General features: G+C 44.9%; 2 protein-coding genes and 1 long non-coding RNA gene across 6 annotated transcripts; 1 reads left to right on the top strand and 2 right to left on the bottom strand.

Annotated features, from left to right (window-relative positions):
* Positions 1-28,837: 28,837 nt before the first annotated feature.
* On the bottom strand, positions 28,838-95,512 carry LOC132765831 (uncharacterized). 4 transcript variants are annotated; one of them, XM_067464997.1, is made up of 20 exons: positions 95,410-95,512; positions 90,537-90,644; positions 88,412-88,532; positions 85,856-86,551; positions 83,869-84,006; positions 82,438-83,127; positions 81,224-81,379; positions 77,791-78,450; positions 74,998-75,132; positions 72,401-73,087; positions 63,574-63,729; positions 61,267-61,953; positions 59,060-59,194; positions 56,985-57,674; positions 52,780-52,935; positions 51,005-51,160; positions 43,234-43,908; positions 41,042-41,206; positions 34,684-35,361; positions 28,838-32,208 (listed from the first exon to the last, which is right to left on the bottom strand). In XM_067464997.1, the coding sequence occupies exons 1-20, from the start codon at positions 95,482-95,484 to the stop codon at positions 32,105-32,107; spliced, it is 7,068 nt and encodes a 2,355-aa protein (XP_067321098.1). In that variant the 5' UTR covers positions 95,485-95,512; the 3' UTR covers positions 28,838-32,104. The 4 variants fall into 4 exon arrangements, with proteins under 4 accessions (XP_067321098.1, XP_067321099.1, XP_067321100.1 ...); XM_067464998.1 differs by lacking the exon at positions 63,574-63,729; XM_067464999.1 differs by lacking the exon at positions 77,791-78,450.
* A 2,113-nt stretch (positions 95,513-97,625) lies between these two features.
* Positions 97,626-108,631, bottom strand: LOC132765830 (myb/SANT-like DNA-binding domain-containing protein 7). Its single transcript, XM_067465054.1, has 5 exons — positions 108,209-108,631; positions 105,300-105,955; positions 103,241-103,282; positions 103,008-103,160; positions 97,626-99,033 (listed from the first exon to the last, which is right to left on the bottom strand). The coding sequence occupies exons 2-5, from the start codon at positions 105,787-105,789 to the stop codon at positions 98,408-98,410; spliced, it is 1,311 nt and encodes a 436-aa protein (XP_067321155.1). The 5' UTR covers positions 105,790-105,955; positions 108,209-108,631; the 3' UTR covers positions 97,626-98,407.
* Positions 108,632-110,621: 1,990 nt separating this feature from the next.
* On the top strand, positions 110,622-119,007 carry LOC132766283 (uncharacterized). The gene is made up of 3 exons (XR_010909374.1): positions 110,622-110,996; positions 111,996-112,184; positions 116,431-119,007. It is a non-coding gene; the product is annotated as an uncharacterized lncRNA (long non-coding RNA).
* Positions 119,008-124,736: the final 5,729 nt, after the last annotated feature.

The following is a 124,736-nucleotide window of genomic DNA, read 5'->3' as shown; positions in this document are numbered from 1 at the left end:
AAATAGACAGGAGATGGCGCTCTCTCACTATATGACCTTAGATGTTCTAGTCTCAAATCAATAATATCCATTTACCTTATACGCCAAGTCTCTGGCGTTCAAGGTTCAGCCTAAAAGTCAACATTCACTTCTCCAAATATTTGTAGTAGAACAAGCCATTCTGACCTCCTTTATTGATTTAAACCATCTGCTGATTTTCTCCCTTACTTTGCAAAATCTCCTTTTAAGCGTCAGAACTAAGGTAAGACTTTTCTGTTCATTTTAAATTATGATTATTTTATTTTTCTCCTAATGGCTGCCACACTTTATCCGCGAAGAACCGAGCAAATGCCTCACAGCGAGAGATTGAAGGGCCAGGGACCCATCACAGGTGGCGGGGTTCAACAAACCTCTGACTGTTTGAAACAGCTCAGCTGGATGATTCCTCGTGGACACAATGTTGGCTACAATGTGAGATTTACTTGCAGCCTTCACTGCCGCGGAGTACGCCCTTGCCTTGATCACAGATTCCTCCTCCTCTACTTCTTCTGGTTCCATTTATTCTGCTTCTTTCCCTTCACAAATGCTCCTTTCTTTTATCTTGTTATACAACCTTTTTAAAATTGGGGTGATGGGGAGATGTGAGTCAGAGAATGAGAATGCAGAGGTCGCTTTATGAAGCATGAGTAGGTAATATGGTGTATTTTTTTTCCTTCTGCAAACTTACTGTTATCTTCCCTGCACCCTATGTATGTTGTTGTTCATTCGTTCAGTTGTTTCTGACTCTTCGTGACCTCATGGACCAGCCCACGCCAGAGCTCCCTGTTAGCCGTCACCACCCCCAGCTCCTTCAAGGTCAGTCCAGTCACTTCAAGGATGCCATCCATCCATCTTGTCCTTGGTCGGCCCCTCTTCCTTTTTCCTTCCATTTTCCCCAGCATACTTGTCTTCTCTAAACTTTCCTTTCTTCTCATGATGTGGCAAAAGTACTTCATCTTGGCCTGGTAAAGCTCCCTGTCAGCCGTCACCACCCCCAGCTCCTTCAAGGTCAATCCAGTCACTTCAAGGATGCCATCCATCCATCTTGCCCTTGGTCGGCCCCTCTTCCTTTTTCCTTCCATTTTCCCCAGCATATTTGTCTTCTCTAAACTTTCCTTTCTCCTCATGATATGGCCAAAGTACTTCATCTTTGCCTCTACTATCTACTATGTATAGGATGGATAATAAACAAATAAACAATACTAATAAGGTTTAGTGAAACAAATGCAGCATGAATTGCACAGATCATTGGAATACCATGTTCTTTAGCACTACAAATCACCTTTAGTGAGAAGATTATCTTATGACTTTTATGAGAACCACATTCCCATTTCACAGATAGGAAAACTGAAGGTGCAAAATAGCAAGACTTCTTACCTAGAACTAAGATTTGAAGACTTGAAGATTTCGGTTCCATTTTTGGATCTACGCTACTCTCTACAGATGTTCCAAAAGCATTCTCTCCTGATGTTTCACCCACATCTATGGCAGGCATTCCCAGAGGTTGAGAAGTCTGTTGGAAACTAGGCAAGTGAAGTCTATATATCTGTGCAATGTCCAGGGTGGCATAAAGAACTCTTGTCTGCATGAGGCAAGTGTGAATGCTGCAATTGATCACCTTGATTAGCATTTAATGGCCTTGCAGCTTCAAAGCCTGGCTGCATCCTGCCTGGGGGAAATCTTTGTTTGGAGGTGTTTGCTGGCCCTGATGGTTTCCTCTGGAATTCGCTTGTTTTTTTAGTGTTGCTCTTTATTTACTCTCCTGATTTTAGAGTTTTTTAAAAAATACTGGTAGCTTGTATTTCCATGGTTTGTTTCCATGGTTTCCTTCTTTCTGTTGTTCTGATTCAATGCTAATCAAAGTGGCCAACTGCAACATTAAAACTTGGCTATACAGCCCGGAAAACTCAAAACAACCCAAAGATAATGATGATGATGATGATGATGATGGTTATTATTATTATTATTATTATTGACCTATTCAGATCAATGAGGTTATTTGGGCTATATGGCCCTGTTCTAGAAGCATGCAAGAGTGTGGTAGAGGCAGGGGCGGCTCATCCATTACGCGAAGTAAGCGGTCGCAGAACACTTTTTTTTGGCCAGGGGCGCAGAGGCGCCTCTGTAAATGCCTCTCGACTGCCACTTGAGGAGCACCCCCTCAGCTCACAACAGCCCTAGCAGTCCGGGGGGAGCCTCGGCTTTCTTGCCTCACTGCCAGGCGATCCTCTTCCCAAAGGGGCCGGGCCCTTGAGCCTCACCTAGCCCCTCTCATTCCTGCTCCACCTGGCCACAGGGTGCGCGAGCAGAGCTGGTGCTCAATCATTCTCCGCGTTCGATCCCTTCCCCATGACCGGCTCCCTTTCCCGATCCCCCAGCGCTCCACCCGCCTCCTCTCCTCTCCCCAATCCGCGGGTGGGCCAAGGGGTGGAGCCGCTGCGCCTGGTCCACTTTGGGTCCGGAGGCATGTCTGAAGACCCCAGCGTGCGTACCAAAGTCGCCTCTTCTCCTGACTTTCTCTTCAGCCATTGGGATCGAGAGAGAGAGAGAGAGAGAGAGCCCCTCCGGCTGGAGGTATCTCCCACCTCCGCTCCCTCCTTTGTTTTTGCGCCTACCTTCAGGAAAGGTGGGCATCTCCACCTCCCTCTCTCTCTCTCTCTCTCTCTCTCTCTCTCTTGGTTCCAATGGCTGAGAAGAAAGTCAGGAGAAGAGGTGACTTTTGGGCCAGGCAAGGGAGCAAGTGCAGCAAGTGTAGTTACTGGGATGTATAGTTCACCTACAATCAAAGAGCATTCTGAACTCCACCAATGATGGAATTGAACCAAATATGGCACACAGATCTCCCATGATGAACAGAAAATATATATCAATGATTGATTTTGGGGGGGGGGCACCAAAATACTGTTTGCTTACCATTGAAAATTACCTAGGGCCGCCTCTGGGTAGAGGCTCCTTCTTTGGAAGCTTTTAAACAGAGGCTGGATGGCCATCTATCAGGGGTCCTTTGAATGCGATTTTCCTGCTTCTTGGCAGAATGGGGTTGGACTGGATGGCCCAACAGGTCTCGTCCAACTCAAGCGGGGGGGGGGGGATTATGTGGATGGATAGAGATGTTTGTTCATGTGGGCATTTAGTGCCACGTCAATATTCTCCACAACCTTTATGGACAGTCTAACATTCTCTGGCCCTGAGTTGTTCCCTGTGAGATGCCTCCCACTCCTCTTTCTGAAGGGTGGGTGGAGACCTGTGGGACTGGATAGGTTCTTTGATCCCGACTTGTCCCTTTCAAGTCTGGCCAAATAGATCCTAATGGTCACCACATGTTCTGGAGTGTTCGGAACAGGCCAGGTGAGGGAATTGGTGGTGTCTATATATAAAGACTCCTCTCCTTCTCATTTCTGCAGTTCCTCCACATAACAACCACCCTACCTGACCCTTACAGATACTTTCCGAGAGGATCATGCCTCAGATGAAAGCACTGGTGTTGGGAATTGTCTGGGCTTTTGCCTGCTCCTGTTGCATTGCAGCCGATGTACCCATACAGCCAGACTTTGATGCCACAAAGGTAATGGCAAGAAGTAGTCTCTAGGACCGGACAGGAATTCAATCTAAATAGAGAGTAGAAATTGCCAAAATTCTTCCCATAACACTGTTCTACAATTTTTTCAGTTTTTCTCAGTTTCGGAAACGAAATGTGCCGTTTCTTAATACATTTAACATGCTGAATTCAAATATAATAATTACATGTGTTAATTGGCTCTGGTTTTTATGCAACAGCTATTTCAATTTTAGCTCCACAATAGGTAATTCGTTAATACATATTATGATAATGCGCCTAACCTTACTGCATGTATATAAACCGTGAATATTTACTAAATTTTAGTCAAATTATATTGCCAATGGTTTATACATGAGAAATATTTATTTAATTCATAGAATCCTAGAATCATAGAATCAAAGAGTTGGAAGAGACCTCCTGGGCCATCCAGTCCAACCCCATTCTGCCAAGAAGCAGGAATATTGCATTCAAATCACCCCTGACAGATGGCCATCCAGCCTCTGCTTAAAAGCTTCCAAAGAAGGAGCCTCCACCACACTCCGGGGCAGAGAGTTCCACTGCTGAACGGCTCTCACAGTCAGGAAGTTCTTCCTCGTGTTCAGATGGAATCTCCTCTCTTACAGTTTGAAGCCATTGTTCCGCGTCCTAGTCTCCAAGGAAGCAGAAAACAAGCTTGCTCCCTCCTCTCTGTGGCTTCCTCTCACATATTTATACATGGCTATCATATCTCCTCACAGCCTTCTCTTCTTCAGGCTAAACATGCCCAGTTCCCTAAGCCGCTCCTCATAGGGCTTGTTCTCCAGACCCTTGATCATTTTAGTCGCCCTCCTCTGGACACATTCCAGCTTGTCAATATCTCTCTTGAATTGTGGTGCCCAGAACTGGACACAATATTCCAGGTGTGGTCTAACCAAAGCGGAATAGAGGGGTAGCATGACTTCCCTGGACCTAGACACTAGGCTCCTATTGATGCAGGCCAAAATCCCATTGGCTTTTTTTGCCGCCACATGACATTGTTGGCTCATGTTTAACTTGCTATCCACGAGGACTCCAAGATCTTTTTCACACGTACTGCTCTCGAGCCAGGCATTGTCCCCCATTCTGTATCTTTGCATTTCGTTTTTCCTGCCAAAGTGGAGTATCTTGCATTTGTCCCTGTTGAACTTCATTTTGTTAGTTTTGGCCAATCATGTCTCTAATCTGTCAAGATCGTTTTGAATCCTGCTCCTGTCCTCTGGACTATTGGCTCTCCCTCCCAATTTGGTGTCGTCTGCAAACTTGATGATCATGCCTTCTAACCCTTCATCTAAGCCATTAATAAATATGTTGAACAGGACCGGGCCCAGGACAATGAGTCTATTGTTTATGTTTGTGCAGCCAGAAACTATATTAGTAGGCCTCATGCAGTTGAAAAGTCTGAAAGTTTAAATGCTTGAATCGTGACTTTAGTTTATATCCTGTTTGCTTCTCTTGACTTTTCTTTTATATTCAAGGAAAGGATGGTCTCTTCCAATGAATGCTCCAGCAGGAGTCTGACAGCATGGACGGAGTCCATTGGCCTTGATCTCTTTTTTCCAGAGTGCTTTATTGACACACGTGCGAGGCATAACTACAGTAAAAAGAACAATGGAAAACGATGTTTAACGATACTGTCTCAGTCTTCAACTGACTGACCCTCACCGTTCAAAAGTCTGGCCTTATATAAGGCTTTCTGGCTGTTGCACACGCCACTAATACTGCGTCATCAAACTTTCTAGAATTTTTTCAACCATACGTGATCACGTGATTGCTTATATCATAAAAACTAGAGCCAATATACATTTTTAAATGTCATTTTCATTTTCAGCACCCCAACTATTTTCAGGCCCGAAACTTTTTCTCCATTGAACAGTGTAACCTTTCTCCTTCTTGGAAACTTTTAGTCATAGGTAACTTGGCCATCTCTTGGGGGAACTTTCGCTATGGTTTCTTCTGTGGTAGGGGATCAGACTACCCTATTGCTCTATGGCAGTGGTTCTCAACCTTCCTAATGCCATGACCCCTTAATACAGTCCCTCATGTGGTGGTGACCCCCAACCATAATATTGTTTTCGTTGCTACTTCATAACAGTCATTTTACTACTGTTGTAAATCATAATGTAAATATCTGATATGCAGGATGCATTTTCATTCACTGGACCAAACAGGGCACAAATACCCAATACACCCAAATGTGAATGCTAGTGGGGATGCGGGAGGATTGATTTTGTAATTTGCGAGTTGTAGTTGCTGGGATTCATAGTTCACTTATAATCAAAGAGCATTCTGAACTCCACCAGCAATGGATTTGAACCAAACTTGGCTCCCATTACCAATGGAAAACACTGGAAGGTTTTGATGGGCATTGACCTTGAGTTTGGGAGTTGTAGTTCACCTATATCCAGAGAGCCCTGTGGACTCATGCGATGGTGGATCTGGACCAAACCTGACACCAATACTCAATATGCCCAAATGTGAACTCTGGTGGAGTCTGGGGAAAATAGATCTTATTTTCTTGACATTTAGGAGTTGTACTTGCTGGGATTTATAGTTCATTACAATCAAAGAACATTCTGAACTCCACCAACGATAGAATGGGCTCAAACTTCCCACATGGAATCCCCATGACCATCATAGAATCATAGAATCATAGAATCAAAGAGTTGGAAGAGACCTCATGGGCCATCCAGTCCAACCCCCTGCCAAGAAGCAGGAATATTGCATTCAGATCACCCCTGACAAATGGCCATCCAGCCTCTGCTTAAAAGCTTCCAAAGAAGGAGCCTCCACCACACTCCGGGGCAGAGAGTTCCACTGCTGAACGGCTCTCACAGTCAGGAATTTCTTCCTCATGTTCAGATGGAATCTCCTCTCTTGTAGTTTGAAGCCATTGTTCCGCATCCTAGTCTCCAAGGAAGCAGAAAACAAGCTTGCTCCCTCCTCCCTGTGGCTTCCTCTCACATATTTATACATATTTAAACACAGAAAATACTGTGTTTTCTTATGCTCTTTGGCGACCCCTCTGACACCCCTTCGCGGCCCCCTCAGGGGTCCCGACCCCCAGGTTGAGAAACACTGCTCTATGGTGATTAACAAGCTGTGCTACAGCTCGGCCCAGTAATTTCATGATTCTATGTTTCTGCTCTTTTTCTCCTAGATTGGTGGTACGTGGTACCCTGTCCAGTTGGTAATGGATAAAGGGGAGATGAAGGATGTTAAAATTTTCGGAAGAACAGTGACACCCTTGGACAACGGAGACCTACATTTGGACGTCAAAGAACTGGAGTAGGTCTACTTAAATTATTGTATTTATCGGTTTGTTTTGGAAAATATTCCCTTCTTTCTACCTGGTGAGCCAACTGGCTCCCATCTTAATTTTCCTCACTTTGCAAGTTTGCAGGAGACAAAATCTAGGTATTGTAGAAAATTGCAATGAACTGGCTCGCCTAAATACTAGGCCTGGGTAACAACGGAAAAATTTGTTTCTAAAATCGATTCGTTTTTTGGGGGTTTTTGCGTTTCATTATTTAAAATAATTACAAAATTTTCCTTTTAAAAAGTTCAATATTTACGAAATTTCGTAAATGTGAAAAAATTACAAAACATTAACGAATTGATTTCCGAAACAATAACGAATCGATTCGTTAATGGCGGACGCGACCGCGAAATACGCTAAAAAACCTCCAAAAACTTCTGAAGCTTCCCTCTCCCTCTGTTGTTGACTGTTGGTGTGATATTATAAATTTTTTTCACTAATTAAACAAAAAACTTGCCCCAGACATGCAGAAATAATAACGAAACAACCTCAGAACAATAACGAAACGAATACAATAACGAAATACGAAGCATTTACAAAACGTGTTTAAAAATTCGTTTTTTTTTAAAAATTGCTCCAGAATGGTTCGTTATCATTTTGTAATTGAAAAAATTAACGAATTATTAACGAATTACAAATTAATGAAACGAAACCGCCCAGCCCTACTAAATACGGCCTCTCTCAAATAATCAAAAGATTTTATGACAAAACCACCATTTTTTGTTATCTTTAGTCTGTAGTTGGCATCAATGAGGCCAAAATATTTCATGTCAATAGGGCTGTGAATCCACAGGTTTTAGTCTGAACCTCTGTTTAAAGATCTTTGGAGATCTTTTAACAAAGACTGAATATTTATTTATTTATTTGTTTGTTTATTTATTTATTTGGAGTATTTATATTCCGCCCTTCTCACCCCGCAAGGGACTCGGGGTGAATTACAATGCACATATACATGGCAAACATTCAATGCCATAGACACACAACATATATAGACAGACACACAGAGGCTATTTAACTTTCCAGCTTCATGAGGGTATTCCGGCCACCGGGGGAGCTGTCGCTTCACTGTACATTTGTGACACCGATGGAGTACTTCCTCATTCTTTGCATGCTGCAGGAGATTTTTGTTGTTCATTCGTTCAGTCGTCTCCGACTCTTCGTGACCTCATGGACCAGGCCACGCCAGAGCTCCCTGTCGGCCGTCACCACCCCCAGCTCTTTCAAGGTCAGTCCAGTCACTTCAAGGATGCCGTCCATCCATCTTGCCCTTGGTCGGCCCCTCTTCCTTTTGCCTTCCACTTCCCCCAGCAGCATTGTCTTCTCTAGGCTTTGCTGTCTCCTCATGATGTGGCCAAAGGACTTCAACTTTGTCTCTAGTCTCCTTCCCTCCAATGAGCAGCCGGGCTTTATTTCCTGGAGGATGGACTGGTTGGATCTTCTCGCAGCTCAAGGCACTCTCAGCACTTTCCTCCAACACCACAGCTCAAAAGCATCTCTCTTCCTCCGCTCAGCCTTCCCGAAGGTCCAGCTCTCACATCCGTAGGTGACTACAGGGAAGACCATGGCTTTGACTAGGCAATGGATCTTGGTTGCCAGTCTGATGTCTCTACTCTTTACTATTTTATCGAGACTGGACATTGCTCTCCTCCCAAGAAGGAAGCGTCTCCTGATTTCCTGGCCACAGTCTGCATCTGCAGTCATCTTTGCGCCTAGAAATACAAACCCTGCCACGGCCTCCACATTTTCTCCCTCTATTTTCCAGTTGTCAATCATTCTTGTTGCCATAATCTTGGTTTTTTTGACGTTTAGCTGCAACCCGGCTTTTGCGCTTTCTTCTCTCACCTTGATTAGAAGGCTCCTCAGCTCCTCCTCGCTTTCGGCCATCAGAGTGGTGTCATCTGCATATCTGAGGTTGTTAATGTTTCTTCCAGCAATTTTCACCCCAGCTTTGCATTCCTCAAGCCCCGCACATCCTCGCATGATGTGTTCTGCGTACAAGTTAAAAGGTTGGGTGAGAGTATGTAGCCTTGCCGTACGCCTTTCCCAATCTTGAACCGGTCTGTTGTTCCGTGGTCAGTTCTGACTGTTGCGACTTGGTCCTTGTACAGATTCTTCAGGAGAGAGAGACAGGGGGGCTTGGGATGCCCAGACCACCAAGAACTTGCCACAATTTGTTATGATCCACACAGACAAAGGCTTTAGAGTAGTCAATGAAGCAGAAATAGATGTTTTTCTGGAACTCCCTGCCTTTCTCCATTCTCCAGCGGATATTGGCAATCTGGTCTCTCGTTCCTCTTCCTTTTCTAAACCCAGCTTGGACATCTGGCAACTCTCGCTCCATGTATTGCTGGAGTCTTCTTCCTTGCAGGATCTTGAGCATTACCTTCCTGGCATGATGAGAAATAAGGGCCACTGTACGGAAGTTTGAGCAGTCTTTCGCATTTCCCTTTTTTGGTATGGGGATAGAAGTTGATTTTTTTCCAGTCTGATGGCCATTCTTGTGTTTGGAGATTTTTATGGTGTTGTAAATTAGTTAAATTAGCCTCCCCGCATAAGCGGTACCTAAATTTCCTACTTGACAGATGCAACTGTCTTTCGGGCTGCAAAGGTCAACAGCAAGCTAGACAAATGGTTGGGAGCTTACTCCAACCCGGGCTGGCTTCAAACTCACGACCTTTCGGTCAGTAGTGATTTTAATACAGCTGACTCACAACCATCTTCGCCAGAGCCCAGTAAAGCACATCTTTCGGGCGTGCTTTGCTGCATAGCAGAATGGGGTTGGCTAGGTGGCCCTTGCAGCCCCTTCTAGCAATAAGACCTCTGTGTGAAAATTTTGCAAGGCAACTCTGGTGTAATCCCTTGGCTCCTCCCTCAAGAAATGGGACTATTTCTTGGGAGAAGACCATTGCATCTCCTTAGGGTGCCCATCCTTTGAGGCAGGCCACCCCACCCAGACTTCCAGTACTGTCCCGTCTCCCAGGAGCCTGGTTTGCCTTACCTTTCAGCTGCTTGAAGCTGCTTCCCCTTGCATTTCTCCCAGGGCTGCTGCAGCTTTGCAAGAGCTCCGAAAGTTAACAGTTTCAGAGGCTAGAAAGCCTGCCTGCAGGCCTCTTTGTGCAGTTATTGGCTTAGAGAGCAGCTCTTTGAGTTTAGAGCCCGCCCCTTCTCCCAGGGAAAGATCTCCATTTTAGAATCTCCCCTGCCCTTTTAGTTGGAAAGAAGAATTCAGATGTGCTGGTGGCCAGAACAGGGGAGCTCTGAGAAACCCATTGCAAGTACTAAATTGAGTTATAGATAGAAAGATAAATGGAGTTATATGGTCCACGCTCTTGTTACATCCCGAATAGACTACTGCAACGCACTCTACGTGGGGTTGCCCTTGAAGACGGTTCGGAAACTTCAACTGGTTCAGCGAGCGGCAGCTAGGCTGCTCACCGGGGCAACATACAGAGAGCACACCACCCCTCTGCTGTGTCAGCTCCACTGGCTCCTGGTTCAGTTCCGAGCCCAATTCAAGGTGCTGATTTTGACCTACAGAACCCTGAACAGTTCCGGTCCAGCGTATCTGTCCGAACGTATCTCCCTCTACGTCCCACCACGGAATTTAAGATCATCTGAGGGGGCCCTGCTCTCAACCCCACCGCTTTCTCAAGTGAGGCTGGTGGGGACAAGGAGCAGGGCCTTCTCAGTGGTGGCCCCTCACCTGTGGAACTCACTCCCAGTGGATATCAGGACGTCGACATCACTCCTGTCGTTCAGGAGGAGGGTAAAGACGTGGTTGTGGGACCAGGCCTTCGGGCAATCTGCTAACTAGGTAAGACAACCAGACAAACAGGACGGCAGGACGGATAAATGTGGAAGGAAACTCTGAACTATGAGATAGCGAACATTGACCGGCAATAAGGAGTAATTGGTTTGTATCGGTTTGTATGAAATTTTTATTGGTTTTAATGGTTTTAACGGGTATAGATTTAATGTATTGCTGTTGATTGTTAAATTGTGTTATTTGTTTTATTGCTGTGGTATGTTACAGGCATCGAATTGTGCCTTGGATGTGTAAGCCGCCCTGAGTCCCCTTCGGGGTGAGAAGGGCGGGGTAAAAGTAAACCAAATAAATAAATAAATAGAAAGATAAATTGAGTTATAGATAGAAAGATTTATTGAGACATATAGATAGATACTGAGTAACATTGAGAGTTATATAGACAGCTAGATTAATAGAGAAGCTATTGAAAAAGTATTGAGCATGTGTCTCCAAAGCTAACTCTGAGCTGTAGATAGGGAAAAAACCTGCTTTTTTCTATCTATAGGAGCTCAGGGTTAGGGTAAAGGAGCTCCAGAATTCCTTATTTTTACCTTCTGGAGAAAGATTACCTCAATACTTGAATGCACAAAAGCTCATCTCTATGCTTTACCAGTTGACTGTTTGTAACTTTGATAAGCTGTGTCAAGTCTACAAAGACTTTGGAAATAAATGTTCAGTTTCCTGTTCCATACTTGAAGTGGACTCAGTTACTCAGAAAGTTTGAGCCTTTAGAGAAAGATCCCAGCAGTCCACCCAGACAAAGAGAGCAGCACATCGTAGTCTTATTTTTAAGGCATCTAAGTGTGACGGCACAAGTACATTTCCTGTCGATCAAGGTCTTGGAGGGGATGTCTGCTCCTTCCAAAATGTTATATATGTTCCTTTTTTCTTTTTTTGCAGTAATGGAGGATGCAGCACAAAAACAATTAAGTTTTTGCACACAGACCAGCCGGGTAAATTTACAATAGAAGGTAAGGGGAGTGTGCATGTGTGAATCTCTGCCTTTCTATGTTTCTATGATTCTACTGAATCTATTATATTTACTCATGTGTCTCAAGTGATGAGACACTTATGGTCCGAGCTTTAGCTTGGCAGCCTAATCGCCAAGCTGCCAGCTGCACTAAATCTTGCCAACCGGAAGTTGTCAGTTCAAAGCCCAGGTTGGGGTGAGAACCCAACCATTCAGTCCAGCTTCTTCCCACCTAGCAGATCGAAAACAGTGATGTAAGTAGATAAATAGGTGCCGTTAAAGAGGGAAGGTATTAAAATACAGCACGGTGATCAAAAAAGGAGGAAAGTTTACTAAGAACCGTCGCAAACTAGCAAACTGTGCCAGCACGTCCGTTGACGTAGAAGACTCCGCCTCTCTCTCTGCCTCTTTCTCCGCCTCTTTTCCCGTGCCAGCGTGGTTTTTCCTTTGCTAGGGCAGCGATGCCAGCGTACTCTCGTTGTTATCATTTATTTCGGGTTCTTATACCCCGCCCTTCTCACCCCGAAGGGGACTCAAGGCGGCTTACAAAAGCAAAGGCACAATTTGATGCCTGCATCACAGAACAATCAAGACACAAAATTGTATCAAACTCACAGTTAACAACAATTAATACATTATACCAATAAAATCAATAAGACCAATACAAACCCAATTCCTCCTCCTACACAACTCATAGTTCTCCTTTTCAATTCCACTTCATCAATCCTGCTGGTCTTACTCATCTGATTGTCTTATTTAATTGCCAGATTGCCCAAAGGCCTGGTCCCATAACCAAGTCTTCACCCTCCTCCTGAAGGAGAGGAGGGATGGTGATGCCCTGATTTCCCCGGGGAGTGAATTCCACAGGTGAGGGGCCACCACTGAGAAAGCTCTGCTCCTCGTCCCCACCAGCCTCACTTGTGACAGTGGTGGGGTCAAGAGCAGGGGACTCCCCAGCTGATCTCAGACTCCCGGCTGGGACATAGAGGGAGATACGTTCAGACAGATACACTGGACCAGAACCGTACAGGGTTTTGTAGGTCAAAACCAGCACCTTGAATTGTGCTCGGAACTGAACCGGCAGCCAGTGGAGCTGGCACAACAGGGGGTGGTGTGCTCCCTGTATGTCGCTCCGGTGAGCAGTCTGGCTGCCGCTCGCTGGACTAGTTGAAGTTTCCAAACAGTCTTCTGCCAACAGCGAGAGTACACTAGCATCGCTGCCCTAGCAAAGGAAAAACCACGCTGGCACGGAGAAAGAGGCGGAGAGAGAGGCGGAGTCTCCTATGTCATCGGACGTGCTGGCACAGTTTGCTCTCGCAGGACGCTAGTTTGCGGCGGCTCTAACACTCTTCAGCAGGAAAGATGGAGTGACAGCACCCCCTGTGGCCGAAACCAAGCACAGCCTCCAAAAAGATGCCGAAAGATGGAAAGCCGATATATATGCCTCTATCTGTCTGTCTGTCCTGTCTTGGTCTAATCGGCCTTGAATATTTGCCATATATGTGTTCTGTCATCTGCTCTGAGTTCCCTTTGTGGTGAGAAGGACAGAATATAAATACTGTAGATAAATAAATCACCATTCAACAGTTGAGTCTATTCTGGTTGGAAATCATCAACAGGGTTACAGTAATTATGTATGTGTGCCTATATTCTACAGAAGAACAAAGTAGGTATTTCTTTGTTGGACTCCCCTATCTGATGTATTGTTGTTGTTGTTCTCTTTGAAATGAAGGCGGGAGCCGTATCAACGTAGTGGAGACAGATTATACGGGTTACCTCATTACTCATGTTGAAACCAAGCTCCGAAACGCCCTACATTTAGAAGGTATGTCTCACAAAATCCTGGAAGACAGTGGTGAGCTGGAGATGGGCATGGCATGGCAACATATAGCAAACCCCTAGTTATGTAATAGATCTACTCTCTTCAGGAGAAACAACAGGATTTAAGCCTGCAGAACAGGTTTCAAATCTCTGCTCGTTTATGGAAGCTAACTGGGTACGTCACATATAACAATAGCTGGCTGAGAAATTATAATTATTTCCAGGTTGGACTACTGTAATGCACTCTACATGGGGCTACCCTTGAAAACGGCCCGGAAATTTCAATTGGTTCAACGAGCGGCGGCCAGGCTGTTACTGGTGCTCCTTACAGGGAGTGGTCAACCCTCCTGTTTAAGGAGCTCCATTGGCTGCCGTTCATTTTCCGGTCCCAATTCAAGGTGCAGGTGCTTACCTACAAAGCCCTAAACGGTTTGGGACCCACCTACCTGCATGACCGCATCACTGTGTACGAACCCACTCGATCTCTTTGATCATCTGGAGAGGCCCTGCTCGCACTCCCGCCTCCATCACTAGTACGATTGGTGGGGATGAGGGAGAGGACCTTCTCGGTGGTGGTCCCTCGTTTAGGCACATATTGCTGGGAGTTTCCTTATGCTGGGAAGGCACACTGAAACAATCATGTTTTCAGGCTCCTCCTAAAGACTGCCAGAGTTAGGGCATGTCTGATGTCCTTAGGAAGTAGTTCCAGAGTCGAGGGGCTACCACCGAGAAGGCCCTCTATCTCGTGCCCATCAATCGCACTTGTGATGCAGGTGGGAGCGTGAGTAGGGCCTCTCCAGATGATCGAAGAGATCGTGTGGGTTCGTACACAGAAATGCGGTCACGCAGGTAGGCAGGTCCCAAACCGTTCAGAGCTTTGTAGGTAAGAACCTGCACCTTGAATTGGGACTGGAAAATGAATGGCTGCCAGTGGAGCTCCTTAAACAGAAGGGTTGACCGCTCCCTGTAAGGAGCGCCAGTTAACAATCTGGCCGCTGCCCGTTGGACCAACTGAAATTTCCGAGCCGTTTTCAAGGGCAGACCCACGTAGAGCTCTTTACAGTAGTCCAATCTGGAGGTAACTAAGGCATGGACCACCCTGGCCAGATCCGCCTTCCTAGGCTAGAACATGCCCCCTTAGGGCAAACCTGACCTAAGATGGCTTCTTTCTATTTCCCTTTCCTAAAATGGATGCCGTGGCTTCGCCAGGCCCACTTCCTTATGCTCTTACCAGCTAGCTAAGGTAAGGGATTCATTACATCACACTTTCTTGGCTTCAGAGGAAGGCAACGACACAAACCACTTCCCAAACACATCTTAACAAGAATACCTCATGAAAGGGTCTCTCTCCTTAAGGTAGCCATCATTTGATTTGGGGCACACAGCAACAATAACAGTATCTTTACTTCAGTTCAAAAGTTCAAACAGGGAAACAATATGTACAATATGTAAATAGGCTTCATGCCTTAAAAATGATTGGACTTCAGAGAGTTGGCAGCCATTTCCTTCCTGACTGTTTCCAGTCAGCACTCTCTTCACTCTCCACAGTGAAAATGACAGTTAAAACCGTTTGTCTCAGCAGCAAGCCAGAGACAGCAGCCAATCAGAACTCTGACCCCTGGTATGCTCAGCCAATCAGCTGCCAACACATGTCTTTCCAGTCAACCCATTACATCATGGCATCTCTTTTCAAATCCTCACAACAGCAACGTGCTGAACAACTCTTCCCAATACCTCATGAAAGGGTCTATCTCCTTAGGGTTCACATCAGCCAAAAATGACCTGAGGCACACAGCAACACAACATGAAAATGGCCACTTTGAACACATCTGGCTGTTCAAAGCTTATGCCGTCGCGCCTGGGGGCTATAACTCTTAGGTAAAGAGACATAGACGTGACATCTTTCCCCCAGGGGATTGCTTCTTGCCTTCCTTTAGAGAACTGGAACTCCCAAGGACCAAAACACTTTACATAACTCAAAATAGGTTTTATTGTTCACAAAGAGTTATCCCTTTAAGGCAATAAGCTGGAAGTTTCAAAGGGGGTAAAGGAAATATACATTACAGTCTCTGGTTGTCTTGGGTCCAAGGAGATTTCACAGCTGAGAAGCTTTGGCTGTGAAAGTCGGAACAAACACAACCCCTAGTCCAATGGCCTATGTTGAAGGCACAGAGTCTTCCTTTTGATGCCAAAGGACTGGTTTGAAGGCGCTTGGGTCTCCTCAACGTTGTCCAGGGCGATCTGGGCATGAAGTATGAGTCCCAAGGGTAAAAACATTAGAATTGGTGCTGAGAGGTAACTTAATGAAGGGCTTTAGAGCCAAGTCTCTTTCTCACGTCTATCTGATAGAAAGTTTGATGGTAGAATGGAAAAGGAAAAGCTCTGCCCTCCTCCAGGAAGAGGTGGAGCCAAGCAATTGAGCTGAGGAAGCAATATAACTGACGCAAACAACATTGATTGAAAGATATAAATAACCAATCAATCCAACTATATATTTACATTCTTCTCTCTTTGCATCTGAAGCCAGGGACCCACAAGCATCAGACAGTATAAAGGAAAAATTCAAGGAAGTCGCGGGCTCATTGGGATTCCCTACAGACAACATCACCGACATGCCTTCAACAGGTAAGAGGAGGACAATGCCAAACTGTGTCTTTAAACATTCAGACAAGTTTCAAGTGTGAGAATCCAGCTGAACTGAAATGCAATTTAAAAGACATCCATGAATGATATATTTGGAAAATGCAGCATCCAGTTTGTTAACAATTTCCTTTTTCAGAACTGGCTAATTGCCCTAAGTCCAACTTGAATGAAGCGGGATCTACATTGCTCTATATGCTAGGTTCTGATTCCAGATTATTCTCTTATCTCAGGTTTATTTTTTAATTTTTATTTCGTATCAAAAGCATTGCATAAGTTAGTATAAAACTGATAAAAATAGAAGGAGCACAGGGGGCTAAATATCTTTTGACCAGAAATGGGCAACAGCAATAACATTAGGTTCTTATGGGTTTTTTCGGGCTGTATGGCCATGTTCTAGAGGCATTTTCTCCTGACGTTTCGCCTGCATCTATGGCAAGCATCCTCAGAGGTAGTGAGGTCTGTTGGAATTAGGAAAATGGGTTTATGTGGAATGGCTGGGGTGGGGCAAAGAGCTCTTCTCTGCTGGAGCCAGGTGTGAATGTTTCAACTGACCACCTTTATTAGCATTTGAAGGCCTGGCTGAGCCTGGGGGGAAACTTTTGTTGAGAGGTGTTAAGATGTGCCTGGTTGTTTCCTCTCTGCTGTAGTAGTCTGTGTCCAGGCTGGTTCATCAGGTGCTCTGCTATGGCTGGACACAGCATATTATTTGAGAACACAGAAATGCTGGACCACTCCAACAACCACCAAGTCAGACTACACAGAGAAGCCATTGAAATCCACAAGAAGCATGTGGACAATGTCAACAGAAAGGAGGAGACCATGAAAATGAACAAAATCTGGCTACCAGTATTAAAAAACTCTAAAATTACAACAGCAAAACAGCAGAGAGGAAACAACCAGGCACATCTTAATACCTCTCAACAAAAGTTCCCCCCCAGGCTCAGCCAGGTTTTCAAATGCTAATGAAGGTGGTCAGTTGAAACACTCACACCTAGCTCCAGCAGAGAAGAGCTCTTTGCCCTTTGCCCCACCCTGGTCATTCCACAGATATATAAACCCATTTTCCTATTTCCAACAGACCTCACTACCTCTGAGGATGCTTGCCACAGATGCAGGCGAAACGTCAGGAGAAAATGCCTCTAGACCATGGCCATACAGCCCGAGAAAACCCACAAGAACCTAGTGATTCCAGCCATGAAAGCCTTTGACAATACAGCAATAGCATTGTCTGTAGCCTCCAACAATTCTTCCTCTGTACATGAGGCAGGTCATAGTGGACAAGCATACAGATGCGGAGTTGTCTGTTCTGCTCCACAGTCACACAAGGTGTGGGATTCTTTTAGGTAGTGCCATTTCGGCAGGTTGTCTTTGGATCTGCCCACTCCACTTCTGAGTCTGTTCAGGGACTTCCAAGTTGCCCATTCTGGGTTTGCCACTGGAGGAAGACCCTCTCTCATGGGGGGCCATCCAGTTGGGATATCCTGGTGTAGCTGCCCAGAGGGAGACTCTTGCTGTTGCTGGGGGGACGCCAAGAGGTGTGGTAGTTCTCATAAAGCTTTTCCTTGATTTGAGTCTACTAGGAGGAGGTGGTAGCCATGTTGTGGATGGCTTTCACAGGGTTCAACCTTATTTCTCTCACATTTAGCAGCAACTTCCTAACTAACACAAATAATGCTACTCAGCTAATTTTGAATCCATTATGTGAGTCAGACTAGTAGAGCTTTAAGAATTAGGATTATTGAACACAAAAGTAGAACAAGATACAATGTCATAGAATCAGAATCATAGAATCAAAGAGTTGGAAGAGACCTCGTGGGCCATCCAGTCCAACCCCATTCTACCAAGAAGCAGGAATATTGCATTCAAATCACCCCTGACAGATGGCCATCCAGCCTCTGTTTCAAAGCTTCCAAAGAAGGAGCCTCCACCACACTCCGGGGCAGAGAGTTCCACTGCTGAACGGCTCTCACAGTCAGGAAGTTCTTCCTCATGTTCAGATGGAATCTCCTCTCTTGTAGTTTGAAGCCATTGTTCCATTGCGTCCTAGTCTCCAGGGAAGCAGAAAACAAGCTTGCTCACTCCTCCTCCCTGTGGCTTCCTCTCACATATTTATACATGGCTATCATATCTCCTCTCAGCCTTCTCTTCCTCAGGCTAAACATGCCCAGCTCCTTAAGCCGCTCCTCATAGGGCTTGTTCTCCAGACCTTTTATCATTTTAGTCGCTCTCCTCTGGACACCTTCCAGCTTGTCAATATCTCTCTTCAATTGTGGTGCCCAGAACTGGACACAATATTCCAGGTGTGGTCTAACCAAAGCGGAATAGAGCATGGGGAGCAGGACTTCCCTAGATCTAGACACTCCTTTAAGAAAATATGGGCAAATTAATCACCACTCAAAACCATTAAGGGTTTTTTTTTAAAAAAAAAATCATAAAAGTAGTGCATAAATATAAAATGTCAAGGATTAGATTTTCATAGGTTGCTATTACAAAGAGAGGTATTTTGGATATTCAAAATAGATGGAGAAGCCATGGGGAGCCCTATCAGCGACTAAAAAAGTCCACTAAATGGTTCAGATATGTAGAGCCATGGAGAAGAGGAACTAAACAAGTTCCTGGACCACATCAACAACATCCACCCAAACATCCTATTTACCATGGAAAAAGAAAAAGAAGGAAAACTGCCATTTCTAGATGTCCTGTTGTTGTTCATTCGTTCAGTCATCTCCAACTCTTCGTGACCTCATGGACCAGCCCACGCCAGAGCTCCCTGTCGGCCGTCACCACCCCCAGCTCCTTCAAGGTCAGTCCAGTCACTTCAAGGATGCCATCCATCCATCTTGCCCTTGGTCGGCCCCTCTTCCTTTTACCTTCCACCTTCCCCAGCATAATTGACTTCTCTAGGCTTTGCTGTCTCCTCATGATGTCGCCAAAGGACTTCAACTTTGTATTGTCAAAGGCTTTCATGGCTGGAATCACTAGGTTCTTGTGGGTTTTTTCGGGCTATAGAGCCATATTCTAGAGGCATTTTTCCTGACATTTTGCCTGCATCTATGGCAAGCATCCTCAGATGTAGTGAGGTCTGTTGGAATTAGGACATTGGGTTTATATATCTGTGGAATGACCAGGGTGGGGCAAAGGGCAAAGAGCTCTTCTCTGCTGGAGCTAGGTGTGAATGTTTCAACTGATCACCTTCATTAGCATTTGAAGGCCTGCCTGAGCCTGGGAAAATCTTTTGCTGGGAGGTGTTAATATGTGCCTGGTTGTTTCCTCTCTGTTGTTTTGCTGTTGTAATTTTAGAGTTTTTTAATACTGGTAGCCAGATTTTGTTCATTTTCATGGTCTCTTCCTTTCTGTTGAAATTGTCCACATGCTTGTGGATTTCAATGGCTTCTCTGTGTAGTCTGACATGGTGGTTGTTGGTGTGGTCCAGCATTTCTGTGTTCTCAAATAATATGCTGTGTCCAGGCTGGTTCATCAGGTGCTCTGCTATGGCTGACTTCTCTGGTTGAAGTAGTCTGCAGTGCCTTTGTCTCTAGTCTCCTTCCCTCCAGTGAGCAGCCGGGCTTTATTTCCTGGAGGATGGACTGGTTGGATCTTCTCGCAGTCCAAGGCACTCTCAGCACTTTCCTCCAACACCACAGCTCAAAAGCATCTCTCTTCCTTCGCTCAGCCTTCCCTAAGGTCCAGCTCTCACATCCGTCGGTGACTACAGGGAAGACCATGGCTTGGACTAGGCAATGGATCTTTGTTGCCAGTGTGATGTCTCTACTCTTTACTATTTTATCGAGACTGGACATTGCTCTCCTCCCAAGAAGGAAGCGTCTTCTGATTTCCTGGCCACAGTCTGCATCTGCACTCATCTTTGCGCCTAGAAATACATGTCCTAGATAGATGTCCTAGTCATCCACAAACCCAATCAACAATTCGGCCACACAGTTTGCAGAAAACCTACACACACGGATAGATACCAAACTCCACCCATCACCCAAGTAAAAAAAGAAGCACCATTAAAGCCCTGGCAGATCGTGCAAAAGGAATCTGCGAACCCCAACTCGTTTATTGTGAGCCATTCTGAGTCCCAGAATGCAAATAAAATAAAGTAGGCTGATGCAATGCAAAAAGAAATGGTTAGGGATATTTGTGGCCCAGTGATTAATAATTAAAACAACAACACCAACAACAATGTATTTATTACCTATCTCTCCCCGTGGCTTGAGACAGGATACATCATTAAAACATGAGATAAAACACTATTAAAAGACACACAACAAGATACACAGAGTTAAAATACAAGTTCAAATTTACAACAATGTAAATAATAATGAATTCACATAATAATAATAATAATAATAATAATAATAATAATAATAAGGAATGAAAACACTGGTGTCCTTCTCCTGCCCTGCTCCCTAGGCTCAATTCCTCCTCTCATTGGGATAATTGTCTCTTTCCTTCCATAGGTTCATGCCCGTCGTGAGAGAACAACCACTGCAGGTGCACCAGTTCCTGGAGGGAGGCAAACATGTGAGGGTTGGTAAATGTAAATAAACAGAAGCTTTACTACAGTTTCTGAACCAAGATATGCCCTGCAGTATAATAAAGTGTCACTCAGTCTTGTGTAACAAGTAACAGTATCTTTACTTCCATTCAAAAGATCAAACAGGGCAGCAATATATACAGCGGTCTCTCTGAATGCACACAAAGAACAGATGGAATAAACAGTCCTTTTGAACAGTCTTTAAAATATGCTTCATGCCTTAGAAATGACCAGGCTTCAGAGAGTTGGCAGCCATCTCCTTCCTGGCTGTTTCCAGTCAGCACTCTCTTCACTCTCCGGGGTGAAAGTAGCATGTTGTTTCATAGAATCATAGAATCATAGAATCAAAGAGTTGGAAGAGACCTCCTGGGCCATCCAGTCCAACCCCATTCTGCCAAGAAGCAGGATTATTGCATTCAAATCACCCCTGACAAATGGCCATCCAGCCTCTGCTTAAAAGCTTCCAAAGAAGGAGCCTCCACCACACTCCAGGGCAGAGAGTTCCACTGTTGAACGGCTCTCACAGTCAGGAAGTTCTTCCTCATGTTCAGATGGAATCTCCTCTCTTGTAGTTTGAAGCCATTGTTCCGCGTCCTAGTCTCCAAGGAAGCAGAAAACAAGCTTGCTCCCTCCTCCCTGTGGCTTCCTCTCACATATTTATACATGGCTATCATATCTCCTCTCAGCCTTCTCTTCTTCAGGCTAAACATGCCCAGTTCCCTAAGCCGCTCCTCATAGGGCTTGTTCTCCAGACCCGTGATCATTTTAGTCGCCCTCCTCTGGACACATTCCAGCTTGTCAATATCTCTCTTGAATTGTGGTGCCCAGAACTGGACACAATATTCCAGGTGTGGTCTAACCAAAGCAGAATAGAGCATGGGTAGCATGAGTTCCCTGGATCTAGACACTATGCTCCTCTTGATGCAGGCCAAAATCCCATTGGCTTTTTTTGCTGCCACATCACATTGTTAGCTCATGTTCACCTTCCTGTCCACGAGGACTCCAAGATCTTTTTCACACGTACTGCTCTCGAGCCAGGCATTGTCCCCCATTCTGTATCTTTGCATTTCATTTTTTCTGCCAAAGTGGAGCATCTTGCATTTGTCCCTGTTGAACTTCATTTTGTTAGTTTTGGCCAATCATCTCTCTAATCTGTCAAGATCGTTTTGAATCCTGCTCCTGTCCTCTGGACTATTGGCTATCCCTCCCAATTTGGTGTCGTCTGCAAACTTGATGATCATGCCTTCTAGCCCTAGCAGTTAAAACCGTTTGTCTCAGCAGCAAGTCAGAGACAGTAGCCAATCAGAACTCTGCCCCCTAGCAACAAAACAGGGGTGTTTTGTTGAGGGTGGTGAAAAGACAACATAGAGTGAGGTTGTGTCTCTTGGATCAAACCTCCAACTAAATGTGCTGCTTTTGGGGAAGGTTGTTTCATTGAGTGGAGGTTTGTGTCTATAGCCTCCAGACATCTCTCTGAGTAACTGTCCTCAAGAAGGAATGGCATCCGCATAGGGGGAGTGAGTCAAAGACTTGGTTGGGGAGGGCCTAACTGCCACTAACTCTCTATATATCTACTCCTCTGATGGATCATCACCTTGTAGTGAGGGGACTTGCTTGTTCATACAGGAGTCATGGACACCCAGAAGGTACTCCCTTGGTGGCAAGATCACAGTGTTGTGGTTAACTAGGACCTCGGTTAAAGAGGATTCATGCCTGGTGAGCTATGCTTAAAACCAGATAGGCCAGGACAGAGAAACCAGCTCACCAACTTGAGCCCCCGGTGGCACAGTGGATTAAACCCTGGTGCCGGCAGGACTGAAGACCAACAGGTTGCAGGTTCAAATCCGGGGAGAGGCGGATGAGCTCCCTCTATTAGCTTCACCTCCTCATGCGGGGACATGAGAGAAGCCTCCCACAAGGGTGATAAAAACATCAAATCATGCGGGCGTCCCCTGGGCAACATCCTTGCAGACGGCCAATTCTCTCACACCAGAAGCAACTTGCAGTGACATTTTTCCCCAGGGGATTGCTTCTTGCCCTCCTTTAGGAAAACTGGAACTCCCAAGGACCAAAACACTGTAGATAACTCAAAATAGGTTTTATTGTTCACAAAGAGTTATCCCTTTAAGGCAATAAGCTGGAAGTTTCAAAGGGATAAAGGAAAATATATATTACAGTCTCTGGTTGTCTTGGGTCCAAGGAATTTTTCAGCTGAGAAGCTTTTCCAGGTCCCTCTGTCTCAATGGCTCTGAATGCCGGAGCAATCCAAATGGCCTATGTTTGAACACACAAAGTTCCTCTGGTGCCAAAGGACTGGTTTGAAGGCACTTGAGACTTCTCAACGTCGTCCAGGTTGATCTGAATATGAAGCATAAGTCTCAAGGGTAAGAACCTCAGAATTGGTGCTGAGAGGTAACTTAATAAAGGGCTTTAGAGCCAAGTCTCTTTCCCACGCCCATCTGATAGAAAGTTTGATGGTGGAATGAAAAAGGAAACACTGTCCTCCTCCAGGAAGAGGTGGGGTCAAACAATTGAGCTGAGGAAGCAATATAACTGGTGCAAACAACATTGATTGACAGCTATAAATAATCAATCAATCCAACTATACATTTACAGGGTAAAAAGGCAAAATCAAGCATTTTGCAACTTACAGTTCTACATATAGGTGGCTCCACTCGCGCCGTCACACTTATTGTTTTTTGTCTGGCATTCTCCTGTTTTTGAGTGTTGTTCTTTATTTACTGTTATGATTTTAATGAAGATGGACAAGAAGGCGATTAGAGATAAAATCTTTGAGATGAATGCAGGGTTTCACTACTTGGTACCCCCGATTAAAGGCTGACCAATATTGCGAAAATATCTTCAAGATTTAATGTCTGTAACCCTTAGGAATGCATTTACAGCCCAGCACTTCCAGACATTGCCATCAGGCTGGCTAGAGGGAAGATATAGAGCAGTGTTTCTCAGCCTTCCTAATGCCGCAACCCCTGAATATAGTTCCTCATGTTGTGTTGACCCCCCCCCCCCCCCCAACCATACAATTACTACTTCGTAACTCTCATTTTGCGACTGTTATGAATCATAACATTAATGTCTGATATGCAGAATGCATTTTAATTCACTGGACCAAATTTGGCACAAATACCCGACAGGCCCAAATTTAAATACTGGTGGGGTTGGAGGGATTGATTTTGTCATTTGGGAGTTGTAGTTGCTGGGATTTATAGTTCACCTATAATAAAAAAGCATTCTGAACTCCACCAATGATGAAATTGAACTAATGTTGGCACATGGAACGCCCATGGCAAACAGTAAATCCTGGAAGGGTTTGGTTGGGCATGGACCTTGAGTTTTGGAGTTGTAGTTCACCTACATCCGGAGAGCACTGTGGACACAAACATTCAATGATGGATCTGGATCAAACTTGGCACGAATACTCAGTATGCTCAAATGTGAACACTGGTGGCGTTTGGCGTAAATAGACCTTGACATTTGGGAGTTTTAGCTGCTGGGATTTATAGTTTGCCTACAATCAAAGAGCCCTTTGAACCCCACCAATGGTAGAACTGGGCCAAACTTCCCACATAGAACCCTCACAACCAACAGAAAATACTAGAGGGATTTGGGAGGAATTGACAGTGATTTAGGAGAGATGTAGTTCACCTACATCCAGAGAGCTCTGCAACTCAAACAATGATGGATATGGACCAGATATGGCACAATTACCTTGTGCCATAATACATTGAGAAACGCTGATATAGAGGGATCCCTCATGCCCAATGACTGTATTTGTGTGTTGGGGGAAAGAGAGGATTTAATACACTATCTGTAACACTGTCCTTTGTATCATAACCCTAGAAACAATCTTCTGGAATGTTCAATGTGTTGTCAAAGGCTTCCGTGGCCAGAATCACTAGGTTGCTGTGGGTTTTCCAAGTTGTGTGGCCATGTTCAGAAGCATTCTCTCCCGACGTTTCGCCATATCTATGGCAGGCATCCTCAGAGGGTGCTCACCAATGCTTCCTCTTCATCTTGGAAAGAAATGACAAGTGGAGTGCCGCAGGGTTCCGTCCTGGGCCCGGTCCTGTTCAACATCTTTATTAATGACTTAGATGAAGGGCTAGAAGGCAGGATCATCAAGTGTGCAGACGACACCAAATTGGGAGGGATAGCCAATACTCGAGAGGACAGGAGCAGGAGTCAAAACGATCTTGACAGATTAGAGAGATGATTGGCCAAAACTAACAAAATGAAGTTCAACAGGGACAAATGCAAGATACTCCACTTAGGCAGAAAAAAACGAAATGCAAGGATACAAAATGGGGGACAATGCCTGGCTTGAGAGTAGTACGTGTGAAAAAGATCTTGGAGTCCTCGTGGACAACAAGTTAAACATGAGCCAACAATGTGATGTGGCGGCAAAAAAAGCCAGTGAGATTTTGGCCTGCATCAATAGGAGCATAGTGTGTAGGTCCAGGGAAGTCATGCTCCCCATGCTCTATTCTGCTTTGGTTAGACCACATCTGGAATATTGTGTCCAATTCTGGGCACCACAATTCAAGAGAGATATTGACAAGCTGGAATGTGTCCAGAGGAGGGCGACTAAAATGATCAAGGGTCTGGAGAACAAGTCCTATGAGGAGCAGCTTAAGGAGCTGGACATGTTTAGCCTGAAGAAGAGAAGGCTGAGAGGAGATATGATAGCCATGTATAAATATGTGAGAGGAAGCCACAGGGAGGAGGAGGGAGCAAGCTTGTTTTCTGCTTCCTTGGAGACTAGGACGCGGAACAATGGCTTCAAACTTCAACAGAGGAGATTCTATCTGAACATGAGGAAGAACTTCCTGACTTTGAGAGCCGTTCAGCAGTGGAACTCTCTGCCCCGGAGTGTGGTGAAGGCTCCTTCTTTGGAAGCTTTTAAACAGAGGCTGGACGGCCATCTGTCAGGGGTGATTTGAATGCAATATTCCTGCTTCTTGGCAGAATGGGGTTGGACTGGATGGCCCAGGAGGTCTCTTCCAACTCTTGGATTCTATGATTTTATGAATGCTTCTGGAACATGGCCACACAGCCTGGAAAACTCTCAGTGGCCAACTTTATATAATGACTAGCCATCCCCTGTCTGTCTTGCTGTGGCCCAGTCTATGTATATGTGTTTTGTGTGTGTATATATTTGTATATATGTGTGTTTGCGTATATGTATATGTATATGTGTATGTATATGTGTGTGTATATATATATCTTTTCCTCTTTCTCTATTTTCTTCCTTCTCTACCTCTTTCCTTCTTTCCTTCGCTCTTTGCTTCCATGTTTCCTTCTCTGTTTCCTTCCTTCCTTCAATGTTTTTCCTCTTCCTTGATTGGGCCCGCTGCCTAGGAGGCTGCAACCACTGCGTCGCTCAGCGAGGCCTCGATTGTTATGGCGGTTCCGCCGGAAGTGCTGGGAGCAAGACTCACAGGCGAGGGAGCAAAAGTGTGGGAAGGGGTGGGGGTGCGAAGGAAGGGGGCGTGACTTCCTGGAGGGGGCGTGGGAGGAGGGAAGGATGGAGTCAGGGCGGGAAGGGGCGGGGCGGCGAAGGGAGGGGGCGTGGGTTGTGGCGAGGGAGCGTTGTCCAGCAATGTGCACGCGGCGGGGGACTCTTGCCGGGGCGCCTCTGCGCATGCTCCCTTTGTTTTCGAAATTGTGGGTTTGTTGAATTGTTGTTTACTATTTTGAATCGCTATCTGCATACCTTGTGGTTTGAGATATGTGCATGCCAAGTTTGGTGTGTTTTGGGCCAGGGGTTTTCACGTTTTGCTGTCCCGTTGAACGCCCTTAACAGATTTATATATATAGACTAGCCGCCCCCTGCCACGCATTACTGTGGCCCAGTCTGGTGATCTGGAAAATAAAGTAATGAGAAAGTGTTGGTTTCTAATATATATTTCTTTCTGCTTGTGGGTAAACAGTATTTCTTGCTGTTCCTTTGTCAGTGTTGATGTGGAGATTGTCTGGTTTGTCCACCCTGGAACAGGCAACATACCATTGTCCTTCCTTAGGGGTCTCTTTCAACTCCAGGATACTATATTTGTGTGCGTGTGAATCATATCTATCTATCTCTATGGCTGGATGGCTCTTTGTCAGGAGGGCTTTGATTATATTTTCTTGCAAGTTGGACTGGATGGCCTTAAGTGTTTTCTGTTGGTCATGGGGGTTCTGTGTAGGAAATTTGCCCCAGTTCTGTCATTCGTGGGGTCCAGAATGATCTTTGATTGTTGGTGAACTATAAATCGCAGTAACTACAACTCCCAAATGTCAAGGTCTATTTTCCCCAAACTCCATTTATGTGCATATTTGGGCATATGGAATATTTGTGCCAAGTTTGGTGCAAATCCATCATTGTTTGAGTGTGTACTACAACTCCCAAACTCAAGGTCAATACCCACCAAACTCTTCTAGTGTTTTCTGTTGGTCATGGGAGCCCTGTGTGCCAAGTTTGGTTCAATTCCATCATTGGTGGAGTTCGGAATGCTCTTTGATTGTAGGTGAACTATAAAGCCCAGCAACTACAACTCCCAAATAACAAAATCAATTTTTTGAGTGATGGTGACTCGTTGGCCTGATAGGTGTCTTGTGTCCAAATTTGGTCTCAGTTTGTCCAGTGGTTTTCGAGTTATGTTAATCTCACAAACGAACATTACATTTTTAGTGGGTTGTTGTAGGTTTTTCCGGGCTATATGACCATGTTCTGGAGGAAATTTTTCTCCTGACGTTTCGCCTGCATCTATGGCAAGCATCTTCAGAGGTAGTGAGGTCTGTTGGAATTAGGACAATGGGTTTATATATCTGTGGAATGACCAGGGTGAGACAAAGGACTCTTGTCTGCTGGAGCTAGCTGTGAATGTTTCAGCTGATCACCTTGATTAGCATTCAATGGCTTGGAAGTGCCTGGGGGGAATCTTTTGCTGAGAGTGATTTTATGTGCCTGTTTTTCCTACTTCCCATTTTTCCATATAGCCCATATAGCCCGGAAAAACCTACAACAACCCAGTGATTCCGGCCATGAAAGCCTTCGACAATAAATCCATCATTGTTTGAGTCTGTACTACAACTCCCAAACTCAAGGTTAATACCCATCAAACCCTTCTAGTGTTTTCTGTTAGTCATGGGAGTTCTGTGTGCCACATTTGGTTCAATTCCATCATTGGTGGAGTTCGGAATGCTCTTTGATTGTAGGTGAACTATAAAGCCCAGCAACTACAACTCCCAAATAACAAAATCAATTTTTTGAGTGATGGTGACTCGTTGGCCTGATAGGTGTCTTGTGTCCAAATTTGGTGTCAATCTGTCCAGTGGTTTTTGAGTTATGTTAATCTCACAAACGAACATTACATTTTTAGTGGGTTGTTGTAGGTTTTTCCGGGCTATATGACCATGTCCTAAAGGCATTCTCCCCTGACGTTTCGCATGCATCTATGGCAAGCATCCTCAGAGGTAGTGAGGTCTGTTGGAAGTAGGAAAAATGGGTTTATATATCTGTGGAATGACCAGGGTGGGACAAAGGACTCTTGTCTGCTGGGGCTAGGTGTGAATGTTTCAGCTGATCACCTTGATTGGCATTCAATGGCTTGGAAATGCTTGGGGGGAATCTTTTGTTGAGAGTGATTTTATGTGCCTGTTTGTTTCCCCTCTGTTGTTTTGCTGTTGTAATTTTTGAGTTTTTTAATACTGGTAGCCAGATTTTGTTCGTTTTCATGGTTTCTTCCTTTCTGTTTTTTGTCCCACCCTGGTCATTCCACATTTTTCCTAGTTCCAACAGACCTCACTACCTCTGAGGATGCTTGCCATAGATGCAGGCGAAACGTCAGGAGAAAAAATGCCTCCAGAACATGGCCATATAGCCCGGAAAAACCTACAACAACCCAGTGCTTCCGGCCATGAAAGCCTTCGGCAATACATTACATTTTTATTTATATAGACAAGCCGTCCCCTGCCACATGTTGCTGTGGCGCAGTCTGTGTATATGTGTGCTGTGTGTATATATATTTGTGTATACATGTGTGGTTTTGCATATGCGTTGTAATGTGTATTTTTTTTTTGTCTTTTTAAGTCTCTTCCACTGTGTTTTTCAGTGTTTTTATTTATATAGATGATTTCAGAAGCTGACCTTCTTTCCTATTAAAGATGTTTTAATGGCTTTACATGTCACTAGAGAATAACAAAACTTCATAAACCATTCTTGAAAATAAACCTACGAGTTATAGTTCATAGGCCGTATAACTTTTTTATATTAAAAAAAACCTCCAATGAGAAGAAGTAGTTCTTTTTCTAGGGAGAGAAAACCTGTTTCTTCTTTCTTCCCCCGTCACCCTTGCGAATACGGCAAGTATTATCGGCATCGGCAGTTGCCGGTCTGCTTGATTCCACACCACCTGATAGCCGTGTCCAGGAACCTCCACAGGTGAAGTACTGCTAGGACCGATTGCTACATGTTGGCGCATTGACTCTGCTGTTATTCCAGGAAAACACTGGAAATGATCAAGGGTCTGGAGAACAAGCCCTATGAGGAGTGGCTTAAGGAGCTGGGCATGTTTAGCCTGAAGAAGAGAAGGCTGAGAGGAGATATGATAGCCATGTATAAATATGTGAGAGGAAGCCACAGGGAGGAGGAGGGAGCAAGCTTGTTTTCTGCTTCCTTGGAGACTAGGACGCAATGGAACAATGGCTTCAAACTACAAGAGAGGAGATTCCATCTGAACATGAGGAAGAACTTCCTGACTGTGAGAGCCGTTCAGCAGTGGAACTCTCTGCCCCAGAGTGTGGTGGAGGCTCCTTCTTTGGAAGCTTTCAAACAGGGGGTGGATGGCCATCTGTCAGGGGTGCTTTGAATGCAATATTCCTGCTTCTTGGCAGAATGGGGTTGGACTGGATGATGGCCCAGGAGGTCTCTTCCAACTCTTTGATTCTATGATTCTCTGCAGTACTTGATCTGGCCCTTGCTAAATCTTCCACACTTAGTGGTGGTATTATTTATTATTTATCTACAGTATTTCTATTCCGCCCTTCTCACCCCGCAGGGGACTCAGGGCGGATCACAATGTGCACATACAAGGCAAACATTCAATGCCAGTTAGACATACAACATATATAGATGGACACGGAGGCTATTTAACACTCCAGCTTTTCTGGCTTTATGAGGGTATGCTGGCTTCCAGCTCATTGGACGGTGGAGCAGCCGCTTCACGATCCACTGTGACACCGAGTCCTTTGATGGAGTACTTCCTCATTCTTCTGCACGCTGCTGGAAGGTTTTATGGCGTCGTAAATTAGTTAAATTAGCCTCCCCGCATAAAGCGGTACCTAACTTTCCTACTTGACATATGCAACTGTCTTTCGGGCTGCATAGATCGACAGCAAGCTAGACTAATGCCCAGAAGCTCACTCTGACCTGGGCTGGCTTCGAACCCGTGACCTCTCAGTTAGTAGTGATTTAATGCAGCTGGGTTTTTAAACAGAAACTGGATGGCCATCTGTCAGGGGTGATTTGAATGCAATATTCCTGCTTCTTGGCAGAATGGGGTTGGACTGGATGGCCCATGAGGTCTCTTCCAACTCTTGGATTCTATGATTCTATGAGGAAGAACTTCCTGACTGTGAGAGCCGTTCAGCAGTGGAACTCTCTGCCCCGGAGTGTGGTGGAGGCTCCTTTTTTGGAAGCTTTGAAACAGAGGCTGGATGGCCATCTGTCAGGGGTGATTTGAATGCAATATTCCTGCTTCTTGGCAGGGGGTTGGACTGGATGGCCCAGGAGGTCTCTTCCAACTCTTTGATTCTATAATTCTGCTGGATCCCCCAGCTAGCTGCTCCACAGCCCGGTCCTGTATTGGTACTTAACTTTCCCTTTTGGAGTTTTCCTTTCTTAGACTTTTGCATTTTGGATGGCCTGTAGTAGGGCCAGGCTGTAGCACAACTGGTAAATCACCAGCAGCAATAGATCACTGCTGACTTCGAAGCCCGGGTCGACGTGTGCACCTGACTGTCAGCCTAGCTTACTGTCCACCTAAGCCAGTGTTTCTCAACCTTGCTAACACAGTGACCCCTAATTATGGTTATTCATGTTGTGGTGACCCCGAACCATAAAATTATTTTTGAGAGCGCAAGGCAGGCTTTGTGCAAGGCCAGGCCTCGTGCAAAGGAGCCCTCACCTGGCCCACACCCTTGCCGGATGGCGAAAGGGAGAGGCAGGCTTTGCGCAAGGCCAGGTCTTGCGCAAAGGAGCCCTCACCTGGCCCGCACCCTTGCCAGCTGCGACCCCTCCAAAATGGCCAAACGACCCCCTTGGGGGCCGCGACCCCCAGCTTGAGAACCACTGACCTAAGATTTCGAAAACAGCTTGAGAGCTGTAAGTAGAGAAATTAGGTACCATTTCAAAAGCAGAGGAGGTATTTTACGGCACCATAAAAGGAAATACCAGAAATGCCAGTGACCAAAAGGAAGGAGGAATTCTGTGATGGCTCGTCGTCATAGAGGATGGATTGACAGCACCCCCCTGTGGCCAGAATCGAGCACAACCTCCAGGGCGCCGAAGTTGGATGCCGACACGACATACCTCTGTCTGTTTGTCCTGTCTGTTTCAACAACATTGAATGTTTGCCGTGTATGTGTTCTGTGATCCGCCCTGAGTCCCCTTGGGGAGATAGGGTAGAATCCCCTTGGGGAGATAGGGTAGAACAAGCCCTATGAGGAGCGGCTTAGGGAACTGGGCATGTTTAGCCTGAAGAAGAGAAGGCTGAGAGGAGATATGATAGCCATGTATAAATATGTGAGAGGAAGCCACAGGGAGGAGGAGGGAGCAAGCTTGTTTTCTGCTTCCTTGGAGACTAGGACGCGGAACAATGGCTTCAAACTACAAGAGAGGAGATTCCATCTGAACATTAGGAAGAACTTCCTGACTGTGAGAGCCGTTCAGCAGTGGAACTCTCTGCCGCGGAGTGTGGTGGAGGCTCCTTCTTTGGAAGCTTTTAAGCAGGGGCTGGATGGCCATTTGTCAGGGGTGATTTGAATGCAATATTCCTGCTTCTTGGCAGAATGGGGTTGGACTGGATGGCCCAGGAGGTCTCTTCCAACTCTTTGATTCTATGATTCTATGAATATAAATAAAATATATTATTATTATCATATTGTTCGAGGTTTCTTGGTTGTTTCCCGAGCTGCTGGAGTCAGACTGACAGCTGAAGGTGGATTTGTGGTTGTCGTAGTTGTCTGCTTCTCTGTTATTGTTTTCACAAGTCCGAACAATTGGTCCAGTTTTGTTTCCATGACTTGAAAGTTTGCTCTGCTCTCCTCCAGTGAGACTTTGCAAGACGGTCCTGTCCTCCGCCATGTCCTGGAGGGTGGATTCGTGAATTTCGGGGTGGCCTGTTTAACATAATACATCATACAAGAGCTTTCCTGTGTTTTCCTCCTTGGCTTCTTGTTCTCATGTTATGAAAGGGTATTTCTTGGGATAGTGTTGCCACAGTAGGGGGGACTTCTTCCTCTGAAACAGAGAAGCAATGCTTTATTTCTTACAGTTATGAGATATTTAACATTACAAATACGACAGTATTTATACCTACTAAACCCATTTCAACATTAATAAAAGCATTTCAACATTAATACTTTTTAATTGCACCAGGACTGTGGCGCAGCTGGCTGGGAGTCAGCTGCATTAAGATCACAACTGACAGAAAGGTCATGAGTTCAAAGCCTGCCCAGGTCAGAGTGAGCTTCCGGTCATTTGTCTAGCTTGCTGTCGACCTTTGCAGCCCGAAAGTTGCACCAGCTTACTGTCTGTCGACCTTTGCAGCCCAGCTTACTGACTGTCAGCCCAGTTGCATCTGTCAAGTAGGAAATTTAGGTACCGCCTACGCGGGGAGGCTAATTTAACTAATTTACAGTGCCATAAAAATCTCCAGCAAGGCTGCAAAGAATGAGGAAGTACTGGGTTGTTGTAGGTTTTTTTGGGCTATATGGCCATGGTCTAGAGGCATTCTCTCCTGACGTTTCGCCTGCATCTATGGCAAGCATCCTCAGAGGTAGTGAGATCAGTTTTATATATCCACAGATATATAAAAAGGGTTTATATATCTGTGGAATGACCAGGGTGGGACAAAAGACTCTTGTCTGCTGGAGCTAGGTGTGTATGTTTCAACTGACCACCTTGATTAGCATTTGATGGCCTGGCAGTGCCTAGAGCAAACCTTTGTTGAGAGGTGATTAGATGTCCTTGTTTGTTTCCTCTCTGTTGTTTTGCTGTTGTAATTTTAGAGTTTTTTTAATACTGGTAGCCAGATTTTGTTCATTTTTATGGTTTCCTCCTTTCTGTTGAAATTGCCCATGTGATTGTGGATTTCAATAGCTTCTCTGTGTAGTCTGACATGGTGGTTGTGAGAGTGGTTCCAGCATTTCTGTGTTCTCAAATAAAATGCTGTGTCCATGTTGGTTTATTTGAGAGCACAGAAATGCTGGACCACTCTCACAACCACCATGTCAGACTACACAGAGACGCCATTGAAATCCACTAGAAGCATGTGGACAATTTCAACAGAAAGGAGGAAACCATGAAAATGAACAAAATCTGGCTACCAGTATTAAACAACTCTAAAATTACAACAGCACAACAACAGAGAGGAAACAAAAAAGGACATCTAATCACCTCTCAACAAAAGAATACCCCAGGCACTGCCAAGCCATCAAATGCTAATCAAGGTGGTCAGGTGAAACATTCACACCTAGCTCCAGCAGACAAGAGTCCTTTGTCCCACCCTGGTCATTCCACAGATATATAAACCCTTTTTCCTAGTTCCAACAGACCTCACTACCTCTGAGGATGCTTGCCATAGATGCAGGCGAAACGTCAGGAGAGAATGCCTCTAGACCATGGTCATATAGCCTGAAAAAACCTACAACAACCCAGTGATTCCGGCCATGAAAGCCTTCGACAATACAATGAGGAAGTACTCCATCAGTGTCACAAATGGACGGTGAAGCGACAGCTCCCCTGGTGGCCAGAATACCCCCATGAAAAGTTGGAATGCTAAATTGTCTCTGTGTGTCTGTCTATATATGTTGTATGTTTATGGCATTGAATGTTTGCCATGTATGTGTACATTGTAATCAGCCCTGAGTCCCCTGCGGGGAATAATGCTCTATTCCGAACTCAAGAACGGAAAACAGAATGTTGGAGGGCTGGAAAAGAGATATAAAGACGGGCTCAAAGCCATCCGAGAACTGGGAAGCCCTGGCCCTTGAGCGCTCCAGCTGGAGGTCAGCTATGACCAGCAGTGCTGCAGAATTCGAAGAGGCACGAGTGGAGGGTGAAAGAGAGAAACGTGCCACGAAGAAGGGGTGTCAGGCCAACCCCGACTGGGACCACCTCCCACCTGGAAACCCTCACTGTGGGAGAAGATGCAAATCAAGAATAGGGCTCCACAGTCACCTACGGACCCACCGCCAGGACACCCATCTTGGAAGACAATACTACTCGGACGAGGGATTACCTAAGTAAAGTTATCACCAATGAGTGTTTTGCTGTTCTTGAAACATAGCATTCATAATAGAAAATGCCATAATTTTAAGAAATGATTAACGAGAATTCACATAGGGCAGTGTTTTCAACCTGGGGATCGGTGTTGTTTTAATTAAATTGTTTTATACAAACTGGGTTTTTGTTTGGTTCATCTCTGCCTCTGAATACGGCAGAGCCCTGGCATCGTGACAGTAAATATGGAAAGAGAAATCAAATTTAAAAGACTTCATTTCCCCCTTTAGATTAGGAATGAGGAAGTGAAGTCTTTTAAAAGTGATTTTACGTTTCCATATTTACTGTCACGATGCCAGGGCTCTGCCTTATTCAGAGGCAGAGATGAACCAAACAAAAACCCAGTTTATATAAAACAATTTAATTAAAAAAAACTATATGAGAATACACACAGAGACCATTACTTTCTGCATTAAATGCTATCACATGTACCTTCTGTGGCAATCTGGGCATCATGTAGTGATGGGGACAATCCAATGGATTCCTGAGAGCATGTTTCTTCAACTTCCAGAACGGCTGATGCTTCTCCTTCTTTGTTTCCTTGCATCCAATGTACCGGCAAACTTTGGGATACCCTTGCTGGTTCTGTGCTGGCATCTCCTTGTAAAATAACTTCCAATTCTTTGTAGAACGGGCAAGTCCTTGGAGCATTTCCAGGGACGCTGTTATGGGCGAGGACCTCCTTAAACGTCAGCCTCATCTTTTTGGCCTTTGTCCTGCACTCTTCCGCATTCCTGTCGTGTCCTTTCGCCCTCATTTCCGCAGCAATTTCCTCAAACACCTCAATATTCCTGTGCATCACTTGCAGGGCGTCTTGAAATTTCTGCTGTCCCCATATCTCTAAAAGGTCATGGGTTTCGTGTATTTTCCACGTAATACCTTTCCCCTTTCCCTTTCTTTTAACTTCCTCAACTGTTCCTTCATTTTGCCCAGTAGTTCTCAGTGAAGAGAGGTATTCTAGAGAATTAGTAGCAGAGTGCTGGGAAAGGAGTTTCATTAGTTCTGTTTTAAGGAAGGATGTGGAAATGCCTTGTGGACAGTAATGGGAAGTGCCACAGCAAGGTAATTTTTCGTAGCAATCCCGTTGAAGTGCTGTTTTCTGATGGATACCTGGAAAACAAACAAAAGAGAAGCAATGCAGACTGAGCACCATTGTCTTGTGGGGTTCCTCAGGGCTCAATATTGTCTCCCATGTTGTTTAACATCTACATGAAGCCGCTGGGGGAGATCATCCGGAGTTTCGGGGTACGGTGTCATCTGTACGCGGATGATGTCCAACTCTGTCACTCCTTTCCACCTGCTACTAAGGAGGCTGTCCAGGTCCTGAACCGGTGCTTGGCCGCTGTGACGGTCTGGATGAAGGCAAACAAATTGAAATTGAATCCAGACAAGACAGAGGTCCTCCTGGTCAGTCGCAAGGCCGAACAGGGCATAGGGTTACAGCCTGTGTTGGATGGGGCCGCACTCCCCCTGAAGACGCAGGTTCGCAGCTTGGGTGTGACCCTGGACTCATCGCTGAGCCTGGAACCCCAGGTTTCGGCGGTGACCAGGGGAGCATTTGCACAGCTAAAGCTTGTGCGCCAGCTGCGCCCGTACCTTGGGAAGTCTGACTTGGCCACGGTAGTCCACGCTCTGGTTACATCCCGTTTAGACTGCTGCAACGCTCTCTATGTGGGGTTGCCTTTGAAGACAGCTCGGAAGCTCCAACTAGTCCAACGCTCGGCAGCCATGATTTTAACAGGAGCGGAGCGCAGGGAGCATACAACCCCCCTGTTGCGCCAACTCCACTGGCTACCGATCTGCTACCGGGCTGAATTCAAAGTGCTGGCGTTGGCCTTTAAAGCCCGAAACGGTTCCGGCCCAAGCTACCTATCTGACCACATCTCTGCCTATGAACCCACCAGGACTTTGAGATCTTCCGGGGAGGCCCTGCTCTCGATCCCGCCTGCTTCACAAGCACGGCTGGCGGGGACGAGGGATAGGGCCTTCTCGGTGGTGGCTCCTCGGCTGTGGAACACCCTTCCTACGGACATTAGACTAGCACCATCTCTAATGGTATTCCGCAAAAAGGTAAAGACCTGGATGTTTGTGTAGGCGTTTGAGTAATTTAGTGCAATCTGGTAATGGAACATAGGAATGGAATAATGGATGACGAACCTGGACTACGCTTGGATGATGAGAAGATTGGGTACGGTTGTTTTTCGTAATAATTGTGCATTGTAATTGCTTATTGGTAATTTATGGATAATGTGTTAAGTCAATTGTTATATGTTGTATGGAACCACTGCTGTTTCTACTGTTTTTGTTCATTCGTTCAGTCGTCTCCGACTCTTCGTGACCTCATGGACCAGCCTACGCCAGAGCTCCCTGTCGGCCGTTACCACCCCCAGCTCCTTCAAGGTCAGTCCAGTCACTTCAAGGATGCCATCCATCCATCTTGCCCTTGGTTGGCCCCTCTTCCTTTTGCCTTCCACTTTCCCCAGCATAATTGTCTTCTCTAGGCTTTCCTGTCTCCTCATGATGTGGCCAAAGTACTTCAACTTTGTCTCTAGTATCTTTCCCTCCAGTGAGCAGTCGGGCTTTATTTCCTGGAGGATGGACTGGTTGGATCTTCTCGCAGTCCAAGGCACTCTCAGCACTTTCCTCCAGCACCACAGCTCGAAAGCATCGATCTTCCTTCGCTCAGCCTTCCCTAAGGTCCAGCTCTCACATCCGTAGGTTACTACAGGGAAGACCATGGCTTTGACTAGGCGGATCTTTGTTGCCAGTCTGATGTCTCTACTCTTCACTATTTTATCGAGACTGGACATTGCTCTCCTCCCAAGAAGGAAGCGTCTTCTGATTTCCTGGCTACAGTCTGCATCTGCAGTAATCTTTGCACCTAGAAATACAAAGTCTGTCACGGCCTCCACGGTTTCTCCCTCTATTTTCCAGTTGTCAATCATTCTTGTTGCCATGATCTTGGTTTTTTTGACGTTTAGCTGCAACCCGGCTTTTGCGCTTTCTTCTTTCACCTTGATTAGAAGGCTCCTCAGCTCCTCCTCGCTTTCGGCCATCAGAGTGGTGTCATCTGCATATCTGAGGTTGTTAATGTTTCTTCCAGCAATTTTCACCCCAGATTTGCATTCATCAAGCCCCGCACATCGCATGATGTGTTCTGCATACAAGTTAAAAAGGTTGGGTGAGAGGATGCAGCCTTGCCGTACGCCTTTCCCAATCTTGAACCAGTCTGTTGTTCCGTGGTCAGTTCTGACTGTTGCGACTTGGTCCTTGTACAGATTCCTCAGGAGAGAGACAAGGTGGCTTGGTATGCCCATCCCACCAAGAACTTGCCACAATTTATTATGATCCACACAGTCAAAGGCTTTAGAGTAGTCAATGAAGCAGAAGTAGATGTTTTTCTGAAACTCCCTGCCTTTCTCCATTATCCAGCGGATATTGGCAATCTGGTCTCTGGTTCCTCTGCCTTTTCTGAACCCAGCTTGAACATCTGGCAACTCTCGCTCCATGTATTGCTGGAGTCTTCCTTGCAGGATCTTGAGCATTACCTTACTGGCATGAGAAATAAGGGCCACTGTACGGAAGTTTGAGCAGTCTTTCGCATTTCCCTTTTTTGGTATGGGGATATAAGTTGATTTTTTCCAGTCTGATGGCCATTCTTGTGTTTTCCATATTTGCTGGCAAATGGCATGCATCACCTTGACAGCATCATCTTTTAAGATTTTAAACAGTTCAGCTGGGATCCCGTCGTTTCCTGCTGCCTTGTTGTTAGCAATGCTTCTTAAGGCCCATTCAACCTCACTCCTCAGGATGTCTGGTTCTAATTCATTCACCACACCGTCAAAGCTATCCTCGATATTGTTATCCTTCCTATATAGATCTTCTGTATAGTCTCACCACCTTCTCTTGATCTCTTCAGCTTCTGTTAGGTCCCTGCCATCTTTGTTTCTTATCATACCAATTTTTGCCTGAAATTTACCTCCAATGTTTCTAATTTTCTGGAAGAGGTCTCTTGTCCTTCCTATTCTGTTGTCTTCTTCCACTTCCATGCATTGCTTATTTAAAAATAGTTCCTTATCTCTTCTGGCTAACCTCTGGAATTGCGCATTTAACTGGGCATATCTCCCCTTATTATCCCTGTTTCCTTTTGCTTTCCTCCTTTCTTGGGCTACTTCCAGTGTCTCAGCAGACAACCATTTTGCCTTCTTGGTTTTCTTTTTCTTTGGAACGTACTTTGTTGCCGCCTCCTGAACAATGTCGCGGACTTCTGTCCATAGTTCTTCTGGGACTCTGTTTACTAAATCTAGTCCTTCAAATCTGTTCTTCACTTCCACTGTATATTCGCTACTGTTTTTACTGTTTGTGAACTGCTGTGAGTCGCCTTCGGGCTTGAGATACAGCGGTATAGAAGCAAAGTAAATAAATAAATAAATAAATAAATACAATATATTATATTATTAGCATAGTACAATATCAGTATTATTGTTGTTGTTCATCCGTTCAGTCAGAGCTCCCCGTTGGGCATCACCACCCCCAGCTCCTTCAAGGTCAAGCCAGTCACTTCAAGGATCATTTTTATATATTACTATATTTATTATTTATTTATTTATTTATTTATTTACTTTGCTTGTATACCGCAGTTTCTCAGCCCGTAGGCGACTCAACGCGGTTCACAACAAGAGCAAAAAGACAATCATAACAACATACAATTTAAAAACCATTAACAGCACAGTATACAAAGTGATGACACATCAATAACAACACATTAACGTCTCGTAACTAGAATCGTGATCCAATTCGTCGTCCATAATTCCGTTCCTATATTCATCGTATTCATTGCACTATATTGTACTATACCATTATATTGTAATACTAGCCGTCCCCTGCCATGCATTGCTGTGGCCCAGTCTGTGTATATGTGGCCCCCTCCCTGTCCAGGGACGACCTAGCTATGGTGATCCAGGCTACGGTCATCTCAAGACTGGACTACTGTAACGCCCTCTACATTGGCCTTCCTCTGTCGGTGATCCGGAAGCTCAAGTTGGTACAAAATGCAGCTGCTCGTCTTCTTGCGGGAATTCCGATGAGATGCCGCATAACACCAATCTTACTGCAGCTGCATTGGTTACCAATTGAGCACCAGATCACTTTCAAAGTGATGGTACTCACCTTTAAGGCCTTGCATGGTCTGGGGCCGATGTATCGGAGGGACCACCTCACCCCCTACCAACCCCAGAGATCCCTCCGTTGTGAGAACCAAGATCTATTGGAAGTCCCCAGTGTCAAGACCTTGCGTCTAACAGCAACCAGACGCAGAGCCTTCACAGCAGTGGCACCATCACTCTGGAATACTTTGTCACCTGAAGTCCGTGCCTTGCGGGACCTATCAGCTTTCCGCAGGGCATGTAAGACATACCTGTTTCGACAGGCTTTTAATGTTTGATATTGTTGTTTTTAAATTGTTTTAAATTGCTTTTAAATTTTGTTAGATTTTAGCTATTGCTCCGAGCCCCAGGGGAGTGGCGGCATATAAGTTCAAACAATAAATAAATAAATAAATAAATAAAATACCAAATCCAAACCCCTAGGTTGTGGTGAAGCCACAACCCCCTTTTTTTCTGCCTAAGAGTTTAATAATGGACGGAATCATTACAAAATGAACTGGAAGAAAATCCTACTTTATATTTCTCAGTAAAACGTTTGACTATTTATTTACTTCATTTGTATACCGCCATTCTCAGCCCTAAGGCGACTCAGCGGTTTACAACAATCAAGCAAAAACAAGGCGAACAATCAAGGCAAAAATTCAATGCGGCATCAACAAGGTACTTAAAAAACAGTTAACACAGAAACAAATTAAACAATTTAACAGTAATAAACATTCAAGTGGCGTCTCATAACTAGAATCATGATCCAAACTCGTCAGTCGTAGTTCCATTTCCTGAAATACATTGCACTGCTTATTCAAACGCCTGTTCAAATAACCAGGTTTTCACTTTCCTCCGGAATACCATCAATGAGGGGGCCAATCTGATGTCCGTGGGAAGGGCGTTCCACAGCCGAGGGGCCACGACCGAGAAGGCCCTGTCTCTCGTCCCCGCCAGCCGCACCTGTGTTGCAGGCAGGATCGAGAGCAGGGCCTCCCCGGAAGATCTCAAAGTCCTAGTGGGTTCGTAGGTGGAGATGCGATCGGATAGGTAACTTGGGCCAGAACCGTTTAGGGCTTTATAGGCCAAAGCCAGCACTTTGAATTGGGCCCGGTAGCAAATTGGTAGCCAATGGAGCTGGCGCAACAGAGGGATTGTATGCTCCCTGTGTGCCGCCCCTGTTAGTATCATGGCTGCCACACGCTGGACCAATTGAAGCTTCCGAGCCGTCTTAAATGGCAACCCCATGTAGAGAGCTTTGCAGTAGTCTAAACGGGATGTAACAAGAGCGTGGACTACCGTGGCCAAGTCAGACTTCCCAAGGTACGGGCGCAGCTGGTGCACTAGTTTTAACTGTGCGAATGCTCTCCTGGTCACCGCCAAAACCTGGGGTTCCAGGCTCAGTGGTGAATCCAGGATCACACCCAAGCTGCGAACCTGCACCTTCAAGGGGAGTGCGACCCCATCCAACACAGGCTGTAACCTTATACCCTGTTCGGCCTTGCGACTGACCAGGAGTACCTCTGTCTTGTCTGGATTCAGTTTCAATTTGTTCGCCCTCATCCAGACCGTCACAGCAGCCAGACACCGGTTCAGGACCTCGACAGCCTCCTTAGTACTACGTTTTGAATTAAATGTCTTACCACTATCTGCTTCTGGTTCTTCAACTGAATGTGCCAGAAGGCTGACACCAGTCTTTTCATGTTCTCCAAAAGGCGTTTGCAGGGGTGTGGATTGCCCAGATTCAGTAAGGCCTGGAGACACCAGGAGGACTCCATTTGCGTCAAATTCCTCTTTTGCTCCTGGCTCTACAAAATAATAGAATTCATGGTTGTACATCTGTGTCAATTGTGATTCAAAATAATAATAATAATAATAATAATAATAATAATAATAATAATAGGTACTTGCCCCAGATGCAAATTAGAGTAAGCACTTGACCCTTTACATTTGGGAGTAAAGCTATAAAATAACTTTTTTTTGCACTGATGTGTAATAATGAAAACAGGAATCACATTTAAAAGACTTAATTTACCCCTTAAATTAGGATTGAGTGTAACCACAGCTATGGGAACTTATAATAAGCTTATGACTTATGCTGTTCTGAGGATATGTTATTGAAACCAACTACCATATACACTTGAGTATAAGCTGGCCCGAATATAAGCCAAGGCACCTAATATTTCCACACACAAAAACTGGGTAAACTTATTGAGTCAAGTATAAGCCAAGGGTGAGAAATGCAGCAGCTACTAGTACATTTCAAAATAAAAATAGATACCAATAATTGAGGCATCAGTAGGTTAAAGGTTTTTGAATATTTATTTCAAAGAAAAACAATAAACTAGCTCTGTAAGTGGGAAGAAGGCATGCAGCTGGCTTGCTGTGCCGAGAGGAGAGGCCAGGCCCAGTCTTGCAAGAAGGTGCTTGGTTGCTGTGCCAAGGGGAGAGGCTGCGCATCTTCTTCTCCACTCTTGGCACAGAGACCCAACTGGGTTGCTGTGCTGAGAGGGAAGAAGAGGAAGGCATGCAGCTTCTCTCTTTTCTTTTCAAGAGGAGAGGCCAGTTCCAATCCGGCGGGAAGGTGCATGACTGATGAGCCATGCACCTTCTTCTCCTCCCCTCTCTGCATAGGCACCCAGCTGGTTTACTGTGCCGAGAGGAAAGGAGAGGCCGCACACCTTCCCCTTCTCTCTCGGCACAAAGACCCTGCTGGGTTGCTGTGCTGAGAGGAAAGAAGAGGCCACACACCTTCCTCTCCTCTCTTGGCACAGAGAGCCCGCAGGGTTGCCATGCTGAGAGGAAAGGAGAGGACGCGCACCTTTCTCTCCTCTTCTCTCAGCACAGAGACCCAGCTGGATCTCTGTGCCGAGACAGAAATTGAGGCCACACACCTTCCTCTCCTCTCTTGGCACAGAGAGCCCGCTGGGTTGCTGTGCTGAGAGGAAAGGAGAGGACATGCACCTTTCTCTCCTCCTCTCTCAGCACAGAGACCCAGCTGGTTGCTGTGTTGCAAGGAGAGGCTGCACGCCTTACTCTCCTCTCTCGGCACAGAGAGCAAGCTGGGTTGCTGTGCAGAGAGGAAAAGAGAGGCCACGCAGCTTCATCTCCTCTCCCCACTGAGTTGCTGTGCTGAGAGGAAAGGAGAGACCGCGAACCTTTCTCTCCTCATCTCTTGGAACAGAGACCTAGGTGGGTTGCTGTGCCAAGAGGACAGAAGAGGCCGCGCACCTTCCCCTCCTCCTCTCTCCTAGCAGAGACCCAGATGGGAAGCCATGTGCCTTCCTGTCCTCCCCTCTCGGCACAGAGACCCAGGTGGGTCTCTGTGCCGAGATGGAAGTAGAGGCCCAAACCTTCCTCTCCTCTCTCGGCACAAAGACCCCGCTGGGTTGTTGTGCTGAGAGGGAAGAATTGGCCACACACCTTCCTCTCCTCTCTTGGCACAGAGAGCCTGCTGGGTTGCCATGCTGAGAGGAAAAGAGAGGCCGCACACCTTCCTCTCCTCCTCTTTTGGCACAGAGAGCCCACTGGATTGCTGTGCTGAGAGGGAAGGAGAGGCTGTACGCCTTCCTCTTCTCTCAGCATAGAGACCCAGCTGGGTAACTGTGCCAAAAGGGGAGGAGGCACACTGCTGGTAGAAGCCCTGCAAAAGGCTTATTTCGGCCCCACGCCTTCCTGCCAGGACCATCACTCGAGTAGAAGCTGAGGGGGCCTTTTTTTCAGCACAATAATGTGCTGAAAAATTAGGCTTATACTCAAGTATATACAGTACTTGTAATGCCATAATTCAAAAAAAGGGACCATTACTTTCTGGATAAATTTCTATCATATATACCCTCTGTGGCAATCTGGGCATCATGTAGTGATTGGGACAGTCCAATGGATTCCTGAGAGCATGTTTCTTCAACTTCTGGAACTGCTGGTGCTTTTCCTTCTTGGTCTGCTTGCACCGAACTTTGAGACAATCTTGTTGATTCTGTGCTGGCATCTCTACGTAAAATAACTTCTAATTCTTTGTAGAACGGGCAAGTTATTGGAGCATTTCCAGATACTTTGTTATGGGCGATTACCTCCGTAAACGTTAGTCGCATCTTTTTGGCCTTTGCTCTGCATTCTTCCGCGTTCCGGTTGTGCCCTCTTGCCCTCATTTCAGTAGCAATTTCCTGAAATACCTCGATATTCCTGTGCACCCCATGCAGGGCATCTTGAAATTTCTGCTGCCCCCATATATCTAAAAGGTCCCGGGTTTCATCTAGTTTCCACCTAATACCTTTTCCTCTTCCCTTTCCTCTTCTTTGGACCTCTCGTGGTCCATCTTCATCCATTTGCCCAATTGCTCTCAGTGAAGGGAGGTATTCTAGAAAATCGTTAGCGGAATGCTGGGAAAGTAGTTTAATTAGTTCCTTTATCAGAAATGATGTTGACCTGTCTTGTGAACAGTAATGTGAAGTCCCACAGCATGGTAATTTTTCATAGCAATCCTGTTGAAGTCCTGTTTTCTGACTGATGCCTGGAAAACAAAGAAATGCAGGGTTAATGTATTTATTTATTATTCATTTATTTACCTCCAGCAAAGGATCACCGCCTTGTCGGGGCGCTGGAGCTTGAGCACCTCAATGATGTCATGAGCGAAACCGTGAAGGGCCACCCAAGACGGGACGGTCGTGGCAGAGAGGTCAGACCAAGCGTGATCCCTGGGGAAGGCAATGGCAAACCACTCCAGTATCCTTGCCAAGAAAACTAAATGGACCAGTACAACCAGAGATATGTCGGTATGCCATTGGAAGATGGGACTCCCAGGTCGGAAGATGGCCAAAATGCTACTGGGGAGGAGCAGAGGATAAGTTCAACTAGCCCCAGATGTGATGACGCAGCTAGCTCAAAGCCGAAAGGAAGGCTAGCGGCCGACGGTACTGGAGGTGAACGACGAATCCGATGCTCTAAAGATCAACACACCATAGGAACCTGGAATGTAAGATCTATGAGCCAGGGAAAATTGGATGTTGTTATTGGTGAGATGTCAAGACTAAAGATAGACATTCTGGGGGTCAGCGAACTGAAATGGACTGGAATGGGCCACTCCACATCAGATGACCACCAGATCTACTACTGCGGACAAGAGGAACATCGAAGAAATGGAGTAGCCTTCATAATTAATAAGAAATTCGCTAAAGCGGTGCTTGGATACAACCCAAAAAATGACAGAATGATCTCAATTCGAGTGCAAGGAAAGCCTTTCAACATTACAGTGATCCAAATATACGCCCCAACCACAGCTGCTGAAGAAGCAGAAGTAGATCAGTTCTATGAGGATCTGCAGGACCTACTGGATAATACACCAAAAAGAGACATTATTTTCATTACAGGAGACTGGAATGCCAAGGTGGTAAGTCAAATGACAACAGGGATCACAGGCAAGCATGGTCTGGGAGAACAAAATGAAGCGGGACGCAGGCTGATAGAATTTTGCCAGGAAAACTCGCTGTGTATAACAAACACTCTCTTCCAACAACCTAAAAGACGGCTTTATACATGGACCTCACCAGATGGTCAGCACCGAAATCAGATTGACTACATCCTTTGCAGCCAAAGGTGGCGGACATCCATCCAGTCGGTGAAAACAAGACCTGGGGCTGACTGTAGCTCAGATCACGAACTTCTTATTGCCCAATTTAGAATAAAACTATAGAGATCAGGGAAAATACACAGACCAGTTAGATATGATCTCACTAATATTCCTAGCGAATATACAGTGGAAGTGAAGAACAGATTTGAAGGACTAGATTTAGTAAACAGAGTCCTAGAAGAACTATGGACAGAAGTCCGAGACATTGTTCAGGAGACGGCAACAAAGTACATTCCAAAGAAAAAGAAAACCAAGAAGGCAAAATGGTTGTCTGCTGAGACACTGGAAGTAGCCCAAGAAAGGAGGAAAGCAAAAGGAAACAGGGATAAGGGGAGATATGCCCAGTTAAATGCACAATTCCAGAGGTTAGCCAGAAGAGATAAGGAACTATTTTTAAATAAGCAATGCATGGAAGTGGAAGAAGACAACAGAATAGGAAGGACAAGAGACCTCTTCCAGAAAATTAGAAACATTGGAGGTAAATTTCAAGCAAAAATTGGTATGATAAGAAACAAAGATGGCAGGGACCTAACAGAAGCTGAAGAGATCAAGAGAAGGTGGCGAGACTATACAGAAGATCTGTATAGAAAGGATAATAATATTGAGGATAGTTCTAACGGTGTGGTGAATGAATTAGAACCAGACATCCTGAGGAGTGAGGTTGAATGGGCCTTAAGAAGCATTGCTAACAACAAGGCAGCAGGAGACGACGGGATCCCAGCCGAACTGTTTAAAATCTTAAAAGATGATGCTGTCAAGGTGATGCATGCCATTTGCCAGCAAATATGGAAAACACAAGAATGGCCATCAGACTGGAAAAAAACAACTTATATCCCCATACCAAAAAAGGGAAATGCAAAAGACTGCTCAAACTTCCGTACAGTGGCCCTTATTTCTCATGCCAGTAAGGTAATGCTCAAGATCCTGCAAGGAAGACTCCAGCAATACATGGAGCGAGAGTTGCCAGATGTTCAAGTTGGGTTTAGAAAAGGCAGAGGAACGAGAGACCAGATTGCCAATATCCGCTGGATAATGGAGAAAGGCAGGGAGTTTCAGAAAAACATCTACTTCTGCTTCATTGACTATTCTAAAGCCTTTGACTGTGTGGATCACAATAAATTGTGGCAAGTTCTTGGTGGGATGGGCATCCCAAGCCACCTTGTCTCTCTCCTGAGGAATCTGTACAAGGACCAAGTCGCAACAGTCAGAACTGACCACGGAACAACAGACTGGTTCAAGATTGGGAAAGGCGTACGGCAAGGCTGCATCCTCTCACCCAACCTTTTTAACGTGTATGCAGAACACATCATGCGATGTGCGGGGCTGGATGAATGCAAAGCTGGGGTGAAAATTGCTGGAAGAAACATTAACAACCTCAGATATGCAGATGACACCACTCTGATGGCCGAAAGCGAGGAGGAGCTGAGGAGCCTTCTAATCAAGGTGAAAGAAGAAAGCGCAAAAGCCGGGTTGCAGCTAAACGTCAAAAAAACCAAGATTATGGCAACAAGAATGATTGACAACTGGAAAATAGAGGGAGAAACCGTGGAGGCCGTGACAGACTTTGTATTTCTAGGTGCAAAGATTACTGCAGATGCAGACTGTAGCCAGGAAATCAGGAGACGCTTACTTCTTGGGAGGAGAGCAATGTCCAGTCTCGATAAAATAGTAAAGAGCAGAGACATCAGACTGGCAACAAAGATCCGCCTAGTCAAAGCCATGGTATTCCCTGTAGTCACCTACGGATGTGAGAGCTGGACCTTAGGGAAGGCTGAGCGAAGGAAGATCGATGCTTTTGAGCTGTGGTGTTGGAGGAAAGTGCTGAGAGTGCCTTGGACTGCGAGAAGATCCAACCAGTCCATCCTCCAGGAAATAAAGCCCGGCTGCTCACTGGAGGGAAAGATACTAGAGACAAAGTTGAAGTACTTTGGCCACATCATGAGGAGACAGGAAAGCCTAGAGAAGACAATTATGCTGGGGAAAGTGGAAGGCAAAAGGAAGAGGGGCCGACCAAGGGCAAGATGGATGGATGGCATCCTTGAAGTGACTGGACTGACCTTGAGGGAGCTGAGGGTGGTAACGGCCGACAGGGAGCTCTGGCGTGGGCTGGTCCATGATGTCACGAAGAGTCGGAGACGACTGAACGAATGAACAACATTTATTTACAGCATGTATATGCCACCCTTCCCACCCTGAAGGGGACTCAGGGCGGATCACAGAACACACACATGGCAAACATTTAATGCTTTTAGATCCCTTCTTGTTTGATCCTGTTCAAATGTGTCTTGAATTCCATCTACCCTTATCTCCACTTGATTCCTTCATCACCTCCCTTTGCATTATCTTCATTTGGTCCAATTTACAAACTATGTAGACTTTCTAATTTGGTGTCCACTGTTTTGACGCCAATCTATCCAGTTTTTTGAAGCGATGCTCCTCCGCCATCAACTCTGCTGGACTGGCCACGTTGTCCAAATGCCCAAATGGAACGAAATGCCCAATTAAGTGTAAGTTTTACATATGTTTATTAATATTAGCTGAGAGGTCGCTTCTGGAGTGAGAGAATCAGCCGTCTACAAAGATGTTGCCCAGGGGACACCTGGATGTCTTGCAATCCTGTAGGGAGGCCTCTCTCATGTCTCCTCGTGTCTCCGAAGTTCTAGGTGCTCTTACTGCCTATTTATTTATTTACTATATTTGTATACCGCTCTTCTCAGCCCTCGGGATGCTTCTCTGTTCTTGAGATGAAAGGCACATGTCTGTGTTTTGGATGGATTAGGGATCAGCTGGTTTTCCTGTAATGGGGGTAAGGGCACCTAGAGCTTTGGAGAGCTTCTGTTCAACCATCTCAAAGCTCCCTGCTTGAACGGTGATGGCACGATTATCAGCATAGATGAAACTCTCTGTCCCTTCTGGCAGTGGCTGGTCATTTGTGTAGATGTTGAACATGGATGGAGCAAGCACGCTCCCCTGAGGCAGGCCGTTCTTCTGTTTCCGCCATCTGCTTCTCTGGCCCTGGAACTCAACAAAGAAGCTCCTATTTTGTAGCAGGTTTCCTATGAGGCGGGTGAGGTGGTCGTCTTTTGTGATATTATACATTTTTCTCAGGGGGAGGCGGTGGTTCACAGTATCATAGGCTGCTGACAGGTCTATGAAGACAGCTCCTGTGATCTGCTGCCTTTCAAAGCCATCTTCTGTCTGTTGAGTAAGGTTCAGCATTTGCAATGTGCAGATTTTGCCTTTTCTGAAGCCAGCTTGCTGTGGGATCAGACATGGGTCTATTTTTTCCGTAATTCTATGCAAAATAAGTCTCTCCAGAACTTTGTAGAGGTGGCACAACAGGGAGATTGGTCTGTAGCTTTTTGGGTCATTACGGTCTTTGCCTGGCTTCAAGATGGCAATGACTCTTGTTTTCCTCCAGATTTTGGGGATCTGACAGGATGCAGTGCAGTTGTTCATCAGCTCCAGCAGCCAGCGCCTTGCTTTTGGACCAAAGTTCTGGATTTGTTTCATTCGTAGATCATCCAAGCCAGCTGCTTTGCCATTTTTTATATTTATTGAGAGCCATGTCCAAATCAGTAGATGTAAAGGGTTCATGAAGGTTGTTGTTCTCAATCTCTTGTTGTCTGGCTATTGGTTTCTTTCCTACTTTGGTGGCAAGGTTGGGTTTCCCATTCTTCAAGAGTTGGTGTGCTATCTGATCTGCCTTTATGTTGGCATGGGTATTAGTTTGTGAAGGGTCATTGCTCAGCCGTCTTAGCAGCCTCCAGGCCTTCTGGCTGCTGCTGCCCATGTCGACCTCTGTGATCAGTTTGATCCACTGATCTTTCTTGGCTTCAGAGATGGAGGACACAATGCTCTGCGCTGCCTGAAGGGTTTGCTCACTAAATGGATCTTTGTTGTGGAGCCTGTCATAGTTTTCCAACAAGGCGGCTGTTTCAGGAGTAATGCCCTGAAGGTAGTTGGTTCTGCAGCTTCTCGGTATAGAGGCCCTTGAGCAGGTTTTCACTATTTCGATGAAGTGCTCGTATTCCTCAGGGATTGGCGCGACAATAAAACTGATAAAATAGAGGGAGAACATGCAGCTAAATAATTTTTGACCAAAAATGGGAAATAGCAACAGCAGTCTGTAGCTTTAAACAATTCTTCCTCTGTGCATGAGGCAGGGTATTGTGGGCAAGCATACAGGTGCAGAGTTGTTTGTTCTGCTCCACAGTCACACAAGGTGGAGGATTCTTTTAGATGGTGCCATTTTGATAGTTTTGATCTACACACTCCACTTCTGCCTCTGTTCAGGGACTTCCAAGTTGCCCATTCTTGGTTTGCCCCTGGAAGAAGACCCTTGTGGGGGGGCATCCAGTTGGGATTTCCTATTTACCTGCCCAAAGGGAGACTCTTCTCTTTGCTAGGGAAACATTAAGAGGAGTGGTGGTTCTAATAAAGCTTTTCATTGATTTGGGTCTACTGGGAGGAGGCTGATAGCCATGCCGTGGGTGGCTTTCAGTGTTCAACCATATTTATATCCAGTTAGCAACAACTTCTCGTCGCACATGGGGGGGGGGGGGAGTTAAAATGTAGCTTGTAGAGTCTATCAACATGTGTAGATTTAAAACATTCTGTGATTATTCTGCACATTTCATTTAATGCTACATTCACCTGCTTCGTGTGGACAGACATGTGCTAAACAGACTTCACACTGGAGCTTAATACACAAGGCCTTCTCATAACGAGGCATTAAGATCACTTCTGACCGAAAGGTCATGAGTTCGAAGCCAGCCTGGGTTGGAGTGAGCTTCTGACCAGTTTGTGTAGCTTGCTGTTGACCTTTGCAGCCCGAAAGACAGTTGCATCTGTCAAGTAGGAAATTTAGGTGCCGCTGATGCGGGGAGGCTAATTTAGCTAATTTACAAGGCCATTAAAATCTCCAGCAAGCATGCAAAGTATGAGGAAGTACTGCATCAGTGTCACAAATGGATGGTGAAGCAACAGCTCCCCTGGTGGCTAGAATATCCTCATGAAAAAAAAGCTGGAATGTTAAATAGCCTCTGTGTGTCTGTCTATATATCTTGTGTGTCTATGGCATTGAATGTTTGCCATGTATATGTACATTGTAATCCGCCCTGAGTCCCCTGCAGGATGAGAAGGGAGGAATATAAATACTGTAAACAAACAAATAAACAAACAAACAGAGCAGGAATAAATATAAATTTACATTTCTCGGTGAGAACGCTTTTGACTACAGTTTAAATAAAATTTATTTATTTATTTATTTATTTACTATTCTTGTATACCGCTGTATCTCAAGCCCGGGGGCGACTCACAGCGGTTTCCAAACAGCAAAGGCAATAAAAACAGCAATAACTAGTATACAATAACAGTTAAATTACACATTTCCATTAATAACTAATAACTAATAAACTATCATCAATACACAATTATCACAAATCCCAACCCTGATCGCCTCATCATCCAAGCGTGATCCAAATTCGTCGTCCATTGTTCCATTCCTATGTTCAAATTACCAACATTGCACTGAATTACTCAAACGCCTGCACGAACATCCAGGTCTTCAACTTTCTACAGAATGTCATGAGAGATGGTGCCAGCCTAACGTCTACAGGAAGGGCGTTCCACAGCCGAGGAGCCACCACCGAGAAGGCCCTATCTCTCGTCCCCGCCAACCGTGCTTGAGAGGCTGGCGGGATCGAGAGCAGGGCCTCCCCGGAAGATCTCAAAGTCCGGGTGGGTTCATAGGCCGATATGCGGTCAGATAGGTATCTTGGGCCGGAACCGTTTAGGGCTTTATAGGCCAGTACCAACACCTTGAATTGGGCCCGGTAGCAAATCGGCAGCCAGTGGAGCTGTGCAACATGGGGGTTGTATGCTCCCTGCGCTCCGCTCCTGTTAGAATCATGGCTGCCGCGCGTTGGACTAGTTGCAGCTTCCGGGCCGTCTTCACAGTTACCTATTTCACAGTTACCTGCTTCTGGTTCTCCAACTGAGTGTGCTGGAAGGTTGACCTGAGTCTTTTTATGTCCTCCAAAAGGCATTTGCACGGGTGGGGATTGTGGAAATTCAATAGGCGATGGAGACACCAGGACGCTGGTCACATCAAATTCCTCTTTTGTCGTTGCCTCTACAAAAGAATAGAATTATTAGTTATACATCTCTGTGTATTTTGATTCAAAATATAAAAATTAGAATAAATACTTGCCCAGGTGCAATATGTACCTGCCCAGGTGCAAATTTATATAAGTACTTCCCCTTTTAAGTATGGGATTAAAGAGATAAAATTCTGTTTCTCACTGTAAAACGTGGAAACAGAAATCAGGCAAGTTGATCCATTTATTAATAACAGATACTGGCTTCAAATCAGGCTTTTTTCCAATGGTTTCTAGATTATTAAGGTCTTCCATGATTTCAAAAGGAGTGTTTGAAATGATTTCTGTAACAAAACAATTTAAATTTCTAACTTGAAGAAAAAGCTACTTTACATTTTTCTGTAAGAACAATTTTGCCTACGGTTTAAAATTGAATACAGTTGGGACAGTCCTTAGCACAGATGGTTAATTACCAGCAGCAATAAATCTTTCCCAACCAAAAAGGTTCTAGCTCAAAGCCGGGGTTGGAGTAAGCACCCCATGTTCAGCCCAGCTTACTGTCCACCTAAGCCAGTGTTTCTCAACCTTGGGGTCGGGACCCCTGAGGGGGTCGCGAGGGGGTGTCAGAGGGGTTGCCAAAGACCATAAGTATTTTCTGATGGTTATGTGGGAAGTTTGAGCCAATTCTATCGTTGGTGGAGTTCAGAATGTTCTTTCATTGTAATGAACTATAAATCCCAGCAACTACAACTACCAAATGTCAAGATCTATTTTCCCCAGACTCCACCAGTGTTCACATTTGGGCATATTGAGTATTCGTGCCAAGTTTGTCCAGATCCACCATCGCATGAGTCCACAGGGCTCTCTGGATATAGGTGAACTACAACTCCTAAACTCAAGGTCAATGCCCATCAAAACCTTCCAGTGTTTTCCATTGGTCATGGGAGCCAAGTTTGGTTCAAATCCATCGCTGGTGGAGTTCAGAATGCTCTTTGATTATAAGTGTACTATAAATCCCAGCAACTACAACTCCTAAATTACAAAATCAATCCTCCCCCAACCCCACTAGCATTCACATTTGGGTGTATTGGGTATTTGTGCCCAGTTTGGCCCATTGAATGAAAATGCATCCTGCAGATAAAATTTTTACATTATGATTTATAACAGTAGTAAAATGACTGTTATGAAGTAGCAACGAAAACAATATTATGGTTGGGGGTCACCACATCATGAGGGACTGTATTAAGGGGTCACGGCATTAGGAAGGTTGAGAACTACTGACCTAAGCAGTTGTAGCTGTGATTAGAGAAATTAGGCACCGCTTAAGCGGGGAGGTATTTGACAGCACCATAAAAAAGCTCACAAAGAACAGGAGGAAGTCTGTGATCAAAACGGTTGTGTTTTTATAGAGAATGGAGCAACATCACCCCCCTGTGGCCAGAATTGAGCATAACCTCCAGGATGTCCAAGTTGGAAAAATGCCAATTCACATACTTCTATCTGTCTGTCCTGTATGTTTAACTACATTGAATGTTTGCTGTGTATATGTTCTGTGATCCACCCTGAGTTTCCTTCAGGGTGAGAAGGGCAGAATATAAATAAATACATACATACATACATACATACATACATACATAAAGTGTTAGACAGTTACCAGCTTCTGGTTCTTGAACTGAATGTGCTGGAACGCTGTCATCAGTTGTTTCATGTCCTCCAAAAGGAATTTGCACAGGTGTGGATTGTGGAGATTCAGTAAGGGCTGGAGAAACCAGGATTCTATTCATGTCAAATTCTTTTTTTACCATTGGCTCTACGAAATAACAGAATGCTTAGTTTTGCATCTCTCTGTATTTTGGTTCAAAAAGTATGTATATATATATGTATGTGTTTGTGTGTGTGTATATATATATATATATATACACACACACACACACACATTTACACATCTACATACATACATACATACATACATATAAACTTGGCCAGGTGTACGATGTACCTGCCCAGGTGCAAATCAGTAGGCTTGGGCAATCCATGGTTCTAAATGGTTCTAAAGTACTTACAAAACTAAAGTTCTGGTGGTGAAAATTTCAGAACTCTAACAAAACTCTCAAAATTTCATAATAAATGACAGATCCTAATTGGTTCTGTCATTAAAATCACCAATAGTGAAATAATAATTAAATTTTGAAAGTTTTGTTAGAGTTCTGAAATTTTCACCACCAGAACTTTAGTTTTGTAAGTGCTTTAGAACCATTTAGAACCATGGATTGCCCAAGCCTACAAATCAGTGTAAGCACCATGACAGTGGCACAGCTGGCTATGACTCAGCTGCATTAAGATCACTACTGACCAAAAGGTCATGAGTTCGAAGCCAACCCAGGTCAGAGTGAGCTTCCAAACATTGTGTAGCTTGCTGTCGACCTTTGCAGCCTGAAAGACAGTTGCATCTGTCAAGTAGGAAATTTAGGTACTGCCTATGCGGGGAGGCTAATTTAACTAATTTACGAGGCCATAAAAATCTCCAGCAAGCCTGCAAAGAATGAGGAAGTACTTCATCAGTGTCACAAATGGACGGTGAAGCAACAGCTCCCCTGGTGGCCAGAATAGCCTCGTGAAAAAAAGTTAAATTGCCTCTGTGTCTGTCTATATAGGTTGTGTGTCTATGGCATTGCATGTTTGCCATGTATATGTACATTGTAATCCACCCTGAGTCCCCTGCGGGGTGAGAAGGGTGGAATATAAATACTGTAAATAAATAAATAAATAAATACTTGCCCCTTTTAATATGGGATTAAATGGATACAATAACTTTTTTTTTTTTGTATTCTCAGAGGAAAACATGGAAACTAAAATCAAATTTAAAAGATTTCATATCCTTCCCCTTCCCCCCTTTAAATTAGGAATGAGTGTAACCACAGGTATGGGACCTTCTTGTAGGGAGATGGGCTTATTAACAAAATGCCCTCTTCATAAATGCACAGCAGAGTAACTTATCAATGGCAGCGTGACCCAGCACCATAGCCCAAAGTGATAAAACAAAACAAAAACACACAGACCGATGTTATCTCTGGTTTTCTTTGTTGTAAAGTAATATGGTTACACCATTTACAAGAACAAGATTTCTATAACACAAATGAAGTCCAACCTTCACACGAGCTTCACACACTAGGCCTTCTCATAAGGAGGCCTACCTCACATTCTAAGGCCTTTCTCCCACAGTGAGGCCTACTACCATTGAGACCTATTCTCCCACTGAGGCATTCTCTCACACAGAGAGACTTCTCTCACACTGAGAGGTTCTCAGACTAAGCCTTCTCATAACAAGGCCTACCTCACATTCTGAGGCCTTTCTCCCACAGTGTGGCCTACTACCATTGAGACCTATTCTCCCACTGAGGCATTCTCTCACACAGAGAGACTTCTCTCACACTGAGAGGTTCTCAGACTAAGCCTTCTCATAACAAGGCCTACCTCACATTCTAAGGCCTTTCTCCCACAGTGAGGCCTACTACCATTGAGACCTATTCTCCCACTGAGGCATTCTCTCACACAGAGAGACTTCTCTCACACTGAGAGGTTCTCAGACTAAGCCTTCTCATAACAAGGCCTACCTCACATTCTGAGGCCTTTCTCCCACAGTGTGGCCTACTACCATTGAGACCTATTCTCCCACTGAGGCATTCTCTCACACAGAGAGACTTCTCTCACACTGAGAGGTTCTCAGACTAAGCCTTCTCATAACAAGGCCTACCTCACATTCTGAGGCCTTTCTCCCACAGTGTGGCCTACTACCATTGAGACCTATTCTCCCACTGAGGCATTCTCTCACAGAGAGACTTCTCTCACACTGAGAGGTTCTCAGACTAAGCCTTCTCATAACAAGGCCTACCTCACATTCTGAGGCCTTTCTCCCACAGTGAGGCCTACTACCATTGAGACCTATTCTCCCACTGAGGCATTCTCTCACACAGAGAGACTTCTCTCACACTGAGAGCTTTCTCAACTGAGGTATCACTAAGACTTCTCATAACGAGGCCTACCTCACATTCTGAGCCTTTCTCTCACAGTGAGGCCTACTACCATTGAGACCTATTCTCCCTCTGAGGCATTCTCTCACACAGAGAGACTTCTCTCACACTGAGAGCTTTCTCAACTGAGGTATCACTAAGCCTTCTCGTAACGAGGCCTACCTCACATTCTGAGGCCTTTCTCCCACAGTGGCCTACTACCATTGAGACCTATTCTCCCACTGAGGCATTCTCTCACACAGAGAGACTTCTCTCACACTGAGAGGTTCTCAGACTAAGCCTTCTCATAACAAGGCCTACCTCACATTCTGAGGTAGGCCTTTCTCCCACAGTGTGGCCTACTACCATTGAGACTTATTCTTCCACTGAGGCATTCTCTCACAAAGAGAGACTTCTCTCACACTGAGAGCTTTCTCAGACTGTGGCGTCACTAAGCCTTCTCATAGCGAAAGCTACCTCACATTCTGAGGCCTTTCCCCCACAGCGAGGCCTACTACCATTGAGACCTATTCACCCTCTGAGGCATTCTCTCACACAGAGAGGCTTCTCTCACACTGAGAGCTTTCTCAACTGAGGTATCACTAAGACTTCTCATAACGAGGCCTACCTCACATTCTGAGCCTTTCTCTCACAGTGAGGCCTACTACCATTGAGACCTATTCTCCCTCTGAGGCATTCTCTCACACAGAGAGACTTCTCTCACACTGAGAGCTTTCTCAACTGAGGTATCACTAAGCCTTCTCGTAACGAGGCCTACCTCACATTCTGAGGCCTTTCTCCCACAGTGGCCTACTACCATTGAGACCTATTCTCCCACTGAGGCATTCTCTCACACAGAGAGACTTCTCTCACACTGAGAGGTTCTCAGACTAAGCCTTCTCATAACAAGGCCTACCTCACATTCTGAGGTAGGCCTTTCTCCCACAGTGTGGCCTACTACCATTGAGACTTATTCTTCCACTGAGGCATTCTCTCACAAAGAGAGACTTCTCTCACACTGAGAGCTTTCTCAGACTGTGGCGTCACTAAGCCTTCTCATAGCGAAAGCTACCTCACATTCTGAGGCCTTTCCCCCACAGCGAGGCCTACTACCATTGAGACCTATTCACCCTCTGAGGCATTCTCTCACACAGAGAGGCTTCTCTCACACTGAGAGCTCGCTCAGACTGAGGTGTTACTAAGCAACAGGAACACCTTCCTGTATGTGTGAAAAAGATCTTGGGGTCCTCAAGAACAAGTTAAACATGAGCCAACAATGTGATGCGGCAGCAAAAAAAAGCCAATGGGATTTTGGCCTGCATCAATAGGATGCATCAATAGGAGTCTAGTGTCTAGATCTAGGGAAGTCATGCTCCCCATGCTCTATTCCGCCCTGGTTAGACCACACCTGGAATATTGTGGCCAATTCTGGTACTGAATTCTGGTACTGTGAGAGTCGTTCAGCAGTGGAACTCTCTGCCTCAGAGTGTGGTGGAGGCTCTTCTTTGGAAGCTTTTAAAGAGAGGCTGGATGGCCATCTGTCAGGGGTGCTTTGAATGCAATTTTCCTGCTTCTTGGCAGAATGGGATTGGACTGGATGGCTTTTGCTGAATCATTGCATCCATATAACCCTTCCAGTGTTTGATCCACATTCTTGCAATCAAAAATACCTAATTAATTTTTAACATTTCTGACACTTATAATTATCTGGCAGCTTGTTGCTTACTAGAGTCTGTGGTTCTGAGGATATGTTCTTGGGGAAAAAAACCTATGTGTAATAGAAAATGCCATAATTCAAAACAACGATATGAGAATTCACACAGAGACCATTACTTCCTGGATTGTATACCTTCCGTGGCAATCTGGGTACAAAGCACTGATGGGGACAGTCCAATGGATTCCTGAGAGCATGTTTCTACAAGTTCTGGACCTGCTGATGCTTCTCCTTCTTTGTTTCCTTGCACCCAACGTATTGGCGAACCTTGAGTTAATTTCGCCGGTTCTGTGCTGGCATCTCTCTGTAAAATAACTTCTAATTCTTCGTAGAACGAGCAAGTTCTCGGAGCACTTCCAGAGATCTCATTATGGGCAAGGACCTCCTTGAATTTCAGTCGCATCGTTTTGGCCTTTGCCCTGCATTCCTCCGCGTTCCGGTTGTGCCCTCTTGCCCTCATTTCAGCCGCAATTTCCTCATATACCTCGAGATTCATGTGTATCATCTGCAAGTCATCTTGAAATTTCTGCCGTCCCCATATATCTAAAAGGTCCAGGGTTTCCTCTAGGCTCCACCTAATACCATTTCCTTTCCCCCTTTTTTGGACTTCTCCTTGCCTATCCTCATCATTTTCTTCCTTTTCTCCGGCGGTTCTCACTGAAGGGGGGCTTTCTAGGATACGGCTAGAGGAATGCTGGGGAAATATTTTAACTACTCCTCTTTTACAAAACGATGTTGAAATGTCTTGTGAACAATTATGTGATGTACCAGAGGGAGGGAATCTTTCGGAGCAATCCTGTCGAAGTGCTGTTTTCTGATTGTTACCTGGAAAACAAAGAAAAGGGACAAAATGTAGACTTATTTATTTATCTACAGTATTTATATTCCACCCTTCTCACCCCGCAAGGCACTCAGGGTGGATTACAGTGTACACATTCATGGCAAACATTCAATGCCATAGACACACAACACATATAGAGAGACACTCAGAGGCTACATGAAGCCGCTGCGTGAGATCATCCGGAGTTTCGGGGTGCGATGTTATCTGTACGCGGATGATGTCCAACTCTGTCACTCCTTCCCACCTGCTACTAAGGAGGCTGTCGAGGTCCTGAACTGGTGCTTGGCCGCTGTGACGGTCTGGATGAGGGCGAACAAATTGAAATTGAATCCAGACAAGACAGAGGTCCTCCTGGTCAGTCGTAAGGCCGAACAGGGCATAGGGTTACAGCCTGTGTTGGATGGGGTCGCACTCCCCCTGAGGACGCAGGTTCGCAGTTTGGGAGTGATCCTGGACTCATCGCTGAGCCTGGAACCCCAGGTTTCGGCGGTGACCAGGGGAGCATTCGCACAGTTAAAACTCGTGCGCCAACTGCGCCCGTACCTTGGGAAGTCTGACTTGGCCACGGTAGTCCACGCTCTGGTTACATCCCGTTTAGACTACTGCAACGCTCTCTACGTGGGGTTGCCTTTGAAGACGGCCCGGAAGCTCCAATTAGTCCAACGCTCGGCAGCCATGATACTAACAGGAGCGGAGCGCAGGGAGCATACCACTCCTCTGCTGCACCAACTCCACTGGCTGCCGATCTGCTACCGGGCTGAATTCAAAGTGCTGGCGTTGGCCTTTAAAGCCCTAAACGGTTCTGGCCCAACCTACCTATCCGAACGTATCTCGGCCTGTCAGCCCACCAGGACCCTAAGATCTTCTGGGGAGGCCCTGCTCTCTATCCCGCCTGCTTCACAGGTGCGGCTGGCGGGGACGAGAGACAGGGCCTTTTCTGTGGTGGCCCCGCGGCTATGGAACGCCCTTCCCATGGAGGTAAGATCAGCCCCCGCGCTGATGGTGTTCCAAAGAAGATTAAAAACCTGGATGTTCGAGCAGGCATTCGGTTAACTCAGTGCAAGGAATGTAATGATTAAAGGACTGGCAATATGGACAACGAAACTGGATCACGATTTTAGTCAGGAGTTGAATTGGACTGTTTGTTGATATATGTATTGTGTATTATGTTTTTATGCTTTTAAACTGTATACTGTCGATTGTTATATTTTGTTGTAAACCGCGTTGAGTCGCCGGCTAGGCTGAGAAACGGCGGTATACAAGTATAGCAAATAAATAAATAAATAAATACTTAACATTCCAACTTTCCTGGCCACCAGAGGGGCTGTCACTTCACCGTCCATCTGTGACACTGATGTTTGACATTTACCTGCTTCTGGTTCTCCAAGTGAATGTGCTGGAAGGCTGACATCACTCTTTTCATGTCCTCCAAAAGGCACGGGTGTGGATTGTGGAGATTCAGCAAGGGCTGGAGACAGCAGGACTCTATCTTTTGCCGTTGCCTCTACAAAATAATAGAACTCTTAGTTATAAATCTCTGTGTATTTTGGTTCAAAAAGTTAAAAACAAACTTATAATGTGATGTGCAGGTGTGATATGTACCTACCCAGGCACAAATTATTATTAAATTATTAAACTTTATTTGTACCCCGCTAGCATCTCCCGAAGGATTCGATGCGGCTTACACAGGCCAAGGCCTCAACACACAACATAACAATACAATCTAAGCAAATCAAACAGTTAAAAACAGAATAAAGCAAAATGAACAACAGGCAAAACAATACACTAAAACACAATAAAACTGGGCCAGGCCAGAGTAATGGGTACAAGAATTAAAAGTGCTGATGTGACAGGAGGTGTATATGAGGCTTCTAGGGCAAGTACGATGTGCAGCAATCATTGGTTCTGATACAGTGCTTATGGGACTTGGTAGTGGAGAGTTCCTAATCTGGGAAGGCGCATCGGAAAAGCCAGGTCTTCAGGTTCTTTCTGAAGACTGCCAATGTAGGGGCCTGTCTAAGGTCTTTGGGGAGGGTGTTCCAGAGACGGGGGGCCACCACGGAAAAGGCCCCGTCCCGCGTCCCCACCAAGCACGCTTGCGACGTAGGTGGGATCACAAGCAGGGCCTCTCCAGATGACCAAAGTGAACGTGTGGGTTCGTAGATGAAAATGCGGTCACGTAGGTAGGCTGGTCCCAAACCATTCAGGGCTTTGTAGGTAAGCACCTGCACCTTAAATTGGGCTCGGAATATAAACGGCAGCCAGTGGAGGTCCTTGAACAGGAGGGTTGACCTCTCTCTGTAAGGGGCCCGTTAGCATCCTGGCTGCTGATCGTTGCACCAGTTGGAACTTCCGAGCCATCTTCAAGGGCAGCCCCACATAGAGCGCATTGCAGTAGTCCAATCTGGAGGTGACCAAGGCATGGACCACTCCGCCAGATCCGCCTTCGCGAGGTATGGTCGCAGTTGGCGCACGAGTCTCAGTTGTGCAAAAGCCCTCCCAGACACCGCCGACGCCTGAGCCTCAAGCGTAAGTGATGAATCCAAGAGGACTCCCAGACTGCAGACCTGTGACTTCAGGGGGAGTGTAACCCCATCCAACACAGGTTGCCACCCTATACCCCGGTCAGGTTTACGATTGACCAGAAGGACCTCTGTCTTATCGGGATTGATCTTCAGCTTGTTCCTCCTCATCCAGATAGACACAGCGGCCAGGCACTCGTCCAGCACCCGAGAGGCCTCCTTGGAATTAGGTGGAAAGGAGTAGTAGAGTTGTGTGTCATCTGCGTAGAGGTGGCACCTAGCTCCAAAACTCCGGATGACCTCTCCCAGCGGTTTCATGTAGATGTTAAAAAGCATGGGAGACAGAATAGAGCCTTGCGGGACCCCACAGGTCAACGGCCAGGGGTCCGAGCAGGCGTCTCCCAGCTTCACCATCTGGGATCAACCCTCCAGGAAGGATTGGAGCCACGACAAAACTGTGCCCCCGAGACCCATCCCAGAGAGGCGACCCAGAAGGATACCATGGTCGATGGTATCGAAAGCCGCTGAGATGTCCAAGAGAACCAACAGAGTCACACTCCCCCTGTTCGGCTCTCTACGGAGGTCATCCACCAAGGCGACCAAGGCTGTCTCGGTGCCGTGACCAGGCCTGAAACCAGACTGTGATTGATCCAGGTAGTTGATGTCATCTAAAAAGCCCTGGAGCTGGGAGGCGACCACCCACTCCAGTACCTTACCAAAAAAAGGGAGATTGGAGATCGGTCAAATTAGTTAAGTATTTGCCCCTTTAAATATGGGATTAAAGAGGTACAATATCTTTTCTATGTTATCACAGAAAAACATGGAAATCAAATTTGAAATATTTAATTTTCCCCCTTAAATTAGGAATGAGTGTAATCCCAGGTATGGGACCTTACAGTTAGCTGACAACTTATGACTTACTGGTATATGTAGTTCTGAGGATATGTCCTTGGGGGAAAAAAAAACTATGTGTAATGGAAAATGCCATAATTCAAAAAATATGAACATTCATATAGTGAGTATTACTTTCTGGATTAAATTATATCACATATACCTTCTGCGTCAATCTGGGCATCGAGTAGTGATGGGGACAGTCCGATGGATTCCTGAGAGCTTGTTTCTTCCACTTCTGGGCCTGCTGACGCTTCTCCTTCTTCGTTTCCTTGCACCCAACGTATTGGCAAACTTTGAGATAATCTCGCTGGTTCTATGCTGGCATCTTTACGTAAAATAGCTTCTAATTCTTTGTAGAATGAGCAAGTTTTGGGAGTATTTCCAGATTTCTGGTTATGGTCGAAGACCTCCTTAAATTTCAGTCGCATCATTTTGGCCTTTGCTCTGCATCCCTCCGCGTTCCTGTTGTGCCCTCTTGCCTTCATTTCAGTCGCAATCTCCTCAAATACCTCAATATTTTTATGCATCACCTGCAGGGCATCTTGAAATTTCTGATGCCCCCATATATCTAAAAGGTCACGGGTTTCGGCTAGTCTCCACATTCTACCTCTTCTCTTCCCCTTTTTTTGGATTTCTTGTTCTCTATCCTCATCCTTTCTTTTCTTTTCTGGGTCTGTTTTCACTGAAGGGGAGCTTTCTAGGAAATTGCTAGAGGAATGCTTGGAAAATATTTTAACTCTACTTTTATGAAATGATGTTGACATGTTTTGTGAACAGTCATGTGATGTACCAGAGTGAGGTAATCTTTCGTATCTATCATGTTGAAGAGCTGTTTTCTGATTGATACCTGGAAAACAAAGAAAAGGGAAGCAATGTAGACTTCAGCAAGAAAGTAATGCTAATCTCTAATTGGGGGTCCTCCTGGATTCAGCGCTGACACTCAATGCGCAGGTGTCGGCGGTGGCCGGGGAGGGCCTTCGCACAACTAATTCTTATTATTTATTTATTTATTTATTTATTTACAGCTTTTATATTCTGCTCTTCTCACCCCACAGGGGACTCAGGGCGGATTACAGTGTACACATATACGGCAAACATTCAATGCCAATATTTGACATACAAACATATACAGACATACACAGAAGCTATTTAACTTTTTTTTCTGGCCGCCAGGGGAGCTGTCGCTTTCATCGTCCATCTGCAACGTTGATGAAGCACTTCCGCATTCCCCGCATGCTTCCCCGCTGGAATGCTTTGAGTCTTCTTTATGGCCTCATAAATCAGTTAATTTAGCCTCCCCACACTTTAAGGCGGTACCTAATTTTCCTACTTGACAGATGCAACTGTCTTTCGGGTTGCAAAGGTCGACAACAGGCTACACACAATTGGTTGGAAACCCACTCCAACCCGGGCTGGCTTAGAACTCATTACCTTTTTTTTTGGTCAGAGTGATCTTAATGCAGCTGACACTCAGCCTGCTGCACCACAATCCCGGTGCTAAAACTCATGCGCCAACTGCGACCTTACCTCGTGAAGTCTGACTTGACCATGGTGGTCCATGCCTTAGTTACCTTTAGACTGGATTACTGTAATGCTCTCTACGTGGGGCTACCCTTGAAGACAGCCCGGGAACTACAACTTGTCCAACGTTCGGCAGCCAGATTAATAACTGGGGTGACCTGTAGGGAGCGGTCAACCCACCTGTTTAAGGATCTCTACTGGCTGCCGTTTGTTTTCCGGTCCCAATTCAAGGTGCAGGTTATCACCTACAAAGCCCTAAATGGTTTGGGACCCGCCTACCTTCATGACCGTATCTCCCTCCATGAACCACCTCAGGCCCTCCAATCATCTGGAGAGGCCCTGCTCTTGCCACTGCCAATGTCACAAGTTTTTTCTGCTGTGGCTCCCCGACTCTGGAACTCATTGCCTGAAGAAATTAGGAAAGCCCCTTCTCTATACGTTTTTAAAAAGAACCTTAAAACCTGGCTCTTCCGCTGCGCCTTTGATGAGTAGGTATACAATTTCACATGACTGTTTAGCCTCAAAGTTCTGTCATTGGAGTAAACGTCCCCCCCTCGTGGGAAAGCTTGACTCCACAACCCCCACCATAATGAGTCCTCCTCCGCAAATTATCTGCTTCTCTCTTTTATCTCGTCTGAGTCTTTAATTAGTTTTAATCAGTTTGTCTTTTAATCATTACATGTAGCCCATCCACTGTCACTCTGCCAGTGTTTATTGTAATTTTTACATTGTTATGTATCCACATGTTTTATGTAATTATGATGTTATTGTTTGTGTTTTTGGTTGTGTCTTGGTTTTCTTTATTGTAATTGTTGTTTGGGCTTGGCCCCATTGGGGAGATGGTGGCGGGGTATAAATAAAGTTTATTATCATTTATTATAATCAAGATATCAAACTCTTCTGTCACCTCTACTCTCATGCTGAGATTGAAGACATATCCATGTACCTGCTTCTGGTCCTCCAACTGAATGTGCTGGAAGGTTGACAGGAGTCTTTTCATGTCCTCCAAAAGAAGGTCGCATGGGTGAGGATTGTGGAGGCTCAGTAAGGGATGAAGACACCAGGACTCTATTCACATTAAATTCCTCTTTTGCCGTTGCCTCTATAAAAGAATAGAACTCTTAGTTATACATCTCTGTGTATTTTGGTTTTTTTTTAAATAGTATAAATACTTGCCCAGGTGCAATATGTACCTACCCAGGTGCAGATGAGTGTAAGTATTTGCGCCTTGAAATATGGGATTAAAGAGATTTTTTTTGTTTTGTTTTCACAGGAAAACATGGAAATAGAAATCAAATTTAAAAGGGCCGGGCTTTAGCACAGCTGGCTAATCACCAGCAGCAATAGATCTCACCTTCACTGGCAGTCAAAAGGTTGCCAGTTCAAAGCCCAGGTTGGAGTGAGCACCTGACCTTCAGCCTAGATTACTATCCACCTAAGCAGTTCGAAAACAGCAATGAGCTGTGAGTAGAGAAATTAGGAACCGCTTAAGCGAAAAGGTATTTTACGGCATAATAAGGGAAATACCAGAAAACTGCCAGTGACCAGAGGAAGTCTGTGATCAAGGCTCTATGTCATAGAGCAGGGGTTCTCAAACTTTTTAAACAGAGGGCTAGATCACAATCCCTCAAACTGTTGGAGTGCTGGATTATAATTTGGAAAAAAAAACATGAATGAATTCCTATGCACACTGCACATATCTTATTTGTAGTGCAAAAAAAATCTACTTAAAAACAATACAATAAAATGAAGAACAATTTTAACTAATATAAACTTATTAGTATTTCAATGGGAAGTGTGGGCCTGCTTTTGGCTGATGAGATAGGATTGTTGTTGTTGTTGTGTGCTTTCAAGTCATTTCAGACTTAGTTTGACCCTGAGCGAAGGCTGGGTAAATGACCTTGTAGGGCCGTATCCGTCCCTCGGGCCTTAGTTTGAGGACCCCTTGTCATAGAGGATGTAGCAACAGCACCCCCCTGTGGCTGGAATCGAGTACAACCTCCAGGACCCCAAAATTGGGGGGGGGGGATGCCTCTCTCTGTTCTCTGTCCTGTCTGTTTAACGACATTGAATGTTTGCCATATATATGTTCTGTGTTCCGCGCTGAGTCCCCTTCGAGGTGAGAAGGGTGGGATATAAATGCTATAAATAAATAAATAAATAATTTCCCCCCATGAAATTAGAAATGAGTGTAACCACAGATATGGGTTCTTTTAATTAGCTGGCAGCTTATGACTTACTGGTGTGACAATGTGTATTTTTATTCCTATAGTTGTGTGTTGTTTAGACAATAGTTAAAAATGGTAAGTATGTAGAATTATATTTTGTTGAAGATGGTGGCTGGCTTGGCTTGCCTTCAGCTGAGTTGCCATAGCAAAGGGGGCGGAGCCAACTGCCACTTGACAGCGCAACTGTTTGAAAGTGGGCAGTCTGTGACCAAAGAGTTACAGGAGAGGATCCTGCAGAGGATTCAGGAACTGATCTGTAATTAGTGTAATTACAGAGGTAGTCGATCCTGTGTGGAAGTGGAAATCCAACAGGAATACTGTAGTGATAGATCTACAGGGGGTGACTGATTAGAATCAAAGAATCAAAGAATCTAAGAGTTGGAAGAGACCTCATGGGCCATCCAGTCCAACCCCCTGCCAAGAAGCAGGAATATTGCATTCAAATCACCCCTGACAGATGGCCATCCAGCCTCTGCTTAAAAGCTTCCAAAGAAGGAGCCTCCACCACACTCCGGGGCAGAGAGTTCCACTGCTGAACGGCTCTCACAGTCAGGAAGTTCTTCCTAATGTTCAGATGGAATCTCCTCTCTTGTAGTTTGAAGCCATTGTTCCGCGTCCTAGTCTCCAAGGAAGCAGGAAACAAGCTTGTTCCCTCCTCCTCCCTGTGGCTTCCTCTCACATATTTATACATGGCTATCATATCTCCTCTCAGCCTTCTCTTCTTCAGGCTAAACATGCCCAGTTCCCTAAGCCGCTCCTCATAGGGCTTGTTCTCCAGACCCTTGATCATTTTAGTCGCCCTCCTCTGGACACATTCCAGCTTGTCAATATCTCTCTTGAATTGTGGTGCCCAGAATTGGACACAATATTCCAGGCGTGGTCTAACCAAAGCGGAATAGAGGGGTAGCATTACTTCCTTAGATCTAGACACTAGGCTCCTCTTGATGCAGGCCAAAATCCCATTGGCTTTTTTTGCCGCCACATCACATTGTTGGCTCATGTTTAACTTGTTGTCCACGAGGACTCCAAGATCTTTTTCACATGTACTGCTCTCGAGCCAGGCCTCATCACCCATTCTATATCTTTGCATTTCGTTTTTTCATATTGGCGAAGGCTTTCATGGCCGGAATCACTGGGTTGTTGTATGTTTTTTCGGGCTTTATGGCTATGTTCTAGAGGCACTTCTCCTGACGTTTCGCCTGCATCTATGAACTAACCTGGACACAGCATATTATTCGAGAACACAGAAATGCTGGATCACTCCAACAACTACCATGTCAGACTACACACAGAGAAGCCATTGAAATCCACAAGCACGTGGACAATTTCAACAGAAAGGAGAAAACCAGGAAAATGAACAAAATCTGGCTACCAGTATTAAAAAACTCTAAAATTAGAACAGCACAACAACAGAAAGGAAACAAACAAGGACATGTAATCACCTCTCAACAAAAGATTGCTCCAAGCACTGCCAGGCAATCAAATGCTAATCAAGGTGGTCAGTTGAAACATTCACACCTAACTCCAGCAGACAAGAGTCCTTTGTCTCACCCTGGTCATTCCACAAATATATAAACTGGGAGTGTGGCGCAGCTGGCTGGATCACTGCTGACCGAAAGGTCATGAGTTTGAAGCCTACCCGGGTCGGAGTGAGCTTCCAACCAAATTGTGTAGCTTGTTGTTGACCTTTGCCGCTTTGAGTACTTCCGGTTTGATGGCAGCGAGAGAACATCAATCCACACACCCGCTGGAAAGCAATCTACAATCCTGATCGCATCCTCCCAACCAGACACCATCCCTCTTTCAAATCGTCACCCAACCTTCTGGGGACTCGGAGGGGACCTCGGAAGGTAGGTTTGGCGGTGGAATTCAACTAAAAAAGAGGAGAAAAAGAGGTTGGGAGCGGGTAGGTAGAGCACCGAGGCACCGCTTCTACGGCCTCGTGGATGCTCCCTCCCAGCTGTTTTTGCCGCTTCTGCCAACAATTACGGAGGATTAGTAAACCGGGAGCTGTTGCCGCGGCTTGACCATCTAGGGGAGATTTGGGGAGCTGCACTTCAAAGTATCGTGAGCAGTGAGGCGCCGTGGGGTTGCTGGCGCCCCCCCCCCCTCCCCCGGAGACTGCCGGACGCCATTGGAGTCCGGCGACTAAGGCGACTAAGGCGACTAAGAGCAACGGACAGTGGAAGGAAGTGAGGGAAATCGTGTGGGTGATTTATGAGTGCCAGTCTACCAGGCCGTTTTCACCGGGCCTGCACCGTTCTTCCCCCTCCTTCCCCAACCCACTCTCCCGGACCTTACTTTACCTTCATCCCCTTCATCGCTGGAGTGCCTACGGCCGCCATTACAACTGGCGCATTGCGGATTGCCGCCTCTCGGCCCTTCTGGCCCAGGCCAACATTAACAACAACTACGCCACCATTTCCATCACGGCCTGGCAGCCCACGGCCTGTAGGCCGGCCTTACAGTCCCAGGGCCTAACGCGCATTGGACGCCAAAGAGAGGAAATCAACCCTCCCCCTGAACCTGTTGATCTCAGCGGCAGGGGCGGCTGATGAAGGAGAGCAGAAGAGAGAAATAGGAATCCGCGAGGCTACCCAAAGGGTGTATGATAAGAACTGCAAACTGGCATTGACATTGTGCGGAATTCTTTGACAGTGTGCAGGACTGTTTATGGCCTCGCCATCACTGTAATAACATCAGCTAACAATATAGCGTGGACGTTGGGCCCAACTATCAGATTTAACACCACACTACGGACATTTTGGGCCTAAACGAAAATCCGGAAGCTCTGTCCGCCCATGATTCAGCGTTTCTGATACAGTCTACAGAGCTCTAGGCCCAAGGAACTAGTCACTCATTTATGTTATACTGCCCTCTATGGTCAAGCTAAACTATGCATATAACATCTTTACACAGTGTGCAATTTATGATCTTGTGCTGCTAATTAGAAAGAACTGCAATTGTTGCCTTATCCTGCAGACTACCAGCTGTTCTGCTTTGTAGCATTCCCTCTTGAGGCGGTCAAGGAAAGCTGGGGGCCAGGCTTCTGGGTGCCGGCTTGTTCTCCACGGACCCAAGAAGCCAGGTGCTGTGGCCTGAATTGTCTGCCTGATTGAGTGGTCTGAAAATCAACTTATTTATATAAGGCAGTAATCTTGCACTATTTGCACTATTTTGCACTATTGAACTAGTCTAGCTCTAAATTTAGTCAAGCACTTTAGATCTTCTTGCCAGAATCCTTGCCAATAACCATCTGGTCCCAAATTAAGTGGTTACTATTATTGCACTTTAATCAAATACTCTGGGTCCCTGTACTGTCACTTTGAAGTTCGTATATATATATATATATATATATATATATATATTATTAACCATCTGCACTTTACTCCTATGTCAATGTTTACATTATCTTTGCTGTTATTGGTATTTCATCAGCTATCAGCACAAGTGCACTTTACAACAATTACAACAATCTCAGCACAGGTGCACTTTACAGCTCTCACAACACTGGAAGGAGCAAGTAGCATCAAGGGGCGGGAATATTGGGATCCAGAGACAGGTAACCATGATTATAAACAAGCGTTTGTTGCTAAGATAACAACTGTTGGAAATGAAGGGTGGTTCCCCGGGGGAGGTGGGCCTACGGGTGGGGGGGGGGGGCGCCATAGAGGTGGTGACAGGTAGAGGGAGATACGGGAAAGGGAGAATAAAACATCAATTTTGGCCCAAAATTTATAATAACAAATTGGCAACCTTCAAAAATACTAAGAACCAAAGACAAAATCAAATTCGGCTCAAAATTCATAATAGGACATTGGCAATTCCAAAAATTAACGCTACAATCCGGCCCGAAACAAACAAAAATAGATTGGCGACCAAACAATCCTCTCCCGACAAGATACAACTGAGGTGCCAGGTTGGTGGCCCCTCCAAGCTAAAAGTGGTGCTGCTCAATGCCAGGTCGGTAAATGGAAAAACTTCCATCATCCAAGATCTAATTCGAGAAGAACGAGCTGACCTGGCTTGTATAACGGAGACCTGGTTGGACGAGGGGGGAGGGGTTAATCTCTCCCAGCTTTGTCCACCAGGTTACTCGGTTCAGCACCAACCAAGGCTTGGAGGGCGGGGAGGCGGAGTCGCAGTGGTCTACAAGGAGTTTATCCCCCTGATCAGGTGTCCCATCCCACAATCATCTTCCTTTGAATGTGCTGGCTTTAGGATAGGTGACCGGGACAGGATAGGGATTCTGTTAGTGTACCGACCACCCCGCTGCACTACAGTCTCCCTACCTGAGCTAGCAGGAGTGGTCTCGGACATGGCATTGAGCTCCCAACGGCTCTTAGTCTTGGGAGATTTCAACATCCATGCCGAGGCCTCTCTTTCTGGTGCGGCTCAGGACTTCATGGCCACCATGGCAACCATGGGCCTGTCCCAACTAATATCTGGTCCCACCCACAGTGCCGGACACACCCTGGATTTGGTCTTTTCGCAAGGTTGGGATGAGAGTGACGGGATAGAGGAGCTGACCATCGCTCCTTTGCCATGGACCGATCACTACCTGATTAGGTTTAGACTTACTGTGCCTTCCAACCTCCGCAGGGGTGGTGGACCCATTAGAATGGTCCGCCCCAGGAGACTGATGGATTCAAATGGTTTTCTGACAGCTCTTGGGGATTTCTCCACCTTCCTGGCTAGCGACACTGTCGATGCTCTGGTCTCTCGCTGGGACAGTGAGTTGACCAGGGCAATTGACACAATCGCCCCGGAACGCCCTCTCTCAAGTAACCGAGCTAAACCAGCTTCTTGGTTTACCGAGGAGCTGGCAGCGATGAAGCGAAAGAAGAGGAGGCTAGAGTGCGTGTGGCGCCAGAATCCCACCAATTCAGCCCAAACACATCTGAATGCCTTTTTAAGGTCCTACGGTGTGGCAATAACGGCGGCTCAGAAAATATTCATCACAGCCAATATTGCATCCGCGCAGAATCGTCCAGCTGAGCTTTTCCGAGTTGTCAGAGGTCTGTTAAATCCGCCAAAAAGCGAGATCTCTGATAACTCGGCCCGCTGTGAAGCATTTGCTCGATTCTTCGCGGATAAAATTGAGCGGATTCGGTCGGGTTTGGACGCCATGTTAACGGCAGTCTCTGGGGATGTAACGAGAGCATCTGCTTGTCCGGTTTTGTTGGATTCTTTTCAATTGGTTCAGCTTGAGGATGTGGACAGGATCCTTGGAGAGGTGCGACCCACCACATGCATCCTAGACCCCTGCCCTTCCTGGCTGATCAAGGAAGCCAGAGGGGGTTTGGCAGGGTGGGTGAAGGTGATGGTTAATACCTCCTTACAGAAAGGAGAGTTTCCAGCGAGCTTAAAACAAGCTATTATAAAACCGCTGTTGAAGAAACCATCACTGGATCCCACCCAATTCGACAACTATCGGCCAGTTTCCAATCTCCCCTATTTGGGCAAAGTCATGGAACGTGTGGTGGCAACACAACTCCAGGGGTTTCTGGTAGACACTGATTATCTAGATCCGGCACAGTCTGGCTTTAGGCCGGGACATGGAACTGAGACAGCCTTGGTCGCCTTGGTAGATGATCTGCGCAGGGAGCTTGACAGGGGGAGTGTGTCCCTGTTAGTTCTGCTGGACCTCTCAGCGGCCTTCGATACCGTCGATCACGGTATCCTTCTGGGGCGCCTCATGGATATGGGGCTCGGAGGCACTGCTCTGCGGTGGCTTCGATCCTTCCTTGAGGGACGGACCCAGAAGGTGTTATTGGGTGACACCTGTTCGGCCCCACAACCGTTGCTGTGTGGAGTCCCACAGGGTTCAATCTTGTCCCCGATGTTATTTAACATCTACATGAAGCCGCTGGGAGAGATCATTCGGAGTTTCGGACTAAGATGCTATCTCTATGCAGATGACGTCCAAATCTGTCACTCCTTCCCACCTGTCACCAAGGAGGCTGTCCAGACCTTGAATCGGTGCTTGGCTGCTGTGTCGGACTGGATGAGAGCTAACAAATTGAAATTGAATCCAGACAAGACAGAGGTCCTACTGGTCAATCGTAAGGCCGAACAGGGTATAGGGTTACAGCCTGTGTTAGACGGGGTTACACTCCCCCTGAAGACGCAGGTTCGCAGCTTGGGAGTGATCCTGGACTCATCGCTGAGCCTGGAGCCCCAGGTCTCAGCGGTGGCCGGGAAAGCTTTTGCACAATTAAAACTTGTGCGCCAGCTGCGACCGTACCTTGGGAAGTCGGATCTGGCCACGGTGGTCCATGCTCTTGTCACATCCCGGTTGGATTACTGCAACGCACTCTACGTGGGGTTGCCTTTGAAGACTGCTCGGAAACTCCAACTAGTCCAGCGGGAGGCAGCCAGATTGCTCACCGGAGCAGCATACAGGGAGCATACCACCCCCCTGTTATGCCAGCTCCACTGGCTGCCGATCCAATTCCGAGCACAATTCAAGGTGCTGGTTTTGACCTATAAAACCCTATACGGTTCCGGCCCAGTGTATCTGTCCGAACGGATCTCCCTCTACATCCCACCTCGGAGTTTAAGATCCTCTGGGGAGGCCCTGCTCTCGACCCCGCCTTTATCACAAGTGAGACTGGCGGGGACGAGGAGCAGGGCCTTCTCAGTGGTGGCCCCCCACCTGTGGAACTCACTCCCCGGGGAGATTAGATCAGCAACTTCCCTTCTCTCATTTAGGAAAAAGCTGAAAACTTGGATGTGGGACCAGGCTTTTGGAAATTCTGGCAGCTAAAAAAGAAAGACCATAATGATGGGCAAATAATGACGAAACCTATTGGACCTATGGAACTCGAGACACTGACCATGAGACTGTTTATTGTTGTGTTATTGTGTTATATACTGATGTTTTTAATTCGTTAATTGTTTAACTATTGTAATTGTTTTTATAATTGTATGTATTTGGATAAGGCATCGAATTGTGCCTTCTTTTTGTAAGCCGCCCTGAGTCCCCCCTTGGGGGTGAGAAGGGCGGGGTATAAGCAACAGAAATAAATAAATAAATAAAATTTGCAATCCAAAAGACAGTTGCATCTGTCAAGTAGGAAATTCAGGTACCACTTATGTGGGGAGGTTGATTTAACTGATTTATGAGGCCATAAAAATCTCCAGGAAGTATGCAAAGAATAAGGAAGTACTTCATCAGTGTCACAAACAGACGGTGAAGCGACAGCTCCCCTGGTGGCCAGAAGCTGGAATGTTAAATAGCCTCTGAGTGTCTGTCTATATATGTTGTGTGTCTATGGCATTGAATGTTTGCCATGTATATGTACATTGTAATCCCTTGTGGGGTGAGAAGGATGGAATATAAATACTGCAAATAATAATAATAATAATAATAATAATAATAATAATCTGTCCTGAGTCCCCGCAGGGAGAGAGAGAGGGCAGAATACAAATAAAGTTTTATTATTATTATTATTATTATTATGGAAAATGCCATAATTTAAAAAAAATGCAAGAATTCACATAGAGACTATTACTTTCTAGAACAAATTCCATCACATATACCTTCTCTGGTGATCTGGGCATCAAGTAGTGATGGGGACAGTCCGATGGATTCCTGAGAGCATGTTTCTTCAACTTCCAGAATGGATGATGCTCCTCCTTCTTTGTTTCCTGGCACCCAACGTATTGGCAGACTTTGAGATAATCCTGCTGGTTCTGGGCTGGCACCTCTCAGCAAAATAGCTTCTAATTCTTTGTAGAACAGGCAAGTTTTTGGAGCATTTCCAGATTTCTTGTTATGGGCGAGGACTTCCTTAAATTTTAGTCGCATCATTTTGACCTTTGCCCTGCATTCCTCCGGGTTCCGGTCGTGCCCTCTTGCACTCATTTCCGCAGCAATTTCCTCAAATACCTCAATATTCCTGTGCATCACCTTCAGGGCTTCCTGAACACTCTGCTGTCCCCATATCTCTAAAAGGGCACGGGTTTCGGCTAGTCTCCATAGTCTACCTCTTAGCTTTCCCCTTTTTCTGTCTTCTGGTTCTCTGTCCTCGTCCTTTTCTTCGTTTTCTCCAACTGTTCTCACGGAAGGGGAGCATTTTAGGAAATTGCTAGCAGAATTCTGGGAAAATATTTTAGCTACTCTTTCGCAAAATGATGTTGAAATGTCTTGTGAACCATCATGTGATGTACCAGAGTGAGGGAATCTTTCGTAGCGATCCTGATGAAGTTCTGTTTTCTGATTGAAACCTGGGAAACAAAGAAAAGGGAAGAAATGGAGACTTCTGCAAGGAAGTAACACCAATCAACATATTGTCAGAGTGAGACCCTCCGGTCTGGCACAGCGAACGTGAGGTTTCCAAAACACACAGACTCAATTACCACACAGCATTCTTCTTCTGTTTCAAAATATAATAAGCTTTACTGGAAGCATCTATTTACAGGCGACTACATGTTGATGTGGAAAGATGGCGACTGACAAAGTACAGGACTAAACACACAGACAAAGAAACATCCTGCCCTTCGCCTTATCTGTCTTCTAGCTAGTTAACTCCCTTCTGTTCTCAGGACTGTTATCTCAGTCTCAAGGACTTTACTCTCTGGCCTATAACAATAACAATCTACTACACAAATGAACATGACTGAAACCATCTTGAATTACATTATTAACACATTGAAAAACATATATGAAATAACTGCAATTATCCTGACACATATTACATCTGGTTTTAAGGGAATTTCATAACTGCAACAGAATAATAATAATAATAATAATAATAATAATAATAATAATTGAAGGAAAAGTTGACAAGGAGAAGACCTGGTGATGGTTCATGAATGGAACCCTGAAGAAGGAGAGAGAAGAAGGCCTGATTCTTGCAGCCCAGGAGCAAGCCATCAGAACAAAGGCCATTAAGGCCAGGACTGAAAAATCAGCGGATGACCCAAAATGCAGACTGTGCAAGGAAGCTGATGAAACCATGGACCATCTCCTCAGCTGCTGCAAGAAAATAGCATAGACGGACTACAAACAGAGGCACAACTCTGTGGCCCATATTGTTGCAACCCAGAGCAGGAAACTGGACCCTCAGACACAATCCACAACACTTGACTTCAGGAAAAACAATATTTTTTTCTTGAAGAAAGATGAGTACAAAAATAGAGGAAATATGCAAGGTAAAAAGCCACAATAAAAATCAGCAACAAGAAATGTCCATGAACAAGATCAAAAACCCACAGTAACACTGCTAAATCCTGGAACCTGTTAGCAATTCACTAACCGTACTTGAAGCAACTAGGAAGCCTCTTAGGAATAAGGCCACTGGAATCAGGAGACCTGCCAAGGATGATGCTTAAATCTGGAACGATGCCTGGTCTGAAGATGCATCCAGGTGTGAGATTCTTAAGGCCGAGAAATCTATGACACGCCTGCTGGCTTTGTTTGCATTTCTCTCAGTCTAGCTGACCTTCGTAAACTTTGAGATTCTCCCCTGCTCTGCAAAATCTGCCCTCTCCTATCCTCATTAGAGAGCCCAGGTTTCAGATTCTCTGGAGAGCTAAGACTGGGAGGAAAAGGGAGTGAAAGTTCACCGCTTGACTCTGAAATATTCTCATGAGTATTTGGACTTTCACTTTCCAAGGCTGCAGGAGTTTCACTACACAAACTCTCATCTTCTACATTGTCCTCAGAATCAACATCATTGGCATCAGGAAATACAATCAGAGAATCAGGTTCAGGTTCATACACAGGCTGAACCCCAACACATATTATTCACTGGAACTTATGTCACAAGTACCACCTGCCAGCAGCAAAGAACTAGTGGGGACATAAACCTGCAAAGGGAGTGGAAAATGAACACGCAAACTTTCGAATCCAAACTGACAAAGTTTTGGAACACAATACACCAGACATCACGATTGTGGTCTTCGTTACAAGTTGTTCCATTTCTTAATAGCAGATACTGACTTCGAAGAAGTTTTATTTTCAGTGTTTCCCAGATTCTTAAGGTCTTGTAAGATTTCTAAAAGAGTTTATTCCTACGTGTTTTTAAATGATTTCTGTAACATAACAAAACCATTTAAAATTCTAACTGGAAGAAAGGATTGCTTTGCATTTCTCCATAAGAACATTTTTCACTACAGTTTAAATAAAATGTTACCTGCTTCTGGTTCTCCAACATCAGTCTCTTCGTCTCCTCCAAAAAGCGTTTGCACAGGTGTGGGTTGTGGTGATTCTGAAAGGGCTGGAGACACCAGAACTATATTCATGTCGAATTCCTCTTCAGCCGATGCCTCTGCAGAAAATTAGAACTCTTAGATATACATCTCTGTGTATTTTGATTTCAAAAACCAAAGTTAGATTAAATACTTGCCCCTTGAAATGTGGGAATAAAGAGATAAAATAACTTGATTTGCTTTGAAGGGTAACAATGGAATTTTTTTATTATTTATTTATTTACTCCATTTATATACCGCTTTTCTCAGCCCTCGGGCAACTCAAAGCGGTTTACGGTAGCAAAATTCAATGCTTGAACATTATAAAACAGATTAAAACTGGTATTACGGAAAAGAGAGGAAATGGGAAATAAAAGGGAAATAAAAGAAGCAATAATTGAATGTGCACAAGCAGTAATAGTATTAGGGTGGAAAGATAAATCAAAATGGACAATAAATAAATGGTACCATTATATGGTGGAACAAATGGAATTTGAAATTATGAATGTGAAATTAAATGATTTAAAAATCAATGAAAATCGAATAAGAGAAATGGAAGATAGATGGACAAGGGTAATGAACTATATTATGAATCATTCTGGAGATCAAGTCATAAGAAATAAGATACAAATGCTATATAGCATACAGGATGGAAATGTATAAAGATAAAGAAATAATGATTGTCTCAAAAAGAAATGAATATGTGAAAGATAATAATCCTCATGTTGGTGGTGGGAATTGTAAATGTTTTGTGTGTGCAAGGTATGTATTTTCTATATTGTAAAAATAAAAAGTCGGGGGGGGGGGGGGACAGATTAAAACCATTAAAAACCATAGCATCAATATACGAACATTAAAAAGTCAATTACATAACTCATGGTGTCTCTTAGTTAAAATCAAGATCCAATCTCATCATCCAGTCATTCTGTCCCAATATTTGTTACACTGCCTTTTCACATGCCTGCTCGAACAACCAGGTCTTAACCTGCCTACAAAATGCTAACAGAGAAGGGGCCAATCTAATAATAAATTGGAAACAGAAATCCAATTTAAAAAAACAATGTTTTGTTACAGAAAGTCGTAGCAAGATCAAGAGTGTGTTAAAGAAAATCCTTATGATGTTAATTATTATGTGCAGCTGGTAATGTAGGTCAGCCAGCAAGTTTGGACCACACCCGATAGGGTATAACTGTATGGATTTTAGAATACAGTTTGGAGAAGCAATATGCTACTCTGAGGAAGAGAAGCAATGTGTTGTAATACTGCTATGCTCTAATAGCAATGCTCTTTGCTATGGTGGAATAGCTATTTACTCAAGGTTTATGTTTTGCTCTCTCATTTGAATTAAGATGAAGAAGCCTTATTCTGTGTTACTTACAAGGACTATGGAAGTTTGTTGCATTGTTTGATTTTGTAAGCCACACTGCAAGTTTATGCCTCTGCTGATAAGAGTAAAGTTTTTCTGTCCCTTTTTCCTCTTGCCTGTGTGTCTTTTGCATGGGACTTGGCTAAAATCCGCTTCTGCACAACATGTTTCCCATCTAAATGAGGAATTAGTGTAATCACAGATATGAGACCTTATAATGAATGGGTAGCCCATCACCAACTGGTGTTTTGCTATTCTGATAATATGTTTTTGAAACATAGTATTCATAGGGTTGTTGTTCTGTCACACACTGGGCCTGTAAAAATTGTCTTTTGAAATAGGACATGCACCTTGTGCCCAGTGGGAAGCCAGGGCGCCACGAAAGAGGCCCTCAAGGATTTTCCTGAAGAAATGGTCTTTAGATGGCTTGAAAGGTTAAACAACGTCCTTTATTATTGAACAAATTAAACAGATATTTCTCAAATCTTCAATGAGTCAAACAAATGCTTCAAGGCTTTAAATCAACCGGTGGCTTCCTTAATCTTGTCCAGAAGGGACAGGCAACTGTCTTCATTAACTGTTCTTATACTTTGACAGGAAAATCCTTCTTTTAACCTCTCCCAGGCTGTCTATTATCTAAGCTTTACTGATGTGGGAACTACAACCGGATCCAAACTGCGTCTTGGGCACCGAGTAAACCTACCAGCAAAGGCTTGGATATTCTCCAGCTGGAGTTCTTTGGGTCTGTAAGGCTGTTTTCCCTCCGGAAATTCTCAAGAACTTTCAGGACTGTTTCCCTCAGATGCTGTAAGGCTGTGAGCTCCCTGCCAGAGCTTTGGGACTGTTTTCCCCCGGAATTCTTAAGAAGTGAAGCTTTTCTGCGGGTGAAGCTACTCCACATCCTATAGCTTGATTTCCTTCTGTAAGACTAACTAAAATGGTTCCCTTCCCTTCCCATGTCCCTGGGAGAAGGGGCGGATCCAAACTTAACAATGATAGACAGGTGGCTTGCCCTATGACTGCAAACCAAAGGAAGCCACCTTTTTGCAGAATCCCTGAAACTTTGGAATGCATGCAAACACTTAATAGAAAGAAAATAACGTTGGAGATCCTGGTACAGACGTACCAGCACAGTTGTTGTAGGTTTTTTGGGCTATATGGCCATGTTCTAGAGGCATTCTCTCCTTAGGAGAGAATGCCTCTAGAACATAGCCATATAGCCTGAAAAAAACCTACAACAACCCAGTAATTCTGGCCATGAAAGCCTTCAATCATACATAGTATTCATAATAGAAAATGACATGATTTCAAAAAAGATACAAAAATACGCATAGAGACCATTACTTTCTGGATTAAAGTCAATCACATATACCTTCAGTGGCAATCTGGGCATCAAGTAGTGATGGGGACAGTCCGATGGATTCCCGAGAGCAAGTTTCTTCAGCTTCCAGAACGGCTGCTGCTTCTCCTTCTTTGTTTCCTTGCACCCAGCGTATTGGCAAACTTTGAGATAATCTCGCTGGTTCTGTGCTGGCATCTCTCTGCAAAATAACTTCCAATTCTTTGTAGAACGGGCAGATTCTTGGAGCATTTCCAGATATGTTGTTATGGGCGAGGACCTCCGTAAATGTTAGTTGCATCATTTTGGCCCTTGTCCTGCATTCCTCCGCGTTTCTGTCATGCCCTCTTGACCTCATTTCAGTAGCAATTTCCTCAAATATCTCGCTATTCATATGCTGCAAGGCGTCTTGAAATTTCTCCTGTCCCCATATATCTAAAAGGTCACGGATTTCGTCCAGTTTCCACATAATATCTTTTCCCTTTCCCCCTTTCTGGACTTCTTGTTGTCTATCTTCATCCTTTCCTTCAGGGAGGCACTCTAGGAAGTTGCCAGTGGAATGCTGGGGAATCCTATTAACGAATCCTCTTTTGCAAAATGATGTTGAAATGTCTTGTGAACAGTACTGTGAAGTACCAGAGTGAAGTAATCTTTCATAGCGATCCTGTTGAAGTGCTGTTTTCTGATTGATGCCTGGAAATACAATTGACATTTCTCATGGGAAAGGGAAACAATGCAATTTCTCTTGGCTCCAATATCTGTCAAATCAGAACTTATTACAAAGTGTTGTCTGAATAAGAAAGGTTTTTTTAAGACGAAAACATGTCCACTTACCCTTCTGTCATCTCTATTCTCATGTTGGGATTAGAGACATACAGTGGAAAATGAGGAATGTATAAAGTTGGATTCGTTTAGCTGAGGGTAGTGTAGTTATTACCATGGTTCTAAATGGTTCTAAAGTACTTACAAAACTAAAGTTCTGGTGGTGAAAATTTCAGAACTCTAACAAAACTCTCAAAATTTCATAATAAATGGCAGTTCCTAATTGGTTCTGTCATTAATATCACCAATAATGAAATAATAATTAAATTTTGAAAGTTTTGTTAGAGTTCTGAAATTTTCACCACCAGAACTTTAGTTTTGTAAGTACTTTAGAACCATTTAGAACCATGGATTGCCCAAGCCTAGTTATTACTGTTGAAGCTGTTTGCAATTTATAATGTAGATTTCAAAGTATGTATGTATGTATGTATGTATGTTTAAAATGCAGTAGCTATGTGCCGAGGGTAATGTATTCCTGTGTGGAAAGGGTTAACTGAACCATGGAGGGAACGGCATTCCTAGAGAGGTCATAAATCAAGTGTATAGAACAAATGGACACAGCGTCATGTGTCGTACCTTATACGTCACTCTGGAATGCAAGAGGTGTGGACTAGTACTGATAGCCGTTTGTGTGTTCGAGGTGTTACGGTCGGACAGAAAAGAAGCAAAGTTTTAAGATGTGCTGAGTGATACCAGGTGAGAGACTCCCCCCCTGGGCACACAGAGGACTGGGCGTCTTGGAAGGCACTGAACAGACTGCGCTCTGGCACCATGAGATGCAGAGCCAATCTTAAGAAATGGGGCTACAAAGTTGAATCCACGACATGCGAGTGTGGAGAAGAGCAAACCACTGACCACCTGCTGCAATGCAACCTGAGCCCTGCCACATGCACAATGGAGGACCTTCTTGCGGCAACACCAGAGGCACTCCAAGTGGCCAGATACTGGTCAAAGGACATTTAATCAACTACCAAGTTTGCAAAATTTGTGCTTTTTTAATCTGTTTGTTTGTTTTGTTCTGTTAGAAATGTAATAAAATGGTATGGTTGCTGATGACACGATAAATAAGTAGCTTCTAATGTATATAGCTATAGTAGCCTCTAATGTATATAGCTGTAAAATAAAGTAGCTTATAGCCTAAGGTGGCTGTGATGATCGTGTTTCCTGCCTTGCTGTGCAGCTGATGACACTGACAATTACTGCTATAGAGATACAAAGGGTAGTAATGCTTTTAAAACTAATCCATATCTGAAATTTACCTTGTTATCATTATCAAACGTTGTCGTGTATTTCTGAACGCCAGCATTGCATCAAACCCAATCCCCTGGGTTGTGGTCACGCCTCAACCCTTCTTTTCTGCATAGGAGCTCCATGATGGACGAATCGTTATGATTAAGATAAATGCAGTTCTCCTTTGAATGGATACCCTTAGTGCATTAGTTCATGGATTTAGAACATGTGATACCATAACAGTAACTGAAAAATATCTTTGAAATCTAATTTATTTTAAAATGAAGTGTAGTAATTACCCTGAAAACCCTTTAAAAATAGCACTATGGTGAAAAGGGAGGTTTCAAAAACGCAAGACAACATTTCCTGTCTAGGGGGAGCATTTATTGCCCTGGAGACTACATATTACAATTATCAACATGCTAGTACTGTAATTGTTGCACTCCAGGTCAGGAAAAAGCTCTCTGACTTTAAAACACACCACACGAAGTGTGAAGAAACAAATCTTCTTTTATTGAAGCGTAGTAAACAGCTAGAAGAAATAAATGCTTGTAAAAAAATAAGAAGGTTCAAAAAAATAAGCCAATAAAAAGCTGTAACACAAAACAACGTCCACACAAGAAATAAAAGCAATTCAATGCAGTATTAATCCAGACAGGAATCAAACAGGATGTAAAGACAATCCAAAAGGCTAAAAACTCCACAGGAATAAGACCCCTTGAACAGGATTTCCATGACACATGAACTTGGTTTCCAAACGATGCCTGATCTAACAGGTTTCCCCTTGAGGCAAACCTTATATCCCAAAACTCAGAAATTGGTTTCACTTTCCCCCATATTTACTCCTTAACAGACAAAGCCTTTGACAGTGACGTAAACACTGAGTTTGCTGTCGATCCTGGCTAAACTCCAGTCGCCTATTCTTCTGCTCCCTCTCTGGCTTCTCATTAAAATTCCCAGGTGTTAGATTCCAAACCCAAATCTTGAGAGCTCACAGAGAGAGGGAGTGAACTATCATTGCTAGGCCCAGCAGGAATATTCTCATGAGAAACTGCGCTTTGCACTGGGGCCTCTCTGTCATTGTCTGCCTGAAAATCATTGACCAAACCATCTCAATCTTGTCCCTCAACCTCAGCACCATAATTTCCCACATCAGAATCCTGAAACACAAACACAGGCTGATTCCCAACAGTAATGTCATTATGGTTTAAGTGAGTTTTTTCATTTCCGAATACAATATATTGGCGTAATTTCCAGTGGTTTCCGATTCTGCGCCTTCCATTATTTCAAAGGGAGTTTATTTCTGTGTTTTTAAATTATTTCTGTAACAAAACCATTTAAAATTCTAACTGGAAGAAAAGACTACTTAACAACTTGCAGTAAGAACAATTTAAATAAAATAACTTCCAGTTACCTGCTTCTGCTTCTCCAACTGAATGTGCTGGAAGGCTGACAACCATCTTTTCCTGGCGTCCATAAGGCGTTTGCACGGGTGTGAACTGTGGAGATTCAGTAACGGCTGGAGAAACCATGACGATATTCACGCCAAATTCCACTTCTACTGCTGACACTACAAAATAATAGGACTAAGTTACACATCTCTGTGTATTTTGATTCAAAATATATAAAAATTGTAGTAAGTAGCTGCCCAGGTTCAAAATAAGAGTAATTACTTAATCATTGACACATGGGAGTAAAGAGATAAAATAATATGGGAGCAGAAATCAATTTCAAAAGACTTAATTTCCCCCCTTTAAATGAGGAATATGTCATATTAATATAATATGTAGATTTGATGTCAGCGTGCTGGAAGAAGCAAAGACCACCAGCACTGAAGTGATGGTCCTCCACCATCAACTCTGCTGGACCGGCCACGTTGTCCAGATGCCTGACCACCGTCTCCCAAAACAGTTGCTCTACTCTAAACTCAAGAACGGAAAAGGGAATGTTGGTGGGAAGGAAAAGAGATTGAAAGATGGGCTCAAAGCCAACCTTAAAAATTCTGGTATAGACACTGAGAACTGGTAAGCCCTGGCCCATGAGCGCTCCAGCTGGAGGTCAGCTGTGACCAGCAGTGCTGTAGAATTTGAAGAAGCACAAATGGAGGGCGAAAGAGAGAAATGTGCCAAGAGGAAGGTGTGTCAAGCCAACCCCGACCAGGACCGCTTTCCACCTGGAAATCAATGCCCTCACTGTGGGAGAAGATGCAGGTCAAGAATAGGGCTTCACAGTCACCTACAGACCCACCCTGGTGGATTATCCTACTTGGACAATGAGCAATCGCCTAAGCCTAAGTAAGGTTGTGGATTCAATGTAGTTACATGGAATCTTGATGTCTGTGTGTCTAAATGTTCTGTAAAAGTTATGATATCCTGTCTCTTACTGGAAAATTGCAGTAAAAAGATGCTATCCTTTAAAGTGAATGAAAAGTTATTCATAACAAAGGAGTGTAACCACAGGTATGGTATCTTCTATTTAGCCGGTAGCCAGTGACTAACTGGTGCCTGCAGTCCTGAGAGTAAGTTCTTGAAATGTACTACTTATAACAGAAAATTCCATAATTTAAAAAATGATACGATAATACACTCAGAGACCATTACTTTCTGGATTGAATTATATCACATATACCTTCTGTGGCAATCTGGGCATCGAGTAGTGATGGGGACATGCCGATAGATTCCTGAAAGCATGTTTTCTCAACTTGTGGACCTGCTGATGCTTCTCCTTCTTTGTTTCCTTGCACCCAACGTATTGGCAAACTTTGAGATGATCTCGCTGGTTCTGTGCTGGCATCTCTCCGTAAAATAGCTTCTAATTCTTTGTAGAATGAGCAAGTTTTTGGAGTATTTCCAGATATCTGGTTATGGTCGAAGACCTCCTTAAATTTTAGCCGCATCATTTTGGCCTTTGTCCGGCATTCCTCCGCGTTCCTGTCGTGCCCTCTCGCCCTCATTTCAGCCGCAATCTCCTCAAACACCTCAATATTCCTGTGGACCCCCTGCAGGGCATCTTGGAATTTCTGCTGCCCCCATATATCTAAAAGGGCACGGATTTCGACTAGTTTCCACAAAATACCCTTTCTCTTTTCCTTTTTTTGGGCTTCTCGTTGTCTATCCTCATCCTTTCCTTCCTTTTGTCCAGCTGTTCTCACTGAAGGAGAGCATTCTGGGAAATTGCTGGTAGAATGCTGGGGAATCAAATTAATCAATCCTTTTTCACGTAATGATGTTGAAATGTCTTGTGAACGGTAATGTGAAGTACCGAAGTAAGATAATCTTTCGTAGCTATCATGATGAAGTGCTGTTTTCTGACTGAGGCCTGGAAAACAAAGAAAAGGGAACTTCTGCAAGAAAGTAACACCAATCAACCTGGCAGGTCTTGTTTTCAGGAAATTCCCTAAGAACCACCAAAAGAACATTTTTTATTATCTTTCTGAAATAAATATGACAATATTTATTTATTGATTTACAATAAATATAAATAAATATCTATATCTATATCTATATAATAAAAGCGATTGTTTGTATGTATGTATGCGGAGGGCAGACGTAGGTGTATGTGGCAGCTTTCTGATTGGTTGCCACTGTGGTATTATTTGCATATGGCCTCTGATTGGCCAGCGTCAACATTCCAACATTCTGAGGTGACAGAGAGAGGAGAGATAAAGGCCTGAGGCTGTGGCAGCTATCTGATTGGTTGCCACTGCGGTACAATTTGCATATGGTCTGATTGGCCAGCCTCAATATTCCAACACTCTGAGGTGACAGAGAGAGGAGAGGTCTGAGGCTGTCAGGAATGGTTGGAGTTAAAGTCCAAAACACCTTCTGGCCCCCAACAATGACAGAACAAGACCAAACTTGGCACACAGTCCCCCCAAGACCCACTCAACATCCTGGTGCAGTTTGAGGGAGGATGGACCATGGATGACGGGACTTGCAGTACTTTAACTCACTTCCTTAGAGCACTGTGGCCCACACCAATGACAGATCAGGATCAAACTTGGCACTAACTGGTAGGAACTGTTTTGACTACAGTTTAAATAAAATGCCTAACAGTTACCTGCTTCTGCTTCTCCAACTGGATAAGCCTGAAGACTGACATCAGTCTTTTCATCTCCTCCAAAAGAAGGTCGCATAGGAGTGGATTGTGGAGAAACCAGAACTATATTCACATCAAATTCCCCTTCGGCCGCTGCCTCTGCAGAAAATTCAAGCTCTAAATTATAAATCTGTGTATATTTTTATTTGAAAAACTAAAGTTAGCTTTCGACAGTACATTAAAGTTAGGTGACTTGCCCCTTGACATAAAGAGTTAAAATACTGTGTTTTGATAATTTTCCCCCTTTAAATTAGGATTGAGTGTAACTATAGGTATTATTTATTTAGAACATTTATACCCCGTCCTTCTCAACCTCCGAATACGAACTCAGGACGGCTTCCAACAGGCAACCATTCAGAGCCGATACAATATAAAATATATCATAACATACAACCATATACATTAAAACAGTTATAAATATACATTAAAATGTTTGTCAGGTTCATCATTGAAATCATCATCATAGAAGCTTTTAAACAGAGGGTGGATGGCCATCTGTCAGGGGTGCTTTGAATGCAATATTCCTGCTGCTTGGCAGAATGGGGTTGGACTGGATGGCCCATGAGGTCTCTTCCAACTCTAGGATTCTATTATTCTATTATCAGTCCGTTGCAGTCAAATAAAGTCTTATCTTCACCAGTAGATCGGTCTATTCTGCAAACTCTTGATTCCATAGCCAGGATTTAAGTTCCTTCCAGAAGGTCAGGAGGGAAGGGGCAGATCTAACCTCATTAGGGAGGGAGTTCCACAGCCGAGGGACCACAACGGAGAAGGCCCTGTCTCATCCCCACCAAAAGCTACTGCGATAGTCGTGGGACCGAGAGCAGGGCCTCCCCAGATGATCGTAAGATCCTTGGAGGTTCATAGAGGGAGATATGCTAGGACAGGTAAACTGGGCTGGAACCGTTTAGGGCTTTATAGGTTAAAACCAGCACTTTGAATGTAAGTATTAGTTCTAAAGTGTTGAGTAATCTGTAAGTAAGAGTTCATTGGTGAAAGCAATTAAGGTTATGCAAGAGATAGGCTGCAGCTGGGTGTTTCTGGATGTAATGAGCGAGCCTTAGAACTGATCTTTGGGAGAAAAGTATTTGTCATATTTTGGTGGTGAATGCTGCTGGTTTTTCCCCAGGTCTCTAGATTTTTGGTATCCTGACCTGTCTCCTGAAATCCTGGAACCTTGAATCCTTAGACTGGCTTTCGACTATGGTATAGACTCTTGATCCCTGGACTTTGTTTACTGAATTCTCGGCATTTGACCACTGGACTATACCCTTTGACTACAGAGTTATCTTGAACCTACAACAGTGTTTGCTGTTTTTGTTTATTCTGTGGCTGAGTGCTATCTTTATGTTTTATATTTTGGACTATTAAAACAGCCAGAAAGTCAGTGCTGTTTTCATAGAATCATAGAATCAAAGAGTTGGAAGAGACCTCATGGGCCATCCAGTCCAACCCTATTCTGCCAAGAAGCAGGAATGTTGCATTCAAATCACCCCTGACAGATGGCCATCCAGCCTCTGTTTAAAAGCTTCCAAAGAAGGAGCCTCCACCACACTCTGGGGCAGAGAGTCCCACTGCTGAACGGCTCTCACAGTCAGGAAGTTCTTCCTCGTGTTCAGATGGAATCTCCGTTTTAATTAAATTGTTTTATACAAACTGGGTTTTTGTTTGGTTCATCTCTGCCTCTGAATATGGCAGAGCCCTGGCATTGTGACAGTAAATATGAAAAGAGAAATCAAATTTAAAAGACTTCATTTCCCCCTTTAGATTAGGAATGAGGAAATGAAGTCTTTTAAAATTGATTGATGCCAGGGCTCTGCCTTATTCAGAGGCAGAGACGAACCAAACAAAACCCCCGTTTGTATAAAACAATTTAATTTTTTTTTAAAACTATACGAGAATATACATAGAGACCATGACTTTCTGGATTAAATGCTACAACATATACCTTCTGTGGCAATCTGGGCATCAAGTAGTGATGGGGACAGTCCGATGGATTCCTGAGAGCATGTTTCTTCAACTTCCAGAACGGCTGATGCTCCTCCTTCTTTGTTTCCTTGCACCCAACGTATTGGCAAACTTTGAGATAATCCCGCCGGTTCTGGGCTGGCACCTCTCAGCAAAATAGCTTCTAATTCTTTGTAGAACAGGCAAGTTTTTGGAGCATTTCCAGACTTCTTGTTATGGGTGAGGACCTCCTTAAATTTTAGTCGCATCATTTTGGACTTTGCCCTGCATTCCTCCGCATTCCTGTTGTGCCCCTTTGCCTTCATTTCAGCAGCAATATCTTGAAACACCTCAATATTCCTGTGCATCACTTGCAGGGTGTCTTGATATTTATGCTGTCCCCATATAACTAAAAGGTCACGGATTTCGGCTAGCCTCCATATTTTACCTTTTCTCTTTTTCTTTCCCGTTTTTTTAAAGTCTCGTTGTGTATCCTCTTCCTTTACTTCCTTTTTTCGAGCTGTTCTCACTGAAGGGGGGCATTTTTGGAAATCGGTAGCGGAATGTTTGGAAAATATTTTAATGAATTCTCTTTCACAAAATGATGTTGAAATGTCTTGTGAACAGTAATGTGAAGTACCACAGCGAGGTAATCTTTCGTTGCAATCCCGCTGAAGTGCTATTTTCTGATTGAAATCTGGAAAACGAAGAAAAGGGAAGCAATGTAGAGTTCAGCAAGGAAGTAACACCAACCAACATATCAGATTTGGTTTTAAGGGGCCGAAGGTCACGCAATGGGTCAGCTGCTGAATGCTGACCTGAAGGTTTGCAGTTCAAATCTGCAGGATGGGGCGAGCTCCCCGTTAGCCCTTCCTCCTGCCAACATAGCAGTTCAAAAACATGCAAATGTGAGTAGATCAATAGGTACCGCCTTGGCGGGAAAAGGCAAAGAGACGGTCTATGCAGCTGGGTGTTTCTGGATATAAGGAGCTAACCTTGGGACTGATCTTCAGGAGAAAAGTATTTGTCTTATTTTGGCTGTGGATGCTGTTGGTTTCCCCCCACATTTGTGGATTTTTGGTATCCTGACCTGTCTCCTGAACTCTTAGAAACCTGGAACATCGAATCTTTGGACTGGCTTTGGACTCCAGTATAGACTCTTGATCCCTGGACTTTGCTCATTGAACTCTCGGCGTTTGACCACTGGACTGGATCTTTTGACTACGGAGTTATCTTGAACCTACAACAGTGTTTGCTGTTTTTGTTTTGTATTTTGGACTATTCAAACAGCCAGAAAGTAAGTGCTGTTTCAATTAAATTGTTTTATACAAACTGGGTCTTTGTTTGGTTCATCTCTGCCTCTGTAAAAGCAGAACCCTGGCATCGTGACAGAATACCCATGAGATCGAAGATGGCACCACACAATTACTTGCTACTTTGTGGTTCGCTTTTCGCCGACTCGCTGTTTCGCTGTTTTTAAATATTAATGTAAAATATTTACATTACATTATTTACGCGGTGGTGGACAGAGAGCAGCTCCGCCTGGCAACCCACGGGCCTCAGAAAGAGAGCCTGGTGTGCGGGCAAGGCCTGAGGCGCGGTGGGGAAGGCCCGCTGCTCACGAAGTGCAGCCTACTGCACAACCATGGTTCTGGAAGTGGTTTCGGAGGTGTTTATTGGGTGGACTTGCAGCGGAAGCGGGTAAGGAAGTGTGAGACTGCGCATGCGCACTTCTTATATATGCCCAATAGAAGTGAGATAAAAGGTTTTCCCCTGACATGACGTCCAGTCGTGTCTGACTCTGTGAGTTGGTGCTCCTCTCCATTTCTAAACCCGAAGAGCCGCCATTGTCCATAGACACCTCCAAGGTCATATGGCCAGCATGACTGAATAAAGCGCTCTTACCTTCCCACCGGAACGGTACGTATTGATCTATTCACATTTGCATGTTTTCGAATTGCTAGGTTGGCAGAAGCTGGGGCTGACAGCGGAAGCTAACACCGCTCCCCGGATTCGAACCTGCGACCTTTCAGTCAGCAAGCTTGGCAACTCAGCACTTTAACCCACTGCGCCACCGGGGCCTCCGCTTTCTAAAAGTTGCTGCTCAACTAAAGTGACTGAAGGATTTTGTTTATAAGGTAAAGGAAAAGGTTTTCCCTTAAATACTAAAATAATGTATAAATATTAAAATAAATATAGCATTCCTACTTCACAGATTTTCACTTTTCGCAGATGGTTCTGGAATGTGATAAATGAGGGAACACTGTATATCATCTGAAATCAATGTGAAAATGGTTTCCTCTCTGAAACATTAGAAGTCTATAATAAGCCTTTTCCTCCAAAGCCACAAGTGTCATGGTTCCTTACGATGGAATCCTAGAATTGGCAGTTTAGTGAGGCCTGTTGAGATAACTCAACAATGAATCACTAACACATAAATCCCAAGACTCCATTTGATGTTTTCATGTCAATTACAGTAGGATCATAGCAATGTGATGGTGTTGTTTGAAAGGGAACCAAGCCTCCATAGGAAAGGAAATGGATGTAAATTCCTTACTCAGGCAGGTGACGTTCTCATAGGTCTCGATCATGACCTCCTCATACAAGGCCCTTTGGTTCTTGTCCAGCAACCTCCATTCGTCCTCTGTGAAATATATGGCCACATCCTTAAAGGTCACCTGCAACAGAAAATAGCTCTCATAAGGAAAATGACGGGCTCCCACATCAACAAAGGAGCTCAGCCAGAGCTACAGTACATGCAAATCTACTGCTTCAATTAACAAATCATAGTCATCTAGGATCTTTAGACCCACGTCTTAAAGTATATAAGGCTAAGCATTGGGACTGTGATGTCAGCTGCATTCAGATCACTTCTGACCGAAAGGTCATGAGTTCGAAGCCAGCCCGGGTCGGAGTGAGCTTCCGACCAATTGTGTAGCTTGTTGTCAACCTTTGCAACCCGAAAGACAGTTCTATCTGTCAAGTAGGAAAATTAGGTACCACCTACGTGAGGGGAGGGTAATTTAACTAATTTACAAGGCCATAAAAAAGACTCCAGCAAAGCATGCAGGGAATGCGGAAGTACTTCATCAGTGTCGCAGATGGACGATGAAAGCGACAGCTCCCCTGGCAGCCAGAAAAATTAAATAGCCTCTGACTATCCATCCATATGTGTTGTGTGTCTCGGGCATTGAATGTTTGCCATATATGTGTACATTGTAATCCGCCCTGAGTCCCCTGCGGGGTGAGAAGGGCGGAATATAAATACTGTAAATAAATAAATAAGGTTACCCCTTATTTCCACACTGATGAAGTACTTTCTACACTGATGAAGTACTTTCCCCATTCCCCGCATGCTTTTGCTGGAGATTTTTTATGGCCTCGTAAATTTGTTAAATTAGCCTCCCCACACATAGGTGGTACCTTAATTTCCTACTTGACAGATGCAACTGTCTTTTGGGTTGCAAAGGTCGACAACAAGCTACACAAATTGGCCGGAAGCTCTCTCCAACCCGGGCTGGCTTCAAACTCATGCGCCACAGTCCCTTTTGCATGGGCTTTGGCTAAAACATGCTTTGCGCAGCACATTTGGCCTGTGGAAGCTGTTCCCCATAAGTCTTATCGAACTCTATTACTCACTGGCACAAATCTAGGGCAGGTCTGTCCTATTGGCAGAAGTTTGGATTTTCAACCTGTATGGTCAAGACCAGGCAAAGGAAACCAAAAGATAGTCTTTCTCTCCTTGACAGTAAAAACAAGGATAGAAACAACTACAAAGTTGTTCCTTAGCAATGTCTGTGTCTCACGATGCCTCAAAACAATAGCTGTCTAAGTCAAGGGTTTGCTTCCTCCAAAGTGGTGGCTCCAGCCCTGCCTCAAACTCAGAAGTTCAATGCTTATCCAGCTATATATCAGGTCTTGCGGAGAGGCCTAAGAGACCCTTCGGAGAAAGTCCAGTCCCACCACCCCTGGCCCTGATTGGTCACAGCAAGATCAAGGTTGCAGGAAGGAAGTGAGAGACTGCAGGACAGACATCTCACCTGCCCAAGGTCTCTAACTTTGCTGACATCCAACCACACATGGTTAAACTCTTGTGCCAACAGGACTGAAAACAGACAAGTCAGAGATTCAAATCTGGGGAGAGCGCGGATGAGCTCCCTCTGTCAGCTCCAGCTTCCCAGGCAGGGACATGAGAGAGGCCTCTCACAAGGATGGTAAAACATCAAAACATCTGGGCAACGTCCTTACAGACGGCCAATTCTCTCACACCAGAAGCGACTTGCAGTTTCTCAAGTCACTCCTGACATGAAGAAAAAAAAAAAGATAGACAAAGCAAAGGAATCTATTCCTGGGAGGCTGGACCAAAGATGGAAAATCTTTCTGCTCTTGGTAGGAACTGTTCAGGACCTCAGTTCTTGTGGGTTTTTTCGGGCTATATGGCCATGTTCTAGAGGCATTTCTCCTGACGTTTCGCCTGCATCTATGGCAAGCATCCTCAGAGGTGAGGTCTGGATGCTTGCCATAGATGCAGGCGAAACGTCAGGAGAAATGCCTCTAGAACATGGCCATATAGCCCGAAAAAACCCACAAGAACTGAGTGATTCCAGCCATGAAAGCCTTCGACAATACATTGTTCAGGACCTCTTTTGCAGACTCCCAAGAAAGAAAGAGTGAGTGTTAACCTGTTCCAAGGACATTGTTCTTGCAACTTCTTCAACCAAAGAAGAATTCGGTGCAGATTCTTCTGTCTCGCTGTGTGTTTGGAGATCATCCACGCCGATTTTTTGGACCTGCAGCAAGTACAAATATTTCCACATATATTTAATACAGTTTTCCATGGACCACCAAAAGACACTAAAATGACACTGAGAGCAAATCAAGCCTGGACTTTCTCTACAAACCAAAATAAGCCTTCAGAGTCCAGTGCTGCAAAAAGACTGAATGGGAAAGTGGGGATGGCTTAATTGCTCCTCTCTGGCCTGCTCCTCTCTGGCATTGTTTCTCCTATGACGTTACACATTCTTCTCAACCCCTTCACAGAGAGAAAACAGATCTGGTTCTGAAGTGGGGGGAAAGGGGCTCCTCGGCAACCCTCTAGGCCTCCTTGCCCATCCCTCAACTTCTGCAGCAAGGGCCTCTCCTTGTGTTTCAATCCCTCTGTTTCACTCCGAGATTCAGCCTGCCTTTCTTCCCTCCCTCCTTCACTGGATTTCACTGCAAGGCTGTTGTGAGAAATATAATAAAACTTTATTTGTATTCCACCTTATCTCCCCGAGGGGTCTCAGGGCGGATTCCAACATAACAATGGCAAACATTCAATGCCTACATAAAACACATGATACTGACCTAAAATCCCAGAAAAAAACCACTTTTAGGTTTTGATGCTAACAGTAGCATTAAAACCTAACATCAAATTGTGTGTTTTCATTAATGGACCAAGACAGAGACATCTCCAGCCCATCCCTTGTTTGGGTATCAGCCAGCACGACAACGACTTAAATCAAGAAATAGTTTTCTAAGATCTACAGAGACACTCACAGGAACACCCCAGCAAGCGAGAGTCCAAAAGTGGCAGGCCCAAACCCAGCACCTCAATCAATGGTTGATACCAAATGAGAGACTCCCCCCTGGGCACACAGAAAACTGGGCGACCTGGAAGGTGCTGAACAGACTGCGCTCTGCAGGTCCATAGCCAGGATTTTGTTTCGGGGGGGGGGGGGGCTGAGTTTGGTTCGTGGGGGGCTGAGTCTGAGTGAAAGAGGGTCTACCCTAGCAAACCTTTTGTATTGTTACCCCAATACCCCCATGCATATGGGATATATTGAGTATAGTGATCAGATTGTGATATGAATAAACATAGCAGTTTAAATAATGCACCAGTAAGGCCTTCTCGCAGACCACCATCAGAATTTCGGGGGGGGGGGGGGCTGAAGATGTCAGCAAAACATTCAAAGACAAAAATGACCAAATCCTCCAAATCCCAAAAACAAATCCACATCTATGTCAAAAATAATAACACATTATACTGCAATAGTACTAGTAACAATGGGAGTCCCTCCCCCAAAACCAATTGTTGCTCTGGGACCAGAGAAAAGAGAGGGGTCCAGGAAGATATTGTAATTATTGTATTGTATATTACTGGTAAGCCGCTCTGAGTCCCCTTCAGGGTGAAAAGGGTGGCATATAAATGTCATAAAAATAAATAAACAATACAATTATATTTTTATGTGTAATCTATATAAATAAAAATGTAATGTTCGTTTGTGGGATTAACATAACTCAAAAACCACTGGGCCAATTGACACCAAATTTGGACACAATACACGTATTAGGCCAACGAGTAACCATAACTCATAAAAACACTGAGAAACACAGCAAAAGAGACTTCAAAAGCCAAAATAATACATTACAACGCATGCACAAAACCACATATATATAAAGAAACACACATATATACACATATACACAAATCATAGAATCCTAAAGTTGGAAGAGACCTCATGGGCCATCCAGACCAACCCCCTGCCAAAAAGCAGGAAAATTGCATTCAAAGCACTCTCGACAGATGGCCATCCAGCCTTCACTTAAAAGCCTCCAAAGAAGGAGCCTCCACCACACTCCGGCGCAGAGAGTTCCCCTGCTGAACGGCTCTCACAGTCAATATGTTCTTCCTAATGTTCAGATAGAATCTCCTTTTCTGCAGCTTGAAACCATTGTTCCACATCCTAGTCTCCATATATACACACATATACACACACAAAGCACATATACACACACTGGGCCACAGCAACGCGTGGCAGGGGATGGTTAGTATATAATATACAATTATCACATTATCATATTATACTATATTATTATATCACAATATATGTAACATATAATACACTATAATATGTTGTACCATGTCCTAAGTTGTAGTATATAGAATCATAGAATCATAGAATCAAAGAGTTGGAAGAGACCTCATGGGCCATCCAGTCCAACCCCATTCTGCCAAGAAGCAGGCTATCCAGCCTCTGTTTAAAAGCTTCCAAAGCTTCCAAAGAAGGAACCACAATCCGGGGCAGAGAGTTCCACTGCTGAACGGCTCTCACAGTCAGGAAGTTCTTCCTTGTGTTCAGATGGAATCTCCTCTCTTGTAGTTTGAAGCCATTGTTCCGCGTCCTAGTCTCCAAGGAAGCACAAAACAAGCTTGATCCCTCCTCCCTGTGGCTTCCTCTCACATATTTATACATGGCTATCGTATCTCCTCTCAGCCTTCTCTTCTTCAGGCTAAACATGCCCAGTTCCCTAAGCCGCTCCTCATAGGGCTTGTTCTCCAGACCCTTGATCATTTTAGTCGCCCTCCTCTGGACACATTCCAGCTTGTCAATATCTCTCTTGAATTGTGGTGCCCAGAATTGGACACAATATTCCAGATGTGGTCTAACCAAAGCAGAATAGAGCATGGGGAACATGACTTCCCTAGATCTAGACACTATGCTCCTCTTGATGCAGGCCAAAATCCCATTGGCTTTTTTTGCCGCCACATCACATTCCTGGCTCATGTTTAACTTGTTGTCCACGAGGACTCCGAGATCTTTTTCACACGTACTGCTCTCGAGCCAGGCATTGTCCCCCATTCTGTATCTGTGCATTTCGTTTTTCCTGCCAAAGTGGAGTCTCTTGCATTTGTCCCTGTTGAACTTCATTTTGTTAGTTTTGGCCAATCATTTCTCTAATCTGTCAAGATCGTTTTGAATTCTGCTCCTGTCCTCTGGAGTTTTGGCTATCCCTCCCAATTTGGTGTCGTCTGCAAACTTGATGATCCTGCCTTCTAGCCCTTCATCTAAGTCATTAATAAAGATGTTGAACAGGACCGGGCCCAGGACGGAACCCTGCGGCACTCCACTCGTCACTTCTTTCCATAATATACGATTATCATATTATCATATTATACTATATTATTATATCACAATATATGAAATATATATAATACAGTATGATATGTTGTACCATGTCCTAAGTTGTAGTATATGTGACATAGAATATACTATATTACAACATTATTAATATTACATACAATATAATAGCAGTTACATTACAATGTTATTATTTCTATATATTATTATATGTTGTTGTTATATTATTATATTGTATATGTATTGTGTGTGTGCATGTGTATATATATGCCTCACATCCCATAATAAGCCCTAAACGGTTCTGGCCCAACCTACCTATCCGAACGTATCTCGGCCTATCAGCCCACCAGGACCCTAAGATCTTCTGGGGAGGCCCTGCTCTCTATCCCGCCTGCTTCACAGGTGCGGCTGGCGGGGACGAGAGACAGGGCCTTTTCTGTGGTGGCCCCCCGGCTGTGGAACGCCCTTCCTATGGAGGTAAGATCAGCCCCCTCGCTAATGGTGTTTCGAAGAAGATTAAAAACTTGGATGTTTGAACGGGCATTCGGTTAAAGAGTGCAATGAATGTGATGATTACAGGAATGGAAATTTGGACGACGGATTGGATCACGACTCTAGTTATGAGATGCATTGCGTTGTCTATTGTTGTGTCAATATTGTATATTATGCTTTTATGGTTTTAAATTGTATATCGTTGATTGATTCTTATCCTTGTTGTAAACCGCATTGAGTCGCCTGTTGGGCTGAGAAACTGCGGTATACAAGTAAATCATAGAATCAATCATAGAATCATAGAATCAAAGAGTTGGAAGAGACCTCATGGGCCATCCAGTCCAATCCCATTCTGCCAAGAAGCAGGAATATTGCATTCAAATCACCCCTGACAGATGGCTATCCAGCCTCTGCTTAAAAGCCTCCAAAGAAGGAGCCTCCACCACACTCCGGGGCAGAGAGTTCCACTGCTGAACGGCTCTCACAGTCAGGAAGTTCTTCCTCATGTTCAGATGGAATCTCCTCTCTTAAAGTAAAGCAAATAATAAATAAATAAATAAATTTATTATTATTATTATTATACACAGACTGGGCCACAGCAACGTGTGGCAGTAGACGGCTAGTATATAACATACAATTACCATATTATCATATTATACTATATTATTATACCACAATATATGAAATATATATAGTACACTATATGTTGTACCATGTCCTAAGTTGTAGTATATGTGACATACAATATATTATATTACAACTTTATTAATATTACATACAATATACCAGCAGTTACATTACAATGCTATTATTGCTATATACTATTATTATCTATGTTGTTGATGTTATGTTATTATATTGTATATATACTGTGTGTGTATAGATAAGCCTCCCATCCCATAATAGGGAGTGCCTCCCCCTGGGAGAGAAACAGCAGGGCCTAAGGCAGGCCTAGGCTGTTAGGGATTGTGGGAGTTGGAGTCCCAAACACTTGGAAGGAGGGCCCAAGTTGGCCCAGGCCTGGTCTATGGGAGGGAAGGGGGCTGTGGGGGCTGCAATGGTGGCCCACACCTCTTTCAGTGAAGGAGCCCCTTCCCCAGAGAGAGAGCCCCCTCTTTCTGCCCCCCAAAAAGGCCTTCCTCCTTCCTTCCCTCCTTCCTACCTTTCTTCCTTGGGAGGAGATCTGAGACACACAGAAAGGAGGAGAGGCTCCTTTAAGAACCACAGAGATCCCCATGTCCTAGAGAAACAGGAAGCGTCCAGGCGGAGAGTTACTCGCTTCCCCTAGGCCTCATTTCCGGAAACAGAACTCGTGCCTTTCATTGGCGGAGAAGGATTGTAGGCGGGGCATGGTGTCTGAACACGGCTTCTGATAGGTGGAGGGAGCCTCTTCCAGAAAGGAAGGCAGGCAAGACTTGGAGCTGTTGGGATTCAAGCCAAGCAGAGGTGGGAAAGGGAGGCGAGCAGGGCGAAGGAGTGGGGGGCCTTTGCAGTCCTTGAAGTCAAGCCTGGGTTGAAGATTCAGGCTCAGATTCTGAATGATCTGTCAGTCATTATGATTTCCCCAGTTTGGGGATTCAAAACAGTATATCTCCCTATGAACCAGATAGGAGCTTAAGATCATCTGGGGAGGCCCTGCTCTCAGTCCCATCTCCTTCGCAGATGCGATTGGTGGGAACGAGAGGCAGGGTCTTCTCAGCGGTGGCCACTCGGCTATGGAACTAGAGACGTCAGATAAGCACCCTCCCTCCTAACATTTCAAAAAAGAGTTAAAACCTGGCTCTTTGAGCAAGCATTTGCAAATGCAGCGTAACAGACTAATTTAGATCTACGGAACGATTGACAATGCGATGGGAAAATGTTTTTAGTAATGAGACGCTGAGGATTTGTGTTTTATGGTTTTTATTGCTTCTACTGCTATTATATGTTCTATATTGTATGTTAATGTTTTTTATGTGTTGGTGACATCATTTTGAATACGTGTTTGGCAGTTGTGCCTTTTATATTATACTAAGTAGAACTTCTTGATTGCGAGAGCTGTTCAGCAATGGAACTCTCTCTCTGCCCCAGAGTGTGGTGAAGGTTCCTACTTCGGAGGCCTTGAAACAGAGACTAGGTGGTCATCTGTAGGGGGTGCTTTATGTGTGACTTTCCTGCTTCTTGGCAGAATGGGGTTGGACTGGATGGCCCACCAGGTCTCTTCTAACTCTAGGATTCTATTATTCTTTTTTATACTGATCATAAGTAATAGTTCCTGGTACACTACTGTGACAGACTTTGTATTTCTTGGCGCAAAGATGACTGCAGATGCAGACTGTGGCCAGGAAATCAGAAGACGCTTCCTTCTTGGGAGGAGAGCAATGTCTAGTCTCGATAAAATAGTAAAGAGTAGAGACATCAGACTGGCCACAAAGATCCATTGCCTAGTCCAAGCCATGGTATTCCCTGGAGTCACCTACAGATGTGAGAGCTGGACCTTCGGGAAGGCTGAGCGGAGGAAGAGAGATGCTTTTGAGCTGTGGTGTTGGAGGAAAGTGCTGAGAGTGCCTTGGACTGCGAGAAGATCCAACTAGTCCATACTTCAGGAAATAAAGCCCGACTGCTCATGGGAGGGAAGGAGACTAGAAACAAAGTTGAAGTCCTTTGGCCACATCATGAGGAGACAGCCAAGCCTAGAGAAGGGAATGATGCTGGGGAAAGTGGAAGGCAAAAGGAAGAGGGGCCGACCAAGGGCAAGATGGATGGGTGGCATCCTTGAAGTGACTGGCTTGACTCTGAAGGAGCTGGGGGTGGTGATGGCCGACAGGGAGCTCTGGCGTGGGCTGGTCCATGAGGTCACAAAGAGTCGGAGACGACTGAACAAATGAACAACAACACACTACTCTCTTTTGGAGAGGCTCTTCTCTCGGTCCCGCCTGCATCACAAGTGCAACTTGCGGGGACGAGAGAGAGTGCCTTCTCTGTGTTGGCCCCTCGACTCTGGAACTCACTTCCCAAAGACATTAGGCAAGCCCCAACGCTGGCAATCTCCAGGAGGAATCTGAAAACCTGGTTATTCCAATGTGCCTTCAGTGATTGAACGTAAGGTACTCCCGGACCAAAAACTTTGCACTAAATGACCTCAGTAGCACTTTATTTATGGTTCGTGCAATTAAATCCTTCCCCACTCCCAGATCCCCCTCCCGATGTTTGACATTGTCCTATCTCCCAGTGTTTTAAATTTTTATCCTGAATTTGGCCCTGCCCAGCGAATTCTTTTGTGTTTTAATGTCTTATTTTATATTGTTGTGTTGCTATTATATTGCTTTACATTTATGAATTTTATTTTTTGGTTTTATTATGTTCTTGTGTTATATTGTTGTGTATTGTACTGAATTATTATTATTATTATTATTATTATTACTCATGCAGAGAAGATATTCCTACTAAAATAAGAATGAAGAAGTCATTCTTTTAAACAGAGGCTGGATGGCCATCTGTCAGGGGTGATTTGAATGCAATATTCCTGCTTCTTGGCAGAATGGGGTTGGACTGGATGGCCCATGAGGTCTCTTCCAACTCTTTGAATCCATGATTCTATAAAACAGTGATTTTGAATTCAATTTTTAAAATATCGCTGCAAAACTTTTTGAAATACAGAAACAAACATAATTAATAACATAGGACTGCTTCCTAGTATAACATAGAAAGGATGTCACTCCACGTCTAATACATCACTGGCACAGTGATCAGTTCTTAACCAGTTCAGGAATTGCAACCGGATAGTTCCGAAAAATTTTATTTTTGTGGTGTCAGGAGTGACTTCAGAAACTGCAAGTCGCTTCTGGTGTGAGAGAATTGGCCGTCTGCAAGGACCCTGCCCTGGGGACACTGCCCAGATGTTTTGATGCTTTACCATCCTTGTGGGAGGCTTCCCTTATGTCCCTGCATAGGGAGCTGGAGCTGACAGAGGGAGCTCATCCGCACTCCCCCTAGATTCAAACCTCCAACTTGTTGGTCCTCAGTCCTGCTGGCACAAGGGTTTAACCGATGGTGTCACCGGTGGCTCCAGTTCAGCAATGACAGGAACACAATGTCATGTTTAGAGCTTCATATGTCTGGCGGCAGAAGTAACCAATCAGGAAATACAAAACACATGCTAGTAAAGTAAATACAAATAACTACGGACTGTATGGTTTCTTCCTCTTCCTCTCCCTTTCACTCTTTCTTGTCCCCTCTGTGTCCTCAGACAGCTCTCTCTGTGCCTCAGCCAGCTGGCTAGATGAGTGTGCAAGTTCCATAATGTATGCTGAGACAGGGTTGCTGATGGGGAGAGTCTCTCCTTGGCTTACTCGCCCGAAACTATCAGGGAGTGGTTGCACGTGGTGAGCCGCACTAGTACTGGCCATGTCAAGGTCAGTCTGGCTGAGTGGTGGAATCCTAGGTCTCGCTTCAGGATCCTGTTGCTCTTGCACTGCCGCTGCGTTGCAGCAAGTTGTGCAATGCGTGCAACACGGCTTCTCCGCTCGGGGTCGTTCCAAAACGTCACGTATCAGTTTCTCTATTGCGTCAAACCTCTGTTGGGACGCTCTACTCTCCTCCTCAAAGTAGTGAAAAAAGCTCAGAAGGATCTGCCTGTCCTGGGAGGTGTCCTCGCGCATGGCTTCGCGCTGCAGTCGCGCCTGCTCGTTCGCATTCTGCATGATTGCCATGGCGATATTTTCACCCCGCCGACCTCGTCTTCTGGTCCTTTGAGTCCGTCCACGTGTGCCAGGGGATAGTCCTGCCTTGGCCAGGGGGTCCTCTCCTGTAAATAAAGGCATGGGTACACATCACATCCGCTCAAATACCTGTTCTTTATGTTATCTCATACTGCTGTCATAACTTTAAGTGCAATATTTTGTAGGAGAACTAGCTTTGCCCCAGTTCTATAGTGCAACAAGCCCTATGAGGAGCGGCTTAAGGAGCTGGGCATTTTTAGCCTGAAGAAGAGAAGGATGAGAGGAGATATGATAGCCATGTATAAATATTTGAGAGGAAGCAACAGGGAGGACGGAGCAAGTTTGTTTTCTGCTTCCATGGAGACTAGGACGCAAAGGAACAATGGCTTCAAACTACAAGACCGGAGATTCCATCTGAACATGAGGAAGAACTTCCAGACTGTGAGAGCCGTTCAGCAGTGGAACTCTCTGCCCCAGAGTGTGGTGGAGGCTCCTTCTTTGGGAGCTTTGGAAATCATCTGTCAGGGGTGATTTGAATGCAATATTCCTGCTTCTTGGCAGGGGGTTGGACTGGATGGCCCATGAGGTCTCTTCCAACTCTTTGATTCTATGATTTTATGGTTCTATGAATACCCTTAGACCAGTGTTTCTCAACCTGGGGGTCAGGACCCCGGGGGGGTCACGAGGGGGGTTTCAGAGGGGTCGCCAAAGACAATCAGGAAACACATATTTCTTATGGTCTTAGCAACCCTTTCTGCAGAGGAGGCTGAAGATCTCTCTGCCTGTCTTTCTCTTCCTTTTTGGATTTGGTGGACTACAACTCCCAGATTTCAAAACAACCCTGCCAACCGCACCAGTATTCAATGTTGACCATGTAGGTAGTGTGCCGAGTTTGGTGCAGAGCCATTGTGGGCTGGGTAAAAAGTGCTCTTTGATTGCTGGTGACCTATAAATTCCTGCAACTACAACTCCCAAGTGTCAAGTCTATTTTCCCCAAACTCCACCAGTGTTCACATTTGGGCATATTGAGGATTTGTGCCAAGTTTGGTCCACATCCATCATTGTTTGAGTCTATGGTGCTCTCTGGATGTAGGTGAACTACAACTCCAAAACTCAAAGGTCAAGACCAAGCAAACCCTTCCAATATTTTCTGTTGGTCATGCGAGTCCTGTGTGCCAAGTTTGGTTATATTCCATCGCTGGTGGAGTTCAGAATGCTCTTTGATTGTAGGTGACCTATAAATCCCAGCAACTACAACTCCCAAATGTCAAGGTTTATTTTCCTCAAACTCCACCAGTGTTTACATTTGGGCATATTGAGTATTTGTGCCATACTCAATATGCCCAAAGTCTGGTCCAGATCTATGATTGTTTGAGTTCACAGTGCTCTCTGGATGTAGGTGAACTACAAGTCCATAACTCAAGGTCAAGTCCCACCAAGTATTTTCCCAACAGTATTTTCTGTTGGGAATGGGAGTGTGCCAAGTTTGATTCAATTCCATCATTGTTGTTCAGAATGCTCTTTGATTGTAGGTGAACTATAAATCCCAGGAACTACAACTCCCAAGTGTCAAGGTCTATTTCCGCCAAACTCCACTAGTGTTCACATTCAGGAATATTGAGGATTCATGCCAAGTTTGGTCCAGATCCATCATTGTTTGAGTCCACAGTGCTCTCTGGATATAGGTGAACTACACTGAAGCATGCAAGAAATCAGTTAGTGTGTGTGTCAAATGTAAAATAAGATGCATAAAGCTGATTGGCTGGACAAAGACTGGGTGATGGCTGAGCCTGGGACTTTTGGATACTGTTACATTTTTCAGGCTTGAGCTATGCAAGTGCTTGAAGAGAAGCTGACAGAGAGACACAGTCTGGAGTGTGCTCTTGCTTCATGAACTGTTGAAGGAGATTATCCACATGGCCAAAGAAAGACCATTTTAAATCTCTCATAAAAGTACATTATGTAAGTCGATGCAAGTGATCATATGATTGTAAATATGTTCGGAATTATGAAGAGTAAACTACTTGTACTTTACTGTTCATCTGCGTGGCATATTTTCTTTTAAGGCAGTGTGTGGGCTGATCAAACGTGAACTAGATCCATCATTGTTTGAGTCCTCAGTGCTCACTGGATGTAGATGAACAACAACTCCCAAACTCAAGGTCATTGCCCACCAAACCCTTCCAGTATTTTCTGTTGGTCGTGGGACTTCTGTGTGCTGAATTTGGTTCAGTTTTGTTGTTGGTGGAGTTCAGAATACTCTTTGATTATAGGTGAACTATAAATCCCAGCAACTGCAACTCCCAAATGTCAAGGTCTATTTCCCTCAAACTCCGCCAGTGTTCACATTTGGGCATATTGAGTATTTGTCCCAAGTTTGGTCCAGATAAATAGAATTGAACCAAACTTGGCATATAGAACTCCCATTACCAATAGAAAATACTGGAGAAGTTTGGAAAATATGTTCAGACATATAGGAGTTACAGTTCCTCTTGCAATTAGTGAGCTCCTCCAAAGATGTTATTGGACTTCATTGCTTAGCCAGCACTGCACCACCTGACATCCGCCGGGAAGTGGCAGCCAATAGTGAAAGGACCAAGGCAGAGACATCTCCAGCTCATCCCTTGTTTGGGTATCAGCCAGCACATCAACGACTTAAATCAAGAAATAGTTTTCTAAGATCTACAGAGACACTCGCTGGAACACCTCAGCAAGCGAGAGTCCATAAGTGGCAGGCTCAAATCCAGAACCTCAACCCATAGCTGATACCAAATCTCTGCCTGAAGATTGTTTTGCTATCCTTTCGTTTCAGTGAACTATAAATCCCAGCAACTACAACTCCCAAATGACAAAATCAACCCAACCCCCCCCCCCCCCCCGTGTTCAAATTTGGGCATATCCGCAGGGGCGGCTCAACCCATTACGCAAAGTAAGCATTCGCAGTATAGCTGATGTTGCCCAGGGGCGCTCTTGAGACGCTCTTGGGGGAAAATAGACCTTGACATATGCGAGTTATAGTTACTGGGATGTATAGTTCACCTATAATCAAATAGCATTCTGAACTCCACCAATGATGGAATTGAACCAAATATGGCACACAGAACTCCCACGATGAACAGAAAATATAATCAGTGATTGGTTGGGGGGGGGGGCAAAATACTAGGTTCTTGTGGGTTTTTTTGGGCTATAGAGCCATGTTCTAGAGGCATTTCTCCTGACATTTCGCCTGCATCTATGGCAAGCATCCTCAGAGGTGTGAGGTCTGTTGGAAGTAGGAAAAATGGGTTTATATATCTGTGGAATGGCTGGGGTGGGGCAAGGAGCTCTTCCCTGCTGCAGTTAGGTGTGAATGTTTAGCTAATCACCTTCATTAGCATTTGAAGGCCTGCCTGAGCCTGGGAAAATCTGTTGCTGGGAGCTGTTAATCTGTGCCTGGTTTCTTCCTCTCTGTTGTTTAGCTGTTATAATTTTAGAGTTTTTTAATACTGGTAGCCAGATTTTGTTCATTTTCATGGTCTCTTCCTTTCTGTTGAAATTGTCCACATGCTTCTTGTGGATTTCAATGGCTTCTCTGTGTCGTCTGACATGGTGGTTGTTGGTGTGGTCCAGCATTTCTGTGTTAATATATAAACCCATTTTTCCTACTTCCAACAGACCTTCTCAACCTCTGAGGATGCTTGCCATAGATGCAGGTGAAACGTCAGGAGAAATGCCTCTAGAACATGGCTCTATAGCCCGAAAAAACCCACAAGAACCTAGTGATTCCAGCCATGAAAGCCTTCGACAATACATTGGGCAAAATACTGTTTGCTTACCATTGGGCCGCCTCTGCATATCCGGTATTTGTGCCAAATTTTGTCCAGTGAATAAAAATGCATCCCACATATCAGATATTTACATTACAATTCATAACAGTAGCAAAATTACAGTTGTGAAGAAGCAACGAAAATAATTTTATGGTTGGGGGTCACCACAACAGGAGGAACTGTATTTAGAGGTTGCGGCATTAGGAAGGTTGGGAAACACTGCCTTAGACGAACTGAAAGGGGAATCAACTTACTTTCTTGTTTAAGTGACTGCTGGCTCTGGTTTGGGGTCTCTGGTTCTCCCTCATCTTCTGCTTCGGTTGTTATGGGTGTCACCGAAGGCGATCCCACAAGGGCCGGTGGAACATGGACATTCACGGGTTCCAAAACCTTTCCATTTGCTTCCTCTGCAATTATATGTGACGTTTATAAATGAAGCGTTACATCACTGAGATGACAAACAACTGCACCTTTGAGAATTGCTTACCGAGGAGAAGTAATAAGGAATCTTCCTCATTGTCTTCCGTTCCTGTCCATTAAGGAGACAAAAAGCGAAATCACTTATTATGGCCAATGGATAAAACCATGAGACGTACATTTTTTTAACAGAAGGACAGCATCACACCAGAAGTTACATAACTTTTTTTTCTACCTATTCATACAGCTTCTATGAATAGGTAAAGACATGGCAGGTTGAAATACCATATATACCCAAGAAGAAGCCGACCCAAAAATAAGCCGAGGCACCTAATTTTACCACAAAAACCTGGGAAAACTTTTTGACTTGAGGGTCAGAAATGCAGCAGTTACCAGTAAATCTATATCTATCTATTAGGGCTGTCCAAACACGGAAAAAATTGTTTCTAAACTCGATTCGTTTTTAGGGGTTTTTTGCGTTTCGTTATTTAAAAGAATTCCGAAATTTTCCTTTAAAAAAGTTTGATATTTACGAAATTTCGGAAATCGAAAACCAATTACGAAACAATTACGAATCGATTACAAATCGATTCGTTAATGGCGGCCGCGATCGTGCAATACGCTAAAAAAACTTCTGAAGCTTCCCTCTCCCTCTGTTGTTGACTGTTGGTGTGATAATTATATTTTTTTTCACTGAGAAAACAAACAGCAACCCTAAAACTTGCACCAGACATGCGGAAATAATAACGAAACATTTACGAATCAATAACGAATCAATTCTGAAACAATTACGAAATGAATTGGAAAAATTCGTTTCGTTTTTTAGTTGCTCCTGAATGGTTCAATATCGCTTCGTTATAAAAAAAAATAACGAATTTTTAACGAATTATGAAATTACGAAACGAAACCGCCCAGCCCTACTATCTATGTATTGTCGAAGGCTTTCATGGCTGGAATCACTGGGTTGTTGTAGGTTTTTTTCGGGCTATATGGCCATGTTCTAGAGGCATTCTCTCCTGACGTTTCACCTGCATCTATGGCAAGCATCCTCAGAGGTAGTGAGGATGCTTGCCATAGATGCAGGCAAAACGTCAGGAGAGAATGCCTCTAGAACATGACCATATAGCTCGAAAAAACCTACAACAACCCTATATCTGTCTATATTTCTATATATATTAAAAAGTCAGTGTTTGTATGTATGCGGCATTGTTTCCTTCTGCTTTCTGATTGGATGCCATTTCCACAGGCCACAGCGACCCTCACAAATGATGGACCTGGACCAAACTTGGCACCCAGAACCCACTGCCTGAATATCAAGCAAAAAGTGGGTGCTAGAAACAATATCATACGAAAGCTGACTGGCACAACCTGGGGATCACAACCAGACACAGTGAAGGCATCTGCCCTTGCGCTGTGCTACTCTGCTGCTGAGTATGCATGCCCAGTGTGGAACACATCTCACCACACTAAAACAGTAGATGTGGCTCTTAATGAGACACACCGCATTATCACAGGGTGTCTGCACCCTACACCACTGGAGAAACTACACTGCTTAGCCGGTATTGCACCACCTGACATCCGCCGGGAAGTAGCAGCCAATAGTGAAAGGACCAAGGCAGAGACATCTCCAGCTCATCCCCTGTTTGAGTATCAGCCAGCACGTCAACGACTTAAATCAAGAAATAGTTTTCTAAGATCTACAGAGACACTCGCTGGAACACCCCAGCAAGCGAGAGTCCAAAAGTAGCAGGCTCAAACCCAGAACCTCAATCAGTGGCTGATACCCAATGAGAGACTCCCCCCTGGGCACACAGAAGACTGGGTGACTTGGAAGGCCCTGAACAGACTGCGCTCTGGCACCACGAGATGCAGAGCCAACCTCAAGAAATGGGGCCACAAAGTGGGATCCACAACATGCGAGTGTGGAGAAGAGCAAACCACTGACCACCTGCTGCAATGCAACGTGAGCACTGCCACATGAACAATGGCGGACTTTCTTGCGGCAACACTAGAGGCACTCCACGTGGACAGTTACTTGTCAAAGGACATTTAAGGGTTATAGAAGCACAGCTGCTGGTGGGAAGTGAGCATTATCTATAACAACGGTGGAATATTAGTACCAGGAATACCTTCCACGGTAATCAGTGAGGGACCAGTAGCTTGTTTATCCAGGACTGACTCCCGGGAACATGTCTCTTCCAAAATGGTTGCATCCAAATTCTGGGACAGAGGACGTTCCTCTCGTCGGACTGGCCAGCTTCTTGAGAGCCTGGGAAAGTCAGTGCTTGCATCTCCTTTGAGAATGTTTTCTAGCTCGGTGTAAAATGCACATGTTTTAGGAGTGTTTCCCGAGCATTCATTATGCGCCTGTACCCGCTTGTACTCGAACCTCATTGCCTTCGTTTTGTTGCGGCACTCCTCAGCAGTCCGACTGTGGCCCCTCTCCCGCATCTGTTCTGCTATTCCTTCAAACACATCTAAGTTTTTATGGACCGCTTTCAGTGCATCCTGAACCTTTTTCTCCCCCCAGATAACGAGCAAATCTTGGATTTCACGGTACCGCCAGTGGGTACCCTTTCCTTTTCCTTTCATTTGGGATGCTCTGGCTTTCTGTTCCATGACTGCGGTGTAATATGAAATTGTCAACAGAACTACTGCTAGCGTGCCTGGCACTTCTCTTTTGCTTTCCGGGAAGTACTGCCCCTCCGTCTGTTGGGCTGTCAAAAAAAATCCGCGCGGCACATGCAGAGGTTGAACTTGTATGTTCAATGATGTGTTGAAGAACCTGTAAAATAAATAGAATATATTACAGTACATTTTGTACTGGCACAACCTGGGGATCACAACCAGATAGAGTAAAGACATCTGCCCTTGTGCTGCTTAGCTACACTGCTGCTGAATAAAGTATGCCCAGCGAGGAATACATCTCAGTGGATGTGGCTCTTCAGGAGACATGCCACATTATCACAGGATATCTATGCCCTACACCACTCTAGAAATTATATTGTTTAGCACCACCTGACACCTTCCGCGAAGTAGCAGCTATCACTCTTTTTCACCTGCTACTAAGGAAGCTGTTCAGGTCCTGAACCAATGCTTGGCTGCTGTGATGATCTGGATGAGGGCAAACAAATTGAAACTGAATCCAGACAAGACAGAGGTCCTCCTGGTCAGTCATAAGGCCAAAAAGGGCATAGGGTTACAGCCTATGTTGGACGGGGTTACACTCCCCCTGAAGATGCAGGTTCACAGCTTGGGTGTGATCCTGGACTAATCGCTGAGCCTGATTTCGGAGGTGACCAGGGGAGCATTTGCACAGTTAAAACTTGTGTGCCAGCTGTGACCATACCTTGGAGAATCTTGGCCACAGTAGTCCACGCTATGGTTACATCCCATATAGACTACTGCAAAGCACTCTACGTGAGGTTGCCTTTGAAGACTGTCCGGAAGCTTCAAATGGTCCAACGAACGGCAACCAGATTGCTATCAGGAGTGGCACTCAGGGAGCATACTCCTCCTCTGCTGTGCCAACTCCACTGGCTGCCAGTTTGCTACCGGGCACAATTCAAATTGATGGCTTTAGCTTATAAAGCCCTAAACGATTGTGGCACAACTTACCTGTCCGAACTCATCTCCCCATTTGATCCATCTAGGACCTTAAGATCATCTGGGGAGGCGCTGCTCTCGTTACTGCCTTCATCACAAATACGGTTGGCAGAGACGAGAGACAGAGCCTTCTTGGTGGTGGCCCCTCAGCTGTAGATATAGATATTAGATCCACTCCCTCCCTTTTAACATTCCGGGGAAAAAGTCAAGACGTGGCTTTTTGAACAAACGTTTCCAAATGCAGAGTAACTGACATAGGAAAACGGAACGACTAGACAATGAGTCCAGACAACGTTTTTAACAAGGAGACACTATGAATTTATATTTTATTGATTTGTTTAGTTTTTAGTATATGTTATGTTTTTAATTGTATTTATGTCATTGTAAGCATTGTCTTTTGCCCTGTTCGCGGCCTTGAGTCGCCTGCGGGCTGAGAAAGGCAGTCTACAAATACAATTGTTCTGTCGCCGCTGGGCCTGTAGTTAGTTAAGTTTAAAAATAGGATGTGTAACCTTTGCCCAGCGGGAAGCCAGGGGCCTAAGGAGAAGTTCTCAGAGGTTTCCTCTACAAAGAATCTTCAGATGGCTTGAGAAGTACAACAAAGTCTTTTATTAATGAAATCAAACAGGTACTACAAGGCTTTCTTGATAAAGTATTGGTTCACTCAATCTTGTCCACAGGAGACAGGCACTATCTTCAATGATGTTTTCTTTAAAGGAAAATTCCTTTTTAACTTCTCCCAGGCTGACTGAAATCCAACCCTCGCTGATGTGTGCTCCGCTACTGGGCCGAACTGCTGCTCGGATGCCAAGTGGACCTACCAGCAAGGCAGTGGATATTCTCCAGCTAGAGTTCTTCAGTCTTTAAGGCTGTTTTCGTGGAAATTCCCAAAGCTGTGGGAATGCTTCCCTGGAATTCTTAGGAGTCTCTTAAAGCTGTTCTCCTCTGGATTTCTTTCCCTTCTGTTTCTGTTGGAGTTTTTGTAACCCTGGAAATTCTTAAAGGTTGAAGTCTTTGTACAGGGGAAGTTACACATCCTATACAGAGACTAACCTGGCTGAGACTAACTAAGAAATGGCTCCCTTCCCTCCAAAGCCCAAAAGGGGGGCGGAACTAGGGAACCCAATGATAATTGACAGGTGGCTTGCCCTATGACTGCAGCCAAAAGAAGCCACCTATTTCCAGAGTCCCTGAAACTTAGGACTACAAACAAACATTCAATGGAAAGCAAACAAAATTGGAGCTCCTGGTACAGCTGTTCCAGAACTTAGCTGTTCCAGAACAACAATAAATAAATAAATAAATAAATAAACAATGAAAGAACCAAGGCAGTGACTTCTCCGGCCCATCCTCTGTTCGGATATCAGCCAAGCAAGCACGCCAACACCTTAAATCAAGAAAGAGTTTTTATAAGTTGTGCAGACATACTTACAGGTACACCTCAGCAAGCAAGAGTCCAAAAGCGGCAGGTTAAAACCTGGAATGTCAATCCATGGCTGATACCAAATGAGAGACTCCCTCCTGGGCACACAGGAGACTGGGCGACTTGGAAGGCTCTGGGGCGACAAAACACGTGGAGGGAGGGCCCAAGTTTGCTCAGGCCTAGTCTAAAGGAGGGGTGGGGATTTTGGGGGTCTGCAATGGTGGTCCACACTTCTTTCAGTGGAGGAGCCCCTTCCCCACAGAGGGAGCTGCCTCTGTCCCCCAGGAAGGCCTTCCTTCCTTCTCTCCTTCCTTGTAGGGAGAGCGAGAGGATCCCAGACACATTCACAGAGGTGGAGAAGCTCCTTTAAGAACCACAGAGCTCTCCGACGTCCTAGAGAAACAGGAAGCGTCCAGGAGGAGAGTGACTCGCTTCCCCTAGGCCTCACTTCCGGAAAGGGGCGGGGAAACAGAACCCCTGCTTTTGATTGGCTTTTGAAGAATTGTAGGCGGGGCATAGTGTTATGGCTCAGCTTCCGAATGATCTGTCAGTCATTATGATTTCCCCAGTTTGGGGACTCCAAGCAGACACCAGGTGCCCCACCAGGTCTCTTCCAACTCTCTTATTCTGATTGTAAGAGCTGTTCAGCAGTGGGACTCTCTGCCTCAGTGTGGCAGAAGCGCCATCTTTGGAAACTCCCAAACAGAGGCTGGATGGCCATCTGTCAGGGGTGCTTTGATGGTGCTTTTCCTGCATAGCAGAAGGGGGTTGGACTGGATGGTCCACCAGGTCTCTTCTAACTATGATTCTATGATTGTAAGAACTGTTCAGCAGTGGGACTCCCTGCCTCAGTGTGGTAGAAGCGCCATCTTTGGAAACTCCCAAACAGAGGCTAGATGGCCATCTGTCAGGGGTGCTTTGATGGTGCTTTTCTGCATTGCAGTGGGTTGGACTGGATGTCCCACCAGGTCTCTTCCAACTCTAGGATTCAATGACTGTAAGAGTTGTTCAGCAGTGGGACTCTCTGCCTCAGTGTGGCAGAAGCTCCTTCCTTGGAAATTCCCAAACAGAGGCTGGATGGCCATCTGTCAGGGGTGCTTTGATGGTGCTTTTCCTGCATGGCAGAAGGGGGTTGGGCTGGATGGCCCATGTGGTCCCTTCCAACTCTATTATTATATTACTCTTATTATGGCTGGATGGCCATCTGTCAGGGGCGCTTTGATGGTGTTTTTCCTGCATGGCAGAACAGGGTTGGACTGGATGGCCCACCAGGTCTCTTCCAACTCTAGGATTCAATGACTGTAAGAGCTGTTCAGCAGTGGGACTCTCTGCCTCAGTGTGACATAAGCTTCTTGGAAACCTACAGACTGAGGCTGGATGGCCATCTGTCAGGGGTGCTTTGATGGTGCTTTTCCTACATGGCAGAAGGGGGTTAGGCTGGATGGCCCATGTGGTCCCTTCCAACTCTATTATTATACGATTCTTATTATGGCTGCATGGCCATCTGTCAGGGGTGATTTGATTGTGTTTTGCCTGCATGGCAGAAGGGGGTTGGACTGGATGTCCCACCAGGTCTCTTCCAACTCTATGATTCTGTGATTTCAAGAGCTGTTCAACAGTGGGACTCTCCGCCTCAGTGTGGCAGAAGCTCCTTCCTTGGAAACCTCCAGATAGAGGTTGGATGGCCATCTGTCAGGGGTGCTTTAATGGTGCTTTTCCTGCATGGCAGAAGGGGGTTAGAGTGGATGTTCCATGTGGTCTCTTCCAACTTTATCATTCTATGACTGAAAGAGCTGTTCAGCAGTGGGACTCTCCGCCTCAGTGTGGCAGAAGTTCCTTCCTTGGAAACTCCCATACAGAAGCTGGATGGCCCTCTGTCTGGGAAACTTTGATGGTGTTTTTCCTGCATGTCAGAAGGGGGTTGGACTGGATGTCCCACCAGGTCTCATCTAACTATGATTCTATGATTGTAAGAGCTGTTCAGCAGTGGGACTCTCTTCCTCAGTGTGGCAGAAGTTCCTTCCTTGGAAACTCCCAAACAGAAGCTGGATGGCCATCTGTCTGGGAAGCTTTGATGGTGTTTTTCCTACATGGCAGAAGGGGGTTGGACTGAATGGCCCACCAGGTCTCTTCCAACTTTAGGATTCAATAACTGTAAGAGTTGTTCAGCAGTGGGACTCTCTGCCTCCGTGTGACATAAGCTTCTTGGAAACCTACAGACTGAGGCTGGATGCCCATCTGTCAGAGGTGCTTTGATGGTGCTTTTCCTGCATGGCAGAAGGGGGTTGGACTGGATGGCCCACGTGGTCCCTTCCAACTCTATTATTATATGATTCTTATTATGGCTGGGTGGCCATCTGTCAGGGGTGCTTTGATGGTGCTTTTCCTGCAAGGCAGAGGGTTGGGTGGCTCATATGGTCCCTTCCAACTCCATCCTTCTATGATCATGTGTTAATTACTGCACAAAACCTCAAAGCATTTGAAGACAAAGGCCATCTCTTAAACAAAGCTTCCCAGTCACTCCTTAGAGTGAGACTGCATTCAAATAATTTGGCGCCTTTCCCTTCCGGGCCTCTGATTGGCCGCCATCTCCAAGGCTCCTCCCCCTCCGCGCGACCTAGGCCTGGCTCAATCAAACCTTTCCGCCAATCAAATGCCAGAGAACTCTGTTTCCTTGGAAACGAGGGGCTGAGGGAAGTGCGTCACTCTTCTCCCTCCCCTTCCTCGGAGGCCGGAAGAGGCTTGCCTGTGTTCTCTGAGGCTCTCCTTCCTTCCGGTCTTTCTTGGCGGGACGCAGGTAAGGAAGTTATTATATTGGTATTATTACTGTGGTCATTGTAGACATATAGATATTATTATTATTATTATTAGACACAAATATTATTAAAGCTATATAGGTATTAGTAGTATAGATGTTATTTATTTATTTATGAACTAGCCCTCCCCTGCCATTTATTGCTGTGGCCCACATGGGGGTTCTGTGTGGGAGGTTTGGCCCAATTCTATCATTGGTGGGGTTCAGAATGCTCTGTGATTGTAGGTGAACTATAAATCCCAGCAACTACAACTCCCAAATGTCAAGATTCTATTTTCCCCAAACTCCACCGTGTTCACATTTGGGCATATTGAGTATTCGTGTAGAGTTTGGTCCAGATCCATCATTGTTTGAGTCCACAGTGATCTCTGGATGTAGGTGAACTACAACTCCAAAACCAAAGGACACTGTCCACCAAACCCTTCCAGTATTTTCTGTTGGTCGTGGGAGAACTGTGTGCCAAGTTTGGTTCAATTGCATCGTTGGTGGGCTTCAAAATGCTCTTTGATTGTAGGTGAACTATAAATCCCAGCAACTGCAACTCCCAAATGACAAAATCAATTTTTTTGAGTGAAGGGCATACATTGGGTTGTTAGGTGTATTGTGTCCAAATTTGGTGTCAATTCGTTCAGTGGTTTTTGAGTTCTGTGAATATCACAAACAAACGTTACATTTTTATTTATATAGATTTCATATCAAAAGCATTGCATACATTAGTATAAAACTGATAAAAAATAGAAGGAGCAGAGGGCTCAATATCTTTCGAGCAAAAACAGGCAACAGATGTAAGGATATTATTACAGACCTACAGATATTATTATATGCATATAGATGTTATTACTGTTATTATATAGCTATTAATAAAGGTGTATACATATTATTATATAGTATATATATTCTTATTATTAATATAGGCATATTGGTATTATTGTTATAATGTACGGATATTTTTGACAGACGTTTGTTTGTTTGTTTGTTTAGAGTTTTTATAACTCAGTCTTCTCGACCTTCGAGGAGGGACTCAGGCCGGCTAACAACATAAGATACAGAACAATAAGAAAAACATTCTAAATCATCAATATAAAATACATTAAAATACAATTCATACAAGTTACAGCAAAAATCAGCTCGTCAAAAAGAATCACAAATTCATCGCCATCCGCCAGAAAGGTAATCAGTTATTGACTCAGGAAGAGCATATTTCTTCACAACCGTGGACAGCGAGTGGAGGCCTGGTCTCCGAGAGGTCCCCTCTCTCTCTCTTGTGGGGTTCCTCTGGAGGCCATTCTCTCCCCTCTGTTGTTTAACATCTATATGCGACCGCTTGCTCAGCTGGTTCGAGGTTTTGGGCTTGAGTGTTATCAGTACGCCGATGACACTCAGCTAGTGCTGAAGATGGAAGGCCGACCGGACTCTGTACCCGATTGTTTCCATCAGTGCCTCGAGGCCGTGACTGGATGGCTGCGTGCCAGCAGGTTGAGGGGGAATTCAGAAAAGATGGAGATCCTATGGCTGGGTCGACCGAGCAGTGGGGACGTCCAGCTGCCTACCCTGGATGGTGAGGCGCTACGCCTGTCATCGTTGGTCAAGAGTCTGGGAGTCCTTTTGGACCCTCTGCTGACGATGGAGGCCCAGGTCTCCGCCGTGAGCAGAACTGCCTTTTTCCATCTGTGGCAGGCTAGACGGCTGGCCCCCTCCCTGTCCAGGGATGACCTAGCTACGTTGATCCAGGCCACGGTCATCTCAAGACTGGACTACTGTAACACCCTCTACATTGGCATTCCTTTGTCGGTGATCCGGAAGCTCAAGTTGGTACAAAATGCAGCTGCTTGGCTTCTTGCGGGAACTCTGATGAGATGCCTCATAACTCCAATCTTACTGCAGCTGCATTGGTTACCAATTGAGCACCGGATCACTTTCAAAGTGATGGTACTCACCTTGAAGGCCTTGCATGGTCTGGGGCCGATGTACCTGAGGGACCGCCTCACCCCCTCCCAACCCCAGAGATCCCTCCAAGATCGATCGGAAATTCCCAGTGTCAAGACCTTGCGTCTAACAGCAACCAGACGCAGAGCCTTCACAGCAGTTGCACCATCACTCTGGAATACTCTGCCACCTGAAGTCTGTGCCTTGCGGGACTTATTAGCTTTCCGCAGGGCATGTAAGACATATCTGTTTCGACAGGCCTTTGACTTTTGATATTGCTGTTTTTAAATTGTGTTGGATTTTAGCCATTCTTGTAAGCCGCTCCGAGCCCCAGGGGAGTGGCGGCATATACGTTTGAACAATAAATAAATAAATAAATATTGTCTTGAAACTGTTTTAAGGAAAGGTCTGCAGTTTTTCAAATTAAACAAACCAGGCACCATCTCCATAGACATATGGATATTATTATAGGCATATAGACATTATTACAAACATACAGATATTGTGATAGAAATGTAGATATTATTGTATTGTCGAAGGCTTTCATGGCTGGAATCACTAGGTTCTTGTGGGTTTTTTCGGGCTATAGGGCCATGTTCTAGAGGCATTTCCCCTGACGTTTAGCCTGCATCTATGGCAAGCATCCTCAGAGGTAGTGAGGCAGTGACCTCACAACCTCTGAGGATGCTTGCCATAGATGCAGGCGAAACGTCAGGAGAAATGCCTCTAGAACATGGCCCTATAGCCCGAAAAAACCCACAAGAACCTAGTAGGTATTGTTATAGACATATAGATATCCTAGATATATATATTATTATAGATTGATAGATATTATTATGATAGATATTATTACTGTTGATATATTACAGCCCTGGGTTGCTATAAAGTAAAAATGGATGGCCATCTTTTGGGAGTGTTTTGATTGTGCCTTCCCGGACAGCCTTTCTAAGCTCACAGAGCGTGTGTTTTTGTCCTTTCTTTGAATACTGGACTTCATTTCCCAGAATTCCTTCCCATAACTCAGTATGGGTGAGCTTTCTGGGCACACGCACACACACAGAATCCCTCCCGTGTGAGTTCCCAGCAGAGGCAGCCCCATGCTACCAACAAGCAAGAAGGAAAGGAAAGGAAAGGAGGGAGATCTGGAGGAGAGTGTCCTCTCTCTCTCTCTCTCTCTCTCTCTCTCTCTCTCTCTCTCTCTCTCTCTGTCCCTCCCTCTATCTCTCTGAATCCTTTGGGAAGAGAGAGGCAGGGGGTAGTCAGAGGGATAGACTGGCCACCTTTCCCTCACTCTCTCAGCTATTGGGTTTTTTTCCCCCCTCCTACAGGAGCGAGGGGAGGGTGTTCTTTTAACGCATGCTCTGTGTAGGGATTTAGCTTGCGGGGGGGGGGGGGAGTTCTTTCCAGTTAATTATTATGATTTTTTTTTTGCATGAAGGACATACATTGCTTTAGTTGGAGTGTTGTGTCCAAATTTGCCCGCAATTCACCCAGTGGTTTCTGAGTTCTGTTAATCCCACAAACGAACATTACATTTTTATTTATATAGATTATAGTATTATAGTAATATATTATATTATACTATAATAATACTGTGATGTATGGATATCAATATGCTACTACTAATAATGTGCCTTATCACAATAAATATAATAATTTTTATTTATTTATTTATTTACTGTATTTGTATACTACCTTTCTCAGCCTTTCGGCGACTCAAAGCGGTTTACAGGCAACAAGGAATATACATAAAATCAAAATGCACATAAAAACATTAAAGACACTATAAAACCAAAACAGAAATAAAAAGCAACAGGCAGAAGACAGGTGTTTTTAAAGTCTCTTCCTCAGTCCCCTTCCTCCTCTTAGCTGGCTTGGGACGGGGAGGGTAGCAACAGGATTTCCTCCTTCTCCTCCTGAGGTGGCAGGCAGATGTAGTAAGCAACAGCTAGGAGACAGGTGTTTTTAAAGTCTCTTCCTCAGTCCCCTTTCTCCTCTTAGCTGGCTTGGGAGGGGAGGGAGAGAAGCAACAGGATTTCCTCCTTCTCCTCCTGAGGTGGCAGGCAGATGTAGTAAGCAAGGTGTTTTTAAAGTCTCTTCCTCAGTTCCCTTTCTCCTCTTAGCTGGCTTGAAGGGGGTGGGGGAGTAGCAGCAGGATTTCCTCCTTCTCCTCCTGAGGTGGCAGGCAGATGTAGTAAGCAACAGCCAGGAGACAGGTGTTTTTAAAGTCTCTTCCTCAGTCCCCTTTCTCCTCTTAGCTGGCTTGGGAGGGGAGGGAGAGAAGCAACAGGATTTCCTCCTTCTCCTCCTGAGGTGGCAGGCAGATGTAGTAAGCAAGGTGTTTTTAAAGTCTCTTCCTCAGTTCCCTTTCTCCTCTTAGCTGGCTTGAAGGGGGTGGGGGAGTAGCAGCTGGATTTCCTCCTTCTCCTGAGGTGGCAGGCAGATGTAGTAAGCAACAGCCAGGAGAAAGGTGTTTTAAACGTCTCTTCCTCAGTCCCCTTCCTCCTCTTAGCTGGCTTGGGAGTGGGAGGGTAGCAGCAGGATTTCCTCCTTCTCCTCCTGAGGTGGCAGGCAGATGTAGTAAGCAACAACCAGGAGACAGGTGTTTTTAAAGTCTCTTCCTCAGTCCCCTTTCTCCTCTTAGCTGGCTTGTGTGGTTTATAGGGATGGTAATCACAATCAGAGGTGCAGCATTATTATTATGTACTAGCTGTCCCCTGCCACACGTTGCTGTGGCCCAGTAGATGTGTCTTGTGTGTGTCTATATTTCTGTATATATGTGGTTATGTGCAAGTGTTGCACAATGCTGGGTCCAGCAAGGGGTGGAACCTCATCCATTGCCAGGGAAGGAAAGAAGGAGAGGAAGAGAAGCAAATAAGGAAAGAGAGAAGGAAGGATGGAAGCAAAGAGCAAAGGAAGGAAGGAAAAAAGGGAGGTGAAGGACAAAGAGGTAGAAAGGTAAGGAAAAAAGGAAGGAGGGAGGGAAAGAAAGAAAGGAGAAAAAAGAGGGAGGGAAGGTTGGCCACAGCAACACGTGGCGGATACAGCTAGTAGACACACACACACACGCATACAAACTTAGCACCTGGGAAGGAAACCCACTCCAACCCGGGCTGGCTTCGAACTCATGACCTTTTTGGTCAGAGTGATCTTAATGCAGCTGACACTCAGCCAGCTGCGCCGGGATTGTGGCACAGCTGGCTGAGTGTCAGCTGCATTAAGATCACTCTGACCAAAAAGGTCATGAGTTCGAAGCTAGCCCGGGTTGGAGTGGGTTTCCAACCAATTGTATGTAGCCTGTTGTCAACCTTTGCAACCCGAAAGACAGTTGCATCTGTCAAGTAGGAAAATAAAGAAAGGGAGAAAGTGCAAATTAGAAGATATTTTGGGAACATTTTTTGCAAACCACATGTGCCTCCTGATGCTCTCTTTACAAATGAGAAAGAGCTAATCATGTATATTTGTATATTTATTTATTATCTCTGTTTAGGGGTCGGCATGAAAGCACCTGTCAAACGTTCCAGGTTGGAACCTCTGGATTCAGCTGAACCAGTTTCTAAGAAGCAACGCAGTGGAGACATCATGTCGGAATTGGAAGACTTTGATCAAATCAACGAAAATATGACATTTTTGACACAATGCGTTGCTGAGCTTCATAGAATGGCAAAGGAATTGCGCACCCGTTATATACATTTTAAGGAATATAAAAAGAAGGTGGAACAATGCTTTTTGCGTGCAAATTTTTGGGTTCTTTATAATGAAATGAAAGGAAGGAAAATGTATGTGCTGCCCACACTCCCTGGCCAGCCTCAGATAAGTCGAAGGTTGCCCAGGAGAGGGAAAAGAGATCAGAAGAAGAAGCCCACGCCCGGAGGCCTGTACTGGAGGAGACGTAAAGTGGTCAACAAGGCGAGGAAAACTCTTGCCCTTTCCAAAAGTAATCGAAAACGTAAATGGGCTCCGTTCTCAAGGGTGGCAGACCCAACTTCTTATTCTACCAGTGAAAGCAGAGAGAGGGAAGGGCATTCTCCTGAACCCTCCGAGGGGGAACGCCAACCCCAACAGGTAGACTCCCCATCTAATGAAGGAGAGTGCCAACCTCAACAGGTAGACTCTCTAGGTAATGAGGGAGAGTGCCAACCTCAACAGGTAGACTCTCCAGGTAATGAGGATGATGGGTCACCCCCTGTGGTTGCGAAACCTGTGCAGTTATGGCGTACTACATCTCCTAAATGTAATTCATTGCATATTGGGGTGGCATACAGTTTCCGCAAATCAGTAACCCAGAGACCATACACTCAGATTGTACACTCGTTTTACGCTGTTATCCAAGGCCGTTTAGGTGATCTGAACCAGAGGATTGATCCACAAAATGGTGTTATTGTGAGAATACAAGCCTCGGGGTTACAAAATCCCATCATCTTTTTAAAAAGATGTGGCAATGTCTTTAATGAGGAGTTGTTTCTGGCCCAATTGAGCCGTAATTTGCAAAGCAACATGGAAATATGTGCGCATGCGGATTTTAACCTCATGTTCACCATAGCAACACCACGACAGGGTGGTGCGCATTGAAATCGGGGGTCCGTTCCTGCCAGTGAACTAATTCACAGGAAGAGGCATTAAATTGTAACAGAACTATTAAGTTTAATATGTTTAAAGAGGGGGAAACTGAAAACTAAATGGGTAGCAGGTTATTGTTATGATTGTTGTTATTGTCAGGATTAATTTAGTTATGTATGTGCTTTAAATGTGCTTCTATGTATTTCCAAGATGGATTCCAATGTGTATTAGAAATGCTGTGCAGATTGTTTATTCCATGAGGCTGTGATTATGTAACCTTGAGAGAAGTAAGATAATGCTTGCTCTTGCTGGGAACAGAAGGGAGTAACTAGTCTCAGCAAGAAGAGATAAGCAGTAGGCTTGGGCGGTTTCGTTCGTTAATTTCGTAATTCGTTATTAATTCATATTTAAATTAGCTTACGATCCAATATTGAGCCATGCAGGAATAGTGTGAGGAGTAAATTAGATTCGAAACATTTTTTTCAATTTATTTCGTAATTGTTTCGTAATTATTTCATAATTATTTTCGCATGTCTGGTGCAAGTTTTATAGTTGTTGTGTGTTTTATCACACCAACAGTCAACAACAGAGGGAGAGGGAAGCTTCAGAAGTTCCCCCTGTCCCATTTGGAGGTTTTTTTTAGCATATTGCGCAATAGCGTCCGCCATTAACAAATCAATTCGTAATCTTACGAAATTTCGGAAATTTCAAAATTTTTAAAAGGAAATTTTCGGAATTATTTAAAAAAACGAAACGCAAGGCCCCCCTAAAAACAAAACGAGTTTAGAACCAAATTTTTCCGTGGTTACCCAAGCCTAATAAGCAGGTGAGAAGAGACTTTTGTTTTGACTAGTTCCTGGATTGTAGCTCGCTGTAGTAAGACGTGTCTTTTGAATGTGCTTAGTAAAACTTAGTTTCTTTTGTAACTAAGGCCCGTCGCAAACTCTGTTCCTGCAGGAGAAAACCTTGCTAGCATGTCCCTGACGTCACGAGACTCCGCCTCTCTCCCCGCCCCTTTCTCCGCCCCTTTCTCTTTGCCAGCGTGGTTTTTCCTTTGCTAGGGCAGCATTGCCCGCATTTTCTCTCAGTTGGCAGAATTCAACTGAGAGAAAATGCGGGCAATGCTGCCCTAGCAAAGGAAAAACCACGCTGGCAAAGAGAAAGGGGCGGGGAGAGAGGCGCAGGCTCATGACGTCAGGGACTTGCTAGCAAGGTTTTCTCCCGCAGGAACCTAGTTTGCGACGGCTCTTAAAGACTGCAGTCCTTATTTTGCAACACAGTGTCTGCTGATCTAGCAATCCTTCTGCTGTGCAGCGCCAAACTCTGACAGTTATTCTGGATTAGAGTCTGCAAAATGCTAATATGCTTAATGATGATTCTATGAAGGTGTGAAGTATATGTATCTGTCTTTTTAAACACCTTTCCCATCTCGTATATTGCCGCATTTTTGGAAAAAAATGTCAATTTTATATTCTGATAATTAAAAAGATATTTTAAAAAAGAGAAACATTTGATATTATTATTATTATTATTATTATTATTATTATTATTATTAACTTTATTTGTACCCCGCTAGCATCTCCCGAAGTACTTGATGCAGCTTACAAAGGCCAAGGCCTCAAAACACAACATAACAATACACAACCTAAAGCAAATTAAAAACAGTTAAAGCAATATTAAACAACAGCAATAAACAATATACCAAGACACAATAAAACTGGGCCGGGCCAGAGTAATGGGTACAAGATTAAAAGTGCTGATGTGACAGGTGATATGTAAGGATTATCGGGTAAGTGCAGTGTGCAGCAATCTTAATTCTAATAAAGTGCTGGGACTTGGTATTGGAGTTTTCCTATTCTGGGAAGGCACATCGGAACAGCCAGGTCTTCAGGTTCTTTCTAAAGACTGCCAGTGTAGGGGCCTGTCTAAGATCTTTGGGGAGGGTGTTCCAGAGTCGGGGGGCCGCCACAGAAAAGGCCCTGTCTCACGTCCCCACCAAACGCGCCTGCGCCGCAGGCGGGATCACGAGCAGGTCCTCTCCGGATGAACGAAGTGAGCACGTGGGTTCATAAACGGAGATGCGGTCACGCAGGTAGGATGGTCCCAAACCGTTCAGGGCTTTGTAGGTAAGCACCTGCACCTTAAATTGGGCTCGGAAAATGAACGGCAGCGAGTGGAGCTCCTTAAACAGGAGGGTTGACCTCTCTCTGTAAGGAGAACCAGTTAACATCCTGGCCGCTGCCCGTTGGACCAGTTGGAATTTCCGAGCCGTTTTCAAGGGCAGCCCCATGTAGATAGATTTGCATTATTCTGGCACTAACCTATGTTTCGCTGGAGGTTTATTTGGAGTTACGAGTTGAAATAAACCCACAGATTCAGAGATGCTGACAGCAGCCTGAAAACTGCATGAGGAACTTGGTTGGTCAGATCAGAAAAATGGTATTTCTACTGTTGAACAGTATTTAAGAGTCAACATTGACATGCCCTACGATTCAAAGTCTGTGGGCCCTTTTGAAGAGGCATAGCCCCAAATATCCACAAACGTATACTCTACTCTTACACTATGAGCATTTCTATGGGATTCTGAATGTGAAACCTTTTTTGGAGCTCGAAACTGCACATTTTGCCGCAAACTCTAGAATCATGACCATCATTCTTATTTGTTTACAGTATTTATATTCCGCCCTTCTCACCCCGCAATGGGACTCATGGCGGATTACAATGCACACATACATGACAAACATTCAATGCCATTTAGACATACAACATATATAGACAGACACAGAAGCCAGCTTTTCGGGTTCCATGAGAGTATGCTCGATTACGGCCACGGGGAGCTGCGGCTTCACCATCCACTTGTGACGCCGACTCCTTTGATGGAGCTCTTCCTCATTCTTCTGCATGCTGCTGGAAGGTTTTATGGCATTGTAAATTAGTTAAATTAGCCTCCCTACATAAAGCAGTATGTCAATTTCCTACTTGACAGATGCAACTGTCTTTCGGGCTGCATAGGTCGACAGCAAGCTAAACTATTGGTGGTCAGGAGCTTACTCTGACCCGGGCTGGCTTTGAACTCGTGACCTCTCGGTCAGTAGTGAGTTAATGCAGCTGGCTACTAACTAGCTGTGCCATCTTGTCTTGGCACACAGAGCCCCCATGACCCACTCTACATCCTACTGCAGTTTGGAGGATGCTTGACCATGGATGATGGGACTTGAAGTACCTCGACTCACTTCCCGAGACCGCTGCAACCCTCATCCAATGACTGATCAAGACCAAACTTGGCACCCATGACCCCCTTTACATCCTGGTGAAGTTTGGGGGAGAACAGACAATGGGTGATGGGATTTGTAGTACTTTCAAACCCTTTGGTTCCCACAGACCACTGCGGCCCCCCAGCAAAGTCCAATAAAGACCAACTTGGCACACAGAGCCCCCCATGAACCATTCTACATCCTGGTGCAGTTTCAAAAAGGACGGACCATAGATGATGGGATTTGAAGTACCTTAACTCACTTTCCGAGACTGCTGCAACCCTCAGCCAATGACTGATCAAGACCAAAGTTGGCACACGGAGCCCCCATTACCCACTCTAATTCCTGGTGCAGTTTGAAGGAGGTTGGACCACAGATTATGGGACTTACAGTACCTTCACTCACTCTGTGACCAAAGCAACACTCATCCAATTACCAATAAAAACCAAATTTGGCACAGAGAGTCCCCATGGCCAACTCAACATTCTGGTGTGGTTTGGGGGAAGACAAACTACGGATGATGGGAATTGAAGTATCTTCATTCACTTTCTGAGACTACTGTGACCTTCATCCAATGACTGATCATGAGCACACAGAGCCCCCATGACCCACTCTCCATCCTGGTGCAGGTTGGAGGAAGACAGACCACGGATGTTGGGACTTGAAATACCTTCAATTACTTCTCATGACCACTGCGACACTCATTCAATGACTGATCAAGACCAAACTTGGGACACAGAGCCGCCATGACGCACTCTACATCCTGGTGCAGTTTGGAGGAGGATGGAGCATGGATGATGGGAGTTATAGTTCACCCATACCCACTGAAACAAAATGACATTGGATCTAGATTAAAAATTTAGCACAGACAAACAATATACCTTTCTCAAATCACCCGGGCACAACCGGGTCCCAAAGCTAGTCTTGAATATAAGTGAATTCAAAACAGGGCCTCCCAATTGTTTTGGATTTCAATTCCCATAGTTCCTGAACCTGAGGCTGTGAGGAATTGTGGGAGTTGAAGTCCAAAACACCTCCAAGGCCCAAGTTTGTCCATGCCTGTAACAGGTGGTTAGCTAGCTAAGATTTCTGGGAGTTGAAGTCCAAACACCTGGAGGCCCTTCCCGGCTTCTGATTGGCTGCAAACTCCAAGGCTCCTCCCCCTCTGTCTTCCGCATCCCATGACCGGCTCCCTGCACGTGACCAAGCCTGCCTCAACCACCAATGAAATGCAAGAGAACCCTGTTTCCTCGGAAACGAGGCCTGAGGGAAGTGCGTCCCTCTTCTCCCTGCCTCCTTCCCACTTCCTGCCTCTCTCAGGCGGCGGCGACGACTCACTGATTTCTCGGAGGCCGGAAGCGGCTTCTTTGTGTTGTGTTTTCCTCTCAGCCCTTCTTCCCTGTCTTTCCTTGGTGGCTTCGTAGAAGAATGGAGATAAGGGAGGCCTACGTGGCTTCCCCTCAGAAAAGACCTCTTTTCCTTCAAGCGAGGCTGGTTTTCCCTCAGAAGAAGCCCTTTTCTCTCAAAAAACGCCAAACGAGGCTGGTTTTCCCTCAGAAAAAGCCATTTCCCCCTCAAAAAACGCCAAACGAGGCTGGTTTTCCCTCAGAAAAAGCCATTTCCCCCTCAAAAAACGCCAAACGAGGCTGGTTTTCCCTCAGAAAAAGCCATCCCCCCCCCCAAAAAAACGCCAAACGAGGCTGGTTTTCCCTCAGAAAAAGCAATATCCCCCTCAAAAAACGCCAAACGAGGCTGGTTTTCCCTCAGAAAAAGACATTTCCCCCTCAAAAACCGCCAAACGAGGCTGGTTTTCCCTCAGAAAAAGCCATTTCCCCCTCAAAAAACGCCAAACGAGGCTGGTTTTCCCTCAGAAAAAGCCATTTCCCCCTCAAAAAACGCCAAACGAGGCTGGTTTTCCCTCAGAAAAAGCCATCCCCCCCCAAAAAAAACGCCAAACGAGGCTGGTTTTCCCTCAGAAAAAGCAATATCCCCCTCAAAAAACGCCAAACGAGGCTGGTTTTCCCTCAGAAAAAGACATTTCCCCCTCAAAAACCGCCAAACGAGGCTGGTTTTCCCTCAGAAAAAGCCATTTCCCCCTCAAAAAACGCCAAACGAGGCTGGTTTTCCCTCAGAAAAAGCCCTTTTCTCACAAAAAACGCCAAACGAGGCTGGTTTTCCCACAGAAAAAGCCCTTTTCTCTCAAAAAACGCCAAACGAGGCTGGTTTTCCCTCAGAAAAAGACATTTCCCTCTCAAAAATGCCAAATGAGGCTGGTTTTCCCTCAGAGAAGGCCTTTTCTTCCCTCAGAAAGGCCACAGGAGGGTTGTTTTCCCTCAGAATGGAGGGGACATGGTTTTACAAAGGGAATGTTCAGATATTTCCCCAATGCCCATATGTCATGATTTACTGCCATATTGGCCTATTTCTGCAGTAGGCCTATGTTCACAGAAAATGCTGATTGTTTGAGAAATCAGTGCTCCAAAGAAGAAGTTACTATTCAAGGATAACAGTATATCCGGACAAAACCAGCTAGCTGATGGCTAGTTAGAACCCCCAAGTTTCCCAGTCGCTCTGGAGCCATGTTTGCAACAGACTAACAGATAAGATACAGTCATGGTCAGAGAACAATGGACCATAGTTATGCCATAGTTGTGCCATTGTTAGGATCCCACGTGTGCTATAATGTCAATCAAAACCATAACTAATGAACAACTGTATAGCTAACTTAGACCAATGAAATGATTTGTCTTTGGGAACCAATGAAAATGTATATTCCATTTACTATAAATGCTCTGCAGCCCCCTTGGGGGTTGCGACAAACCCTTTGATTGCATCCCTGTATGCTTGGTTGGCGTTATTGCTATGGCCACGCAATAATATATAGTTTTTTGCAGTTTAAAAGATTCAACTTTCGTGGTGTCCATCCTTGCCCTCCCTATTGGAAAGGGGGCTTCTGCCTTTTTGGGAAATATTCTGGTTTCATTGCCCCTACAAGAAGTCCGCTTTTCCTTCAAAAAAGGCCACAGAAAGCAGATTTTTCCCTCAGAAAAGGCCTCTTTTCCCTCAGGAAAGGCATTTTTTTCATTAATGCTATAGATAGAGAAGGCATGGGCAAATTTCAGCCCTCCAGGCGGTTTGGACTTCAACTCCCACAATTCCTAACAGCCTAGCAGCTGTTGGGAATTGTGGGAGTTGGAGTCCAAAACAAAATGGAGGGAAGGACCAAGTTGGCCCAGGCCTGGCTTACATGGGTTGCTTTCTCAGCATAGAATCCTAGAGTTGGAAGAGACTTCACAGGCCATCTAGTCTAACCCCATTCTGCCAAGAAGCAGGAAAATTGCATTCCTCACGACAACTTGTTGGTTCTTAAATAAAACTCTGCTTTCAGGCAGTGTGAGACCTTCACACTCTTCCAGGGAAAGAGCAAATTATTCCAGTGCATACCACGAAGAGGAAGCCAGGTGACTCTTGAATTACCCATTCAGCCATTTCTTGAATAGTGAGCCAATGTGTGCATAAATCCTATTGATTCAATGGACCTGTTCTAGTTGGGACTAGCCATTGGTTTAAGGTCCAACTGCCTGCAAACCTTTTAATGAAGGCAACCATTTCACCATTTCAGAGAAGCGCTATACTTTTCAATATGCACAATCTGAGCTTGGCTAGAAGTCCAAAGTCAGATAATTGACACTGTCTGTCCTCTTGTGTGTGTCTGAGCAGCGTGTGTCATTAGGAATGGGAGAGGCAGAAACCGGGCTTTGCCAAAAGGAAGATAAGAATGAGTTAGTAAAGTAACAAAAAATCAAAAACAAGAGGGTGGATATATGACTTTGTCCAAGCGAAGTGACCACTTCTCCACTTCTTGAAGGAGTGAATCAGGCACATCCCTTGGAAATACCAAGCCACTGTATAATTGCAATGTGAAATGCACAAAGGCAGGGCACAAAGGGAATGTACAGGTACAGCCACCTCTTTGTACTTC

Source organism: Anolis sagrei, chromosome 2 (genome assembly GCF_037176765.1).
Source record: "Anolis sagrei isolate rAnoSag1 chromosome 2, rAnoSag1.mat, whole genome shotgun sequence".
NCBI lineage: Eukaryota > Metazoa > Chordata > Lepidosauria > Squamata > Dactyloidae > Anolis > Anolis sagrei.
Note: the sequence above shows the minus strand (reverse complement) of the source record. Positions and strands in the feature narration are given on the sequence as shown.

Bases quoted from the DNA above. Each gene is read 5' to 3' on its own strand.
- LOC132765830 (XM_067465054.1), bottom strand. From the start codon at position 105,789: ATGGAACAGAAAGCCAGAGCATCCCAAATGAAAGGAAAAGGAAAGGGT. The intron at 103,161-103,240 runs GTAAGCAATTCT...ATATAATTGCAG, and splicing joins TTCCTTATTACTTCTCCTCG to AGGAAGCAAATGGAAAGGTT. The intron at 99,034-103,007 runs GTAAGTTGATTC...CTTTATTTACAG, and splicing joins GCAGTCACTTAAACAAGAAA to GAGAGGACCCCCTGGCCAAG.
- LOC132765831 (XM_067464997.1), bottom strand. From the start codon at position 95,484: ATGGGGATCTCTGTGGTTCTTAAAGGAGCCTCTCCTCCTTTCTGTGTG. The intron at 88,533-90,536 runs GTTAACACTCAC...TTTCTGTTGCAG, and splicing joins GAACAATGTCCTTGGAACAG to GTGACCTTTAAGGATGTGGC. The intron at 35,362-41,041 runs GTAAGACATTTA...TTTGTTTTCCAG, and splicing joins AGAACCAGAAGCAGATAGTG to GTATCCATCAGAAAACAGCA.